A 144,179-nucleotide genomic window follows, 5' to 3' on the forward strand; every position below is an offset into this window, starting at 1 on the left:
AGTCTATATTATTCATTTTTATACAGTAGCTCTTCCACTTGATATTCGCTCACTAAATAATATGTAAAATACTGACACCTAATGTTAACTTTCAGTATTATTCATTTCATAAAACTCTTAGTATTAGATTTTGGGGGAAATCATTTAAAATAATTCACCAAACTGTAATTTTACTTTGGCAAGATATACATAGCTTCTGCTACTTAAATATGAAATGCTGGGGCACATTACAGATACCATATTAACTATATACTGCATATGTAAAAGGAGGGAGGGGGTTACATTTGTTTTACTATTCAAAACCGAAGGTGAAGAATTTTAAAAAGCTGTAGTTAGTGACTTCTGCTATACAAATTTCAACACATGGAATATGCCACCATATTTACAGAAGGTCTTAGTTAGCATTTGTATACACTTTAGAGTGCCACAGAAAAGCCAGGTGCTAGTTACCATTGTTAACAAACTGTTTTCAGTGAGAAGTTGATTTCCATGGCTGGGTACAAGTCAAGTCAAGTCAGTCCTAAGGTTGCTGAGACCATTGGGGAACCTTAGATGCTGTAACAGCCCTCCTAGATTAGTTGAGTTGCTTTGCATCACTGGTGATTCTTTGGGCAGAGTGACACCCATGTCCTCTCCAGGTATGGCTGATGATCGTCAGCTTGCAGTGACCTCATTTGTTACCTGTCAGCTCTGTGTTCCTGAGGGAGCCCTGACACCCAGCTTGCTGGACTTACAAAGGACTTTTTTCTATCTCCCTCCCCCCCTCCCCCCCTTCATCTAACCAGAACTATGCAGAAGAAAAGTTTAATAGGCATCTCGGGCACTACATTCCCTGGTCCCAGTATGGGAGGCCTATTTAAACTTGATTGACTAAAACCCAGTTGTCGAGTTAGGGAATGCCTGGTCAAGAGACTGAGTCAGAGGGGGTATGGGCGACATTTGAACAATGGTTAAGGGTTCATCACAGCGTTCAGCCCATTAGAGCCCTGACCACAAATTCTGTCATACTTTTCCTGGGATGACTGGTGGAAGTGCTCCCCACAAAGTTTATGAACCCTCCAAGTAATTCCCTTAAGTATGGTAAAGGACTACAATAAGATCTGAAAGTCATGCTAAGCTGAGGCTTATTCACAACAGGTAAAATACAAAACACTGATGCTGACTTCACAGGGCAAGCATAGCTAGGCCATCTGAGAAGAAGCAATGTGGTATCCCTTCCAGCATATCTTCTATATTCATAATACTTTCAAGCTGGCTCCTAGGTGTCTAGTTACTCCTTAAAATTTTATGTTTTTCCTGGTTGTTAATCAGTTTCTTGAGATGTTCCAAACCAGATAACCCCTTGTCACTGAAAAAGGTAATTCATTTAAATTGAAACTGTTTATATAACAGAATTTTCCCTGTCAATTATGGCTTGGGACCCTCTTGATTTACACAATTAAAAGAATGCATTAAAGAGGCTGGACTAAGGGCATAAAAAAGCTGTAGGGCAGCAAAGTGTGCTTCAAGAGAGAAAAAGCTCTCTGATACCATCCGCAGTTGTTCTCAAGAAGCTTGGAGAAACAGATCGTTTCCCTTCAGCAATAGTGCTGGGAACTTTGCTTGTCAACTAATCACCCAAGTGCCTTGGAACAGTTTGATTCCAGCTCTCATTCTCTCTTTGTCTTTCTTCCTCTTTCTCTCTTTCTTTCTCTCTTTTTCTTTTTCTTTGTAGGCATAGCTTTCTGAACCTGAATTTTATTAGTTAAGCTTGAGTTAGGTTTCCCCAAATACTCAATTAAACCAGGGTAATATTGTAATTCTTTTTGTTTGTTTTTCCTTCCATGTCTATTACTACTAGTACCATTATAAATTTAATATACTTAGCAATAAATAACTTTTATAGTCAAACTGGTGATAACTGGGTGTATTTTTCCTTCTCTACTTCCCCTTCCCTACTTGCTCTGCAGCAACGCTTCTTTTACCTAAGCCAAAGATCCCTGTAAAGCCCAAAAATACTGTGGGATCCACTCATCAAGAGGCTACCACTGCTAGGACAGTTAGGGCAAAAGATTGGGATGTGCTGAGTTTAAGATACATAAGGGGATCAGCTTGTATAGGCTGATTGACCCAGTTTGGCTCAGACGTGCCCTAATGAACTGAATGCTGGCCCATGAGGGTGTCAGCTGGACACCCAGCCTTATTTAGAGGTATTCTGTTCACCTGTGTGCTTGTGTCTGACTGCATTTTATTGTTACCTTAATGAACTGATTCCTGGCATATGAGAGTGTCAGCCTGTACATGCTGATCAACTCAGCCGGGTCAGGTGTGTCATGTTAATCTGTATGTGTGCGTGTGTGTATTTGACTGATTTGGTGGCTGGAGGAACCCAGCCCCATTGAAACAGTCCTGCAAAATAGCTCCATTGGGGGGTGAGGACTTGCAGAGGGGAGAGGTACAGCTCCATATAGAAACACAAGTATCACAAGCAGCATGTTGACAGAATTACAGAGACCCTAGAAACATATCCCTAATAAATGAGCACACCCCAAAGTGATGGGCCAATCTGGTAACAATCTGCCCTTTGACAGGTCTTGTTTTTAGTCATGCAGGGTGTCTTCATGCAGGCTAGCCCAGGTGGGGCAGCCAATTTAGTTGCTGACAACCCAACCATGGAACAGTCTTTACTGGTTTACATGGTACCAGATAGCAGACCAAGAGAGGCTTGGCCAGACAGGAATTTTTAGGTACAAACATTCAAAAAGCCTGAGGCAGAATTGATCTAAGTCACATGGTTTTCTGTAAGCAGCATAGTTTAGATCAGTAGCAAACAGAATACAAATTTGCCCTCCTGGCAGGGGTGGCAGTCTATGTATAGCAAACTTCTGTTCTGTTATGGATATATATGGATATATTGGCTTCTGATAGGAAACCAGTTCAAATTTATAACACAAGTTCAGTGCATATAAACCACAAATCTATAACACAAGTTCAGTGCATTTCAAAATGGCTGAAACTAGTTAGAGATGGATGGATGGATGTAGTATCAGACTTATCTGATTTAGGTTAAATCAGTTTATTGAACTTCTTTTCCAAATCCCCTCCAGATTCTAGTTAACTCACAGTCCCCCAGCATCCCAGGATGCTTTGTATCTCCCACACAACCCCCCTGGCCTCCATTTTCAGGGTGGGCAGGCTAGCCTTGGCCTAAGCTGTCTGCTCCAGCTGAGCAAGGAGGCATGATCTAGCACCCCCAGGTTTCTGGCCTGGGCCACTGCAGATATCTGACAGCATTTCTGGAATCAAAAGTAAATGTCTGCTTATCAGTTCAATCTATGCAGTTTTCACTAACCTGTGAAGATTGAATCAATTCAGTTTTAGGCTTTTTGACTGTTTGGAATTGGCCTTATACTGGTAAATGTGCTATGTCTGTACCTGGCCCATGAGGACTGGGAAGAATTTTTCCTTTCCTGTGCAATACACAGTCGAACAAATGTCGTAAGCAGACACTTAACATTAACAAGAAATTAGATAATTGTAGTATGTTTCTAATGTTAGGGCACTTGTGGCAATTATTTCACCATTCCCTACTTTCCCCCCTTTACAAAAACATTGCAAACAAGAATTTTATAGTGAAAGTACCTGGACTTTTAATCACTAGTAAAGATCAAGCTGTGATTATTGATAAAAGGATAACCGAGCTGCAATCAATTATCCAGTTTTGCTTATAATATAAAGCTTCTTGATGTCATCAAAAGCTCTTGATGAAGTCACAGCTTTTCAGGTAGATGAGAACCCTGTATTAGTTCTTATATCAGTTTTATATTATAAGAAAGGGTACTTATTTTTTGCAGGCACAGATAATATCAGCAAATGATTTATTTTGCAGTTCATCTTACATGAACTCACCACGGTCACTGAGCACTACATTCCCTGAAAATGTGATAACATCATTCATAGATATCACCACAACTGAGGATTTAAAGTATCATGCTGCCATCCTCAGGGATGGTTTCAAGTAAAGAATGATACCATAAGGGTATGTGTTCTATTACCTCAAATCCTAGGGAAATACAAAAGAGGTCCAGAACCATGGGCCCTCATTCTTGGTTCAGATCTAATTTTAGGGTTTATTGGGAAGAGGAACAGCTATCTTGCTCCTGCTTTCCCCAACTCAGGTAGAGGCTGAAATTTAGAGGCAGTGCCCCATGTACTCCCCAGGGGACCCGTAGACATTTACTGCCAATAGTTAAGAACAGCCAAAGGACTTTTCCTGAGCTTCCTTCAAAACGTTACATTCTAAGAAAACAAACTGCTGAAGTACCATTTAGAAGCTCTTTTCAGGACCAGAAATATTTCAGACTTGAAACAAGAAGTACCAAACACATTAGGAGAAAGCCTATTACCAGGAGAATTCAATTAACCCATGAGATGCATAGAAGCTGTGAATAAGTATAAACTTCCAGCATCTTGATTCCTATTTATGCTAAGCCATTATCTACAAGAGAAAATTGCATTGATCAGACTTGCGTTGGTTTTTAAACTAATGCAAACCTTTGAGTGAACTCATATTTTGGTTTACGTTGTTTTATTTTACTTGATCCATTTCAGCTCAACCTAAGTAAGTTTCATTTAAAATGAGTGACCATGTAGCCATTAACACTGGTTTAATGAAATCTCCTTAAGACAATGTAGTTAGTAAAACCAGTGCAATTTTCTCATGAAAACATTCCCTAAAGCCACTTAAACTATGGAATAGCTTAAAGTGGTGTCTTAAAGTGGTGTAAACATACTACTGTTGACAGGGTGTGTCGGCAAGTGAGAATTCATGCATTAGATCTTTAACCAAATTCTACATTCAAAATGTATGGACCTTTTAAGAGATTTACCATGTGCCAGTTAATGGTTTTCCAAAAAATAGCTGCTTGGATTCCTTTTTTTTTAAAGATATACCTCTTTATTTCCTACTGTGTACAGTTAAATAAAACTGACAGAAATTACAAATGCAAATGAGATTGCAACCTTTAGGTACACTATTGATTTAATTTCCCTTTATTTCCATTCTTTCTTCCATCCATCACATTATTACAGTACAACAAGGATTTTTATTTTTTGTGGTCTATAACAGTTCATCTGTACTTCTCAAGCCTAATGGAATAAAACTATATAAAATGTTTAGAGAAGCCCCATTAAAATGTACAAAGCATGCTAATTCATGGAATCAAAGTCAAAGCAGAGTGGAAATATGAGCTTTAATAAAATGTATGTCTGTTGTAAATAACTATTCAAGCACAGTCTTTTTTTTTGCAAATTGCATGGAATGTAGGCTAACCTACTAGAAGCACAGAATCGCTCAAAAGGATAAATGCATCTTAGTCAAAAATAGATTAAAAGATACAGCTGAGCCATCAATAAGAACAGGATAGTGCAGTATTGCTTGCTCTTTGTTTTGAAGATGTAATTGCAGATCCCAGGATTTCAATAAATCTGTGCACATCATGGAAAGAATTGTAGAGAGGAACTGGGGCGACACGAAGAGCATTTGGTTCTCGCATGTCACACTGCAAAACAGAAAATGAATGCTGAGTAAATTAATGTCACATTGTTTATTTGTCAGAACAAAATGCCAAAAATTTATTTTGGCCCTACAGTCAGGCGAGCACACTAACAGAAAACTAAATAACCCTGCCCCTGCCCCAAACTGCAATCACCGCAAGGTGGACACAGAGAGTATCTTGTGATTATGCTTGAACTCTGGGTGAAGTTACACATTCCACTTAAACCCCTCAAAATGCAGGCATTGGCATGTTAAAACTTGTTAAGCCATGCTAAGTACCCTGGCAGGAAGGGGCTTATTCAGCTGCTGGCTGCTTGTACCCAGCAGGGTCTGCCAGGCCCAGCCACTGCTGCCCCATGTTGGAAGACAGCTCCCTGCTGGCAAGAGTGGGCTTATTCAGCTGCTGTCCCTGAGCACAGGGCAGCTGTGGTGTGAGCGCCTCCTCTGTGCTTGGAGCAAGCCCCCTCCCGGGAGGAAGGGCCTTATTTAGCTGCCAGCCATGGGGTCTGCCTGGCCGCACCGCAGCTGAAGCTGGGGAGGAGAATAATGGGGATTGAATAAGCCCCCTCAGTGGCTTGCCCCAGCACAGAACAAGCAGCGGGGGCCAGCCCCATCCCCACCCGGCAGCTGGAGCAGCGAGCAGTGAGTGCCTGACAGGTGGAGCCCATCACGGCTTCCTTTCAGGGGCTGCGCTGTGCGGCTGGCTGAGCAGCTGTAGAGCATGGCAGTGCTGAGGGGGCTTGCAGGGCTTTGGCCCCAGATCCCAGCACTGCCATGTGCAGCCCAAACCCACAGCACAACCCCTCACTGGGAAAGATCTCACTTTCCCCCACAGTGTGACAGAAGCTGCCGCCCCCAGTACAGACTCTGACCCTCCTGCTGCAGCAGTGGAGAGGAGGCATGGCCAGGCAGGGCCCGCGGGCGGGGAGGGCAGGGTCAGGGTTTTCCTCCTCCCTCTGGCTTCTAGCAGAGGGGACAGCTGGGGCCTATTCCAGGCAGTGAGCCACCCAGCTGCCCATGGGGTAGAGGGGAAACTAACTCTGCTCCCTGCCCCACTCTGCCTCAGGGGCCATGGTGCCCCCCTGCTGCAGCAGCGAGGTGGGAGTGCGGGCAGACCCAGCTCGGGTCCCTGCTGGTGGCACAGGGAAGGGGAATTAAACCCCCCTCTGGCCAGTTCAGCCTGGGTTGGCCATGTTCCGCAGCACAGCTTCCCTGTAGCCCAGGGCTGGCTCTAGCACCCCTGGTTCCTGGCCTGAGCAACTGCAGGCATGTGCCCACATTGTCTCTTGGATTTGGCTGAATGGAATCAGGAACAGTGATCCAAATCCACTAATCAAATCGCAGTCCGCAATTCTGGCCAAATCTGAATCGAATACAGCCTGTTTCGCACACCCCTAGTGTTTATGTCCGAATCATCAAATCTTCCCGAATCTCTTTGAATCAATTCGAAGGGTTCCAATTTGATTCAGAGACATTAAAGGGTCTCCTAAATAGATTCGGATTCAGAGATTCAGCCCCCCCCCCCCTCCCCCCCCCCCAAAAAAAAATTCAGTTTCAACTTAGCATGGAAAGATCATATTTCTGTAACCTGAGTATTAAAAAAAATTCCTTCGTATTATAAATGATACATTTATCATCTGTGGGTCTCATCCAAAGCTTATTGAAGTTAAGCAGAGTCTTCCATAAGCCTGAATTGATGGGACTGTATAGGAATAATAACAAAGTTATTTTGGTGCATTAAATTCATAAAAGATGGCACAGAAAAACAAGTGATATGGACAATGATTTACTCACCGCTACTCCTCTCTTATTCAGCTCTGTAAATACAGATTTGATTGGAACAGAAAAAGTTAGAGTGAGCTGACATCCCCTTTCCTCAATCTGAGGTGGTGTAATAATTTTTACAGAAGGTTTCTCTGGACTTGCTTTGTCCTTACTGTAGTGATGCTTTATCAGGTATTCCAAGTAACCAGTAAGAAGAATAGATTTCCTTCTCAGTGCTTTCATTGTAGTTTGACCAAAAACCTACAAGAAAACAATATCATTAGGAAGAAAATGCAATTACTACTGTTGAAAACAAAACCAACAAAAAAGAAACCTTTCAAAGAAAGATGAGACTATTTCTGACCTTTCCAATAACGTTCATAATTTGAAGAGCCACAATATTCTGAGATACTGCAACACTTACTCATATAGAGTGGCAGCTCTCCCTATAGTATGGGTAATACCAGTGCTACTCAGTGCAATGCAGATTACACCAACAGTACTTTGAAAATGCAAGAACACTATATATGTTATAATTACCAGATGTAAAGCGCTTCCCTACTTACTATTATAATAGGTTTGAACATATTCACATGTGCACACAAGAATCTACACAAACAAACAGGCAATTAGAAGAGAAGTTATCTGGTTTGTATATATTAAAATATACATAAATACTGCAGGACCGATAAGTCAACTGTATTATAAAAGGGTGCTGCTGGTCCAGGACTGTGAAAGCGTTAGTGGGTTTGCTATTTCTAAGCATTCAAAATTTGTGGGTCATCATCTATGCTTACTTTATCCCTAAAAGTAAGCAAAAATGACAATATTCGGCACCAGATAAAATATGCCAGTGCTGCCTGTGGATGTCTTCAAAACTGTGTCTTGGATTATCATGACATCAGGACCCAAACCAAACTTCTTGTTTACCAGGCTGTTATCACCCCTACCCTGCTGTATGGGTGTGAGACCTGGACAGGCACACCTGAAAGCCTTAGAATATTACCTTTGGTGATATCTTTGGAAAATCCTCCACATCAGCTGGAAGGACAGATGCTAGAGAATAAACATCAAAGCACCTGACTTTCCCTGCAAAAGAGATTCTGGCCCCTAAATTCTAGCTGGCTAAGCTTCCCATTGGCTGTAGCTACAAAATCTGAGCATGGCTGAGACCCTTGAATGAAATGTGTGCTCACATGATGAGGCAATCATACTTGCTTTCTGGAAGGGAAATTTCAAAACAGTAATTAATGTATTTTAAGCACTTGTCCAGGAAAAGGAAGATACGGGTTCTAGGCCCTCCTTACTGGGCACATCTACACATGCGGCAGACTGTTCAGTTGTTACTGTGCAGTCATTTAGTACTTGTTTAATTGATAGTAACCAGCATTACTGCACAGTCCCATCTCCTCACGGTAGAGTCACTGTCACAGTTCATGCCTGGTCATGCTATGGCACTGTTAGCAATGAGTTACAGCACAGCAGCTCATTGCTACTGCGCTGTAGCATCTCATGTAGACATGCCCACCGAGATGGAGTTACTGGCTTAAAGCTCTTTGATTTCCAAGCACAGGGCTCTACCTGCCAAGCTACAAATTAGGCATTTTCTAGTGCCAGCTCCATCTCTGCTTTTGAAGCCTGGCCCTTGGCAGCTAATGGATGGAGATACATTAGGCCAAGAAGAAGAAAATACCCTATATGGTATGATGCTACTCTGCATAGGAGCGGACACTCGGTTGTATTCTGCACCCAGTAGAGCAGGGACTTACCTACTGTTTTCTATCTAATGACTAATAAATACAAGATGCAATGATTCAGCTTCAAGGAGGAGAGCTGGATTGTTCATCTTAGGTAATACTCTGAAAGTACTCCTCTGCTTGCAAATATCCACTGTACACACCTGAATATGATTCCACTGCTGTTATGGGCATGTTACCATAGTAGGGATAGAAATCTGCAGGATGTGGCTGCTCATGAAGAGACCTTACAGTATTAGAGGTGGAATATGAAGGAGGCAGGAGTGACCAGGGGGTCATTTTCTGCTTGCACCTACAAGACCTGCCATACTACAGAGCTACTGTATTTTGCAGGGGCTGGAAGGATGCTTGGATCCTGTTCATAGGTTGCCTATGTAAGCCTGTTTATTTAGGCTTGATGGAAGGAATACTTGCTCCTCCTTCCTTCTTCCCTGGGTGGAGTTTTGTAAAAAGATTTTTTTAATGTGATCATGGAGCTCTCCCAACTTCTCCATTAAAAAAACAGCTAGTGCCATAACAGTCACTTTAAACCTTACTGAGGAATAGCTGCATTAACACTTGCAATGTTCATTGTTTCCATTGGAAACACTGCCTTCTGATTATTGTGTCCTGCGCAAGATGGCATACAATTTCACAAGCCATCTTTTGCCAGACATGAAAACTATTCTGTTTCCCACTGTATAAGAGCAATTATCACTGGGAAGTCCTGACTGTGCCAAAGGGTAATGTAGGCATGAAAAGGGGAGTCAATGGAAACTGATCTGCTCTTGTTGTTTGAGACTCCCTGCAGTGGGCTAAATGACATCAACCCACACAAACTGAAGCACTGACAATCTGGGTCATAGCAAAATAGTTTTTAGCTTATCTCTAAGGTCACATAAAGTTTAAAAATATATTGGATGCTTAAGGACCAGCAAAATAAATTGTCAGATGGAAAAAGAAGCATTGCCGTGCCCTTTTGCAGTCCTTCAGTATAGCATGTAATGCTGGAGAGAATGCAGGTGGTGATTTTGTGACTTTGTCTATTTTATATGTCTAAGGTATTATTTTTTTTATATAAAGAAAGTAGATGAAAAGATGGTGTGTGAGAGTTCCTTTTATTCCAACATTGCCTTTACCATTAAGGCTAGGGCTAATAAAAAGGTTTCTGAAATCATTTTAAAAATTATGCTCCATTCAGACAGGTTGCAGAACCTTGCTAGCCAAGTCTGTTTTAAGTCCAGGTGTTAAAAGTAGCTTCTGAAGACTGTCAGTACTGCAGCAAACAGAAAGCAATATAAAGCTATCATTTTCATCTACAAAGGCTTCCTGAATACTTTACACAACTTATGAGTGTAGGAATAAATTTGAGCCATCACAGAGTCATGGCTATATCTGCAGATATGACTGTGCCATTACAAAGCACATCTAAGGGGTTTCTGTACATTTTCCAAAGTGGACTGAATGCTCTTCTCAAAGCTTGATCATAGGACTATCTGTATATGAATCATGCCCTTTCTATACAGAGATGGGATTAGATACCTTTGGCAATAATATCATTTCCCATGGCCAAACAGAGCAGTCTCCATGACCCAGGATTTCATGCGTGAGGAAAGTTCACACTGGCTGGGCCAGGGAAACATCATCTTCCTACATATTCCCCTAGAAAACAAATGTAGTGCCAAGATATATTCCCTTTGCACCTCCACTCTGTCTCTCAGCCCAATGATTTCATTTTCAGGAAGACCCCAAGGCCACCTTCTGGTAGTAGATGTGCTGCCAGAATAAGGGAGATCAGTACCAGGTGCAAACACCTACTTTTTGAGTGGTCAGGCTGTGCTTCTCCCACAGGAATACAAACTCTGTTCTCCTGATAACTGAATTAAGAAACTATAGGAAGGAACTCTGTGGAACTTTGTCACATCTTCAAAGTGAAATTATGCACTGACTCAGTGTGCCCATCAGTTACACTGATGTAAATCTGGAGTAATTCCAGTGAAGATTATAGATTTGGCTACAATTTCCATTAAAAACCTAAAGGAGAGGCTCCTGAGCTAGACAAACGTAATCAGGTTTTTGCATTCAAATGAATCCAAACACACTGAACCCAACCAGAAAATCTGAGAGAAGTCACCAGGAACGTTAAACATTGAAAGTGTTCCTAATTTTATACTTATATTTTGCAAGACACAGTGATGATGAGAAATTGGGAAATCACTCAATATTTTGTAGTTTTCATTTAGAGTCATGAAAAATATAACCACTTACCTCTAAACTTGCATGTAGAGAGCAGACTAACAAAATTGGAGGATTTGATAGCCGAAATCCATTGATTCCTGGACTTAGCTGTAATTCTGGAAAATGAACAACTTTGATTAGTTTCATTTAAAAAAAAATAATTTTGAAGTACTTCCTCAAATCCAAACTTTGATTAAAGTTACTGGCATCTCAGGATTTGAACATAAACATGAAACATGTTTATGAACAGTTAATATTTTTCATTCTTTGGATTGGAAATTTCCAAATTTATCCAATGGATGACTGTACCACCAGCTGCTGAAGAGGTAGAGGAAAGCAATTAGTTTTTATAAACTAAAATTACTATAGCTATTCTTAGGTCAGAATATTTTATCTCACTGCCATGAACTAGGAACATCTTCACTGAAAGTCAATGTGATACTTCACTGCAAAACTAAAGTAAATGAAGAAAGAGTACCTTGCCATATTAACAGGAAGCAGTGAACATATAGAGACTGCAAACTGTACTATGCAGTGCTCCATCTGAGCTAAGCAGAGTCCACTTCAATCAGCAAAGGAATATGTACAAAAGAAATGTAGTATCAATGAGCTGCTCATCTTCATTGAAGTTGAGAACTGCTTCAATTCATATTATAGAACTTTTGGGAGCATCTGAACTGCAAGCCAGATGTTGACTATCACTGCTTTAGGCTCTGAAATGTCATTACATCAGTCTAATAGTGCATCCTTTGAAACATTGACATTGTGCACCTTTTCAGGGCAAAAGCAAGATCTTTTGGATGAGAGGAAACACTTTTCATTTATTGTAAAGGACTTGCTAATTTCACTCTTAACTGCTAGGCTTCCACCTCTGAACTGTACCTACTTAATGACTGTCTCTCCCTATATGACAGCTGGGGCCAGGGAATAAAGAAAATATTAAGGAAGGGATAAACTTAGCTTTTCTTGTTTAAATATGTATTAGAGGATGACTCATGTCTTATGCTTGTTCTCCAACAAGACAAGTCCAATCTATCTTTCTATTTTTGCTTAGACCTCTTGTAATTTCTCAGAGACCACAATAAGGCCAGCATATTATTGATCTCCACCCAAAATCAACTGGCAAGGACTGTCATGGCAAAGCCACCATGCAAACTGCTTTCTCTCCTGAATGTTGAGAACACCTCCTTTGCAATGCTCAACTATAGAGCAGAAGGAGAGATTAATCTCCATCCTCGTGAGAGGCAGAACACAAACATTTACCTTTTCTTGGAACATTTTGTTTTGTTTTGTTTTCTCTTACACCTCACTGATATCTAGGGAAGAGGATTTAGTCAAGCAAAACCAGTAAAGCTTTTACCTAGGATCAGATTTGGCTAGCCGTATTCATTTTGCTTCTCGTGAATTATACTTCTGCTCAACATAAAAACTCTAGCTTTTTTGAGACTTATAAGTAGGGTTAGTATATAATTTTGAAGGAAATCTGGGATGGGGGTCACCGCACACACACACTCCCCAATCTCACATGTGCACACCCCTTCCCCCCAAACCCACACACACTCACACACATACTCTGAACTTGCAGCTCCCAGAAGCCCTGATGATGGGGCAGGGTGGGGTGAGACAGTGCAGAGGCCCATGGCCAAGCTGCATACCCACCTCCAGAGGCTAGACCCAGCTGAAAGTGGCCCCTCTGTGGCACCCACTAGGCTGTACCAGCCAATGCCTCCCATCACCACTGGCAGCTTTCCAGGGTCACCACACACAGCCTCGGCCTTGGCAGCGGCCATCCTAGATCACAGGTACCTGAGCCCTGGCCTCCTTCTCTGGCCCACCTCATACTGGCCGATCCCTGCTGCAGGCAGGAAGAATAGTGCTCAGCCCAACTGTCCACCCACCCCCCAGCCATTGCTCAGGAGAAGCTGTCCCAGGCACGTACAGGTGGGGTGGAGCCGCTAATCTGCGATTTTTGCTTCAATTTTAGCCAACTGGAAGGGATGAAATCTGGGACTGTTCCAGCCAAATTGGGACTTATGCTCACCCTACTGTAAGCCTAGTCAATTAGGTGTGTTTGTAACATTTTTCCATATTTCACATCTATTTCATGGCTTTTTTTTTGGCTGTGTATGGTTGTCCACAATATCCTGAAGCAAATAGCCAGGCAGACAAGAAAATGCATCAAAGTAATTCTAGTGGTTACTTTATTCGTTTCAGTGAAGCTGCGGTATAGATCTGGAATGAGTTTGGTATAGCATGTATAACACCAGTAAGCAAAGTCTTTTCCATTGAAATAACTGGTGGAAATCTAGGTACATAGCTCAAAATAGAAATATACATACTGTTTTCCATGAGAAACCGTGTTTTGTAGTCATGGCCCCACCAGCCTACTAGCCTAAAATGTTGAAAAAAATGGGGGAAAAAACACACAATTATGCAACATAACATTTAATTCTGACATGAATAAGAATAACTAACTCCTGAAATACTAATCAAATTGTATAAAAAAACACAATAAGTTATGTGGCTTGGTATTAGGAACTTATATATTTGTACATTTCTTTTTAATGACTAAATGGTAGCTGATAGTTTTCAAGCAATTAATCTCTTGGTTTTTAATTCATTTTACAAATTGAAAATAAAACTGAAAAATTTCCAGTGTTTTTATTCCAAATATTAAAAGCACAAACTGAAGTCTCCTTTGATAAACACTGAGCATGCTATAAATTTGACTTAATACAACAAAAGCAAAGATATGACCAATAAACAAAAGAGAGGTAAAAGAGTCTTGCTTCATCTTTTCGTTACTGTGGTACACTGGGAATAAAATATCAGATTATAAGACTGTTTGTTACTCAAAGCTAGGATTTTTGTTTTTAATTTAAAGGGGGCCATTAGACTTTTTGAGGCAAAAACATGAAAACAATTTATGAATCTTTTCCAAAGTGGTGATTTTGGAAAAAATAAATAAAATGTGAAAACACCAGAATTAAAGGTTTTTAAGTGTAGTAGAAAATATTTTGTACCCGGTACTTGCCATAAACCTGACTGATGTGGCCATGCAAAGAATTGGGTGGAGTAAAATAATTCCTGAATGACTTTCATATATGTTGGGCCAAGCAGGCACTACAAACCCAGTACTTTTCCCCAGGCTTTGTTGTCATTGGCTTCCTTTTCTTTACACTAACTAGCATAACAGAAGGTGTTATAGCACATTTCCAGCTGGAGCAACCAAAGAACTCTTATGAAAAAATATTCTACTCTGCCATACTCTTGGACAAGCCAAGCAACATGCTTCCCCTTACAACAGCCAGATTGCAAAGTAATAAATTACTTGTGGCTAGACTGATTTGTAACCCTGCATGTAAAGAATTTTATATGAACTATGTACAGTGTCAGATAAAGTACTTTACTATCTAATTTGGATAACAACATAGATTTTATGTTTTACCCTTGCACAAAGGTTGCTGACTCACATCTAATCATATTATATACAGTGGAAATGTGAAATACTGTGTTGCTGAGTAATACTTTTTACTATTTGAAATCCCAGGGAAATCACTAGTGATCCATCTGTTTGCTTCAGTGACATGTTGTTCAGTCAAAAGTAATATATTTCAACAAATCATTATATACCTACTACCCAAGTGACTCAGACTAATGCTTTGAATTATAATGGATATATCAACAACTGTTTTATATGCACTTTATAGCATCTTATATGCACTTTATAGCATCTTTCTACAAAGTATTTTACAATAAAACACATTTTTACTTCATATTATCATTAAAATATCACATTGAAATCAATGGGGTGTTATTCTGTATGTTCCAACAGACTTAGTGTAGCAAAAATTCAATGTGAAGTACACTACCAAGAATAATGCTGTGTGAAAAGGAAAAAAAAACACTTAAAAGATTTCTCACTGTGGACCACATCCTGAAATCTTTATTCTAGCAATAGCAGTCAACAAGAATACTCCCCACGCAAGGAATAATGAAGGTCTGAAGGACCAGACTTCAGGTTTTAGTTCAGATGAGAAGCTAATTGGAATTATATTTGAATAACTGGATTCTATGAGACTGTGAAACTTCCCTTGAACACAATTTCTTCCTGGGTTGAACGCAACTTGATCTTGATCTTGGAAACTGAAATTTTAGAACTTCACAAAAATGTGGTTTTAAAAATCAATAAAATTGATTTTGTGGTTTTTCCATTTTGAGAGTATTATTATATTAGAGGTAGCTCTGATCCTATATGCCATCACCAATCCAATGGTCTATGTGGATGTCATATTATTTGATACATGATATATCAATAATATGACAGAGGTTTCAAAGTGGTGGAATTAAAAAAAAAAATCTTTAAAAATAAATAGCTTGCAGTATATAATAATCCATGAAAATTTTGAAATCAGGGATGTCGCTGTTATGCCAAATTTTAGTTTGACATGATGAGAAATAGTTGAGGTGTTAAACCCTAAATATAATAGTTTGTAACTGTGTGGTAAAAATAATAGGCAATAAAACTGCACAGTAAGATGTTGTAATCAAAGTTGTTATTAAATAATTGCTATTCTGCCTGCAAAGTGAATGTTAAGAAGTGGGTTAGACACCTGAAATATTCTTGTTTGCAAAGTCTGAAGTTATTCACCTGTAACATTTATTTTTAAACCTGATCCAGGATTCTGGAAAAAAACCGTGAAACAGAAAAGTTAAAAAAAAAGAAGATAACCTTATACTTATAAAGCACTTTCCTTAACCAGATTTTCAGAATGAAAATGTGCTGGGAGAACAGCTGTTACAGACTGTGCATGTCTGTTTTGCAAACTAGGTTAAAAAATGGTGCTCAGATTAGATGAATTAGTCCTGCTAACATGTTTTTAATAAGCCTTGCTGAAAATGGAGTTTGCCTGGATTGTTACTTGAACATACAGGACTGTTCATCTTCAAGACTTTTTAAGTTTAATATAAAACAATTAGAAATATTTTATAATAAAACATATGAGCAAGATAGGCACTAAAGGGGCATCCCAGAAAGACGAACATGGAATTGTGTCTTTTCAAGCTTTCTTTGACATTGTGTTCATGTACTGTTTCTAGGGCCTGATGGCTAGAAAATTATATTTAAAGATTTGCTTTTAGGAATTGGCTTGTAGGTAAAGAAGATATACATGAGAATAATGGTCCAGGGGAATGGCAAGGGTTAATTGGTTTCTAAAACCCTGTTTGTGACAAAGTTTCCTTCAAGGCCCACTGTGTCTGAAGCCAGCAGACACACAGGCCTGGAAACTGAACACACGTACCACACTGTTCTCTAATATGAGGTAGGGTGGCATTAGGTCACAGTGCCCAACTGCAGATCCCTTGGAATTTCTGGTTTTGGTGGACAGGCAAAATTAAGATATTGGTAAAATAACTAAATTAAGATGTCTGCATATGATGGATTTGTTGGAAACAAAGGATTATGCTGACAGAACAGAATGTGGACAGTATAACAACTACAGAGAAACCAGTCAATAATGCCCAGGATAAAGAGTCATCAGAGGGGAGAAAGGCTACAAAAGGAAGGATTTCAGAGCGGCAAAAGGTCCCTGAGAGGGAAACCCAAAGCCGCCATGAACAGAGGCCACACCACTAGCCCATCTCACCCACCTGACTGGGAGAAGGGTGGGTCTTGGCCTTCCACCTCCAGGCTGAGGACATCTGACATTCAAGAGAGAACCACAAGGTGAAGCTGGCATGCTGGCCAAACGTACCTTCCCTCTGTGACAGCCCTAGGACTGTCACAGAGGGAGATATAGTAGATTTAGAATTGGGGTGGCTTATTTTGTTTGCCTTGCCTATATTATTCTTATCTGCTATCACTGTGTATCAGTAAAATTCTCCTATTATCAAATGGAGAAGTTGTGATCAGTCTGAGTGTTTGGGTCTTCCCAGAACAAGGTTTCTGGGTCATAAATCCAGTGCTGACAGGGCCCTGGCACATGTTCACTTAATGGTGCAATGGGATCTGTTCCCCAGTCCCAATAATCAAGCCTCCTGCCATGCCATATGTGCATGGCAGGGTGGATGATTTTGTGATTGGGAATCCAATCCAAACTGTGTCATTACTACTTGCCAATGCAAGTAGTCCTGGACTCTCCCTGGCCTGATGATGATGATGATGAAGAGAGTGTTGCCACCATGGGTGACTGGTGCCTCCTGAGTCAGGGGGGCACTTGCCCCCCCCCCCTCCCAGCAGCCAGTCGGCAACCTGGGAGGTCTCCCCCACTGCTGATCATGCCAACAGGGGCCTGGCTGATTGTGCCAACTCAGAAGTTCCAGTGGTGCTTCTCCTGGCACCCCCACTCCCTGGTCGGTGCTCTCAGGAGTGGCACCAGCACTCTTGCCTGCCCCCCCACCCATTGCCTAAGTGGGGAATGCTGGTTATCAGGGGGTGCATTAGCACTCTCAGGGGGTGCACATGCACCCCTGTTCACCCCCTACGTGTCATCACTAGTTGCCACATTCATATGTTGGAAGCATGAAGGCCAGAAAGCTAGCAACAGGTAGAATGGTCAATGTCAATGAGACCTTGGGCTTCTGAAGGAAGGCTGTAAGGGCATTCATAGATAATGTGGTCAGCCCCCTGAGCCTGGGCATTACAGCTAGAGTCAGTGTCATTGCAGAGGCCCCAAGAGAGCACTTGAACTGTCCAATGCCTGCTCTGAGATGGTTAAGAGCAGTCCAGGCCCTGCAGGGCAGCTGCCATCCTGAAGGGCAGAAGCTGGTATTGGAGATTAAGTTCTTTAGCTGAAGTTCTTGTTCATCATATTTTCTGCTCCACTGATGAGAGGTCCATGCTGCAGGTGACACACCATCTGCAGATTCAATGAGTTTATTAGCCTTAGTGGAGTATGGGTTCTGAGACTTCAGGTAATAGTTGGTTTTCTGGCTTGTGACTACTAGGATGGAGGGAAAATAGTGGTCCGGATCTTGGACTTCAAGGCCTAGGGTCAGGGTAGCAGCTTGTCTCCAAATGTCAGGGGGGAAGAATGCCTGAGAGGCCTGGTAAGCAGTCAATAGGGGTTGGCATAACACATCTGGTAATGGTCCTCATGAATGCTGTTAAGCCTGGAATCCACTAACTTAGTATATGTGCTCCAGCCCTCTACTGGTGCACAGAACTCAGCAGAAGCACACACAAATATTGAAGCGGAGGTGTGAAGTGTTTGGAAACTTGCACCCCGGTGGTGCCAGCAAGGATAAGAGCTCCTCTGCTGTTAACCATACCCTGGACCCTTTCCACATGCTGGTGGTAGGTAAGAGTCCAGTCCATCTTGACTCTTAAATAAGTAATGATGCAACAATGTTCAAGTGTCCAGTTGCCAATCTTGACTTTTATTTCTTTCTCTGCTTAGTTGTTATTCAGGTGGAAGGCTGTTGCCACTGGTTCAGTGAGGCTGAGCTGGAGATGCCATTTATGGAAGTAGTGAACAAGGGTGCTCATGTCTGATGCCAAAATGGATTCAATGGCTTCCCATTGCTTGCTTGATTTGGTGAGATCCAAGTTGGTATAGCCATATTTCTTGGACTGGGTGTCAGGCAGGTCAACAATGTACACATTGAAAAGCAATGGAGAAAGTACCAAATCTTGTGGAATACCATCTTAAGTCTTCTATGGTGGCTTTCCTGTCCACTGATGGTCCTGAGATTGAAATTGCAGTTTTGAAACATAAACATAATAAAGCTGATGATCATTTTGTTGGGTATCATTTGGAGGAGCTTGTAGTAGAGGCCATGGAGCCAGGCAGTTTCATATGCAGTAGTGAGGTCCACCAGGACAGCTTTGACTTTCTCCCAAGTCTTAAAGCTCTCTTCAATGTCTTGAGTAAGGAGAGTTACCAGCTCCATTGTTAACCTTCCACATCTAAAACTATCCTGCTGCTTAGTGAGGAATCTTGGTGCACTTTATGCATTTGAAGATGAACTCTCAAAGTCAAATGGTCATCATGTCCCCAGAGTTACAAAGAAATCCAGCATGTATGGCATCAAGCCCCCTGCACTAGCAAGTAGAAAGCCAGGTGCCTAGTGAACTGGTTTAGTCCTTGGGCAGGGACTGACAATCAACTGATTTACAGTCTCAGACCTGGGATTACACTGGAGCCAGTTCAAGGCTCTGGTACAGACTTTGGGCTGGGATAACACATCAGTTGATTGGCAGTCCCAGCTCTGGAACCACAATAATGTGGGATGCATGATCAGTGACTTTTCTTGTATCTAAATTCTTTCTTAAGTCTAAAACTAATCTATTTAAAAAGGGAATATGCTTTGGTCCATTCTGTCACCCCCATATAAAGCTCAAATTGTAATGTTTTGGGAAGAATAAGAATGTTTGTGGGTCTCTAGCAGTCTTCTGAGGTATGCTCAGATCTACATTTTAAATGTTTAATACCTCAGTATTAAACATGCCCACTGTTACATGTTTGATTTCATGACACAAATACTACATACCATTAAGGACTGTTAGCATAATTTCATGGGCCTAATGTTATCCCAAAATATTATCTCAATTGATAAATCAGGAGGCAAAGACAGATTTGTAGAATGAAAAAAAATGCTACAAAGGAACATCATTCTCTTATTTGTTCCTATTTCTCTCAAGCATATTTACACTAGGGAAAAATCCCTTCAGTACGTATTTTTATTTAGCTCAGTCTTTTCTCACATCTATGGGTGTTAGACTGAAGCACTGGGCATTCATAACTTGAATTATTTCATTTGTAGTTGCATTAATGATGCAAGTGTGTGGGATATAATGATCACAATATATTTGCTGTTTAGATATCAAAAGAAGATCCAGTTACAGAACACAGAAGAAATGCAAAAAAAATTCCTTTAACCTTTGTGTCTAAGTAACAGATGATCATGCTATTCATTTATAATTCACAGCCTGAAGAAACATAGGGTCATTTCCCTTCTTGGGCAAAAAGAAAGAAAGAAAGAAAAAGAATCTATTGAGCACTGAAACAGAAAAGAGGCAAACACTTTAAATGCAGCCTGAGTTTTACAATACAGGACAAAGCTTTCTAAGCACCATTTTTGTGTTACATTTTGTGAGGAATTATTTTAGATATCCATAGGAAAGTGTATTTAAAAAGGCACAACAGCAATGCAATATAAAATTAGTCACACTAAACATTAAACTTTCAAACTTTACTGTGTAGGAGATAAAGGGTTGTCCTTTAGTAGTCAAATTACAATGTTGCATGAGAATTTCTTATGCTGTCTTCAAACTGGAGATATGTATATACTAAGGCCTTGTACAGATGTTCAGTTGCTGCTCTCCCAGGAAAAAAACCAGAAATGTACAGATGTTCAGTCTTTTTATTCCACAGTAAAAATGCCCACTCTAGAAGAAAAATAGTCTAAGACCAACCATTGTTAAATCACTCCCAAGAGAGTTTCTCTTAGGACAGCGAATATATACGCTGTGGTGGCTTCTCTCAGAAGAGAACGTAGTCCTTCAGCATTCCCCCACCCAGGAAGATGCTGTGTCACTCACTGGACTCTGGTGCTCCAGTAGAGAGCAGAGCATGCCACCTTCATAATCCTTACATTGTGCTGCAGGGAAACACAATGTGGCCAGTCTGGGTCAGTCAGTCCGGGCTGGTCTATACCTTGCTGCCATAAGTCATCAGGCAGACTAAGGGAGCATACAGCACACAATGTCAAAACTGCAATCTCTCTACTCTGCAGGACCTCACCATTTGAATGTCTGTACATGCAGCTCTGGTTAAATTTGTCTACTAGGAGAACAAACCTCAGAGATTTCTCCCAGATTATCTGAATGTACACACTAAGGTAGAGTCTTAGTGTGCTCCTCCAGTGTAGTACATCAGCAAAACAAACTATTGTAGTAAAAGTACAGCTTCTCTGATTCAACTTTATCTAAGCTCAGGATAGTGTGAAAGAGCTATTTTGGTCAGGATCACATCTCTTCACACCCATGACTGAAGAATATCTGGCATCAATTAACAGCAAAACTTTAAGGCTGGTCTGCACAGCTTGGAATAACTAGGCTGTACTAGCTCTTCATACATTTTTATTATGCACCAATAATGACTATTTTAATTCCACTTTGGCAGTAGATTAAGCTAAAGCTCAAAAGGCATTTTTAGCAGAGAAAAAGCATTAATGTGGGAGTTGAGGAGGAAAAGCTTTTCTATTTCAAATTCACACCCTAATTTATTTTGCAATGACTTACCTGTATAGGCAGGACCTTATATAGTTCACCTATACTTAGCTATTTCATCTTAATATTTTATAGGATTGAGGAGGATGAGCAAAATAACAAAAAGGAAGAAATCAGGGGTGAAAATCAGGGGAAACTAGATCAGAGAAAAGGAGATTTATCTCCACCCTCTGCCAAAGCTGTGCCTATTTTTAGAAGGAATTCAGGACTTTAAGAGCTTGAAATTTTGGATCTTTTATCTCAACATACCCATTTCTGCAATCCAAATTAGAATGCAACTAGCATTTCTGGAAATATCATGAGAGCCTGTCCTGTAGAGCTGGCCAAAATCATTCCAAAATTCAAATGAAAAATTGAGATGATTTTTTTCATTATTTTTTCAAAGTGCCAAAATTCATAAGTAACATGGAAGCAGAACCCGGGTCTCCCTCTGGGAAGCTGCCCTTCTCACTGAGCCACAAATCCAGGCTCCCCTTTTGGCCTCAGGTATCTTTCATTCTTGGTTTCCCATTGGGTCAGCACCAGCAAAAGAGGCAGAGAATGCCATAAACCTGCTTATCCCATGATCTGATAAATATGATAGTGCCTTGGAAAGTGGAAGATATGGATCCAGGTAACTCCATGGTGAAGGAGACCCTAGAACCCAAGTCTCCCTCTTCTAGGCAAGTGCTTTAACCACTAGGTGCAACGTGGGGCTGCTACATCAAACAGTGAAAAGTGTGGGGTTTTTCCAACTAAAGATTTGAGGACTTATGTGAAATTTATGACTTCCCAAACAAAACTGGGTTGGCACTGAGGCTAAGTGGAGTTGATTCCTAGGTAACTAAACTGGATCACCTGGATCATCATGCCGAGTAGGCCAAACTTAATTTCTTACAGATCTTTTCAGGACAAATGTAAACATTAAGGAATGAAGGTGTCTTTGTAAAATTTTGGTGGGAGGTGGAAGAGTACAGAGATTTAAATGGCTCAAGCCACATAAGTACTTATGGGCCCATAAGCCTTTAATACTTAATGACTTATGGGCAAAGTTGGATCTGAGCTTACTTCTCAGATCCCCAGCTGTAAAACAAAAGTAACGTAATAAAGACTAGAGAAACTGGATCTTTTCAGCCTCTGCAAGAGAGGTTGAGAGGCGACCTTGTGGCTGCCTATAAGTTCATCATGGGGGCACAGAAGGGAATTGGTGAGTTTTTATTCACCAAGGCGCCCCCGGGGGTTACAAGAAATAATGGCCACAAGCTAGCAGACAGCAGATTTAGATTGGACATTAGGAGGAACTTCTTCACAGTTCGAGTGGCCAAGGTCTGGAACGGGCTCCCAAGGGAAGTGGTACTCTCCCCTACCCTGGGGGTCTTCAAGAGGAGGTTAGATGAGTATCTAGCTGGGGTCATCTAGACCCAGCACTCTTTCCTGCTTATGCAGGGGGTCGGACTCGATGATCTATTGAGGTCCCTTCCGACCCTAACATCTATGAATCTATGAATCTATGAATATATATATATAAGTAATATAAAGTAATAACTTCCTACCACTCAAGAAAATTTTGAGGATGCCTACAGTATGATATGCTCAAGCTTTACATACACCAGAGGCTTACTGTGCCAGACAGCAGCTCTTCAAAAATGTGCTGCTCTGTAGGAGCTACCTCTAGAATCAGCACTAGTATAGCCATGCTTCGGTCTAACTAGCCCGGTCACTTAGCATTGCTAATTAGCTTATTTTTAGCACCCATGGCCTAAACTGTGGATTGATTACCCTGCAGTCCACAGTGAGTTGCAATGAATGCTATAGGTACTTCTGTTTTGTCCCTAATAAAGACTCTGACAGCTTGCTAAAAAAAACCAGTTCAGAATATAACTGAGATGGAGACCAAGGGCCCAATCCACTAAATAGCAACCATTTTCCTTTAAAGTCCAATAGATATGGATACCCAACTCTTTTTGTCTGATTTGAAAAAAAGCTCCTGAGACCACCCTCCTTCCTCCCCAGTAACTACAGCTGGGACTTGTTTAAATTTGCATATTCCCGACCAAGGAATTGTTTATTGGAACAGCTATGCACCCTTTAAACCCAGGGGCAAGGCTAGACCCATGTCTCTTTTGTGCTGATTCCATGCTTATTTGTAAGTAGAATCAGCGTATGTAATTTGAAAAGCTTTATAACCATAGGTAACTGTAGTCTCACATTCCAATAATTTCAGTCTTTTGCATACCTGGGTATGCTCTGCTTGCCCTTTTTAACTTGTTAAAAGTGTTTTCTAATCACTAAGGATATGTGACATTAATAGTGCTGTAAATTATTAATGTATCCTTCTCTCAGAGCTCACTAAAAAAACCCAGAGCATACAAACAAACAAAGAAACCCCCCCCAAAAGAGTTGTTTCTGCAAAAGTAGAAACTTTTCATATAAAATAGCTTTGAATCTTTACTTTGTCCAAAGGCCAAAGAAATATAATTACATTATAGGCTATAGCAAGACTTTCCTTCTGTGGAATTGTTTGCATCGTAGTAGCATTTGAAGTGAACCCTTTTTTCCCATTTTGTAACTTGTCTTATTTAAAAATGGCCAAACTGACTTTCAGCCCAGCAGCAAATTTTAACAGTAGGCTAAGTCTAAATCCCTATAAAACATTTTCTAATCCAAGTACTGACACAAACTTTAACTAAGCTGCTGAGATGGGGGGTGGTAATCTAAAATATACTGAACTCCAATCATCATCATAATTTTTTTCTTAAAAAGTAATTGGTCATATCGATTTTAATATAACAGAATAACTGGAGGCAGGATATATTCACTCTGTGAGTAAAAAACCTAGGCTGTTTGGTCAGTCAAGTGGAAGCTGATTTTGAGCTGATAGGTCTTTGGAGATAGAGGGTGCATATGTCCTCCTCTTGAATTGATTTTTTCCTTGTTAGTCTTTTAGACTCAGTACAACTGGGAATATACCAATCTCAGAATTTGTCCCTCCATATTACCCCTCCAGGTCAAAACAAAAGGAGATTGAGTTCACTTTTATAACAGGAAACAAGTTTCTGTGATCAGAGTATGTGAAAGAGAAATGGCCATTGTGTTTGGAATCCAATCAGGGCTTGGTGAATTCACATAGAACTCTTTGGGAAACCTCTAAGGCATTCATGATGAGGGACGATAATTTCATTCATAGTGACCAGACAGAGAAAAGGAATGATCAAGCTGCAAAAAGAATTGGAGTCTAAACTGTATCTTAAGAAAAGATCTTAGAAAAACCCAACCCTCTGGGGCTAATGAAGTTGAATTAAAGACAGTTAAATCAGCTTATGAGCAACGATTATCACAGAGTGCTCATATATCACTTCTACTAGCCAAATATCAGATATATGAAAAGGGGGAATTCAGCCAGAAGTATGTTAGCACATTTACTAAGAGGAAATCAAATCCCCTGCCCAACATCAGAAATTAAAAATCGAGCAGGGAGCCAATTTACTCATAATAGAGATATTAATAAAGTTCTCAGTGATTTTTATAAAGTATTGGATAATACCCAATAATATTATGGTGATAAAGAATTTAATATGCTGTATTTTTAAAGGAGTTCAGTAAATCTTTCCAGGCTGTTTCAAACACATTAAATTAACCAAGGAGCAAAAGCGACGATCCATTCTCAAGATATTTATGAAATGTGACTTCTGACTTAAAGGAGTTTTGGATGGTTTTGACTATTATGTTGCATTTAGTGAACTATTCACACTGTCCTTAATCCCTTGAATGAATGTTGGAGGGATTGGTGTCTCGATAGATTTCTAAATAATGTATACATCTGACTAAATCTAGTGAGTTGTGCTTTCATTGGTCTTGACTGCTTTTGAATAGTCACAGGATTAATATCTTCAATGAGATTGCAACTCTTGTTAATCAGAATTTATGAATTATGAGGCAATTGGGTCTGTCTGTAACAAGTATCAGTCTATATTAGGATTTGGCTGGAACTACTTTAATACTGCAAATAAAGTTTTTAAAGGCAGTTGGTGTGTAGAGGTGCCACAGGGTATGTAAAATGGTATGTAATTTTTTTACTTCTGATGATGATACATGGGAAGAAAAGTACCGAGCCTGAGTTTATAGGCTGGGAAATCATTGAGAGATGACAAACACAGAACTCTGTTCCAAGGTCATTTTAAAGAGGTCATTTTAAAGAATCTCTCCTCAAGACAGAGCTGCATTTTCCTTTGTGTGCTTGCATTGTAGTAACATGGCCAAAATTATTCAAGACACATATTTGTGTCTTTTGTTTTAATGATACTTATGGCTTTCTTTTTAAATAAGTACTAATACTCACAGGAAATTCAGATCTCAGAAAGATATGCCCAAATTCATCCAAGTGTCCCAATTGCATCAAAATATGTAAAAGACTGGAAATCAGCACCTGTTTTTAATAAAATGAACTCTGTGTTGTGAATGAGAAGGATATGGAAGTAATGGCAAACCTTAGTTTTGGAGCAAAAAATGTTTTAGGACTTAAGTGTATCCTTTATTTTTAAAGGGCAATGATTAATAGAATTTATATATATACATATATAATCTATTTATTATTGGCATGTATGTATATCAATATATATATCCCTTGTCATATGGGCTAATACTTATTGTAGACAACAGACTGGATTATATCATAATTCAGGGGTGTCAAAATCACCCCAGCCACCCTAGGCTGGATATGAATTATGAAGTCCCCTCACAGGCTGGATTCACAGAGCCAAGTGGTGGGGTTTGGGTGTTGGCAGGGCATATGATAGGAAAAAGTCAGAGATAAAACTGCACCAGTGTTTGTCATTCTGGGTATCATCTGTGTCGTTCTATTTGTGTGGAGCCATTTGATCAATGAAAAAAGGATATTATCTGACCCCCTGATAGTGACTCCAGGCCTTGTTACATGCTGGACTTTGGGCTATTCAAACGTTGATTGATGTTAGTGCTAGCTCAAGTTTGGAGCAGTCACACCTTAAGGCTAAAAACCTTCTCTGACTGTCCCCCACCTGCACAGCTGTGACTTGCCAGTACAGAGCTGGTGAACAGGAGCCTGACTACAAACTATAGCTGTGAAATGCTACTAAAGGGCTGGTGAGCCAGGACAGACTGCTATCCCTGCTTTAGGTGAGGAGACATGAGAGATGGGTTTGGGGCGGGGCAGGGAGGATGGAAACATGAAGCTTGGAGGTAGATAGTTATGGGTAATGAAATGGGAGGTGGAAAGGAAATGGGGGAGGAATTGGGGGGTGAAATGAAGGAAGTCAGCCACTGAAAGAGAAAATGTTTTTAAAAAATTACAAAGAAATAAAGAAGAAGAAAATTAAAGAAGGTCTCATGTTTTAATACATGGGGATCTGGGAATTGGCATGTGGAGAGTGCTGGTCATGCTATCTCAGATAGCTGGCAGGTGGGAGCAGTGAGGGAATGTGTTTTTTGGGGAACTACTGCCCCTGGCCCAGGAAGGAAGTCCCAGCTCATGGGGCCATGATCTGCCCCCCTATCTTGTTACTGCCCCCCCTCAAGAACCCACTCATGGACCCATTGTGCCTCGTGACCGAGCTAGCTGGCATGTGCTCTGTAGACTGTTTGCATGGTGCTGTACTCCTGGGGGTGGGAAGCTCACATCCCTGGAGTGGGAGGATGAGTAGACTTAGTGCCAGAACCGACCCCCAGAGCAGGTGGAAAGTATGTCCACACAGAACAGGAGACTGGGGGAGGGGACGCAGCATCCTGGTATGCTAGGAAGCTCATCTGTGGGGAGTGGCCACACGGTAATGGAACATGAGATCAGAGACAAGCCTCCCTGGAATGGCATAACTTTAAACTGCCTAAAGCATCCTTAAACCTTGTTTCAGGTGTGAATGTGTAGAAAACTGAAGTTTTAAGCAGCTGCCTAAAATTAATGTGCAACAAGGCCCTCAGTGTAAGAGTACAAAATGTGAATAGCCAGCCTAAAGGTGCTGTTACAGGTTACTTTAAAACTATTTTTGAAGTTGTGGAATGCAATGCTTCATAAAGTTAAAACAATTTCAGAGCAGTCACAGGCTAAGGATCAATGCTGTCTCAGACCTGCACTATGACTTACCACTAGAGGCCCTGGCTGGGAGGGTTGTGGGCAGAAGCCAGGACTCCTGTGTGGTAGGAGAGGAGCAGGGAGGGTGGCTTGTAACTCAAGATGCTGTGACTCCCTTCACTCTGCAGCCAGCAGGAACCAGCCAGAGCCCCAGGGAGGGGAAAAGTCTTGAAAGAAAAACTGTTTGAAGTGAACAGACAGAGGGTGAAGTAGATTGAAGTAAAGAGAAAAGATTGAAAAAAAAGAATATAAAAATAAATTAATAAAGGCCCAAAATCTTACATATGTTTTGCTGAATTGGGATTGGGTTGGTTTGGGATTGGGTTTAGTACTCATACCAGGACAGAGCTGTGACGCAGTGGGCTTGCTGCATGCATTCCACACCAGGGCACAGCTGAGAACAAGTGAGCTTGCTGTATGCCACACCACAGCAGAGCTGAGACCCATTGGGCTTGCTACATGCATGCCACACCAGGGAAGAGTGGAAACTCAACTGAGTATGGTTTCTATTCTCTGGCTCATTCCCTTCATGGAAGGAAGTTTCCTTAGCTAGTATTCCCCTGTTCTATATAAGCTGGTGAGACTGCCAATGAGCTCAGACACCGAGGAAAAAAGAACGACTCAAGTCCCAGAAGGGGACACGGTGAGAGAAGGGCTAGTTTGCCAGGAGTGGGTACAGAAGATGGACCGGAGTGTCAGAGGAAGTTCCCAGCAAAAAAGGCAAAGAGAACAACTCAGGCAGAAGCCAGTGAAGCAATTATATCCTGTTCTGATTGGATTCTCCCAATCAAAAGCTAGTGCCAAGTTGCAGATGAAGAAAAGCAGCAGGACAAACACTGGAAGCATGAACTGAAAGGCAAGAAGCTGCTCAAGTAAAAGCAAAACGAAACCATCAAACACCAACTCTGCAAGAGGCATAGATGCTTAATATTGTGCTCTGGTTTACGGAGAAGGGACATCCACATGTCTGTCCAACCACCTTGCAAAGTGTATGATTCAAATGAAGTACCTGCTGCACAACTACTCTGTCTGTTTTGCTGGGCCTGAAATCCAGTGAAGAAAAGATAATCTCAAACACTAGGGACACAGAAGATTGAAGAATGCCTGGTTATCAAATCTGAACTGGTACACTAGAAAAGGAAAAGATTTCAGGGAATTCAAAAGCACAAGACAGTGACATATTGTGGCCATCCAGCTAGGGAAACACTTCCCAAATCTGGCAGATTGGAGGGTTGCTACCCTAGAGCCTTGTTTATTTAGAATAATGTTATGAGTTGGGTTCTCAGAAATAAAAATTAGCTGCCCCAAACTGTCCTTCATAGGGTGCCCTAAGGATCTTATGTATTACACTTGTAAGGAAGAGTGAGCACAGGTGGGCTGATGGTCCAAGTCTGAGGATCAGGCATTGAACCACAGAGAGTTAATTTAGTGTAGGCACAGCTAGAAGGATAATCTGTATTTCAAGGCCTTATGGAGTTGATTGTGTTTTGAAGGGGAGGAAGTTATACAGCCAGCTCCTCTGGGGTACACGCAATGCTGGCATTGTGCTGAGTTTGCATCCCAAGTGACTGTGCATATGTTGCACTCTCATGGGTACAGATGAAGCTGATTCTCAGCAGTGAGAATCACCATATTTACTGAAAAATAAGACAAGCTTTTTCTTCCTATAATTGGTATGGGTGGGAAAGGCTCCTTGTCTTATATTTGTAAATGAAGCAGAGAGGGCAGCAGGAGGCTGCTGTGGCTCTGACTCTGGCCTTGAGTCTGGGTTGGGGCCAGAGACAGACCAGAGCAGCCTACTACCCCCTCCCCTACCACTTTCCTTTGCAGCTTCTGCTTCCCTGCCTGCCCACTTCCCTCCCCCTTACTTTCAGGAAAAGCTCCATCCAGCTCAGGCTGGAGTCTTTTCCTGGCATGGAGCACATGAAAACTCCTTCCCCTCCTGGCCCAGGTGGCAGGGAGGCTGTAGAGGGAAGAAGTAGATGGAGCAGAGGGCAAGGGGGCCACCTGACACTTCTCCAGCCACTGTATTTCCTGCTATAGCATGGGGGCAGGGTTCCAGACAACCCTCTAATACTTAGATTATCTAATACTTAGATTCTCTACTTGAAAAATTATAGCAAATTTATAACTTTTCCATATATATAATCTAATTATTGGGGGGTCATCTTATATTTGAGTAAATACAGTAACAACGAAAGCATTTTGGGAGCAGTGGGACATTGGGTCCAGCCAGCATTACAGTAAGACATTATATAGTGAAACTACACTGAATGCTGTGTGTGTAATATCCAGATGAAAGTTCCAAGTCTGAAACTACCTGCACTGATTGCAGCATGGATTTTTGTCATTACCTGATGCAGAAAGGTTCAGGAGAGCGTATGTGGGGATACTGAAATGCCACTAACCTTGAGACTCAAAAAAAATCTTCTCCCTAAGAGACAACATATTGGATTAGATCAGACCCAGCAGCTAGCTATATGAAGATGGTAAGAATAACAATGGAAATTCAAATGGAATGGATAGAAGAGGAAGGGGGAGGACATGTATTCCCTATTTCTGCAACAAGAAGCAGAGGTGATCCAGGACACCTTTAAACTTTTGTAAACAGATACCTGAATCTGAGTTGAACAGGGGAGAGGGGTAGGATGGATTAGCTGATGCATACACTCCCTGAAGCCTGATTCAGTAACCAGGGTTGGTAGCTGATGCGCCTTCCCTTCCAGTGGAAACAGAGGCTCCTGACACGTTACATTTGAGATGTAATCAATAAGATGCAGACAAAAGTGCCAATTTTTGCCTGATCTTGCCCCTGAAAGCACTGTACAGCCATGACCAAACAGAAGTGCACAGCTGCAAAGTACTTCAAAAGGGCCCAATCCTGCAAAAATATGAACGCTCATTGTATGAGGGTTCAGATTAAGACATTTCAAAACACTTTTCTGTAATTTGTGTCTGTGCAGCCTCCCAGACTCTGAGCTCATTTCAGAATGGGAGTGGGGGGAAGGGAACGGAGGGAGTTTGGTCTGGAGTTTGGTCTGGGCTCCAATTTGCCCCACCTCCCCATCTCCAGCGCTGGCTGGGGAACCCCGACAATGATCTCCCTCTGCTCCCCTTCCCTCACCCTATTGTAAAAACTGCTACAGGCTGGGAAGAAGGAGGGGCCATTGCTGGGGGAAACTGGCTGCAGACTCCAAGCCAGCAGCTAGATTCCTGCTCCCCCCACCCCTTCCCCAAACCAATAGTGAACTTCTGTTTGGTCCAGGAGATATTTGTAACTCAGAACGTTTCCTGCAAAGCATTCTGATTTACAGCAGGGAGCAGTACTACTGTCTGCACCCTAGGTTAATCGCGCCTTAAATAATAACCCAGCCACACGTGCAAGTCAGTTTAAGGTGTGATAACTGAGCGACTGAGCGACAAAGTTATTCCACATATATAATGTGGAATAACTTTGTCATTCATTTATATCATGCCTTAAATTGAATGTGTGGCAACCTGTGCCCCAGGATCTACCAAAACCCTGTCTGCTGCAGTCCAACGCTGGGCTCCCCATGTACCAGGTAGTTGTATAAATCCTGTGTGCTGCGCAGCTGGGTGGCAGACATGGTTTCGTAGCTCCTGGTGCGTGGGAAGCCTGGCATCAGGCTGCAGTGTCCCTGGAACTTAGGGACCCCAGAATTGGGTTGCAGCAGCCGGATCCTGGGGTTCTTGTGCCCTCAAACTGAGGCTTTCATAATCAGCGAATTGTCGGCACCATTTCATCTTGCTGGTGCAAGGGAAGTCTGGGCTCACAAGTGGCATGAAAGCATGATTGTTGCCAGCTGCTGATCTATAGTGTTACGAATCTGTATTTGAGAAATAGATGTATTGTTGTGTTGATGAGGTTGTATGTCTCTGTGTTTACTATAATTATTTGTTAGGGATTAGATCAGGAAGGGTTGCTCAAAGAATATGTGGAAAAATAATCAGTGGTCTAGATAAGAAGCATTACAACAAATGGGATGGCTGTGAAGTGAATGTGAGACCTGTCACCTCAGAGGTGCACTTGAGAGGATTTAGAAGGCCTCTAAAGACAGCTTGCCTTATAGCAGTGACAGATAGCTTTGCTCCACCTCTGTCCCTACCTCTCTGCATCTGTTGAATGCACTGAAGTCAGCTTTGCATATCATCTGGCAATTCAGTCAGGATTAGAGCTGAGTGGGAAAAAGTGAAGTAATCCTGTTTAATAGCAAGGGTATTTAGAAATTCTGATCTGGAATAAAACCAAACTTTTTTAAATGCTCCATGAAAGGAAATGGAGCCCCTCCTTTGTGGAGGTTTGCCTCTCCATGCCATGGATCCTGGAAGCTCTGGAAGACCAAGAGCCAGTATCCCTGGGCTCCTGACTGTTTGCCTTCCCACTTCGTAGGCTGAAGGAAAGTGGGATCCTGTGATGGAACATCTCCAGGTGCCCAGTAAGATGTGGATGAAGCCTTGTAGTTCAGGGGCCAGCTCAGTTTAGGGCTTTTAAGTTCTTGGGGCCACAGCAATCTGCTAAGTGAACTGATAAGGAGCTAGAAAGGGTAAAATGGCTAGAAATGCCATTTCTCTGAAATTTACTCAAGATTGAACCATCCCTATGACACACAGATAAATGAGCTTAGGTAAAAACAAGCCAAACCCCCACCAAAAACCCATACAGAGAGGCCATACAGAAAAGTTCTGAACAGCCTTCTCCCAACCCCCTTTTTAACAGAAGTGTTTAATATGTAAAAGAACAGGTTTCTTGGGTAATGTTTTACTTTTTAAAATCATACATAAATTATAAAAAAAATACTGTACTCAAATATCTCCAGCTAGACATAGCTAAGTAATAAATATTATCTCATTTTAGAAGTAGAAATCTAATGGTTGGAGAAGCTGGATGGTTTCTTTAATGGATCCTATAGATTCAGGAGAGAAAGCTAAGACCTGAGTACCTATTCTGATCCTGCTACTGACTTTTTCTGTGATTTCCTGTTCCTTCACTTATAAAATGGAAGGTAATATCTGTTTACAAGATAATATTTGCATGTAGATTAAAAGCAATATCCAAGACAGTTCATAACAAAGGGGAAGCAGGACTTTCTGATCAGGACTTTCCAATTCCAACTCATCCAGGACTGTGCTTTTAAAAATGTCAAACAGTTTGCAGATTGGTATTTAAAGAAAATGTAAATGTAATCAGGAAACTAACCAACATATGAATCTCAGCTGCACAAACATGAACAAATCATTTTCACAAAACTCTAAAGGGGGGAAATACATTTAATAATAGCTACTACAACACATTTGTAAGTATATACTGCTGCAAATGTACATAGTTCTTTATAAGAAGAAACACAATCTTTGGCCCAAAGAGCATAACAACCAAATAAGATGAGACAAAGATAACAAATCACAGAGAGACATTTTTAGGGCCAAAAGGATGATGGGATTATAAATAATAAGAAAAAAAAATTGCAAAAAGATATTCCCGTTAAGGTAGGTTTTGAAATAGGACAGAGTGCTTGGGTAGAGAAGAACAAGAAAACTGTTGTAGGCAACAGAGCAGCATAAAACAAGACACACAACTGAAAAAAAAAATGAAAATGGGAATAGATTAAGCAAGTACTTTTTAACCTGCTACTTTCTTTCCCACCATACAAAACCCTCCAAAAGTTAAAAAATGCTTCTGGATATTTGCCATTCACTTGGTGAATCCAAGAACACACCCCTGCAGGCCTATCATGGATCTAGATTGGCTTAATAAATCACTTGTCCCAAGACAATGCAATTAAGTCTAATTAGCCAATGCCTTTATTCCTAGTCTCTTCCCAGGGGAGATTTTAACTTTTACTTTTTAAATTAGCTTAAGGAGCTAAATTGCTTTCATCTCCTTGGCAGGGAAACAGTTTAGTTTTTACCTTACTCTAGGATAGTTTATGCACTCAGAAGATATACATTGAACTTCACGAACAGCTCACCACTCTGTTATTTGGTAGTGTAAGTTCACTGGTACTGATGGACAAATCTTTATACAAACAGCAGCCTGTATATTTTTACAGTGATCACTAACTTTTAACCTTGCTTCTCAGAGTATAGCTTGGAAGTTGCATACAAGGATGTTTCATATTTCTACCTTGGCCAGGATAATCTTTATTGACTTGATTGTCAAAAAAGCAGAGATCTGTAGATCCAGTTTATTTCGAACGGAGGGAAGGTCAATGAAAATCTGACCATCTATGTGTTCTGTTCCCCTAAGCACCAACAGCATAAAAAGTCTTTCCCCCAGCCCCATCACATAGATGAAGCAAACTTCCTGTTCTATTTCCAAACCAGTTTGCTCTCCTCCTGAATTAAAACTTTACTCCAAAAACAAATATTCTTCATAGCAACTTCAGCCACATTTGTCTCAGAACTGAGGGCTCTGATCCCAAATTGCTACAATGTAACATTTTGTATAGTGGCAGCAGCAATAAAAACAATATTAGGGTAGAGGTTCTCAACCATTTTAGACTCAAAGCACCCTTCAAAAATTTCAAGCTCTTTGCTTTTACTCATTTCTTGGCTACAGAAAAATAATAGAGCAATGCTTCTGTTGCAAAGAACCTTAGAAAGACCACAGCAGGACAGAATGTTTCTGACACTACAGATTCCTATTTGAAATCTCTGGATATATCTTGTGAATCAGAGCCAACTTCTAAGCACGCAAAGACTGCACACACTAGTGGCTGCATGCCCCGTGGGCTACGCTAACAGAAGCCACAGGCTCCCTGGGCCATACCCTGTGCAGGTGCCCCAGCCTCACCCATAACTCTCCAGATGTGGGCTCCCTTGCTGCACTGTGTTGCACAGGAGTATTGAACTGTACTGCACCACCCTGCCTGCTGGGATGAGGGCAGAAAGTGGAAGCCAGTGGAGGGAGGGGAAACCTAGAAACCCTGGTTGCTGCTACATACAGAGTGATGCCATACAGTGGCAGGGAGCAGTAGCTGGGTGAGAGCCCTGGAGCCCAAATCAACCCCCATCCCCAGGGCCACATACAACCCCAGGGCGACAACTTGGACAGCACTGTTGTGAATATGTTGGTGTTTTCACACCTAACAGTTCTAATATTGATCAGCACTCCATTGGACCCTTAAAAGGATCTTGCATCAACTAGATTGAAAATCACCACACTAGAGAAAACAGAAAAGAAGACATGGGCACCTACCAATTAAAGGAAAAGAAAGTGCAACAATCAGGTGCACAACTGACACCTTACTGGCTTGGTTTTCAGAGGTATTGAGCAACTGCAGCTACTAATGTCTATCATTACAGTTGCGGGTACCCAGTATCTTTGGAGGGTGGGAAACAACAACAAAACAAGCAGCTTTGCTGGTAGCTGCCTGACTGTTACCAAATTAATAGTCTCACATACTGGAAAAGGATGTTGGATTATGGTTTTTATAACAGAGTAAACCTGTGCTGTGGAGTTGTCATAGGAGCTATGCAGTGAAAAAGAAAGGTGATCCTCGAGAAAGAACCTTTGTCTATGAAGCACTTGTTTGAAGATACCTAAAGCATTTCACAGCTAGAGCCTGCTAAGTATGAAAGTCTTATGCTTTCTTTGTTTTTTCTTTGCTACTTTTTTCTATAATAAAAATTGACATGGTTTTTGGACATTAACTGCATCCTATGCCTACGGCATCTCAACACCACATCACACAAACTTTTATTTTTAAACTCTACCTGCTGCTAGTCTGTGCTAAAGTTAAGACTTGATAAATCCCTTCGTTTTAAACACTAAACTGTGTACATTTTCCTTTAATCCTCTGCCAAGGCTTATCTATTATTCTCCTGGCTGCTTTACATACATTTATTTCCCTTTCATCTTTTTAAATTGCGCTTTACTTTTTATTATAAGGATTCAGCTAAGAACAGTTTTTCCTATCTCAGGACCCAGTTGGGTTTTTTTTTAAATTAGGTTATGACAGTTGACAGTAGGGTTAAAACCACTGCTTAATTATAACTGTAAATACTAGAATATAACTACTTAACTTCTGTAGTCCCTTCCATCTCAGATACTTTACAAGAAATAATGTTTCCTTATAAGAAGCATGTTTGGTAAATTTAATTATTCTAATTTTTATAGAGAAACTGAGAGACAGAGACATGTAGAGGATGATTTTTTTTCCAAGGCATAAAGGGCAGCTGTAGTGATTTTTAGTGGAAACAGGGCAGTTATAATTTGTGTCTTTGAAAAATCTCCCTGAATAACTTTACCTATTTACACAGAAGGTTCACAGTACAGGCTTAGGGAGATGGTGACAGATCTAAAATGGACTGTGGCATTGCAGTGCTGAGCCTAGTAATATCTAACTTCTAGGCACCTGTGTGAGGTGTCGACGCTGTTAATGCACTGGAGAATCAGACATCAAAGAATGGATCCAAAACACATTAAACAGGGAGCTACTAGAGTTGGCCCACAAGCTGGCTGCTCTAGGGGATACATATTTTGCTCAGGGAAACACCTCCTATTGGGATCCACATCCCAGGACCTTCTCCTGAAAATTGGTGCACATAAACTTTTTTTCCAAAAGGGAAATCATGCCTTTCCTTTTAAATATTGCCAAAGGATACAGGGAAAAGAAGTAAGGGGAAAGCCATTCCTTCTTATCTAATATCCTAATAGTTAAAGCACTTATTCAGGCTGTGGCAGACCCAAGTTCAATTCCTTCCTCTGATCTGACAGGATTAAAATCACATCTCTCCCCTCCCAGGAGAGTGTCCTAATTACTAGCCGCAACATGAGGCATTCTCCAGCCCTCATGCAGATGCTGTTCCACAGCGCAACAAAGAGGGAACAAGAGTTAACTTGACTCTGTACATAGTGATAAGGTCTCTGAGCTGCAATGGGGAGACCTCTGTTTTTGTCCCTATTGCCAGAACTTCTGCTTTTTATCCAGTGACTATTTCATGTAAGTGGAAGATATGGTTTTGGAGTCCTGAATCCCTTCAGGCAGAAGACAGTATTAAGATAGCATATCCTATTTCCTGGGTGAGCGCTCTAAGCAACTCCTGCCTAATTCTATTTTAAAAGAATGCAGCTGCTACCATGGCATTTTGAGTGAAGCCCCATCCACTAGACATGTTCTGAAAATGGATTGAGCTTCTCTGGTAAAATAGGTAGAGGAATACTTAGCTTTTGGACCCCAATTATGCTTAGGTGTGATTAAGCTACTCAGTACCATGGCCAAAAGCAGAACTTTTGGTTTACTCTAAAGTAAAACTGAGTCGCCTGTGGAGAGGAACCTCTGTGAGTAGGTGTCAGCAAGGAGAGGTTAGACACTTTGGAGCTTAGGTGCTTAAATTCCCAATATGGGGGCTTAAGTCATTTTTATGATCTGTCACTCCCTAGCTGCAGGCAAGAGGGCCCTTGGAATACATCCTGGGTCTACATCTTAGAATGATGGCCAGAATGTACATATTATATTACAATGCAATAAAATATTATGATGTAAAAATAATTGGCTAGCCAATAACTAGATGAAAATATGACAGATGAGACAAATTAAGAAGTCTATATGGATAGGTAAAGTGGCTTGCACAATATTGGCCACAGGTTAAAAACAATCTTTCAAGTCATTTAAATGACAAAGGGAGATCAACTGGATTGGAATTTAATTATCCACTTAAGTGCTAACTGAAAGACAAAGAAATGAAAAGATGTTAGTCTTCTATAGTTGAATGAAGTGGTCTGGCCACTGGGTGTCATCCTTGATTCAGATGACGATTGAAGACTCTGGATACAACATAAAATCTGCAACTTCAACAGCAGTTAAATTCTACTCTATTTGATTGTACAGCACTAGAAAACTGTTCTGCATTTAAATCAGCTATAAAACTGAACACTCTGACATAGACAAATTCTCTTTTATCTCACTGCCTTATTTGGAGACGTGAAAAGGCTGGGTGACATGGGAGACAGTTAAATAGAATCCAACTGGACCATATTAACCAAAAACAAATTGATTTAGTGATCTTCAAATCTCTGTAAATATAAAATAGCTATAATTATACCATATAACAGTCCCACACAAGAAAGTTAAGGTTCAGGATTATATTCTTAATCAGGCTCCCGGCTGACAAGCTGGGTCATGCAGACAAACATGTTTTTTTTTAAATGTACTTAATATACAAGTTAATGATTATGTATGAGGAAACTGGTAACACAGAACAGGTTATAAATTAACCTTTAATACAAAATCAGCTAGACGTTTTCACTAAGATTACAAAAATGACGAACAATACCAATCCTTATCCTTCTGGTTTTTACCCACTCACCCATTTCCTGGTCTCCTTTAGGTTTGCCTCAAAATCCCTCTCCCTTGCTCCCCAAAATTTCCCCAGACACACAGCATGAGAGCCAACCCTTTTCCACCCCACCCACACCAAACTGGCACATGCCCTCTTTGAAGATCTTTGTAAGCTCCAATAGAGTTGATGACAAGAGTCCCAGAATGCACTGCTTGCATCTGATTGGAAAAGGACCCTAAGAATGCTCTGAAACACACAGGCTAGGGATAGAAATTATACATAAACCAGTATAAGTGCATGAAAACTGGTCTAAACCTATAAAACAACTTCAGTGCACATAGACTGATTTCAAAATGGCAGACAAGATAGACATGAATGGATGTAGTATCAGATTGAATCAATTTAGGTTGGACTGGTCTATTGAACTTCTGTTCCAGATCGCCTCCCAACTGAAGCTAGGTAGCAGTCCTCCAGCATCCCAGGATTCTTTGCAGCTCCTGCTGCCCCACACCCAAAGGGTGGGTGAGCTAGCCTCCACCAGTTCTCTTCTGCTCTTGCCAAGCTGGGCCAGCCCTGCGCCCAGGCTGTCATAGAGCTGAGGTAGCAAAGCCTCTGCTTCCCAGCTCAACTGTGAGGGAGGGAGACATAGGGGACTGGTGAGGGTGGGAACAGAGCTCCCTGCACTGCTCCAACCCCCCCAGCTGTGCTCTGTATAGTGTAGGGGGGCCCCAACAGCAGCAACTTTTCCCCCATGTAGCCCAGCTTTCCCCGCCCCCCACCCACGACTGGGCATGGTACAGGGGTGGGGATAGGGTGAACATGAAGCCAAGCTGTTGGTTAAAGCCCAGAAGTGGAGAGAAAAGCCCACATCTTGGGGGACCACTTTCATGGTACAGACCCCAGCTAGGGGTGGGGGGGCTTGGCAAGGGGCTCTGCTTCCCCCCTCAGCCACTCCTCCATGGCTGAGGGGACAGATCTGGCATGAGGATGATCACCCAGCTAAGGTGATCACCCTAGCTTTTGGGGGAAAAGCTGGGTGCGGGGGGGAACCCCCACTGCAGGGGACCCCCCTATGCTATGTCCCCACCTACCTGCCTACCCCTGCCTGCTCTGCCCCCTCCGCCTGCCTACCCCTGGGAACTCAGTGTGGCAACCAGCCCTGGAAGCCTAATGCAGCTGATGCAGCTGATGCAGGGGTAGGGTCTGGAGTGACAGCAGGGGTGTTGGGGGCATGTGCCTGACAGACAATCAGGGATGGCCCTACTCAATTGGGCTCAGCTGCCCTCAAGAGGCATGCACAAGTGCCCCTCACCTTCTGGCTTGGCCAGTGCTGGCATTTGTTTGCCTTCCCCACACCTCCCAAAGTCCAAACACAAGTTTTGTTTGCTCTCAATTCAATCTTAGTAGCTTAGAGAAACCTGGGAAGGTTGGCCTGATTCTGCCTTAGGCTTTTTGACTGTCTGTACTTAGCCAAAGAGTAAAACAAGACTGTACCATGAAGCATATCAAAGATGGAAAGATGCAGAGGTATGTCAGGGACCAGGGAGCTTGTTTGTTTGTCTATTACCACCCCTGAAAGCTTGTTTGGAAACCATGGAGTAGAGACAAAGAACACCCTGTGGAATAGATGAGTTACTCTACTGAGTAAGGGAAGAGAACAAAGGACAAAGAACTGAGAGAAGAAGCTACAGGCAATTATAAACAATTGTAGTAAGGGTTTAAAAAAGGAAAGAAAAGATGGAAGCAGAAACAGGGGGAGGAAGGTACCTTGATGGAAGAATTTAGGAGCAACATATTGATGTTTTTCCTCAAACAAACCAAATTTGGGAGGATCAAGTTAGTTCACAAATGTAAGTCCAATAATGAGTTCTCGGTTGTAGGCGATTAGCTCTTGGAAATCTTCTCAATCAGCATTATTGTGTTATCTATTAGGAGTCTAGACAGTCTAGGAGTTGCACATAATGCAATGCAATTGGGTACTGTAATATTATTTCTCTCTGAAACTTGATTTAGTTTGCTTTGTTCCAGATAAAATAAAAGTATGTACCAGCAATTTCTCCAAGCATTACAACTGGAAAGAAGTGTTTACATTTGTTGATGCATTAAAAATCTTAATCCTACTGTTCTTAATATGTATGACAGCAGATGTAAAACATTTTTTAAATAGGTATTTCTTCTTATGCAGCCAACCTCAGCACAGCTTTTCATGGATTATAAAGTCTTTGAGAACACAGATCTTCATGTAATGCTTCTTGGCTTTAAATGTGGATATAATTTTAATGAAAACATGCCACTATTAAAGAGCTATTAGACACAGAGTAGAAACTGCCTTTGATTTTGTTCACCAACCAGAGACGTATATGATGTTTTTAAAAAAAATCTAATTTTAAAAGAAAATTTAAAAAAGTATTCCCTTTACATTAAAGTGTCTTTTAGGCATGATTGCAACCCACTTACTTTTAAAATCATAAGCATTCCCTTTTTGGTTGTATTGCATATATAACTGAAAGCAGCCTCCAAGGAGAAGTATTTTGGATCTGCATGGGTATGTGTTAATGGGGTTTAAAATTATCATCATTTACAAATTTCTCAGTTACCTATTTTGCATAAAATTAATTTAACTGCCTTTTGTCTGAAGTTGCACTTAAACTAAGTAGTGGGACAGAAACTATATATGAATTTTGTTACACCTAGCACAAGGGCCCTGACTAGAATTCCTAAGCTTTTCATATTTTATTGAAATTCTCAAATAGTGAAACTGAAAATTTCATATTAGTAAAAAAAAAAAAAATGTCCTAAGATCATAGGAAAGTAGGACCTGACAAGGTCATCTAGCCTAGTCCTCTGTGCAAAGCAGGATCATGCTTGACTAAACCATCCCAGCCAAGTGTCTGTCTAACCTGCAATGTTGGCCACCCTCATAGTCAAACAGTTCATTATCATCCTCTGTATAACTGCCATTCAGGCATTTGAAGACTGTTACCATATCCTCCTTCCACATTAAATAACTCTAGCTCTTTGAGCCTTTCCTTATAAGTCATGCTTCCCAGGCCTATAATGATTGTTGCTTTCCTGTGGACTCATTCCAATATGTCCACATCCTTCTTAAAGTGTGGGACCTAAAACTAGACACTTGTCAATAATAGCTTGTTAATAATCACTTCCTTAGCTTGTTAATAATCACTTCTCTTGACACTTTACAGGTGACACTCCTGTTGATACACTCCTGGCTGCCTACATATATCCAAATAACACAGAAGAATTTTCATGGGTTTATTTTCCTGGTAGAAAAACTTACCTGCAGATGCCTGAACAGACATACAAATGCTGACCCCTGTGCAGTGCTGACACTGTACCGCCAGTGGGCTTTTATGCACACATCTCAGCATGCTCTTCAGGCTCTCTCAGTCTGCCTGGAGAGAGATGGCAGCAGTGCAGAGGGTTGGCAGTTAGCTAACCTATACTGCTAAGAGTCGGACTGTGTCTCCCTGAAGCAAAATGTGGGATTGTGAAAGGGATGTGTTCTGCTCCTGGCTTGATTGAAGTAGTATCCAGCCAAAATGACAGTGTCCCAAGAGAGACACTGGAGCAGAGTGGAATGCTGGAGGACTGTTATGTGGCTTCCCTCAAAGGGTGAGTTGTACAGGCATTTACTCTCACAGGAGGAACTTTCCCAAGAATGATTTAACCCTAGCTGTTCCCAGGTTATTTTTCTCCTGGAGCAGCTATTTTTATTTTGGGAGAAAAAAGCCCAAATATGTGTAAACACATGGTTTCTCCTGGGAGAGCAGCAACTCTCCCAGGAGAAACTGAGTGTCTTTAAGAGGCCCCAGTATGCTGTTGGCCTTTTTTGTAATAAGAGCACAATTCAAGTTATCCATCAGTAACCCCCAGGTCTTTCTCTGCAGTAATGCAGACTAACCAGTGGTTACTCTGTTTGTATCTGTGCATGCTATTAGTCCATCCTAAGTGCAGGACTTTGTTGACTCTCAGCTGGTTGACTGAAGACAATTTTCCCAGTCTATCAAGGGCATTCTGGATCATAGCCCTGTCCTCCAGAGAATCTGCAATTCCACCCACTTTGGTGTTATCCACAAATGTGCTATGTAGGTGCTCAGTACCACCATCTAAATCACTAATGAAGGTATTAAACAATACTGGATCCAGAAGAAACCCCTGGGGAACCTCACTTGATACCCCCTCCTAGCTAGACATTAAGTCATTTGATGACTACTTGCTGAGCATGATGATCCAACTACGTATGTATCCACCTTACCATATTTTTATCTAGTCCATATTTCCTTAGCTTGTTAATAAGAATTAACTTATTTTTAGTGGGAGACAGTGTCAGAAAGCTTGCAAAGAAGAATTTTTCCAACTATTTTAGTTGGTTTAATAAGAGATATCGGAATTACTCAAAGAACCTTGTCTGGCTATGTTCTTGGACCAACACGGCTATAACCTATACCCTTGCTAAAGTCAAGTTATATCATATCCATTGCTCTCCCTCCTCACATGTACAGAGCCCATCACCTTATCACAGAAGGAAATCAGGTTGGTTGGACATGATTTGCTCTTTGTAGATCCATAGCGGCTGTTTTTGATCATCTTGTTCTTTTCTAGGTGCTTCATGACAGATTTCTACTCCATGATCTTTCCAGGTATTGAGGTCAGACCAAAACGTCTATAATTCTCTGGCTCCTTCTTCTTCCCTTACTTAAAGATGGCCATTATATTTGCCCTTTTCCAAACACCTGAGTTTTCATACTACCTCTACAAGTTCTCAGAGAGAACTTGGATCTGAAATTACTTCAGTCAATTCCTTGAGTACCCTGGGGTACACCCCATCCAGCTCTGCCAAATTAAACGCATCTAGATTCTCTAAGAAATCCTTCTGCCATTATCTTAGGCTGTTCAACTCCTTCCTTATCTTTACTAGTCAATTGAGCTTTTGCTTATCAATTGAGCTTTTGCTTATCAATTGAGCTCATCATCTGTAGCTGACCCACTGGAGTTCTGTGGTGAACCAATGGCAAAGAGTGGAGTGACCATAGCACCTCACTCCCTGGGTTTGCCCTTTCTCAGAACAATACAATTTGGGTCACAATAAGACAGTTAAACAATTCCCTATTAAGAGATATTGTCATGAAAGTCCATATGATTCTTTTTCTTGATTTTATGTTTTATTACATAAAACATAGGGATAAAACCTTAACAATTCTTTGCCTTCAATGGGGTCTTGTGATTTGCATATGTGGAGCTTATGCCAGGATAAAGGTCTTAACTTTGGAGTCTCTAATTAAGTAACCCTATTCATTTCAATGAGATTATTTCCATGAACCAATTTGCTGGATGGGGCCTGTAACTTCAACTTATGTTTAGCACCCTTCTAATATTTGAAATGTGGTAAGTTGGACTAATATTCCAAATTCTACCAAAAATATCATTATTAACAATACAAATCAAGGGCTGAAAACTGAAATGGAAAAAAAAAAATCTCAACTTCTGAGAAGAAAAATTGTGGAGATGCACACAATTCTATTCCTATCCCTTTAAGAAAAAAACCCTGCAAGTTCTAGGTATATTCTTTTAAACAATCTGTTTTATCCATTTATTTCCACGAGTGAAAATAAGAAAGTTAGTTATCACTGAAGCACAAGGTGTTGATATATGACAAGTACCTTTGTTTATGCAAAAGAGATGGGGTAAACTGCAACCTTACAGCTGATTGCCTCCAAATTTGTGGACAATAAATTTTCAGATATACATCTCTAGTTCTAACCCATCCTTAAGGACTTTTCCATTTCAAACACACATGAAAACTTGAGAGGAACCCTTTAATCAAGAGGTATCAGCCCAAGTTTGTGGGAGTCTCACACAGATTACGCTACTCCTCTTACTCCTTTACTAAAGACAATAAGATGAGGAGATTTCTAGAATCTGGGGCTAAAAGCAGCAGCTTATTAATGTTACAGTGCTATTAAACCTGAATTGTAGTCCTTTTTGGGGCTTAGGCCCAATCCTCTTAAACTTTATCCAGCCTTCAAAGTTCCCTCTTTGGCCTGTCAAACAGGATCACCACAAAAGTAACAGACTTTAACAGAAAGAGAAAAGTGTTTTCTATTTAAAGTTTATAGCACCTCTGTGGAGTTTCTTGAACAAGCAGGAATACTTACGCTGGTTTTATAGTCTGGGAATGTTTCCTGTGAATATAGGCACCTGCCAGGCCCCCTGCTCCAGAATTTAAATACTGTAAAGAATAAATTAACATGTATATACTTTGTTCTCATTATTTCCACCTCCTCACTTTCCATACTCTATAAAACCAAAGATTTTATATTTCAGTAGGCTTTTAGTTGAGGCTCTGGCCTCACCTATTATCTCTCCATGGCAAAATATTTTTTTAAAAATTGTTTCTTTAGTTTAATCTTAAAAACAATTCTACCCATCCAATGCCCATCCCAAATCTGGATAAAGGAGGGGTAGTGTCAGGAAGGGCACCTGGCTGTAAAAATCTCTGTCAAATCATGATGATGCAGATCTAAGGAACAAATCTAGGAGAGCCAGGATCTGGAAAAGCAGACAGGTAGATAGGACAAGTGAAGGAAGAAGAAGAAGAAGAAGAAGAAGAAGAAGAAGAAGAAATTTCAACTTAAAAACATCTTGTCCGAGTTATGTGTATTTATACAAATGCTTAAAAAATACAGGTCTGAGGGTTGGGAATCCTAAAATGTCATGTCAAGTTCAAGCATCTCAACAAAATACTCATATAGCTCATCCAATCAACCACAACTATCCACTCATTCTCTCAACAAAATATTCATACAGCTCATCCAAACAACTACCCATTCAGTCCCTCAGCAAAATCCTTTAGAACAAGAGGTTCTTTATTGAATGCTCTGAAGTCAACAAGTTTGGGTATTTGGATTAAAATGGCAAAGTTTGGGTCCTATTCTGAACCTGTCTGCCCATAACTGAATGATTCTCAAATACTAGAGCAATGCTTACCTTGTAGGAGCACCAACAGGCAAAATCTACTCCCCAGTCATGTAAATGAAGTTCTACGTTACCAACAGCATGTGCCAGGTCAAAGGCAACAAAGCAACCCTGAAGGAAAGAAAGATCTTTGATAAATTTCCTAAAAAGATAAAAAACAAAATGGCTACAAAAAAACAACCTGATAGCTAGCATATCTACCCTCTATACAGCATAGACATTAAAGTTGCATTTGTTCGATTTATTGACACAGACAAGTTTCCTATGTAATGCACAAATATCCCAAACTGTGAATTATTTTATTAGTTGCTGTTTAAGGACATTCTCATATAATTTGGGCACTCAGATTTTATGCACTGCATTAGATAGTTTAGATACTACAAGGCTCATAATATGTGGAAAAGGCTCAGATAATGAAGTATAACTATAGATAATAAATAATTATCTCGGAAACTGTTTTTTATTATTTGTATATTAAGCTCTTTTTTGGAGGTACTAAACACTTGAAACTGTCCTTGATTTTGTAGTTATGGGAAGGTAGCACTTCTGGAAATATATTTTAGAGTTTTGAAACAAATGAAGTAGGATCACATATAATATTCTGACTTTTAAAACCTGTTGTACTTCTTCCCATAAGTATGTCTTATTCTATTCCATGAAAAAGTTATATGATGTTAATGATTACAATTTGCCTAGAAAACTGAAGTGTGTAATGGCTGAAGAGACATAAATAAACTAGTTACATTTTACACACAAAATATCCACTAGATGGCAGCATTTTTTAAATTAACAGCATTATATAAAACTGTACTACAATGCTACACCATTTATTAAAGTGGAGAGAAATGATACTGCATTTTGTGCATGGACTACAAATTAAATGTTGTTTTGCATTTTACTTTAAAAAACCACAAGCAGCTTGCTTGAAAGCAGCATGGTAGGAATAAGAGTGAGAACACAAGACTCCAATATATCTAAGCCCCTTAATAAAACAAAGGGATTTTTATAATCTTCTCTGCTGTCTGTTTCACAAAAGGAGCCTCAGCTAAATTATTAAAACAATACTTTAGTATATTTAATCCCCTCTATAAACTACCTAGCTATTCAAATGAAACAGCATTTATAAAAATCCCGACATGCTAATTCTAATGAAGCTGCAAATGAAGTTGTCAGACTACAAAGTTATCCCAAAGGAAAGTGATGACCTCCCAGGGCCTCATCTTTTGGCCAGTATAAATATTAATGATGGGCAATATGCAACAAGGTTCAGAGCTCAGATTTGGTTCTGATAAATGTTCTGGCCCTAGAAAGCTTTGTCTACACAGGGACAAAAAGGAAAGTAAAGACAAATCAACTGAAGCTGTGAAGTTAATGCACAGAAGTTAAACTGCATTAAATCCCAGTGGGAACCCATTCACTCTGAAGTAGTGGCCTTACTTCTGAGGATTAAGCTATGGCAAACTTTGCTTCTGAAAGAAAGTGTTCCCACTGGGTTTAATGCACCGTAACACCTGTACATTAACTTCACAGCTTTGGTTGATTCCACTTTAACTTTCTTGCGTGTCCCCATGTACACAGACCGTGAGCTAAAGTTCTTCTGAGCACTATCCATGAGAATCTCATCAATTCCATCAGTTTCCATATTCTGGAAATAACTTTTCCTGTGACATTTCAATATGTCTAGTCTCAGAAGAAGCCAACCGATGGCCAACACCATTTTACCAAAAGTACATTAAAAATACCGTGTTGAGATTAGATTATACTTAACTGAACTGGTTCACCTGTCCATAATGAATATAACAACTTTCAATCAAGAGCACATTTCAAAGCAAATAAGCAGAGAACAAAAATGCTTGTAATGTGTCTGCTACATTATAATGAATAAGAAGTTCATAGAGGTAGGACAATAGGCAGGCAAGGTTCTTTGTGTAGAATCTTTTATTAGATCAACTAAATAGAGGTAGATTCATAGATTTTGGAAGGGACCTTGCAAAATCATCAGGTCCAGTCCTCCTGCACTAGGCAGGAAAGACAACTGGGGTCAGGTGACCCCAGCAAGGTGACTGTCCAGTCTCCTCTTGAAGATATGTCTTGAAGGTAGGATAAGACACTTTAGGCAATGGAAAGGCAGATTTTTTTTTCCACTGGAGGAACACTAATGAGACTGAAAATATGAAATCAATACTAACAGACATCCTTCATGATCTTGGGAAATCCCCTTTACCTCAGGTTGCTGCACCTCCAAAATAGGCATCAGGTCTGTGTCAGGAGGTGCTGTGTGGCACTTCTATAAAAAGCCTGTTTCACTTTACATGCCTAAACGGCACATACAAAGCAGCCATTTTTGGCACTTATACACAGTTTAGGATTTTGTTTTACCCTGCAGAGGAATAGGATCATCTTGCATACATAATTTCTTGAAGTGAAATGGAGAAGAACCCTACCTTGTTTTTAGCCCAGCTATTTACTGGTTAGGCAACTGTGTATCCAGAGAACTGGAAACACAAGGTCTAGTACCCCTCATCCAGAGGACTTTTAAAACTCTGTCTTCTGGCTGCCAGCAAGGCATTCTAGCCATCAGGCTATGGACTAGGCATTATTCAGAATCCTTCTAACTCCTCCTCTTGAACCTGGTCACCTAGGCACTTAAGGGAAGGAGATATAAGTATCCAGGAAGAAGACCAAGCCAGAATGTGTGTGGCTAAGTGAAACGGATGCTTATGAATATTAACTACAGGGTGCTATGTGTCAGTTTCAAAGGGAAGGATGGAGAGTACGGCTGTGTAAAACGGCTATGTTTTCTTTCGGTTTTGGATTCAGCCTTTTTAGAGGACAGTGATTCGTTTCAGTGTTTCGAATCACTATTCTGTTTCAATTTGGCCAAGTCTGTTTCAGAGTTTCGACACCGTTTCAGAGATTTGGATTGGCCAGGGAGAGGCAGGCACAGCTGGATGGCTGCAGGTTCTCCCACAGCTCTTCTGGCTCTGCCTGCCTCTCCCTGGGTTGAGGGAGCTGCGGAAAAAGCCCCCATGGCTGCCCTGCCTGGCCCCCTCTCCCTCCCGGCACTTAAAAAAGAAGAAGAAAAGCCCCTCACTCACCAGCTGTAGTAGTGGTGATCAGGGCCTCTGGGCAGGTGCAGTGCAGCTCAGCAGGGTGGCGCGCGCTGTCTGGGAGCTGGGGCAGCTCCACCTATCACCCAGAGCCTGGCACAGATCAGCTCCAGGTGCTCCAGCTTCCAAACAGCGTGCGGTGCCCTGCTGAGCCACACTGCACATGAGCCATGGGGTACTTGCTACAGGGGTGCCAGACGGGGGGGGATGATCCCTGATGCCCCACACTGCCCTGCACTGCATGGGGTGGCTCTGCCATGAGCCCTCAGAGGCCCTGATCACTGCTGCTGCATCCAGTGAGTGAGGGACTTTTCTTTTTTTTTTAAGTGCCAGGAAGCTGGGGTTGGGCGGGGCATGGGGCCAGGTAGGGAAGCCATGGGGAATTCTCCTGAGGCTCCTCCAGCTGTGCCTGCCTCTGTCCTAGTGGGGGGACCTGTGGGAGAAACCCCCATGCCTGCCCTGGCCGGCCCCAGCCTCCCAGTGCTTTAAAAGACGGCTGTGGGGCTGTGCTGGACTATTCCCGGGGGGCGCCTCTGAAACATTCCAAAACATTTCCAAAACATTTCAGATGGCTTTGTTTCATTTTGGAGATGTTTTGGAGCCTTCCATTTCATTTTGGATTCAGTGTTTCGGGCACCAAAACGAGGCAAAACACCTCCAAAATTAAACGGATGCCAAAATTTCACACATTCTAAATAATGCCAACAATGCATGGCCTGGTAGCTAGAACATCCTGTTAGGAAGGAGAAGCAAGTCCAAACACCCTCTGGGTGTCTTGCTCCCAGGTGGAAATGTCCTCCTCACCAAAATTATTGTGCAAAAAATGTGATGGCCCTTGTCCAACATCTAAACACCCACTAGTTAATGGATTTTTCCCTAGATACAATATGGGGATGCACAAACAGGGACGAATTGGTGGGGAATGTAGTAGTGGATGGTAGTTTGGACAGCAGTGACCATGAGATGATTGAATTCAGGATCCTGAGGGAAGGAAGGATGGAGAGTAGCAGAGTAAGGACCCTGAACTTCATAAAAGCAGACTGACTCACTCAGGGAATTCATGGGCAGGATCCTCTGGGAAGCCAGTCTGAGGGGGAGAGGAGTCCAACAGAGTTGGCTGTACTTCAAGGAAGCCTTACTGAGAGTGCAGGAACAAACCATCCCAATGTGCAGGAAGACTAGCAAGTATGGCAGAAGACCAGCTTGGCTTAGCAGATAACTCATCAGTAAACTAAATCACAAAAAGGAAGCTTATAAGAAGTGGAAACTTGGACAAAACTAGGGAAGAATTTAAAAGCATTGCTTGGGCATCCAGGGATGATGTCAGGATGGCCAAAACACAACTGAACTTGCAGCTAGCAAGGGACATGAAGGGTAACAAGAAAGATTTCTACAAATATGTTGGTAGTAAGACAGGGATCAGACAGTGTTGTCCCTTACTGAACTGGGGAGGCAACCTTGTGACAGAGGCAGAAAAGACTAACGTGCTCAATGCCTTCTTCACCTCAGTCTTCACAGAAAAGGTCAGCTCCCAGACTGCACCAGGAAGCAGTTTGGGGAGGCGGTGAGCAGCCAGCATGGTAAAATAACAGTTTAGGGAGTGTTTAAAAAAGCTGGATGTGTACAAGTCCACGGGACCAGATGGGATCCACCTGAGGGTGCTGAGGGAGTCAGGTAATGAGACTGCAGAGCTTCTGGCCATCGTCTTTGAAAACTCACAGCAGTCAGGAGAGATCCCAGGTGACTGGAAAAGGACAAACATAGTGCCCATATTTAAGAAAGGGAAGAAGAACAATCCAGGGAACTACAGACCAGTCAGCCTCACCTCAGTACTTGGAAAAATCATGGAGCAGATCCTCAAGAAATCCATTTCTAAGCACTTGGAGAAGAAGGTAATTAGGAAGAGTCAGCATGGATTCACTAAGGACAAGTCATACCTGACCAACATGAGTACCTTCTATAATGAGATGATTGTCTCTGCGGATGCAGGGAGACCAGTGGATATGGTGTACCTTGATTTTAGCAAGGCTTTTAATATGGTCTCCCACAACATTCTCCTAGGCAAGCTAAGGAAGTATAGGCTGATGAACTGTAAGGTGGATAGAAAAATGGCTACAGCATCAGGCTCAGAGAGTAGTAATCAATGGCTTGACATCTAGTTGGAAGCCAGTATTAAGTGGAGTGTCCCAGAGGTTGGTCCTGGGGCCAGTTTTGTTCAATGTCTTCATAAATGACCTGGAAGTTGGCATAGACCGCACCATCAGCAAGTTTGCAGATGACACCAAGCTGGGGGAGTAGTAGATATGCTGGAGGGTAGGGCTACGATTCAGAGTGACCTAGACAAATTGCAGGATTGGGCCAAAAGAAATCTCATGAGGTTCAACAAGGACAAGTGCAAAGTCCTACACTTAGGATGGAACGATCCCATGCACTGGTACAGGCTGAGGGCTGACTGGCTGGGCAGCAGCTCTACAGAAAAAGGACCTGGGGGTTTCAGTGGACAATAAGCTGAATATGAGCCTCCTGAGGTCCCTTCCAACACTAACTTTCTATTATTCTATGACTCTATGAACCCTGCCTTACATGCATACTTGAGTAAGCACATGCTGCCACAAACTTGGCTGGCCAAGTCTCAGCTTTACTCAGCAGGCTCAGTGGGCATATGCATGCTTGCATGCTCAGAGCTGAATTGCCAACTGTGTGTAAGTGCCAAAAACTGCACTTACATGACTGTAGAAATGCCATTTACATGCCCCAAGTGAAACAGAATTCTGCTATAAGTGTCAAGATGCACACTTTTCAAGCAATGGTTTTAGCAAAAAGAAACAGTTTGTACTGCACCAGCCATGCAAAAAGGGGAGTTATATGGGAGTGTTGTTCTCTCAAGCTAGAGAGACAATGGGGAATTCTCCATCTGATTTTGGCAAAGAAGAAACTGTGCTTCCCTTCCCCTCTTGCCACCACCTCTTTATGTTAACCTCTGAAAGTCATCATTGGGAAATGTCTGAGTACCAGCAGGTAGCAGCTCAGCATGGACAATGACATTTGGAGAGAGCGAGAGAGAGATGACAGCTTCACACAAGCAGGCTGGGACATTTTAGAAGCAGAGACAGGAAAAGAAATGAAGATGAAGGATCTTAAAGCACTTCCTACTGGGACTTGAGAAATTAAAATACTCTACATACAAAATGTAGCAACTCAAAGGAAGAATTTTCTACTGTAGCTTGATAAAAAAGTGAATTTAAGAGGTTACTCTCCTTCAAGTTGGGCATTTCTTCACTGGTACAAAAGACTATAGGGTTACCTTACCAAAAAAAAAAAGGGCAGAAATTCAGACAGGAACTAGAGCAAGAGACCACGCAGTCTGTGCCCTGTTGATAAGAATCTCTCACAATATGTAGTAATTTTGATTGATCTGAGAGACCCAAGATGGAAAAATAGCCTGAGGTAATTTTTCAAGCTTAATTTAGTTCATTTAATATTTAATGATTTAATGAAGCTGTCTGTGCAGAACTTTCACTCTGGAAGGAATCTCAGCTTAGCACCAAACTTAGGAAATTGACTTAAAAAATTCAAAAGGAAATCAGGAACTTAAAGTTGTAAATAAGTAGCCTTAGGCTACTTAAAATACTTTTTGCAGGACTTTCTGACCTTTCACATCTGTAACTAAACATTGATAAGACTGCTCTAGGCTATAAGGATAGAGCATTGTAAAGCCATTATATGTAGGACTTTTTCCTCTGCCATATTATTTGACAGTACTATTCAGTGTTTGGGGGTTTTTTAAATTTACTTTTTTCCTCCCTGTCTCTTCTTCATTTCCTTTTTTTCTTTTCTATTATACTTACTTTACTTTCTATTCACCAAGTAGTGTGGGATCATTTGTCATGCTCACCAATATGGTCAGTCTTGCATTTTGCTTTGAACATGATTTGATTAGGGCTTATTCCAGTCTTTTTTTTCACACAGTATTCCAAATATTACAGCCTTCTTTCAATAATGTTCTGTCTTGTTTTTAAGATTTTCATTCTGAACTACCACATTTCATCATTCTGAACAAATTGGGAAGGATATGTGATCTTTAAGATAGCTGGGCAATGAGAATCTGAAAGACTAAGATTAAGAACTGGATGGGGCAACATGGGAGAGTGCAGCCTGATGAGATACTTCAAGTCTTTCATTACTCATTTGGCTGTTAAATGCTATAGGCCTGATGCCCTCAGATGGTGGAGATTGAATCAACTAGCCCTTCTTCGTATCACTTCTTTCTTGTACAGGCTTATCTTTAACTTTAATCCATCATGAGTTAATTCATGCCTACATTTATTTCCAGCTCCAATAGAACAACAGCCTCTTTTATAAAGAAACAAAGTATAGTAGTATCTGCGAGCATCATCTTTTGTCATCCCTGTAATCAGAGGGCAAAGTTATGAAGTTTAATTAATTTAAGGATGATCTTACATGTTACACTTAGGTCATATTAAAAGCAGTTAAAAAGGCACTTTGGGCAGGGGTTAATTCTGGGCCATGCTACCTAACTCGTGCCAAGATAACTTCAGTCTTCTCCACAGAAATTAAATCGGCAGTCCACCAGCATCCCAGGATGCATTGCTTCTAGCCCCCATGCCCCCTGATCGCCCAAACAATGATGGAGCTCAGGTATCCTGGCTCTTAGCTATGCCCCTGTTTGCCAGCCTTCTAGTGGCAAGTCAGAGCTGTGTGGGCACGAAACGGTATTAACCCTTAATGTGCCACAGTTCACATTTAACACCAAGTAACATTCCACACATGTAGTATGGTCTAAGTATAACATGTAACTTCATCTTTATTTGCATTAACAAAGGACATGATGCTCCTCAAAAGAAAATGCTATAAAAGTATAAAAGTATTATAGCTAGAGCTATATGGATCTAAAGCACGCAGATGTAAATTTATCCAAGCTGATGCAAGGAAATATAATGTTTGGATTTCTGCACCTGTCAGAATTGCTAACTACCTTTTCCCTTACAGTTTCACTACAAAGGAGAAAGCAGAAAAGTTTTTAGCCACACCAGGCAAATTAGCTTGACAGATGTTGGACACTGAGTGCACTCATTGCAACTAACTTGTAGATCTCCATTGGTTTCCCAAGTTCTTGTTACCTTCTGACACTAAAATTTCCTCCCTTGCCTACAGAATAAAAACTTTCTTGTGCCAAGATCAACAGAAGCAAAAGGTAGTCCAATTCCTCATGTGAATCAGGGGCACAGTCCCTAAATGGTTAGTACACCAGCTATTCCACAAACCAGCTAGATGTTTGTAACTTTAAGTATGTCAATTCCTTGAGTGTTTTAATCGTAGGTCAGATAAAGTATGTCCAATAAAGGATGCCCCTCTAGAAAGTCTACTGATCTCCTACTGATAAGAAAATTTAATTAAAACTCTATCTTCTCCTCGATTCCTGAGGCAATCAAGATGGTTAAAAGAATGCACTAACACACATCTAAAGAGTAAGTCTCTAGTCCACTGACTGCAACTTCCCTGGGCTGAGTCATTGAAAACTAGTCATCTTGTGAAGGTGATGTACTCTGTATCCTGCCTGTCTCCTGTTAACTGATTAGCTGAGTCAGAATGCTGTCAGCTCCATAGGGAACTCACCTGCCCTGCTGACTGGAGGCAAAACGCTGTGATAGCAGCTGCCAGTAAAGGGGTGAAAGGAGAGAGCAACACAAAATTCTGCTTTAATAAAAAAATCTAACAAAAAGGTTGTAGGTTTTAAATAGATGTTGGGGGCATGGCTTCCCTCTTCACTGCACCCCTTCAATCCAGAGTCTGAAAGAAGAAACTTGTAGAATCCAGTACATGTGAATAACCTTTCTATAGATTTTTTTTTAAGCCAACAAATAAAATTTCTATATCAGGGATAATTCTTTATGACATTCTATAGATCTTTAGAGAAATTTGTATGGAATACTATTTAGTTTTTATTAGAATCCTATAAGGTTTCATAACTGTTCAGTACAGTTCCACAGAAAAGGTATCAGTTAACTTTAAAAAAAAATCACAGGAAAAAAAATCTTTAAAGCTAGTGTTAGAGGAATAAAAATCTTGGAACAATTCTACCTTTTCTTGACCAGCCTTTGTTATTCTGGGGATGTCGAACAGCTGTCCTGTATAGTACTGCACACCACTGAACAGAATTACAGCAACAGAGTCCCCTTCCTTCTCAATTACAGCAAGGATATCTTCAATTCTCAAGGTCTCCTCCCCCTAAAATATAGTTAAAGCACATATTTTACATCAACCCTGGCAGTAATGAAACTGTCATTTCTTATTTCATAATCTATATTTTACTATGTGCCGTGCTGCTTGCACAGGGAGATCAAAAGTGAATCTCTAGCATCCCTGGCATCGTAATGATCTACAAAGGTAAAGCCATGAAGTAGCCTTTGAGTAGGTTATTGGAAAAAAGAAAAGGAAAAAAATCATTAGCAAAATTATTTTGAAGGTGACAGAGTCTTTAAAAAGCCTGTTCACTTCATTTTCTAGCCTGCTTCACTCTCCTTAATTTTTCAGACAGTTTTAATTTATGGTATAAAATATCCTGGTGCAAACAGCATATATAATGATTTTTATGTGGCATTTGAAATTTGTGACACCCACGAGACTTAAAAGCTGTCTATCAATCTCATTTCTTACTTTTCAGATGCACTCCATATCCCATAGGATGTTGTTACAAAAATCTGCCATATTTATATATATATTTTTAAATAATTCTCTCATCATCAAAAGTATAAAAAAATCTGAAACCTTAAGGTCATTAAATATAGAGAAATGTCAACAAAAAAAAATCTCAGTTTTGTTTCTCTACAGCATAACTACACCTCCTCCCACACTTCTTCCTAGCAAGGGATCATACAAAACACACCATCACCCAGGGATCAATTAGGCAGTGAAAACTCAGAATGAAATTAGACTTGCTGCTGCAAGAAAGCTTGGGTAAGATTTGTTGAATTGGAAGTAACTGCTATTATCTCAACAATCTTTGAACATCTATCAACGATTCAGAAGTAGACTCTCCCTCACAGGATGAATCAGTTTTTTTAAATCAAAAGGTCATCATCAGTTTTATAGTCAGGTGGCAAAGTTCTTAATGTTGAGAAAGTAAGGTAACACAATCTTTCAAATTGATCTGAATTATATATTTCTCAAAGCAGACCTTTTCCTTAGGTTCTGATAATAAAGACACAGAATGTCGCCTTTATTGCAGTCTTTTAAGGCAGGAAACTATGAGGAAGATATATGCTGATGCTTCTGAATTATATACCAGTGAACTGCAGTCTTCTGTATTCTGTGGAGCCTACTGTGTTATAGCAATCAGAAAATATATGATAAACAACTCTCCTGTAAAGACTTTTCTTCTTACAAGAAAAGTCCATAAATTTAAGCCAGATGCCAAGGGTAATATCTGACCTTAAAATAAGAGAAATATTTGCAGGACACAGAACAGACAATTATTATAATTAATTAATTAATTATTATAATTAGTGGCAATTCATAAGCTTGTCTAACTCTAGGTACATAAAAGACATTAAATCTAGAAGGAGAGGCATGTATATAATGAGGGGTAATGTGCTTTAGAGTAGTGGTGCGCAAGCTTTTGGCCCTGAAGGCTGGTTGAGTGGCACAGGGTTGGCCCATGGGGTGGGGTGGGGAGAGGTGGGTTAGGGGCATGAAGTTAGTCTGTGGGCCTGATTTGAGCACGGGACACAGTTGCATGCTGGCCCTGTGCACCAAACCAGGGCCATGTTATCCAGCCTGCAAGGCTCCCCCTGAGTCCAAAATTTTGGCAGCAGGTGAGTGGTGCTTAATGCTACCACCACTCCCATTCTGCCAAATTTCTGGACCTGTGGGAAGCTGTGGGCCAGGTGACATGGCTTCATGGGCTGCATCCAGCCCATAAGGCCAGAGTTTGAGCACCACTGCTGTAGAGGTCTTGGAAGAAGATATCACCTCTCTTTAAACACTTCTACGTAAATCAGTATTATCAAGGAGAGAAGACTTATATTTATATTTCTTACTAACCTCTCGGGGCTGTATCATGAGCATGCATTTTTCCACATCAAGTCCATGCAATTGAAGCTGAGATTCAACAACATACTGAAAAAGGGTTTTACAAACCATGTATTAACATAACTAAATGACCATAAAACCAACAAACACCACAACACTTTAGAGGTTTAGAAGGTGATTTGGAGGTATCTTTATTAATGGGTAAAATTCTGGCTTCACTGAATCCCGATGGGCCCATTCTCTCTACTCCCATGAGTTTTAAGGAGGCCAGAATTTCACTCCTTGTCTAAACCGTTCATGGAAAGCATAAACAACAAATGAAGGTGTGATTGTGCCATGTGCCAATACAACCATGACAGCTTAATTGAGCCAGCATTGTAACAACAGCAGTGAAGAGACAGCAGCGTGGGCATTACCATGTGCTGGCAACTAGAATACAAACTCTTCAGTGATCTGGGCTAGGTATTCTGGCTGCTAACACATGCTAAAAGCTAGCATGTTCAGAGTTTTGGCTAACCCTGGTACCTGAAGTTAATACAAGTATGCTAACACATGCTACTTTTCACATGTTAATTTTGCTCTGTTGATATTTTCAGATGGCACTGAAAATGTCAAACATTAATTCTGTCAATAAATGTATTGTATTGGTAAGGTTTTGGAGTCAGTATCAAGTACAGTCAAGAAGAAATAATCTGAAATTACAGGGCTTGGATGTAAAGTGACCAAAATTGCATAGGTTATAATTGTCCATGATCCATAAGTAAATGGCACAAAGTGTAAAAATGGAGTTACTGAATGAAGGACTAGTACAATGCTAAACTCCACAGCTTACACTAAAGACAATTGAAAGTTTACACAACCATGCTACCATCTTTGCTGCAAATAGCCCTGTGAGTAATATTTGGAGTCATTTTATAGCACTTTAAAGATCAAATTTCTTATCAATTTCCAAGAGTTTACTGAGTTGATGATAAAGCAGCAGTGGGCCACAAACCCGAAGATTAATTTACTCTAAGCTCTGATGCACGGACTATTGTCTGCTATTTTATAGCACACAAATTATGTTTGAACTAGTAATCTAAAGTGCTAAGAACAAGCATTTCCATCTCTGTCTGGGGATATATAAGTGTTAATGTTGTGAGTTTGTATTGATTTGGTTTCATAAAGTAAAATAGCAACAAGAATTAATAAAACATTTACAACTTCAGTTGATTTAGGCCAGCAGTTTGCTCAATGTCTTTAAAAAGACTAATAAATCAATGTACCCATTCAATCTCTTCCTCTTGTAAAACATTTTTTATTTGAACAAAAGGAATAAAGCTACTATCTGTAAAATATGCTGAACTCAAAAGCATTTGACAGATTTTTTTATTGTAATGTTACTTGGACAAGATGAGCTAATAAATATTCAAATCAGGCTACTGATGCTCTTTCCAAAAATATGATTAATAATATAAATATAGTAAAATATTAATTCCTTACGTGGTCAGAGGGAAATGCTTTGGCTTCTAGAAGAATTTTATAGCGACTTGGAGTAGGCTTAAAAAAAGATAACTGTTAACAACAAAAAAATATGCTGAAACATATATCCAAACAATTCACCCCAGTGTATGACCTAAAGTATGAATATCATACATTTTAGTAAAATACATCACAAAAGGATCACAAAGCACTTTAAAAACTATGAATGTAAGAATGCATTCTCACCTGCAGTAGGAAACCTGATTATGAGTGGTACTGTACCCATTTCACAGACTTGTTATAAGTGCCACAGGGTTTAACAATGAAATCCTGGTTGCAATAAGATCAATACCAAAACTTTTACTGAATTTAGGTTTTTACTGTGCATTATTTGATCATATAAACTAAATAGGTGCGAAGGTCCTCCTCTTCCAGCTAGAGGACAGATCTATTGAGCATGTTTGTAGGCTGGAATGGACAAAGCTGAATTGCAAACCATACTACAGTGCCCAAATTTGCAGTTTCACAGTTGTGTACAGGTCATTTGGGTAAAGCAAAATAGGATTTAGCCTGTATACAAGTTCTGGTTCCTGCAACTCTTGCATGGAGATTTCTAAGGTGATGTTCCACAAAATATATAATAAAACTTTACTTGAATGATCTTTTTGACATATTTCCTACAGACCCACAAGGGGACAGATATGCATTCTCCTCTAGGCTACCTCTGAGCCACTCCAGCTTTACTCCTTCCTTTAGCTTGGGTAGCAGTCTGATGGAATACCCCTCTGGTAGATTAAGAGAAAGCGGTAGTTATGCAGTGTACATATCCTGGGAACCATGTGGTGATCCGTACCTAATGAAGACATGCCAAGAGCTACTAGCATAACTCCCTAACAAACAATGAAAAGCCCCTTTACTGGGTGTTATATTTACATATTTGAGCCCATAACCTGTATCTTTTTGGCTTATCTTTGAAGGAAATTATTAACCTCACCATTGACCTAACCTCTACTAGTTATCTCAGGTTCCTGTACATGAATGTACGTAAATGCATAGAGCCTAGGAAACAAGGAGGAAGAATTGGAAGTCTTTGCACAGTCAAGGAACTATGATGTGATTGAAATAACAGAGACTTGGTAGGATAGCTCACATGACTGGAGAACTGTCATGGCTGGGTATAAACTATTGAGGAAGAACAGGCAGGGGAGAAGAGGAGGAGCTGCACTTTATGTAAAAGAACAATATGAATGCTCAGAGCTCCAGTATGAAACTGGAGATAGGCCTGATGAAAGTCTCTGGGTTAAAGTTTTGGAGAATAGCAACAAGGGTGATGTTGTGGTGGGTATCTGCTATAGACCACCAGACCAGGAGGAAGTGGTGGATGAGGCTTGCTTCAAACAGCTAGTGGATGTTTCCCAATCACAAGTCCTGGTTCTCAAGGGAGACTTCAATCACCGTGACATCTGCTAGGAGGGCAATACAGCAGTCTTCAGGCAATCAAGGAAATTTTTGGAGAGTGTTGGGGACAACTTCCTGGTGCAAATGTTGGACCGGTCTACTAGGGGCTTTGATCTTCTTGACCTGCTGCTCACAAACAGAAGAATTGGTGGGGAATGTAGTAGTGGATAACAACTTGGACAGAAGTGACCACAAGATGATTGAATTCAGGATCCTGAGTAAAGGAAGGATGGAGAGCAGCAGAGTAAGGGGCCTGGACTTCAGAAAAGCAGACTTTGACTCACTCAGGGAACTTATGGGCAGGATCCCATGGAAAGACTGCCTGAGGGGCTAGGGACAGAAGTTACACATAAACTGGTTTAAGTAATAAGAAACTGGTTTAAACCTGTAACAGAACAGAAGCTCAGTGCACAAAAACCAGTTTCAAAATAGCTGAAACTGGTTTAAGATAAACCTGGTTGAATGTGGTATCAGCTTGAACTGATTTGGGTCAAATCATTTTATAAAACTTCTGTCCCAGACCTCCCTTCCTGGTTCAAGTTAAATCACAGTCCCTCAGCATCCCAGCATGCTTTCCAGCCCTGGGCTGGGCTGTGCTGTCTGCTCCAGAGAGCAGACCTGGCTCTGCCCCTCTGCTCCCTAGCTGGAGCAGTGAGGGCTGGCTGGCAAGTTGCAGCCCAGTCTGCAGTGGGGTTAGGGGGTGGGACTTGCAGTTCCAAGATGGTGGTCAGTGGCAGGGCACCGGTCAAGGGGCAGGGCTACCCATGTGGACCTCAAGAGTTCACCAAATCTTGTTAAGTGGCCCTCCATCTGAAATAATTGCCTGCCGTTGGTCTAGCTCCATCCTCTTTCAATGCTCCCTTAAGGTAGTTGAAGCCTGCTATTAAGTCCCCTCTCAGTATCCTCTTCTCACAACTAAATAAACCCAGTTCCCTTAGTCTTTCCTCATAAGTCATGTCCCCCAACCCCCTCACCACTTTTGTTGCCCTCTCCTGGACCCTCTCCAATTTGTCCACATCCTTTCTGTAGTGCGGAGCCCAAAACTGAACACGGTACTCCAAATGTGGCCTCATCAGTGCTAAATAGAGAGGAATAATCACTTCCCTTGACCTACTGGCAACATACCTACCAATGCAATCCAACCATCCATTAGCCTTCTTGACAGCCTTCTTGGCACACTGCTGGCTTATATTCATTTTATTGTCTGCTGTAACCCCCAGGTTTCTGCAGAGGTGTTGCCCAACCAGTCAGCTCCCAGCCTGTACTGATGCATGGGATTGTTCCATCCTAAGTGTAGGACTTTACACTCATCCTTGTTGAGTCTCATGAGATTTCTTTTGGCCCAATCCTCCAATTTATCTAGGTCACTCTGAATCGTAGCCCTACCCTCCAGCATATCTACTATTTCCCCCAGCTTGGTGTCATCTGCAAGCTTGCTGAGGGTGCATTCCGTCCCATCTTCCAGGTTGTTGATGAAGACATTGAACAAAAGTGGCTCCAAGACTGATCCATAGGGCATTCTCCACTTGATACTAGCTGCCAACTAGACATTGAGCAATTGAATACTACTTTCTGAGCCCAATGGTCCAGCCATTTTTCTATTCACCATACAGTCCATTCATCCAGCCCGTACTTCCTTAGCTTGCCTGTGAGACTGTTGTGGGAGACTGTATCAAAAGCCTTACTAAAATCAAGGTATATCACATCCACTGGTCTTCCTGCATCCACCAAGCCAGTCACATTGTCACAGAAAGCAATCAGGCTGGTCAGGCATGATCTGCTCCTGATGAATCCATGCTGACTCTTCCTAACCCACTTCTCCTCCAAATGCTTAGAAATGGATTCCTTGAGGATCTGCTCCATGATTTTTTCCAGGAACTGAGGTGAGAATGATTAGTCTGTAGTCCCCTGGATCCTCCTTTTTTTCTTTCTTAAATATTGGCACTATGTTTGCCCTTTTCCATTTATCTGGGACATCTCCTGATCACCATGAGTTTTCAAAGATAATGGCCAGAGGCTCTGTACGTTTATCAGCTGACTCCCTTGACACCCTCAGGTGCACCCCATCCAGTCCCATGCACTTGTGCATGTTCAGCTTTTCTAAATAATCCCTGCCTTTTCTTTCACAACTATTGGTTTCTCACCTCTTCCCCAAAACGTGCTGCCTGGTGCAGTAGTCTGGGAGCTGACCTTGCCTATGAAGACTGAGGCAATTAAGGCACTGAGCATGTCAGCCTTTTCTGCATCTTCTTGTCACAAGGTTGCCTCCCCAATTCAGTAAGGGACAACACTTTCCCTGATCCTCCTCTTGCTACCAAACTATGTAGAAACCTTTCTTGTTACCCTTCACATCCCTTACTAGCTGCAACTCTAATTGCGCTTTGGCGTTCCTAAATTCATCTCTGCATGACTGAGAAATGCTCATATACTGTTCCCTATTTATTTGTCCAAATTTCCACTTTTTATAAGCTTTTTTTTATGACTTAGTGCATTGAAGTGTTCCCTGCTAAGCCAAGCTAGTCTTCTGCCATATTTGCTAGTCTTCCTATGCATTGGGATGGAGTTCTCTGGGATTTGCAGTCCAGAATTACAGCAGAAGGACTCTGCAGGGTTGCCCATCACTTCCTCTTCTTGTTTCCAGATGTATCTGAGATTTGTAGTCCACAGTTGCAGCTAACAGTAAGTTTGAGTAGTGAAAGGGGTGTTTAACCCCCTCTCCCTGGCCCCTGACATTTGCCACCAGAAGTCCCTCCCCTTGCTCCCCAGAAATACTCCTTTTGGGAGTGTGGAGTTGCCATGTTAGGACCAGAAAGAAACAAATCATACACTAAAAATGAAACACCTACCATATTTTAATTTTATTACAACAAATATTTTTGTCATGATTTGTGTTTGTGTATATAAAGGTGATTTCATAATAACTCAAAAAATTCTTAGTCTTTTATATTGTGGGGGAAGGGGTTGGGAGGGGTTATGGTGGGGGTGTATGGTGTCTGTGTATGTATATGGTGGGGGTGTATGGTGGGGGTGCTGTGTCTGTGTGTGTACAGTGGGGGGTGGATATGTGCATGGTGGGGGTGTAGGGGTGCTTAGGTTGGGGGTGTGTGGGGGAGTTTGTGAGGGGTGTGGCTGTGTGTGAGGGGACATAGGGTATGTTGGGGGCTTGTGTGGCATTTGTAGGGTGTGGGTGTGTGCACCTGGAACACGCTGATCTGTGGACCACACTGTCCTCTCCTGCAGTCAATACAGGCAACACTGGTGGTGGGGAGTGGTGTATCTGTGTGTGTGGTTTGTGGGGTGCGGGGGAGGGTGGCAGGGGCATGGGAACCCCCCCCACACACACACACACACTCCACCCATGGCACAGCAGCAGGTGGGGAACCTGCTGCTTGGCTTTTGCCAGTGCTGCACATTGCAGCAAGGAGTGCAGCCCCCACTGGGCCATAAGTTTGTCTGGCACTCCCCGCACTCGCGAGGCACAGGAGGGAAGCCCTAGGTGCTGGAGTTGGCTGCTTTCCCTGACCCAGTCTGCTCCAGTGCCTGGAGCTTCCCTCCTGTACCTCATGAGTGCAGGGAGAGCCAGGGAAACAAATGGCCCTGTGGGGGCTGCGCTCCTCACAGCACTGGCTGGAGCCAGGAGCCAGGCACCAGCACTGAGCACAGCATATCCTACCCCCAACTGTTGCTGCTTCCCCCTGCTGCCTGGCAGGGCGGTCCACCATGCGGGGAGTGTGTGGGGGTCCCCATACCCCTCCTCCTTCACATCCACACCCTGCCCACCCGAGCTCTGCTGCCACCCCCCTGGGGGAGGGCTCCACACTGTAGTCAGCTCCAGCCCCATATTCCATGGTCCCAATGAGCTGCAGCTCTACCCCGACCTCAGCTTCCCTACCTGTTGCTTGGAGGGAGCGGGGTGCTGGGGAAGCCTGCAGCAGCAGCTCCACCCTGTGCTAGTGAGGCTGGCCCTTCCACCCATGAGGGTGGGAGCGAGGCATAATAGGATGTGTCAGGGGTGGGTGTAGGTGCCTTGTTCCCACCCTCACAGGCAGAAGTGCTGGACAGGGCACAATGTTAGGGAGTGTAATGGACTGGATGAAAGTACCTGGTGGGCTGAATCTGGCCTGTGGGCCATATTTTGCCCATCCCTGAGCTTGACTGTTCTCAGTTATGGCAGATGACAGAATAAGGAGTAATGGTCTCAAGTTGCAGCAGAGGAAGCTTAGGTTAGGTATTAGGAAGAATTTTCTCACTAGGAGGGTAGTAAAGCACTAGAACAGGTTACCCAGAGAGGTGGTGGAAGCTCCATCCTTGGAGATTTTTAACACCCGGCTAGACAAATCTTTGGCTGGGATGATCTAGTTGGGGATGGTCCTGCCTGTAGCAGGGTGTGCAGCGTGTTGGATTAGATGACCTGCTGGGGTCCCTTCCAACCCTAATTTTCTATGATTCTATGATTATGGCAGGTGAGAATCTTCTGCTTCTTGAAGTATGGTATTCTGAGAGGAATCTTTGAGACGGTCAATTGGATATGCATGCGGAAACCCAATAAGCAAATAATAGCTGTATGTCCTGAATGATAGGCTTAAATGTTATTCTTCATGGACTGATATATAACGCAAGCAGAAAAATCAGATCCATTTGTGAGAGCCACATCTTTGTCTAATTTTTGTGTTTCATGTTTCCTATGCCATATATCAGATGAACCAGTACCTAGTTTTCTGCAAGAATCCACCCCTATTCAGAAGTTACTCAATGTTGCAAAAACTTACCATTTGCAGATGAAGATTAACAGTGAGACCATTCATTAAGGCTACTTCATCTCTATGAGCCCCTGAAAAGTAATAATACAGAAGTAACAATAAACATGTTCTCACTCTTGTCACAGTGCATAATGTCTAGTAAAACAATATGAAAAGCAAAGCCACAGTTTTCAGTCAATGTCTCTCAAAAGATGAGAAGGTAGACATAGGTCTGATGTGTCATCCCAGTGAAATAGAAAATTCTCCTGCCTGACTACAGCAGTAGTCTGACAAGGAAATATTTATTTTCTGGGGTTGATACGGCAAATAAAACAGATAATGAAGCAGCTCTATTTTTCTGCAAATCACCCGTTGATTTATTACCATTTGCACCTTGCCCAAATGCAGCAACAGTATTTTGTCTCAGACCAACACGGCTACCAAGTACACCCCTGAAACATGGAAGATGCTGAATTTCAGCCATTTTTGGATTTTAAACTTCATTGCAGAACTACAAGGAAGTTTTTTTACCTCCCTGCCTCCCATCTGACACCTTCAGGGAAGGAATTCTCCTGATCAACACATCAAAGAGCTACTCAACACAGCACACAAAGACACTCCCATAGACCCAGAGGGACAGACTTCCATCTTCAGCTCTCTCTGTGCAAAAATGAAGTTTATTTCCTCCCTATGGGGACTTCTTACCATCTTGTACCATCTACACTTTTCCCAGAGCCTGACGAAGGGACTTTGATCCCAAAAGCTTGCAGAAAAGGACAATTTTCTTGCCATTTTCCAGTTGGTCTAATAAAAGGTATCATTTTGGAACCAAGGGTTCGAGTTTTTTGTATGTCTTTTTGTCTCCGACCAACACGGCTACCAAGTACACCCCTGCAACAGTATTTTGTCGTAAGTACATCCTTAATACGAAAGAAAAATATATTGGGACAACCATCCAGTTTTAAGTGGTTATTATAATGAGATGCTAAAAAGACTTCTGCAAAATATAATTCACTGTTATTACTGTATATACGGTTCATTTTGTATATATGGTTCATAACAAAAATTGAAAAAAATTACACAACCAATTAATTTTTGATTCAACCATGTTTCTTAGTTCTAAAATAACTAATATGGATGGATGTTAATGAGTCACAAGCATAAGAAGTAAATGTTTCCCATGTTATAACAAGATATTTAGGAATGAAATCTCAAGCAATGTCTAGACCATAAAGTTATGGTGCTCTGGAGCAGAATCTTCACATGTGCTACGGTGCTCCAGACAGATTTCTTTCTATAATAGAAGAGTGTAACTGTATCTCTGCAGTATTGTGAGCATCCTAATTAACATAGAACTGAGCTAATTGGAACTGTCACTTCACAAGGCTAGCTGGTTCACCAAAGTGCTGTGTGGGAGCAGCTTCACTTTTTCCGAAACATCCTTCCTGTGGCAAAAGTGTGCTTCAGGAGCACGGTCTGGAACATGGGAAATCTGAAGTGTAGATATGGCCTCGAGTCTTATTACCAGTTATGGAAAGTTTCAGGCAGGATGCAGACCTGCAGGTTAAGCAGAGCTTGCAAGGCTTACCTAGAGAAAATAACCATTTCCTGGATTGGGCCTAATGTCTTTTACTGCTAAGATCAAAACTACTTGCCCAACCTAGAGACAAATAAGTGCTTTGTGAAATTCTCTTTCTGGAAGGTGGGCTTTTCTGTACAGTCTATTTGTCTCTATTGAGGTGGGATAAACTTGAAGAGAGAGATAGAAAAGCAGAGAGAAAAACATGTAAGAACCAATGTTTGAATGCTAAAGTGAATGCATTCAGAAAGACAAGCAAGAAATAAGGTGAAGGAAAAGAAGTATGGAGGGGGAACAAGAAGACCTTGCAGTGAAAACGGGAAGGAGAGTAAAAAGTTTTGGGGAAAACCCTGCCTTATGCCTGCAGGATGTTCAAGGGCCAAAACACAATGGATTCATTGCATACTTCTAGAACAATGAATTTCCTCCACCCACCCATACAATGGCAGCACCCAGCATTGCTGTCCTAATTGTACTTCTCTCTCCGCATCCAACTTATGCTACTGACAGATAGTTGCTTTGTAGGGATTGTCAGTGCACCGGCATAGACAATATATAGCACTTTTGGGTAGGTCTGAGGTAGAATGGGGAATGGCCAATGGGTTTGGAAATGATGTGTTATCTGCTGCCCAAAACCCTTTGTAAATCTACACTGGTAGGTATTTGTGGGCCAAAATAATGAGGCACATCTGAGGAATTTCCCTGCTCAAGTCAAGAGAAAATGTTCTTAACATTGTGGACTATGTGAGGAAGAAGCATCTCAAACCTGGTTATCGATAGGGAAGAAAACCACACTCAATCTTATTCCCCTTTCCTGCCTCCTGACAATATTGTTTCTGCAGGTGCCATCCTGCTAGGAGGCAGTCACATTCTGGCTCCTTAGCTGCGGATGCAGAAGAGAGCCAGAGGGAGTAAATGTAGCTTAGAGCTGTATTTCATGTTTAATTTTCATATAGAAATCTAGAAGCTGAAAAAAGGATAGCAGTATGAGGTGTAATGACCTTTATCCCTTCCTCTTGCAGGTCCATAATATCACAAACACACTTCTATGTAAGGTTACAGTGGAACCAATACAACCTTTTTTTCTGTGTCTCTTATTTTGCTCATGTGCCGAACAACAGTATAAGTGGTTAATCTGAAGATCACCTTTAACTGCATACCAATATCCCAAATTAAATATGACACTGCATTTGTCATGTAAGTCTTGGTTTCTTGTAAATTATATATGTATTAAAAGCTCTCCTTTATTGAATTTCATGGCCACAAAACAAACCACATCTATGTCATTGGAAAACTGTTATCCTTTATTATGTGCGCTGTTTTTCAGAAGCAACGTATGATCCAATTAACTTATTACAATATTCAAAGGCCCAGCATAAAAGATACAAAAATGAAGGTTGCTTGCTTTATTTCCTAACTTTGTACATTGTACCATATCTCCAAGTCAGGATAAAACTCCATATGTTCTGCTTGATAAATCTTCTCTTTAATAAAAGGAAGCAGCAATTGTAAAGTACCAGCCTCTCCACAATTTTGGAAACAATTATGATTGTGCTAGGCAGCCACTGCTCTTATTTTTTTCTTTTCCTCTGTGACTGCAGCAGAAGCCTGGTTCTCAACAAAGTAAGTAAAAAGCATTTTGTAAAATGAGTAAAAAAGGCTAAAGGCCCCGATTCTAAAAACAGTTTGGTTATTTCAAATAATCCTTATCACTCAAAGTCACTACAAATCTGTTCAGTGCTCAGTCTTTCCTCAGCAGAGACCTGCCTGAGTGCATTGTATAACAGCAGCAATACAGTTAATCTTATTCTATCAGAAGGTGATCCTGCAAAGGTTGTAATGTTTTAATAAAGCACAGGAGGAAAAATCGAGATTACAGTCTTGCTGTTATGCCACTTGGCTTAAAACAGAAAAGAGCTTTAGGCTCTGGTGACCTTGACTGCATTCACAATATATTTACTATTATAACTTTCATTTAGCAGGAAAATGTGTGTGCATTTAATAAGGAAGGCATTACAAAACTATAAACCTTTAAATGGACACACACACACACACACACACACACACACACACCCTTTTATGGCCTTCACTTCATTCCTAAATAAATTCTACCAGACAACATTCACTTATTGCTTCTCAAAATGAGGTATGATGCTTCTTCCTGGTCCATAAAATGGTAAATATTAAACACAAAACATCGTTAAAATTCTGTTTATGTTCTCATATTAAACCTCCTAAAGGAAAAAAGTTAGAATTTGCTCTTCTTCTTCTCTGCACTCACACTGATAGGCTTAGTTGTACATGTTGCTAAGGAGAATATTTATTCTTAAATACCACATTGGAGGAGAACATTTCAATATAATATTATTCTCCTTTGCTTTTACACTGTTACAAAGAGAGAGTCTGAAATAATTATTCCACATTAGGGAAATATTATTGCCCTAGAGAGGTGACAATGCATCTCTTACTTGGAATAGTACTTACCATATTAATTTGCTCTCATTCTAAGAAATAATCATCTAGAATATGCAAATATGTTCTAAGAACATTTCCCACAAATAAAAACTTGTTGGGCTATGAATCTGAAGGCTAGATTTCAGCCTAAGCTATATTTTATAGCTCAATTACGCAGCCTTTAAAAAAAACCCAAGAGAATGAGGTCTATAATGATAATGCTGACAAAATCTTATATGCCAAAAGGTGCAAAAAAAGCTACAAAATACTTCCCAGTAGAGAACTTAAATCGTAAGAAAGTAGGTTAATGGTGCATTGACCTTTAGTCATTATTTCGTTTATAGAAAACTTAAAAATATACAGGTCACACTGCTTACAATGGACAAAGATGCAATAAAATGAATACATTTTGGCCCTGGTGAAAAAAGCAGACACATGTTTATAACATACTATAACAGCTTTCTGAGTACTTTGGTGGTGAAGGGGCAAGCATGGAAGTGTCAAAAACAGAAATGAGATGAAGATTATGCAGAGACCTAATTTCCTGCTTCACACCTCTCTTCAAATTGCACATTTTATTTAGTTAAACAAATAATTTAAAAACACGACTTAATGATGAAATCCTAACTACAATAGTCTGTCATCTCTGCAAGTCAGGTTGCTAGGGACACATCATTCCAGTTCCCTATTTCCTTCACTAACTCCCAGCCTGACACACTTGGGGAGATTCATTCCTGGACTGAGAGAAGCAGAGCAGGTAGAGGTTTCTTTTGCCTGTCCAAATGTACTGCTGTTAGAGGCCCAGTTACAGCCTCAGATCTTCCCTAATTGCACCTCCAGCTGCCAGGCTATAGCAGAGGAGAATATACGGCTATATACATAACTTTACTATGCCTGTTCCCAGCCCAGTCTACCCAGTGCTTTGGCTTATGCCGAGGCAGTACAGAACAACACTAAGTGTATGCCAAGGGTTTATCATTTTGCAGGTGTCAAAGTGGCCAGGATGAATCTTTACCCCTCTCCAAAGTCCATTTTAACATCTCCATGATGACCTTTAAAGCTCTACACAGAACTGGAGATATATAACTAAGAGATCACATTCCTTTTCGTGATCACAACCCTCCAAATAAGCTGGACTGAATTAGAACAAGTGATGTTTACCATTGGTAAAAGACTTGTGACCAAGGAGGTCTGGACCAAAACCTATTGCTGCTAAAGAAATAAAAATGATCACAGACTTAATCTATACTCACAACTAATTTCTAAACCCATGTCTTTACTACCACTTTTTTGTACTTTCTGATAGTCAATAAGCACGTATATATTAAGTTTGCTTTTCAGTGCAAGGCAGGCAAAGAGTCGTAACTCAAATGGAACTAGGTGATGAGTGACTATACTAGATCCTAGATATATGAAGAATTAAAGCTCTTAAGCTATTCAGAACGAACAAATGATCATTTTATATTGTGAATTTCCATGAAAAGACTGGGATTTTCATAAATTGAATCCAGCAGCTACAAAAGGGAGATGATTTCCAGTTGTATTAGGGCTTACTAGGCTGCTCCCAAATAGCCTTATCAGTAGTCATAGCTACTTGAATAGCTACTTAAATCACATGGTATTGTTTTTGTTCTCTGATTGGATAATATGACAAATAAGAGGTCAGACTAAAAAAAAATATATCCAAAAACCTAAAGCAATCATAGACCTGCTGAAGAGAAGATACAGAAAGAGATATATAGATTGAGCAATACAGCCCAATAAAAATAATAAGGAATGTTTAAATATTTAAAGTCTATCTTGTCCTCTTCTACCCAGAAAATATTATATTTGACTATCTACATAGATCCTATTTTTTTTAAATCCCTCCTTCCTAATGGGGAAAATGCAATTCTTTCATATCAAGTGGTTGTTGTGGTGGTTGTTATGCTGCCCTGCCCACCTCTATGCTTCCCTTATATGACCTGCTGCTTCTAACCACTGCACCTGCTGGGGATGATGGACCTCCTTTTGGTCAAGATGCCAGCTTCTATTTCCTACTGGCTTCACACAGGCTCTGAAGTTTATACCTTTGTTGCTGTTAAGAATTGAGGGAGTTTCTGTTAAAAGTGATGAGAAAGGGGAGAAATGAAAAAGAAAACTATCATAAGATATCATAACTGTCATAATTAACTATACAAATATGAGGCCCTGGCTGCACTGGAGGAATGTGCAGTGGGGGAAAGTGCGCTGGAGGGGCCTGCCGCCATCACTGAGTGAGCTGAGGGCCAGCCAGGTAAACAGATGAAGAGACACGGCGTCATCATTGTGGGTGACTCCTTGCTGAGAGGAACAGAGAAACCCATCTGTTGTCCAGATCCCATAGCACGTGAGGTCTGCTGCCTGCCCAGAGCCAGGATCAGGGACATCACGGAGAGAATTCCTGACCTCATCCAGCCCTCTGACAACTATCCCATGGTCCTCATCCATGTGGGAACAAATGATGCAGCCAGGAGTAGTCCAGACCATATCATAAGTGACTACAGGGCTCTGGGGACCAGGCTTAGGAAGATGGGGCCACATGTGGTTTTCTCATTGATCCTCCTGGTCAGCGGTTGCAGTAGGCATCATGTCACTTGTGTCAGAGAAGTCAACCTGCAGCTCCGGAGTTGGTGCCATTGTGCAGGTTTTGGTTTCCTGGACCTCGATCTGCACTTCCATGCAAGGGACCTCCTGGATCATGATGGGCTTCATTGCACCGCAAAAGGTAAGAGTCTCTTTTCTTACAGGTTGGCTGACCTCCTATGTCTGACTTTAAACTAAGTACGATAGGGAGGCAGGTGATGGAGAGAGTCTAGAACCGACAAACCATGTGACATGCAGCAGTACACCTCAGGTAAGTACCAAGGGGCTCTTTGGGCATTAGAATAGAGGGGCACCAAAGGCACCATTCATAGAGCTCAAGTGCCTCTATAATAATGTTAGGAGCATGGGGAACAAGCAGAAAGAGCTCGCACTCTGGCTTGCAGGCAATAACTTTGATTTAGTGGGGCTAATAGAAACCTGGTGGAACCCTACCCATGACTGGGCAGTACACATTGAGGGCTACAGGTTGTACAGAAGGGACAGAGTAGGAAGGAAAGGGGGCGGGGTTGCTCTCTATGTAAAAGAGCATTATACATCTATCCTAATAAAAATGGGATCAGAGGAGTAGAAAATTGAGGCATTGGATTGTGTTAGGATGGAGGTTGAGGGGAAAGGGACTTGGTGGTGGGGGTCTGCTACAGATCTCCACACCAAGAGGAAAGGCTAGATTAGGAATTCTTGAGGTAGCTCTCAGAGACTGTAGAGTCTAGGGATGTGGTTGTCATGGGTGACCTAAACTACCTTGACATCTGCTGGGAGGAGCAGTCAGCCAAATCCAACCATTCACATAGGTTCTTAACCTGCACGCAGGACCGTCACCTAATGCAGGAGGTATATGGTCTCACTAGGGGGAATGCCTTACTGGACTTGGTGTTGACTACAGGGTAGGACCTGGTAGCAGAGCTGCAGATTCATGGTTACCTTGGATACAGTGACCACCAATCAAGCAAATTCACTATATGGTGTAGGATGGGTAAGATAACTAGTAGGGTGGCAGTGCTTGTCTTTAGGAAGGTTAACTTCAGTGTGCTTAAGAGTCTATGACACTCTGCAGGATAAGAGTATTGGTGAGATAAGAGTCCAGGAAGGGTGGTTATTTCTAAAGGAAGCGATCCTTCAGGCACAGAGGGAGACTATCCCAGCAGGAGGGAAAAGAGGGAAAGGAGTCAAAAAACTTTGTTGGCTAAACAGGAAAATCCAGGGGAGCCTGAGGGCGAAAAAGAAGGCATATAGGAGGTGGAAGCAGGGGGAAGCTACCAAAGAAGAGTATACCTACTTGGCCCGCACTTGCAGGAAGGCAGTTAGAAAAGCCAAAGCAACTACAGAGCTGAGGCTGGCAACACAAATTACAGACAACAAAAAGGGTTTTTTTAGGTATGTAGGGAGTAAAAGGAAGGCACAGGGCAGCATAGGACCCCTACTGAACAAGAAGGAGCAATTAGTGAAAGATAGGGGGGACAAGGCTGAGCTATTCAATGAGTTTTTTGCCTCGGTGTTCCTGAACAGGGCTCAAGATAAGTCTCCTAATGGGTTCTCAGAGGGACACCAGCCCACCAACTGTTGACACTGACTTGGTGCAGAGTCATTTGGATGGACTGGATGTGCTCAAGACATCAGGCCCAGATGAACTGCACCCGAGAGTACTGAAGGAATTGGCCGGTGTCATAGCGAACCACTGGCATGGCTGTTTGAGCTTTCATGTCACTCGGGTTAGGTCCTGGAGGACTGGAAAAGGACCAATGTGGTCCCTATTTTCAAGAAGAGGAGGAAGGAGGATCCGAGTAATTATAGGCCAGTCAGTCTCACCTCCATCCTTGGAAAAGTCTTTGAAAAGATTATGAATGATCATATTTGTGGGAGTCCAGTGGGAAAAATAATACAGCAGGGCAACCAGCATGGATTTGTAGTAGGCAGATCATGCCTTACCAATCTGGTTTCATTTTATGACAGGGTCACAAAATGCTTAGACGCAGGAGTAGAGGTGGATGTCATTTTCTTGGATTGTAGCAAGGCCTTCAGTACTGTATCTCATCCCATTCTCATAAATAAATTAAGAGGCTGTGACATATATGTTTACATAGGCCAGTGGGTGGCAAATTGGCTTAGCAGTTGCACCCAGAGAGTGGGAGTAGATGGGTTGTTATCGACCTGGAAGGATGTGGGTAGTGGAGTCCCGCAGGGTTCAGTTCTTGGACCTGTACTGTTCAATATGTTTGTCAGTGACTTGGATGTGGGTGTAAAGTGTACTCTGTCCAAGTCTGTGGACAAAACTAAATTGTGGGGTGAAGTGCACACTCCAGAGGGTAGGGAATGATTGCAGGCAGACCTGGACAGGTTAGAAAAGTGGGCAGTACACAATAGGATGCAGTACAACAAGGACAAGTGCAGCGTGCTGCACCTAGGGTGCAAAAATATTCAGCACACCTACTGGCAGGGAAGTGACTCTCTCAGCAGCACAGAAGTGGAAAGGATCTCAGAGTCATAGTGGACTCTAAGATGTACATGAGTCATCAGTGTGACGAAATCATTAGATGCAGATGGATGACAAATAGAACCAAGGAGGTGATACTTCCTCTCTATGCGGCATTGGTCAGACCGCAGTTGGAGTACTGTATCCAGTTTTGGGTGCTGTCCTCCAAAAAGAATTTTGATAGACTCAAGAGGGTCCAGAGGAGGGCCACTTGTAGGACAAATCCTATGAGAAGAGACTGAGGGACCTGGGCCTCTTCAGCCTCCACAAGAGAAGGCTGAGAGGTGATCCTATGGCTGCCTACAAATTTATTAGGGGGATGCAACAAGGAATTGGAGATGCTCTGTTCACCAGGACGCCTCTTGGGGTAACAAGGAACAATGGTCACAAACTGACAGACAGCAGCTTTAGGCTAGATATCAGGAAAAACTTCTTGGTAAGGGTGGCCAACATTTTGAATGGGCTTCCAAGGCAGGTGGTGCTCTCCTCTACCTTGAGGAACTTTAAGAGGAGGCTGGATAGGCATCTGGCTGGGTCATCAGGCCCCAGTGCTCTTTCCTGTTTAGGCAGGGGGTCGGACTTGATGATCTGTTGAAGTCCCTTCCGACCCTGGCATCTATGAATATATGAAAGATTTGCTTCCAAACAGCTAAATCCACTTTGTAAGGAATCATTGATGAGATGTTCAGCATTTTCTAATATTCTCCAAGCATTCCATCATGTTCAGATTCCTTAATTCACAGCCTCCTATTTTATTGTTTGGTCCTGGTTTCCCCACTCAGTGCATTTGTCTAAAGTAGGAAAAGTTCTAGGTTGAATTGAGATTAATTAATATGTATTATTACCTAACCTTTTCCCTGTAGACACAGGTTAACAACTTTGTGTCTTAGTTTAGCTGGTCAGTGTTGAGGGTCAACTACAGCCGGTGCAAAACTGACACCAGCTAACTTCCAATCTAACCTCAGCTTCTTGGTATAATATGGAGAAAACACATGAGGGGAGAGAAATGAAACACCATTTCATTTCACCCTTATCCTAACTGTGGTAGTCAGCAACTATGTATGGAAGAAATTACTCTGTCTTAAGCCTACTTCATTGGGCATGGCTATGCTGAGACCCTAGGAAGCACTGTCTATAGTTATCGTTCTGTCTCTGGGATGCCCAAGTGTGTTTTTCCTTAGGGCCCTTCAGCCTGGCAGATTTCTGAGGTCAAGGAACTGAACCTTACAAGCATTAACACCAAGTCTTCTCTTCTCAGCAACTAGTTCTGCCCTGACTGCCCACTCTCATGAAAGAAACAAGCATCAAACATGTCAGGTTTCAATGCCAGATGGGGGAAGAAGAACAGAAAAACTTTAGACAGCAATCATTGATTCACTCTATCCCTCCTTTGAAAAGTACATCTCAGTGATGCCAACTGCCCTTTAAAAGGATTTTAGCTTCATACATTAGTTCAGGTGGTTTATGATGAACTTGGAAACTCCCACTGCAATTAGTTTCATGATATACAAGTGGTCATACATTACTGCGTATATAAATCTCTGAAATCAAGCCTTGAAATAAAGCATTACTCCATGTACTGAACATCTGGAAAGACTGTTATAAAACAAGGTTTGGAGGCAAAGTTTCTGGATTTTAAGGCACAAGAAAACAAATAAAAGGTACACTCTCAAATGTATGTTCTTTCTCCAAGTCATACATACCAACCATATTAGCCATAAGCTCCACAATGCACTCATCTGCTAATATCCATGGGCGTTTACCATTGGAATGGCCATGAACACCTCTAAAAGGGAAAAGAAACAGGCAATGCTAAGGTATGCTGTTCCCTTTGTTTGGTGCATTCCTAAGAACAAGTTGAAAGGTGACCCCTTCCCGCCCCACCCTCTCTCACCCCGCTCCCACACACACAGATTGGCTTGCATAGTCTTGGCACAATATGTTTCTTACATCACACAAGCTAATCATAAATAGATACAAACAAGAAACAGATTAAATGGCATTGAACGGAATTTCTATTCTCTTAATGCCTCACGACATTTTTGGCAAAAACCTTCCAAACAACCCAATAAACTAAGATGGATGTTTAGAAAATCCTAGAAGGCTTGATTATGCCTGTTACATGTTCTGGATAATGTACAGTACTTAATTGCACTGTTTTAGGATTAGAGTACATTCAAGATTGTGACTTGGTGGGTGGCTGTGAGTGAGTAGGAGAGAACATAAATTTGCATCAGTGCTATGTCTCACAATGCTATGCTAGCTGGGTGTACTAGAGTAAGCATCATTCCCGGACACACTGGAGAAGCAATAGCACCCCAAATCTTCTTTCCCAGCTGTACTATTTCCTCCAGAACTGAAAACCAGCACACAGATTTTATTCCAAGTCTATGGAGTCCAAGTCTTGCCAGATCTAAGGAGTCATATACAATCTAGGCAAGTCAGCATTCTTATTGACAAGGGATACTGTAGAGAGAAGGAAGGACAAAGGGTTTTTTTGCCCCTGGCTAGCATAAATCCTTGTCATTAATGATGTCTGTCCCTACTGTATAATCTACTGAATTCACCATATTGTAAAAATAACATTTAGTTAATTCCAGGTCTCTCAACAAATGTTTTTTTTATTACCTCTGTGCTACCTAACGATTTTTTGAGAGAGATACGTGGACCCAAACCTAGATTCTAGATTCATATACACATGAAGTTTTGTAGGTATCTGACACATCTAAGCCACGTTACATATTTATTCTTTTTATAGTGGACCATACCAACTCCCTCCACCTGAACACCTTATTGCTGTGGAGCATTTGAAATCTGCATTTGGATCTGAACTATATAACTTGAAGCCAGCCCTACTTTAAAAAGGAAACATGTTTAAGGTAACCACCATACCTTAAAAACTGATACATGTAATATTGCAAAGATTCATATACAGATGTGTTTGGTAATTAAAAATAACTACTGGTGATAATAAAGAAGAACATTGCCCTGGAACTCCTCTCTCTGTATATTTTTCTTCCTTGCAGGATACGTGGGATACGTGTGGAATCTGAAATGCCAGACTGCATACAGCTGAACTAAAAAAGTATAAAGCTGCTTCAGAAGAGAAACTAAATCATTTGGGAACTGGGAGGAGAGGAAGGAAACTAGGAGCTGTGATAAAAGGAAAAAACAAGTAAATAAAAAGGAGAGCAAGAACTGTGGTCAAAATAAGCCTTCAAAGGGAGAACAGTCTTACAATGTTCTCTCAAACTCCTCAGAAGCAAATTAAGACATGATCCATCCATCAACTTCAGAGGGGTCCTTACCCATCATGCCTATTTAATTTTTGTTTTAAATCCCATCAGCCTCAGAGCGTTCCTTGGTTAAGATTTTTTCCCTCCTGTACCCTCTCTCCTACATATGTTATTTGGACATTTTGCAATCAAGTTGTTCAAAGGCAGCATGTGCTCAGGAATAGAAACCAATTATGAAGTTAAGTAAATATAGCCAGTACAGAGCATGACTATAAAACACATGGACCAAATTGGACAAACATATTGAATCTACCACAAAGATAAGTCAGTGCAGCCTATCTGAGTATGATATATGGTAGGGGCCATTGAGCTTAGTCCCACTCAGCACCGATTCTTTTTCAAGTCATGGTGAGCCAGTACACTGAATACATTTCAACTTCCTCTTCACTCCCACAGACGACCTGCTCCTTTCTTTCCCATTCCCAATGATACATACACACATGAAGTTTTGTAGGCGTCTGACACATCTAAACCACATGTTACAATTTTTCAATTGTTACAAAAATGCCAATGATGCTTCCCCAGCCTTAAATGCCTGGCAAACATCACAAAACAGGGCCCCCAGACAGTTCACCTAGAATCCCTCTATTATATCCTATCTCATCCTGTCACAGATGATTAGCTTGGCCCCACTCTCTATGAAATGGAGCTGGACCAGGTTGCCCTACACCTCATCTGCATATACATTTTTGGAGGATCCCAGGACTTACAATAAGAATACCTGGTTCCAATCATTAATGGGGCCTAGCTAGCAGGGGGGGAGGAAAGGGAGAGGGGTGAATCTGGCATACACACACATACTGAGCACAGCTGAGCTGTGGGGTCACCATCGCTTGAAATGCTTTTGACTCTGGTGGGACCCAGCTCAATGAATGATATGGTAGATCATGAGCCTTTGGATTAACATCATACATAGATTGTATTATATATAAGTAGTTAGAGAAGTGCTGCTTAAAATTGTGTTTATCTATCTGTGCTAAAACTTGGGGGAGTAGGGCAGAGGGTAAGAGAGCTACCTGACCCTTGAGATTTATTTTCCTTGCTGTAGTGGGGGAGAGGGTAGGATTCAAGCTAATCTCCAATAATTAGATTCTATAATTATAATATATTTATACATTTTCCAGGTGTAGATCTAATTATTGGGGGATCATTTAATATTTAAGGTTCTGTATTACATTATATAAGCTAATTATATTATATTCCAGTATATTTTATATAAGTATATATTATATAATATAATTATATTATAGTTACTGTATTATATTCCAGTAAATATGGTATTTCCTCCCTTCTTTCTCCCCACCCCACCTTTCCCCTCCTGAAAGGATAATATATATGATTTACATATAGAGGGGCACTAATTACTAACTTTCCTTCAATACTCTTCCTAAATGTAAAATAGTGACCAACTAAGATTTAGTTCCACAGCTAAAGAAGGATTTTCTTTGGGCTAAAGAACCTCTCAGTATTGACAAGATTTATGGCTCTGAAAGGTCATACTAAGTATAGATGAATGTGGGGGGAAAAAAATCCAAAAGAACCCAATCACCTGTGGGATTCATTGTCTTTAGCTTTTTCCTTTTTAATGGACATTAATGTCTTCCTCATGTGAATTTAGTGGTGAAAACTCTCTTTACTACCATACAGCATTGTAACACATTTTCAGAGCTAATTTCCAAGTTATCATGAAAACTGCTTTGAACCTTGAGAACGAGAATATTTTTATTTTGGGAGAAGAAAGCATGAAAATGTAAGCACAGTGGAGGAGGGGAAGACAGTATTAATTACTGTTATTCATATTATTATTATTACAGCACAGCTTGCAGCATGTCTCCTTCCTGACGGCCAATATAAATGCTAAGAGACAAAAATTATTACAGCTAAAATGGTAGTTAAAGGCATATTCGTGGATCCTTTTTTATTTTAATCATATGGAACTCTAGCCTTTGCTGATGGCACAATACATCCTATTACACTTAGGTTGTAAAATTCTATGTGCTGCCTCAGAGAATTTATATCTCTGCATATTATGCCACCCCACTCTTAATTCTGATAGACACTGGGGGTAATAATCTTTAAGGATACAGTAACAACTGCAATGCTTCTGGCACTATACTCAATATACATCAGACACAGATATCCTACTGTCTCATTTTGTTTCTGCCACAGCCTTATGAGGCAACAGAGATAGAAGCAGGGGTACCCAAATAAATGAACACAACATGATCCATCAAAACACAAGGAACCATTGAAACAGAATCACTAGTTAAGCTACAGTGTAAGTTTCCCTATTGTACAAGTTTCACATTGTGCAAATTAATTTTAATGTAGTTATCATTCTATTTGCAATTTGGCAAGACATCATAATGCCACATGTTTTCCTCTAAGCTCCTTGGTATGCTCTCCCCCCGTTGACTGAAAGCTCACTGAGGAACAAGAAACTCATTTTCTGGCATAAACCCAGTGTTTCACAGGTGATGTCTAAAGGGCTTTAATTCAAATACCGACTTTAGGGATCTGCTGGTTTCATCTGAACTTGTTTAAGTGGAGACTGAATTTCTTCCTTCCCAGACAACTACAAACAACAGGATCCTAGACTTCCTTTGCAAGTGGCAAAGCAAAGTACTTTTGTGAGGCAATATCGGTCCTTAATTTTGAAAAGAACCCCCCCGCCGACAAAAACCCATTGAGAAAAAAAGGGTTACATGGAATAGTAAGATGAAGGTGAAACCACAAGAAATAAAGAAAGATATTTGTAAATCCAATGTATAACCTAGTAAAAAATGGACATTTTCCTCAGAATGCAAGAATCTCATCTTACATGTCTATTTCCATCAGCTCATATACTCTGTTTTAGTTTAATGAAGAAGGGATGTTCATTATGAACTGTTTTGTCTTTGTAATTTTGAAGGGATTAGAGGCAGAAGGCAAGGAAAATGTGACAGCTTTTATTCTTATGTGCTGTATTGTCATGCACTAGAAATGCTCTGAATGCCTCCAGCTGTTACAACTACCTATTTTTTTAATACTGGTATTTTAGATGTTGAGAGCTTTCAGGCCCTGAAGATTAAAATACCCTAACGGCCTCATCTGTACTGAGGATTGCTAGGGATTCTTTCATTGTGCGTATATACCATAATGTTAGCAGAAATTCTGTGAGACAACAGCTTTCTGAAGAAACTGAGAAAGAGAATACTTCATCCATTTACCCGTGTCTATGCTACGCTTTCTTCTGGAAACCTTCTGATTGCTGATAACACTGACGCAGTTTCATGGACAGTAGTAACAATGAGATCACCACCAGAGCAAAGGCTTTTGTGGCTGCTGGTATCTCTCAGATTATCCTGTCTAATCCTGATCAAAGCAAATACAGATTCCTGGTGTTAAAACACATTAATAGTCTCTGGTATTTATCTATACTGGTACTCTAAATGCAATTATCTGCTGCTTTACAGCACAAGAAGTAATGGGTACAGAAAACCTCTACACTAGTCTTCCTCTTGAACCCAGGTAAATACTATAACTACTGACCTGCAGACACTTTAATGGCAGAACTATTTCACTTCAATAACAAAGGTATACACTGGATCAGAGAGACTGATTCTTTATCTTGGTATCTAGGGCATGTGCCTGGGATGTGGAAGACTCGTGTTCATGTTCCTGCCCCAGTGAATGCTTAATAATTTATACAAAGTGAAGCAAGTCTAACAGGATGCACTCAGATGCCATGACAGAACAGTCAAAAAGTCTCTGCCTGATTCAGATCAGGTCTTGATTGCCTCTTACCCCACATGAATGCTCTAAAGGAGTGGACTACTGGCTATTCTGGGCAGTTAGAGGACTGGTATCTTTCTGCATTTTTTTTCTTCTTCAAGGACATTCTGCATAGTGCAGAATGGGCAAAACCTCTCAGACTTTCTCATCCAATCTTAACAATTCCTACAGGAGAAGGCAGCAATAAGGACCACAAGTATGCAGGTAGGAGGAGTTAAATGATCTGGAGGAACAGCCCAGGGGAAGAAAAGGAGAGAAGCACCAATGTACAAGAGAAAGTCAAAGAAGCCTAAGCCAGACTCAGGAAGAAAAGCGTATTGTGAAAGAATGAAGAGAACCAGAACAAGCAGTTTCCAGTTGCTCTCCAGTAGGCTCTCCATTTGCTCCCTGATTTGTCACTGTGATTGCCACACACAGCTAAGGCTATTTGCTACTCTGCCTTGGATTGCAGCTACTGGGAAAACGGTTCCTTTTTGAATGCTGCTTATTGCTGCAAAGAGTAAGAACTGTCAAAATGGTCTAGGCTTGAGGCTTATTTAAAAGTGTCCCCCAAGACACTAGCCAACAGACAGAAAAATCTCACAAATAGATTTACACGAAAGATGCAATCCACAAAATTATTGCCTGGGTAAAATGTTACATTCACCAAGTTGTTTCTAATCCTCTTGAAAGAGGCATCTAATATATATAGCATTTGATGCCTGCTATCTATTTGTCTAAACTCCCTGTCTCCCACCAACCTCCTTCTGCCACCCACTAAATCCAAGATTGCTAATAACCTTTAGGCCCAATTGATTTGGACTATATTTTCCTAGTTGTGCTTGATGGTTTATAGATAAAAGGCCCCATTCTGAATATCCTTTGCAATCTCTCCCTCTGTGCACATGTGTGTCTGCTGGCTTCTCTAAGTAGAAACTGTTTTAGTTCTATTTTGGCCTGACCTTATTTTGACATTCTCAATTGCCTTAGGTGTCTGCAGCTAACAGGGTTTTATATTTTTTAACTTTCTGATATTTTCTGAGGAGCATGTTTTGAGCCAAGCTACATTTTTGGCAAACAACGCTGCTAGATTTGTTTCCTCTGTTACAATGGTATGAAATCATGTTCAGCTGTTCTCACTCCTTCCTTCCCCCCCTGCCCAAATATAGCTATTATTTTGAAGGTAGTTTTGATCTTTCACATTATCAGACTGAATCACCTTCCCTTTAACATGTTTATATTTGTCATGTGGGGGCGGGGGACGGGAACCCCTTCATTGTTACAAGGACAAGCACAAGAATGGAAGGTGAACCAATGAAAAAGGAGAGTAAGGGACCTGAAATATGCTTGCACTCTCTGCATCATTCCAACAGATAAGCATGCTATCTGACTTTAACCTTTTGAAAGAAGTCTGCTATTTCCTTGATACAGTATGATAATCATACAGAAATGAACAGGGTTGCAATTTTTTTTAATGACTGGAGAAACTGCAGAGCTGAGCTAAATGAATAACCAAGAGGAAAGAGTGCTTCCCAAGGTTCAAATTCATTTGCACTCATTCAGCCCAACGTTTTTTTCATTCCCTACAAAAGCACAACTAACTAAACAAACCATCCTTGCCAACTTGAACCTTCACATTTCAAAGAGTAAAACAGGTACGTGCTACACTTCCACATTTGCATTATGAAGCTTCTGTATGTGCCAACTACCTAATGAAACAGGGTTATCCAATTAGCAAAACACACTTTCCCTATTCAGGATCACCACCTCCCATCTACCATGAAATAACAGCTGTTCACTACATTCCTTTGCTCAGTAAAACTATCTTCTTTTCCTCTTTTATTTTTCCAGCCAGCTTACTCATTTGGGCATTCTTTTCCCTCTCAACCTCTGTTCCCCTCACAATTATTATATATACTTCATACTAGGGATGTAAATGGTTAAACAACAATTATATTTGTACCATTTAGTGACCTCCAGCAGGAATGGACCCAGCCCCTTATGTCTTCACTGTGCACCTGGTACTGCATGGGCCCCAGGCCGCTGGTGGGAAGCCACAGGGCAGTCGGTGCAGCCGAGCCACTAGGTGCCACTGCCCAGCTCTGGACCTGTGGCTTGCTTCCCCATGGGCTGGGGCTGGGGCAGCGGACCTCTCCTGTTCCTAGATCCTGCTGCCATGGGGAGAGAGGGAGGGAGGTGCCTGAAGGCCACCCCCAACGGGGTCGTGTAGAGCTTTCCCGCCACAGCAGTAAGACTCCTGGCTCCACACTGGGTCAGCCCAGCCTGCCCGCAGCAGCAAGGCCCAGGCAGGGTGATGGGCTCCCTGTTCTTCCCACCACACTTGTACTGCCATGGCCCAGACCTAGAAGATTCCTCTGTGCTGCCAGGCTAGGCCCTCCCCATCTTACTCTGGGGACAGAGGGGTCTGGTCCCAGCATGGCAGCCTCCACTGGGTGCACAGCATCCTTTCCCATCCTGTCTATGGGGTGGGGGCTGCATGGGGCCTGGCCTAGGCCTGAGGCAAGGCCGAGCACATGGCTGGCTTGGCCTGAGGGGGTGCCCCAGCAGCTGAAGAGGGGGGTGCCATAGCAGTGTGGTGTTGGGTCTGAGGGGTCACCACCAGTTCTTCATGTGGTGAACACAGCCCCCTTAGGGAGTTCCTGAAGGGTGGCAGTGTAGCAAGGGTCCCGGGGGAGCATTAGGGTTGCAACAGTGGCCTCCCAGGCTGGAGCTGCTGCACCACCACCCCTCAGGAATGACCTAGGGCTGGGTAGAGCCACCATGAGGCCAGGAGTTTTGCTGCTGAAGGGGGCCTGGCACCTCCTTCCTTCCCCATAGCAGTGGGATCCAGGCACAGGAGAGGTCCACAGCCCCAGCTCCATCTGCAGCCCCAGCCCCTGTTAGGAGAACCCACAGCTCCACAGCTTGGCAGCAGCCCGCTGCCCATGGCTCCCTGCCAATGGCCTGGGGCCCACACAGTGCCAGTTGAACAATGAGGTCACTGAACTAGTGTTGGAGGTCACTAAATTAGGTATGTGCTATCAGTTAACCATTTAACCCAGTGGTTGTCAACCTTTTTTCATTTTCAAACCCCTTTGGAAATTTTCAGTGTAAGTGTGGGTACTCACATACTTTTGATTGACTATAATCTTGTTGTGTGGACCCCTTAGACATAGTCTGACTACCTCCAGGGGTTCACGGACAGCAGGTTGAAAACCAGTTGTTTAACTGATATAGTTAGAGGTTAAATGGATAACTTATAAAAGGCTATTTACATCCCTACTTTATACTTTCCCTCACCCTTCCTCTCCAGTTGCCCACACAGATGTTGATCACCATTGAAAACAGAAAAAGACCATGCTATGTAAATTTAACCTGACCAATAACTATTTAAACCTCATTTGTTAAGAGGATTTGGAAGCAATAGTTGACAGTAACAACAGTTCTGTCCCTTCTCTCCCCAGTTGTGTTGCTTAATTCTCTTTCCCTTACTTTTCCTCCATTAGTGAGATAGCAGAAGTTTTAGGAAGGGTTGAATGTGCCAATGTAGTTGAACAGCTTAGGAATGGGCGTGAAAGGTTTCAACTTTTCTTAGCAAAAAATTTCTGAAAATGATCAGTTTTTTGAATTCTAATGAAAAATTAGTGCATTAAAGAAAAGCAGATGTTTTCTGTGAGAGCTTTTATCTGCAAACCTAGTTTTCATGTAAAAAATAAAAGACAATTGGACATTTTTGACCATCCTGATCAGGAATGTTTTTGAGAAGACATACTAGAAAGATGAGCGAAGCAAGAGATACATATCTGTAGACAAGTAATTGGCTACTGGCAACAGAACCACAGAATAGAAAGGGTCAACTTCAGAACTGCTATCTTTAGGAACCTCCTCCGGCTCCTCTGTCTTTCTTGCTCGAAGTACTTCCATTTTCTCTCCTCTTCTCCTATCCATTTTAAAATTCACATGGTTCTATCAGTAAAGCCCCTTAGTGCTTGTAATTCTTCAGATGCTCCTATACCAGATCTGTGCTGGAAGTACTCATACTACTCCTGCTTTTACAAAAACAGATTCATGTCAGGAAACGGAGCTATGGATAGCTCATACTAAGTGTCAGAGGGAGGTCCTCTTTCAGTCTTCAGATGTTGGTCTTAGTACAATTGCATACCTAGTAAATGCAGTAGCTGCTGTCTTGTTACTTATGGCTGCACTTCATAGATTTCATAGACTTCATAGATGTTGGGGCTGGACAGGACCTCATAAGATCATCGGGTCCAACCCTCTGCCCAAGGGGCAGGAAGTCAGCTAGGGTCAAAGGATCCTAGCAAGATAAACGTTGAAATGTTTCTTGAAAGTGTCTAGAGTAGGTGCTTGCACCACCTCTGGAGAGAGTTTGTTCCAGGCCTTGGGGGCTTAGACAGTAAAGAAGTTTTTCCTTATGTGCAGCCTAAAATGGTTTTGCAGGAGTTTGTGACCATTAGACCTTGTCATCCCCTGGGGTGCTCTTCCTCAGATCCTGATGCACACCCCTTATGTACTCATAGGCTGCCACCAAGTCACCCCTGAGCCTAAGCTTCTCCAGGCTGAAGAGTCCCATAGCTCACAGCCTGTCTTCATAAGGCCTGTTCTCATGCCCCCTGATCATGCATGTGGCTCTTCTCTGGACTCTTTCAAGCTTCTCCACATCCTTCCTAAACTGTGGAGCCCAGAATTGGATGCAGTACTCTAACTGCTGCTTCACCAAGGCTGAGTACAGTGGGAGGATGATATCCTGGGTCTTGCTCAAGATGTATGAGTAGATGAAAGCCAGAGTTTTGTTCACTTTGCCAGGCTCCCCCATGGCATGGTACTGCATGGGTGCTCCAGGATGCTGGCTCCCCAGCACTGAGGCTGTGCTGTACCATGCTGCCACACCCCCTGGGGCAGAGACAAATAGCATGCAGCAGGAGCCAGGAAAGGGATGGGGAGCCCTAAGGCCCTGGATGCTGCTGCTGCAGCTGGAGCAACAGGAGCAGGGGCAGCCAGGTGGGAGCCCACAGACCACAAGCAACTTGAAACTGCCAGTTGGATGCTCCTGTTTTAATCCATACTTTAGTTTTTCCTCAGACTATGCCAGGCAGAGAAGACTGCTAGGCATGAATCAAGAACATCTGAGAACCTGCCAATATTGGCCGTTCCATTCGCTGGGTTCCATTTAAAGGTGGAAGTGACTGGTTTAAGCTCTCCTGGAGTGAATCACAAGTAGTTAAAATACTAATAAAAAAATCATGGGAACTGAAATTGAATCCTGTATATCGGTAAGCAGCAGTGACTAAATAAGTGTGTGCTCTCTGAATATAAACCCAGCCAGAACTTGAACTGGGACAGTTCAGTTCTTTGGGCTTAAGATTTCCCAGATGAGCCAAATAGGAGCAATCCTACTGCTAAGCCAATAAGAGCTGGGCTAGGATTATCTCAGCTGGAAGTTTCTCTTTGCCTATCTTACAGCTCACGCCTTTAAAGAAGATTTAAATATTGCTAAGAAGATGCTAAATATGCATTACTTTTCTCTTGGGCTTGGTTTTAATGTTATATTCTTCTACTAAAACAGCTCCAGGCTAGTTCCCAAGATAAAATAAAGAACTGCCTTGAAATGAGAGTGGTTAATGTTTTACGTGCAATGGAATTACTCACGTTCTAGCCCACATGTCCAGTTCTTCATCCAGGTAAGTTTTAACTTTTTTTGGCTGGAGCCCAAGAGAATTCCCACAAAAGTATATGCAGTCTTCATTTTCATTCACTAAAGTTGGGTCAGCTGGGGAGGAAAAAAAAAAGGAGTTCACTTTTAGTTATATCATTGCTCATGAAGCTGTATCATCTCCTTCTACCCAGACAGGGTAAAACCAAATGCCAGGGATTCCCCTTCCGCTTTGCAACCAAAACAGAGACAAAACTGGGTGAGTAATATCTGGAGAGCTCGCCTCCCCAAAGAGGCCACCTTGCTGAAGCTTTGAGGAATCAGGATACTAGAAAGCAGCATACCTACAGGCTGGGGAGCCCCCTTCTCATCAGCACAGAGGCAGAAAAGGATCTTGGGGTCATTATTGATTCCAAAATGAACATGGGCTGCCAATGTGAGGTTGCGGTCAGGAAGGCTAACTGCACCTTTTCATGCATCCACAGATGCATCACGAACAGGTTCAAGGAGGTGATCCTCCCCCTCTATATGACATTGGTCAGGCTGCAGTTGGAGTACTGTGTCCAGTTCTGGGTGCTGCACTTCAGGAGGGATGTGGCCAGCATCAAGAGGGTCCAGAGGAGGGCCACTTGCATGATCAGGGGGCAACAGGGCAGGCCTTACGAGGGGAAGCTACGGGACCTGAACCTGTTCAGCCTCCACAAGAGAAGGCTGAGAAGCTCTGGTGACTGTCTATAAACTGATCAAGGGGGACCAGCAGGCAATGGGAGAGTCCCTGTTTCCCCGAGCCCTACCAGGAGTAACAAGGAATAATGGTCAGAAGTTGACTGAGAATAGATTCAGGCTGGATATCAGGAGGCACTGCTTCACAGTCAGGGCGGCTAGGATCTGGAACCAACTTCCAAGGGAAGTGGTGCTCACTCCTACCCTGGGGGTCTTCACAACGAGGCTGGATAGACACCTAACTGGGGTCGTTTGACCTCAGCATTCTTTCCTGCCCATGGCAGGGGGTCGGACTTGATGATCTGCTCAGGTCCCTTCCTACCCTTCCAACTACAAAAATATGAAAAATTTGTGGATAAGTGGAGGCAATGATCATTTCCAGTCTGTACCCAAGCCTGTATATATACATCTGGAGTTCGTTTTCCTTTAAACAACATTAAATCCTAACATCTGTTCTGCAGCCATAGGCATTGGTTTTGCTGAGCACACTGCAAACACTAAGGCCAGAGAATGTGTTTCCTTTTCACTCTGCTCCCACCCTCAAACAGTTAACACACACCTGCTCTTCATGCTATGGAACCATAAGGTGTACTTGATCCAGAAACACATTTTAAAAAAGGAAGATTAGGGAAGCCTATATCATTTACATAAATTCTCTTAACAAGATCAAACAACTATTTAGAAACTTAGCCAATCAATACAACATTTTAAAAAGAAATTTTAAACTTCTTCTATTGTCAGCACATATCGTGGGCTGGGCCTAATGTCATCGTTCCTGAGGAGGAAGAGATCTATGTTGACAAATTCTTTCAGTGTTTAGGAGAAAAGCAAGTTGCAGGAAATTTATAAATAACAGCTCAAGTGAATTTCTGAACAACCTAATTACCCTGTTTCATCATCTATCAATCTACATGTTGCACTGTACTGTATTCCTCATGACAGACTCTAAGTGACAAGTGATGGTGACCAAACATTTTGCATTCATGAGACACAGATACACATACATCTCCACTATTTTCTCCTCATTTTTTGCTTCACAGGTGCTAGTGGAAAGCTCAAATAAATGTGTTAAAAATCCAGCCTTGAAATAAATAGAAATTTTACTTTATTTTGCAGTAATTTCAGTTTGGGCTTGTAGAAAAATAGATTAAATGACTGAAAAAAAAATTTCGTGCTAGGTTTAGCAATACTTATTGAACTCAACCAGAAGTTCATTTGTCAGAAATAAAGACAGCTTGGCTAATTTCTTAATTAAAGCTTAAAAAGCTTTTAAAAACCGTAAATCAGAGAGCAATTTCAATCTAATCTATTTTTGGGAGGCTTTGCTGTTTCTTTTCTGTATTCTTTTTAACATGAACAAAAAACAGGAAGGTGTAAATATTATTCATGCTTCTAAATTGGTTCTATTAACAGATCTTTTGTTATCCAGGAAGACAATAATAGAGTCTCATTGAGGAATGAAAAAAGGCCTTTTATTCAGAATTCAGAGTGGTAAATCTCACTAGTACTCTTTAAATTCCAATCAAGCATTAAAACAGGTAATGAATTAAAAGCTAAATTGCTCCTCTGCACTGCAGTCCTCTCTCCAGACATAAATGGCCATTGGCTATTGATGCAGAAAGCTGGCCCTGCCACCTTCCTGCAGTACATTGTTCTACCCGTGCATCTGTTACCTTGCGACTGTTGTGCTGGCATGTTTTAAGTCCCACTTTGGGCCTGCTCTGTTTATTATTTGTCCCTAATATTTTTAATGCCACACTGTACTGTTGCTGCTGCCCACACTATGCTTGTTTTTCACTCATTTTACACCTTTTCTGACCAGCATATTGTCAAGTCATAATGTTGTTACACTTGCTGCTTTTCCCCTTTCATTCACAGATCTCTTTCTTCTTAATTATCTTATGCTACCACTTAATTCTCCAGATACAACTCTTCTGCAGCCTCATTTCCCCATACTGTTGGCCCCTCTTCTATTATTCCTTGGTTTACAGAGGTAGACAGCATCCTGTATTGAAGTGTTTGAAACTATTAAGAAATAAACAAGGTTGAGAGAATGGTGATAAGCATTGGAGCACAACAGTGACAAAGAGACAGCAGTAATTAAACCATGTGCCCTTACAAATGCTGCATATAAAACATCATGCATAGGATAAAAGAGATGATTTCTATGAAAGATTAATTCGATATGATATAGTAAGTGGTCTCCACACCTACTTGAATGCTACCAATAGGTCACATTTAACAACATATATCCTTTTGCACACCTAAGCATATCATTTGCTTTACATATAATTTAGAGGTATATTTCTAATGAATTAAGACCACCTTTAATCTGAGAACAAGAACAAGTGATCTTTCAATGATAAGTCAGTTTATATGAAGGAGAAAGATGTAATTTTATGATTAGCTAAAGAGGATGTACTGGTTACTCTATGTTATATAGTTACATTCCTTCTTATAGGATGAAGGATAAAACAATCACAGAAAAAATTAGGAAGGTTATCACTCCCTTACCATGATTTCATTTAAGAAAATATAGTTCAGCAGTTTCAGCCTGGGGCACTTTACTGTTACAAAGACATATAACTAATAATGTTTTTATTTCCTTGCAGAATGACAAAGTAATAAGCGTTATTCAAATAGCAGATTTAGAGTTCAGCTCTCATATGGTATCCAGGCATCCCTCCTCAAGAAAAGCGTACTGGAGACTTTGTAATAGCAACTCAAAGCAATGCTTGGAAATCTAAACAGTCACCTAACTTTTCCACTGTCATCTTTCTCTCTTAGGTCTACTGAATCTCATCCCCCTTCCTTGTCACATGTCCAGAATGATGTGCCAAGGAATTAGTCTGCAAGCAGGTTTTCATTTGATTTATATAGTGACTAAATAATGTCAGCAGCTCTTATAATTTGCATTTAGATAAAGTTAAAACTATCATTATGATAGTCAACGTTTTATAGTACATAATATTATACCTATCTCCCTCTGGCAAAGCTATGTTAAAACCTCCTTGTAGTGTTTTATGTAAATATGTATGATATACTTGATGTCTAATCTCTGTTATGGCATTTGTCTTAAAGAGCAAGTTATCTAGGATCCACTCACATATAAAGATAAACGTCATGAGAGATCAGTCATTATGGTATATACACACAATATAAGTATTTTTCACCCCCGCTGCTCTTCAAAAGTGAAGCTGTTTTTGATGACAGCTTTTTATATTTTTCCCCTTAAGAAAGAGAAAGTCAGGAAAGGTGAGAACAATAGGTTCTGAACACTGTTAAGACTTTCACTACTTTGTAGGTCATTGTCCCTGCAATAAAAAGACACAGTGTCCTCTGAGGCTTAGATAGCATGGTGACTGCAGATCAAAAGTGTATGGAGAGAAAGATAAACAGTAATATTACACATGTAATATTCTATTTACATTGCTGTATACATACGTGTGTGCAGAGAGAGACTCTCTTGTATTTCAAGTTACTGAGAGAGTAAGCTTAGGTGTGCTCTAGGGGTTTTTGAGACAGATGGGTACAGCCACGCAGTCATCAAAAAATTTTACTTTTTACTGCACTATGCATCACCTATGAACTGAAGTAAAAATGTTATAGAGGGGATTTTATAGAGGCACAGAGGGGTACATGCCCCCCCTGAGATTAGCCCTCACCAGCCAGGGAATGGGGAGTGACAGCTGGTGCTCCCCTGAGAAGTGCCGGCTGATGCCTGAACAGTCAGGAGGCACCAGTCACCCATGTTTCAGTTCATATAGATATACCTGTGCTAGCTGTGAAATCCCTAGCTCAGGTCCAGATAGCAGTGGAATTGCCATAGCATATAACACAATGCATACTAAATGCCCAGGCATTTACCCAGCTTTTGAGGCACATTTCACTGAGCTCTATACTCCCGAAGTTACACTGCTATGGGTACCTGAGCCTTTTCAAAGCTAGCTGAAGTTCATCTTTGTGAACTACAGTCACCCTTACTGCAGTGTATACAACCGTAAAGAAAAACAGAAACCATTTGATGTCCATACTCTGATCTGTCTTGCTTCAAGAAGCCAGACTGTACAGCAAAATATACTTCCTAAAAGCTTATACAAGAAACATAATATCCCCAGGGAGCCTTACTATTAGCAACCCTTTAGTTGAAACACAACCCCAACTATGTACCATACTTCATAGTGTATAAGTCAAGCTTTGAAGCCAAAATATTTACTTTAAATTTCCACCTTGACTTGTACACCGTATCAATACTTTTGAGCCACACCCCAGTGCTGCCCCAAAGCTGGTCCCAGCCCTGGTCCTGGCCAAAGCCCAGCCCAGCCCCAACCCAACTTGACCTTCTTCATCTACCATGAGATGGCGTCCCTGTTGCTGGAAGCCATGGCACTTGGGCCTGGTCCCAATGTGGCCTGCAGACCTTGCCAGCACCATAGAGATGCCACTCGGCCAGGTGCCAAGCCTGGCTGCATCCCCTGTGAGTGATGCTGCCTGAGTCATTCCAACTGAGTGCCAAGCCCATCCCCATCCCCTGAATACAGTGCTGCGGTATGTGTCCTCCCCACTGGGTGCCTGGCCTGCAGTAAGGGCGCACAGGGACCATTATAAGGTGACTCCATATTTCTGATCCACAGAGTTAGGTTGACTTATACACTTGATCTATGAAAATCCTAACTTTTTGGATCAGAAAAAATGGGGTCAACTTATACACCACGTCAACTTGTATATTGTGAACTATGGTAATTATACAGGAGCTACAACATTCCAGTTATACTTGCTTCATGGAGGAAACAAAGCAATCAACTAAAAAATGAAGCAGAGAAGAAAGCAAGTATTTGACTGAATCCCCTCAAATTGATAAAAAATCTCTCTACACAAACTCCATTTTACAGTAGATAGGCCAAAACTACTACTCTATGGAGCCAGGTTTTTAGACTAAGATATATGCTTAATTTTGCTCAAAACCAAGTGAATGGCAAAACTCTCACTGACACAAATTACAGGAGGGATCAGAAGCAATGTAAAGACAGATAACTACCGCTGACTATGACTTGATGCTCTAGGGCCTATCAAAGAAATTATACAGCGCAGCTTTGCTAGGGTCTCTAAGTGGCAACAGACTCAGAGCATGAAGATAGAGATGCTTTCATAAGTTTGCCAGAAGTTCATGGAATTGTCTGACTTATAATTATGGATCTTTATCAAGTATATTATGCCACATAATAGTATAATATGTGATGTGCGGTAAGTACTGTTCTCTGCAGAAGAATATATGGTGGAGTAAATCGTAGAGTATTTATGGAAAAGTTTTGTTTCCCTTTTGTTCAAACACAGAAGAGACAAGGAGCTTTTGATATTTTTGTATGTGAAACAAACACTTTGAACAAGGCTATGTTGCCATACAGAGCCAGCAACTATCAGCCTTCGGTGTTTTCTTGGATTATTGACTGTTTCCTAGTCACCGGAAACAGCAATACTCACTAAACAAATCTACTATCTAAAAGAAATTGCATAACATTGCTGCAATTACAGATTGAGTTGGACTTGTGGACATTTTGTGGACACTTTGTAGAATCTATTTCACTTATTTGGCATATTTAGGCCTACCAGAGTAGGTTTCTATTTCCTCCTCCTCCAGTTCCTGATAAACTGTTAATCCAAAACATTGATGGTTTTTCAGGACTTGAACAGGGTGGAATACAATTCCACTTAAGCACATAAATCCATTTAGATGCCCAATAAGTAGAATAGGATCTGAACTAGAATAGTGAAAATAACCTTTGTGGTTAGTTTTACTCATGAGACAATCTACAATAGTTGGGCTTGGTACCCCTACAAATAGACTGCAGTGTGCCAAAAAGATGATGACTTTGGTCTCATTCATACAACAGTGATTCCAACATAGTCGTTATATGTTGATATATACAACCCCCTGGAGCCTGATTCTGTTATTAGCTTTGTAACGTCAGAAGTACTGTACTACGGTGACAACCACTACTATATAGGATCACTCATGATCAAGAATGGCTCAATGAAGAGGTAAAATGACTGAATTATGAATGCAGTCAATTTTGTTAGATGAGAAAATAGCCTGCCAGTTGAACAACATAACACAGATGTGAAAACATATATAAACAAAAAAATATTTAAAAATATATGTGGCGGGCTTGCCAGGCTTTGCCCGGCTCTTAGAAAACCACAAATGAGATTGGTGGGGCAAAACCCACCAATCAGAGACAGGCAGGGGAGGAGCCAGGAGGCAGTCTGGGACCCATTCCCTGCAGAGGGACTGCAAGGGTCCTGGGAATTGAACAGTTCCCAAGCATGGGGAGCAGTATTCAGAGCAGCATGGCCTTAGGCATACACGAGGTGGCCCAAGCCTGCAACTCCCCTGAAGAGGGATTGAACCACTGAGACGTGTGAGTGAATCATACCACTTCCCTAAGGCCTAGAACTGAGGCCTCCCCAGGAGAAACATTAGCCAGGCCAGGGCAGCTTATGGACAACCCCCACATGGCACCTTGGGACACGGGACTTCCACCGGGGAGTGATACTCTGGGGGAGGTAGGCTCACTAGGAGAGGACACGAGGAGGGGGAATCCCTAGAGAACTCTTGTGTCTCATAATTTTGATTGTTTGAAATGCACGTGTATCTTTGGAGTGCTTGTTAACTAATAACTATACGCTTTGTATTTTAGAGTGTCATTTATTGTTGTACTTGCCTGTTCATATCAGTTGGATCATTTATGCTTACCTGCTTGTATATGGCTATGTATATAGTTATAGTTATATATATTTGTAACCTGTAAATATACACCTTGGTTCTTATATATTTAATTTGTACCTGGTTAAGACATTGTGTTCTGTTCCTCATCTACTGAGACACGATAGTTGCAGGCAGCACGGGTGCCCTGCTGGCTTTCCCCTTCTATTGGTGGGAGGGGGCACTCATTGGGGACACCCAGGTTACTTATATGAAATAGTGCACCTTATGGCTAACATTTATGAGACTCTTCCTTTGAAAGGCTTTTCCCAGAAAAGTATCATCTTTATATTCAGATATTCTATACCTAAATATATTATATATTATAAATAGAGAGAGATTAACTCCATCCTACTCATGGGTATAACCTCTTCTAAGCCCCCCAGTTCCCCAGTCTACTCTTGTTTAAATTACAAGCTCTTTAGGGCAGGGGCTGTTGTATTCTGTTGTGCACCACATTTCTGGCATCAAATAAAAGGCTTCCTTCTATGCATCTGTCAGTATAAAACAGTTGTTTATGTCTAGTCAGTCAGGTAGTTTCACTGGATTATCTGCCAGCCTTTCTTGTTTTGAGAGAATGCTTCCTATTCAATGAATACTGAAGTTGATGGTTCTAGTTAACTATGTTCAAATGTCATTATTGTGATGACCTGATTCATACTAAGTTTAAATTTATTTGATAAATAGTTCAAAGACTTAAATAAAGCTATTTGCATTTGCAGCCATGAAAAAGAGCATCAATTTTGCCCTACATATTATAGCTAAATTGCAATGAATGTTTAAAAAAAAAAATATTTGTTTTTATCTGTACTTTAACTGCATTTCTGCTTTGCTGGTTCCCAGGTGACATTCAATGTTTGTCAAACTTCTTTCATTCTTTTTGTGGAGAGGTGAAGAAAAATGAAAAAACAAATACAGGAAACCCGTGCTATTCATGAACTTCGGGTTCACAGCTTCAAATATTGACGGGAAGGGCACAGATGGGAGGTGGGTGGAGAGTGAGCACCGGGGACATGGAGGGAGATGCCAGCGGCATCTTATCCCTTAGAGGTAGCTGCGGTGGCACTTAGGAGGAAGGGGTCAATCCTCAGTCACTGCCGGGTAGCCCAAGGGATGGGGAGGGAGGCAGTGGCAGCAGCATCTTCTCCACTGTGGCTGCTGGAGGCAGCTGCAGTAGCACTCAGTGCACTCACGGTGGTGCTTAGGCGGAAGGGATTGGTCCCCAGGCACTGCAGGGGAGCTGTGGGGCCTGACGGGGAGCCCTGTCAGTCTGATGGGGAGCCTCATCAGTATTCGCAGATATCACCATTCACGGGGATCTCTGGAACGTATCCCCCGTGACTGGCGAGAGTCTCTTGTATTGCCCTTCAGGTATTGCTTTAAATATGAATATTTCCTATGTTTGCTTTTTGTAAAAATCTCTCATCATGGGTACTGATGAGATTTACTGAAACAGGAAATATAATTAAATATTGATAAAAGTGACTTTTACATTTATAATTGGAAGTTTTTCATAAGAAAACCTCATTTTAAGCATTATATTTATCCAGTCAGGGAAAAACAAATATTTTGTAACTTTATGCATTCAAAGCTATAAATTCCTACTATTCAATAGTTACTCATAAACAGAGGTCAAGAATTAATAACAGGAATTTAGTGAAACATTTGAATGGCTATATTTGATAAAATGTGTCTATCTGCAGATTTATTTCAGGAACAAAAACCTAGGAAAACATCTGGCTCTACTTCATGGAGGGTGGGGTCACACTAATCATATGCAACAGGCTGAGAGAGGGGCCAATAAAGGGATGGATTCTGGGTGAAATGTTTGGGGCCCTGGTTGGTGATCTTTGCCAGACATTTAAGGTTGATGAAGAAACAGGAATCATGGGAAATGGGAAAGAAAGGCATAGCTCAGTTATGGGAGTGAAAAGGAAGCCAAAATGTATTCAAAGTAGCAGATCACCATGACTTGTAAAAGAACTGGCACTGAGGGGGACTAAGCACAATGGTCACTACCGTATATTTTATTCACCTTGGTTGCACTATCCTTTGGGACACGACCACAATGGTGGCAGGGGAAATAACATGACCACCAAGGTGGTCTTGCTACTGGCTGAGGAAAACCATAGACTAAACCATGGACATGGCAGGGTACCCTGACTAAGGTAATGCATAGTTAGTCTCCCACTTCCACTTCCAGTTGGAAGATCTTGGCTATTTGCCACCTTTATGGAAATGGGGGACTCTTCCATAGCTTGCTCCTGCGGCCATATGGGTGAAACTTGGGGGCATCTGAACCCCAGGCCTCTGGGCTTTGGCCTGCGCATAGGATACCCACCAAATGATTTGGAAGCATCTGAAGCCCCAGGTGGGGTGAAGGATGCTTGCTGGTAGCAGGGCTACATATGGTTCTTGAATGACTCACAGATTTGGAATTGATTTGGCTGATTTGACTTGGGACACAAAAATGTTCCTTAAAAAACAAAACAAAGCAAAACACAAACAAAACCCCCCTAATGCACTGCAGCACTCATGAGCCACCTGCTACCTAGAGGAATGCAGAAAAAACATTTACAGCTGTGTCTATGTCCGAATCGCTGAATCTCTCCAAATCGATTTGGAGGGTTCTGATTCGATTCAGAGAGATTAAAGGTCCTCTGATTCAATTCAGATTCAGAGATTCAACCACCAAATTGGGCTGAATCTCCACAGAATCAAATCAGGGACTGGAGCTTCACACAGCCGTAATAGTTGGTTTCCATTACTTAGCACATACTGCTTAGAGTTCTTAGAGACATTGCATGTTCAATCCATTAAAAAGAAATGCTTCTGCCTATAATTTTCAATTAGTCATTATATTCTTCAAAGCATCTGACAGTATAAGCACCATGTATATACTGTATCTTCACTTTTTATTCAAGTTGGGAATGAGAGCATGAAGATTTGGTGCTAGAATAAGTTGATGGATTGATTTTGCAACACCAGGGAGATACTAAGCTCAGATATGACTTCAATTGCTCCATTATCTAATAAATGCAACGACTGCCAAAGATTTATGATAAACATATGCAGAAGATGCTAAATCCCCTAATATAATTGAGATTCTTACTTGGAGGCAGATCATTGACTTTTGGGATATAGAAACATTCACGAAGGTGGTTTAGTTCATCTTCTTCATCTAAGTGAAAAGCAAGTTTCTTATCTGCTGGGCTGCATCCTAGCTGTAAGGCAGCCTGTTCGAAAATGGTCACTGGTAACGCAGGAGAAAACCCATCCATTTTCAGGTCATTCAATTTCACCTTAAAATGAAAAATATAGTTAAAATTCTACAATATACATATTCACTAGTGGCTGATAAGAATTCACTAAAGCTGCTTCCATCAAGATTAAAGCCATTCTTGATTCCATGCTTTAAGAAGTGAAATATGTGAATAGAATGGGATAACTAAAATAGATCCATTCAAGCATTTCTGAGGCAACATGTTGCAATAGTCCCCAAAGGCATTTTCCTGGATACAATGCTGTTTTTTCTTTACGTGATATCAGCAATGTTTAAAGTTCCACCACCCCACAGATAGCAGCAACAAATTCTAGTCATTCAGTTTCAGGATCTCAAAACCAGGGGCTTATTATGTCTACTGTCTGTGCTCCTAAAGATATAAAGTGCATAAGCCATACAAAAAACTAGACCTCTTGGTTCCAAAATGATACCTTTTACTAGACCAACTGGAAAATGGCAAGAAAACTGTCCTTTTCCACAAGCTTTTGGGATCAAAGTCCCTTCATCAGGTTCTGGGAAAAGCCTGACGAAGGGACTTTGATCCTGAAAGCTTGCAGAAAAGGACAATTTTCTTGCCATTTTCCAGTTGTTCTAATAAAAGGTGTCATTTTGGAACCAAGAGGTCTAGTTTTTTGTATGTCTTTTTGTCTCACACCAACACGGCTACCAAGTACACCCCTGAAAGTGCAAGCTACACTCAAAATTTTCTAGTCAAGCGGAAGCCAACCTCTTCAGTAGGTGTGCCAAAAATTAGATCTGCACGATCCCCAAGTGCCAGTGGGATCTCCTTCCCCTGCTCAACCTGCTGCTCTGCTTTCTGCTACAGCCTTGTGCTCCATGCATGATCTACTGCTTTGCTTTCTGCTTCCTTCCCTATCTGACTCTCTGCTTCCTGTCCCCTCTCTGATATGCCACATGCCACACAGAAGCTGCCTGTGCCACTTGTGCCACCTGTGCTGCACCCTCTTCTAGCCTGTGCAACATCTGACCTTTCAGGTTCTTCACTTATCCAAAATGGGTGTGGGGGACAAGGGAGGATTTAGTAATGGGAGAAAAAGGCAGTATTAAATAGGCAGTTCTCTAGAACAGGGTCTTGGAATGATATTCCATTCTTAACAGATCAAACAGCAATTTTTATTTACGATTGCAGTCCATTTAGGGGGTGAGGCAGCAGGAATGGAAGGAAGCACAGAACAAGCAGTGAACGTGCCAGCTGTATTTTCCAAAATATATCTAAAACTACAACTATAATGTTTGCAAAAACAATTTTCAAGTGGTTAGTCTTGTGCAAAAACCCCCAACAAAACAGATCTATAAAGACATTATATGTACCCAGACAGACAGACAGAAACTCAGGCTAGGAAGCCAGACAAGAAAAGATGTTAGAACCTACCACGCAGACATCAAACACTTAAAAAAGACACTTTCCCTAAAGACTCTTTCCTTTCCTTTCCTTTCCACCTAACAAAGTACAACAAATAGACTAGCCATTCTCCATTCTTGGAACAGTTTTACTGAGGGTCAGAAACTTCCCACCAACATGCACACAAAGCTGTTAAGGGAACAGTAAGGGATTTTAAGGGTAATAATGATCTTATCATTAAGTTAATTGTCTCTTTAAATATCTTTAAGTCTTTGGGATCCTTAAGGGGCCCTGATACTTGGGTCACACATCTAACTTGACAAGATATTTTAATTTAAAAACATCTAAGAGCTACATTATTAACCAAACATATTGCACATAACTGAAGTAACTAAACTACAGATTAAAATCAAATGAGTTAACTATCCTCATATGAACACTTTACAAATACTTTAGCCCATAAATCCCAAAACAAACACATCATCAGTGTCAATTAATCTAAATTTACATATATTCCAGCCAAATGGCTAGGACAGAGAGGTCTGAATCACTGCCTCTTTCTAATGTGCAATCATTTAGTTTATGATCACAATGCTACTTGTGGGTGCCTTGCCAGACGTCATTTATTACACAGCTGCAATTCTTCCTCTCATAAGCAATGCAGCATTACTTAAGCCCTTGCCATAACTCAGACTTGCAAATGAAATCTTTAACGTAGCAGGTTTCAAATAGATTAAAGGTCCTGCTCTCAGAACCCACATGAAGACAGTCATTTTCTATAGATGCTTCACTACCCATTACCCATCCTCACAACCCTATCCCCTCTAACCCAGCAGACATCTCTTAGCTGGTAAAAAGAAAAACAACAAAGAAAAAAGTACTTGAGATGTTTGTGGATTTTCTCATTCTTTCTAAGGGGGTATTTATAACAGCTGGAAAAAGAGCTTTTAGTGAGACTAGTGGCTCAGCTTAGATGAAAGGAATTTGCAGACCCTCTGGCTGGCTGACTAGGTTCTGTCTGCTTGTCTATGTCCTGTCTAGTTGAGCTAGATGTTGCTGGGCTCTTTGCCCCACAAACTCTTTACTCCTTGAAGGGCCAGCTGTGGAAAGGAGGCTTATGCCTTCTGGCCAGGCATTATGGAATTGAATAGGTAGAGATACCACCTTTGAGGGATCTTTTATAGCAGGGATTCCCAAACAGCAGCCCACAGGCTGGTACTAGGACACAAAGGTTTGGTTGCTGGGCTGCCAGCAATCATGAGCAGGGTTAAAGCTGGGTGGCGGGGCAGCCCTGGGAGGGAGGCAGGTGGTTCTGTGCTTCTTGTCCTGGTTCTACCACCATGGCTGTGCCCGGTGAGGTGCTGCCTGTGCAGCAAGTACCAGGGCCTGTGCTGAGCCAGGCAGGACCCCCCCCCCCAGCCCCACCCATGGCTGGGAGCAGGGTGATATGGGTGGGGAAATGCCCAGGGTGGAGGGTGGGGAGGCGGTTCTGCTGCTTGCTGCTAGGGAAGGCAGCAGAGTCCCTTCTTCCCAGGCAGCCCCAGCTGAGTCCCCCCTGGGCCACCGCTTGCACATGCTCCTCCCCTGCAGGGTCCCCCAGTGCCTGTGGCTGCAGTGCCCCAGCCTAACCTGATCCTTGCAACCCCCCCCATGTAAAAAATTTAATTAAAGCATGTAAATTTAAACGTAAATATTTAAATTAAAATTGAATATGTTCGCAGTACAAAAAAGGTTGAGAATCACTGTTTTATAGGTTCTAACCTCACACATTCATCCACCTAGCAATTTCACCTCATATTCATTGATTCATCACTGTTGTTTATCCTTCAAGACAGCTGATACTTGCCCTAGGTGCACATAAACTCATGAGCAGGGATCCAGGTTTTCTATTTCCCACAGAAAAATACCACGCTTTTCCCTTTTAACTGAGAAAACCATGGATTACTCATTTTAATGGAGAAAGATGTGGATTTTCCACTTTTGCAAAGAGCAATCTGGAAAGGCCTGAAAAGGGCTGGGAGGAGTGGGAGGAGGGAGGTCAGGTAGGGGGCATCACATGCATGTGTATCTGCATGCTCACATGCACACATGGTTGCCAGGCAGCCTAGAGAGCAGCTCCTACAGGTAAGTCCAGTGGGAGGGGGGATTGAGGTCCCCATAGCAAGGAAGTTGGGGAGGGCAGGGCTAGGGCTGCTGCCCAGCGCAGGGGCTTTGGGCCCAGGGTCTGGGACCATATGCAGCCAGAGAGGTAGAAACTACCCACAAAAATAATCTACATTTGTTGGAATATCACATTAAAATGTGGACTGTCTTTGTAACTGGTTTATATTGAACCTTAAACTGAATGTGTGATGTGTCCCAAACATGGGGCTTCTCCATGTTGCATCCCAATGCTCACATAGTATCCCAGGGTGCAGATTTTTGAAATGGGGCATAAAATTCCTCAGATCCTAATCATGCCTTTATTTTAATGTCTGCTTCAGATATGAACCCTAAACACTAAACTACAGAGTTATGCTCTCTCAGCATGAATCTTAAATTCTTTGTTGAAGCTGTGCCCCTGTACAGGAGGAGCAGAGATGAATGCTTCCACCCAAATCAACCTATAATCTAGGAGTAGGCTGCCACTACCTGTAAATTTACAGGCAGTCCTTAAAGCCTCAAAGACAGTGTACTTGTTTGAAGATCTATGGTCTTGTCACCATCAAAATAAAATCGGAATGTGAGTGTCAATGGACACAAAAAACAGAGCAATGACACCTGGGGTGCTTGTACACCTGGCAGGGGTTTAGTCCCCTAAACCAAAATGGTGGGTTTTTAATTGCAACAATTAAAAACCCACTATTTCAATTTAGGGGCTTCCATCACTGTTATGGCTAGAGGCTTGATCTTTTTTTTTTCCACAGAGCCTTCCCACATCTCCTGTGGTCAGGGGGTGAGCTATCGGTGGGCTGAGCAGCCTCTGAACTGTGGGGGGGGAGGCGTCCCAGCCTCCATGGTGATACTTCCCAGGGCCACCCGAGAGGCATGCCCCAGCTGGAGACAGAACCCTGCTGGATCCAACTCTTGCCTGCGCCCACCCGCTGGAACCCCAGCAGGTACTGCTCCTTGGTCAGGTTTGGGGAAGAGTTGGATCCCGCAAGGTGCTACCTCCAAGCTGGGGCAGCTCCTGTCCCAATAACACCTTTCCTTGGTGGTCCCAGGGGGAGCTGCCATTATGGAGGGAAGGACCCCCCTCCACACAGCTTGGGGACTATGTGGCCCACCAGCAGCTCATGCAGGTAGGTTCCACTGGGGGGAAAAAAAAAGCAGCAAGGGACCTGGTACTTTTTATTTTCATGGAGCCTGCCCACATCTCCCGCAGCTGGAAGGCAAGCTGCCAGCCGACCCTGAGTGGTGGGGGACCCCAGTTCTTCTCTCCATGGGGGTGATGCCCTTGGGGCTGCCCAGATGGTCGCAAGAGGGCAGATGCAGCACCCAGCCTGATCCAACTGTTTCCTGAGCTGAAGCTGGGGCAGAATCCAGACCACTAGCAGCCTGCCTGGGCAGCTTCCAGGGGCATCACCACCACAGAAGGAAGGTCTGGGGGCCCCCGCAGTTCAGGGGCTGATCAACCCAGCAGCATGTCTCCTCACAGCTGTGGGAGATGTGGGAAGGCTCTGCAAAAAAGAAAGAAAAGAAAAGAATTGGGACCCATGTCACTTCTTCCTTCAACCCACTTCTCCTGCAGTCGGGGAGGGGTTGGCGGGGGGAGTGATCAAATAACTACATTGCAAACTAAACTACATGCAGATGTGGTTTAGTTTTCAACATAACAAACTCATTTAAATAGGAAACCCCACCCGCATGTGTACAGCGTGTGGCAAATAAACTGCAAAAATGGGCAGTTTTTATCATTTGTACAAGTGCCCCTTGTATCTAAATGGGAATGTTGATCATAGCCCTACAGCAATCTTAAAGCTTTCTGGCTTACTAGTCTAGAACTTCAGTAGCTCCTTCTCCCCCGCTGCACTAGTAAGTAATACCCCTGCATGCCTTAGCCTTCATGTGCCTGCTCAGTGTTCACCTGAAGGTGTGCAAAATTTCACTGGCTGTTTTAATTTGATGCTGTTTCGACTCATTTATAGCTTAAAACAGCAAAATCAAAATGAAACAGAGGGCTTTGAAACAGCCTCAAAATGAAACAAAGCCAGTCAAAACACTGCAAAAGTTTCAAAATGTTTTGAGTTTTGAAGCAGCAGCCAGGTGTAGGGAGGCAGGGGAGAGCCAGGGCTGCACTCTAAGCAGCTCTGCAGTGCAGGGCTTGGGTTCCAGCAGCTTGCAGCCTAGTGCAGAGGGCAGGCAAAGCCTGAGGGGCTGTGCTCTGCCCTCCCCCCCCCGCACTGGGCTCTCGTCCCAGCCACTTGCAGCCTGGTGGAGAGATGCAGGGCCCCACCCACTACGCTCAGTTCCCAGCCTGCAGCCCCATGGAACTGAGCCTGGTGCAGGGGGAGCAGAGCAGAGCACTGGGGCGGCGCTCTGCCTCCCTCCACTGGCTCAGATCCCAGTCCCAGGTGGCAGCCTCCCACCCACAGCCCCAGGAGGGCTGTGGGGCTCTGCTGGACTCCTCCCCAGGGTGTGTGCCCCAATCTGCTTGGGAGCACAGGAGGCTGCTCTTCTGCCAGTTTCCTGCTTCCCCATTATAGCCAATGGGTGAAACATCAAAACAACATCAAAACAGCAAAACTGTTTCAACAAAATGAAATGGAACAGCGCTTTCAAAACAAAACTAAATTGGAAACAAAACACTGTTCCGTTGAATAGTCAAAACAGAAGCTGAAGCAAAATGGTGCTCTTTCGCACAGCCCTAGTATGCAGGGCTGCTCAGCCCTGTGTTGGGCAGGACAGGGATAGACCTGAGGGAGAAGGGGGTAAAGAGGTGGTGCATGTGCCAAGCTGAGAAGATTGGCAATTGTCTCAAGTTGCAGCATGGGAAGTTTGGGATAGATATTAGGAAGAATTTTCTCACAAGGAGAGTAGTAAAATACTAGAACAGGTTACCAGAGAGGTGGTAGAAGCTTCATCCTTGGGGGTTTTCAAAACCCAGCTAGACAAAGCTTTGTCTGGGATGATTTAGTTGGGGCTAGTCCTGCTTTAAGCAGAGGGTTGGACTAGATGACCTTCTGAGGGCCCTTCCAACCCTAACTTTCTATGATTCTATGAAATGCTTGTCCTCAGTATTTTGTATTGGCTCTAGATCAGGGGCAGGCAAAATATAGCCTGCAGGCCAAATCTGGCCAAACAGGCACTTTCATCCAACCCACAGTGCCCACCAACAAATCATACCTCAACCTGGCCATCCACCTAGGAGGGTGGGAGTGAGGCAACCTCATATACATCCCCCCTCCCCAACATACCCTATTGCACCTGCTCCCATCCTTAGGGGTGGAAGGGTCCAGCCCAGACAGCAGACAGCTTGTGGGTGGGGTTGCTGCTGCTGCTAGTGCTGCTCTTGGGACCTACTTGGCTTCCTGGCATGCTATTCACTGTGGGCAGCAGGTAGGGAAGTGGTGGAGGTGGGGGTGGAGGCAGAGCTGCAGCTGGGCAGGAGTATGGAGCTTGGGGGTGGGGCTGGGGCTGACAGCAGGGTGGAGCCTGCATCCAGGGGTGGCAGTGACAGTGCAGAGCTTGGGTGGGGGAATGTGAGGACCTGCCCCACATTCTCCCTCCATAGTACATAGCCCCGGCAAGTGATGGCAGGAGCAGCAGCAACAGCAGCAGGCAAGGACTGTTGTGCCCAGTGCAGGTGATGGCACTGGTGCATGGTGGTGCACGGCTCTGGCTAGCACTGCACATCACAACAAGAGGCACAGGCCAGCAGAGCTTTCTGTACTGCTGCACTCCCCATCATACATGCACATCCCCTGCACTTGCATAGCATGGGAGGGAAGCCCTGGCCCCTGCTTCCCTGTGGAGTCTTGGGACCTGCATGGCAGTAGGTGGGAAAGGCAGCTGGCTCTGGCACAAGGGGCTTTCCTCTCATGCCACACAAGTGCAGGGGCTGCATGTTTGTGGTGGGGAGGGCCAGTGATAGATGGCCCAGAGGGGGCTGTGCCCTTGCCACAATGTGCAGCATTGGCCAAACCTATGCACAGCCAGGCACAAGTGGCCTTGGCACCCCTGCCTGCTGCTGCACCATAGGGGGAAAGTGGGGGGATCCCATAACCCCCTACATATACATAATCTGCCAACATCCCTATGCCCTCCACACCCACACCCACCACACGCACATGCACACGCACGCACACACACACAACCAAACCTCCCAAAAGAATATAAAAGACTAAGAATTTATTTCTGAGTTATTATGCAGTCACCTCTATATACAGTATGCAAACACAAATCATGACAAAACAATTAAAAAAAATTAACATATGTTACAGTAGGTGTTTAACTTTTAGTGTATGATTTGGTTTTTTTTTTCCTGGTTCTAAGATGGCGACCCTCCCTCCCAAAAGGAGTATTTATGGGGGAAAAGGGAGGGACTTCTGGTGGCAAAGGTCAGGGGTTAGAGTGGGACTTCTGCCAAGATGGTGACCAGAGGGTGGGGCAACTGGCAAGAAGCGAGGCTGCCCATGTGGCCTTCGAAAGCTCACCAAACCTCATTAAGAAGCCCTCCATACAAAACAATTTCCTGCCCCTCCTCTACATGATTCCTCACAGGTTTTTTGGTTCTCTCTTGTTCTTTGTAAGGAACCTAGACACCATGCTCAGTGGTCAGGACTCTACTCCAGGAATCAGGCCTTGACTGTAGATACCGAAATGTTTCATTGGCTATGCCCCAGACTCCTTGGGACTCCTTCACAAGAAAAGATGCAATTCTAGGTGGGGTGAAATTCCAGGTAATATCTCAGCGCACAGGGTGTGCAGGAAAAGTGCTACACTTAGGCCACATTTACACGTCACTGTATGGTGACATTGCCACAGGGCCATGCTTTAGTACTTCCTTTTGGAAGTACTAAAGCACAGCACAATAACCACCTGTACTGTGCTGTGCGCATGGCGCATGGTTAGATTTCACTGCTATGTCTCCATAGCGGCACACTAAAACAGGGAGTCCACTGCTACAGCAACGTAGCTGCTGATCCTGTGTAGACCCATGTGACCGTTACATTGCCGTAGCTCACCATACAGTGATGTAGCATGCCATTATAGCAATGTAGGGTGACGTGTAGATCCGCCCTTAGGCATTCTGGGACCTACTGACAGAGGCTTCTCAAAGTTTTGGAGTTACTGAAAACCTTATACCCGCCTCTGGATCCCTGTCACTATCTGTGAAGTCCGTGTTGTCTCTTTTGAGGCACTGCAGAAAATCTCAGCATTAGACTTAATATGCACTGTTTCTGAGGAAGGACTACCTAGGTGCCATAGTAATCATGCTGGATTAATAGCATCCACACTGCATACTGCCATCTGAGCATCCTTTAGCTGACAAGCAAGTATGACTTTTTCACGCTAAGGCTTGCTCTAAATCTTAGTGAAGTCAATCTATTGTGTTTAAAAGATTTTTGGATTAAGCTGTCGGTCCCTGTCACTGCTGCATTTTGCTGACCTGATCAATGACTTCCATTTATTCAGATTCTTATTTATATTACATTTTGACAGAAAATATCACATTAAATACAAAGATCTAGAAGCTAAAAATGATTAAGTGCTTGGAGGTATCTGATTTAATACAAACATTATGAAATAAGATAAAACTACTAAAATAAAAATCAATCAAAATCCTGTTGAGGAATGGAATCCCAGAGACCGAGTTCTGAGACCAGAATGATAAAACATTTTTGTCCCCTGAATAGGAATTAGGTGCAGTGGATACTACACCATGAAAATCCGAGAAGTCTTTATGACTGGCATCACAGAACATCCTAATCACTACTGAATAGAGCACTATGCAATTATTTCACACAATTCTCAGCTTTCATTGGTTATTTTATACATGTACAGAAAATAAAATCTATCCAATGTGTATGAGAATTTTACAGTATTATTTCATGCAATTATATTAACTTAACTACAGAAAGTCCACTTAATCTCTCTCAACATTGAAATTCAGCTTTATTAATGCCAAGTACTTTCTCTCCCCACCTGGCTCCTCTCAGGCAATATTTTCCTTCCTGAAAATGTTGACTGGTCAAAGTTTAAAGAAAAATAGTTATGCCTCCTCCCATTTTAAAATTCTGTTCAAATGATTACATCTTCTCCCCCTGCTATACCTATTTGTCTTTCTAGAAACAACATTGGTATACATCTAACATGTAATTGCATTCCCCTGATATTCAATTTCTTTGTATGTTTCTATGAAGCATAGGTGTCTCTATAGTCTCTTCTCTTCTTTTTCCCAAGGTCTCTGACCTTTTCACTCCTTTCACTACTTCCATCTTATTTCTCTCAACTACTTACAATTTCCTGTTACTGATACCCGTGGACCGAACTTCCATGCATCTTGCCACTCTACTACCCTAATCTTTATTTTTCATTGCACTCCTCCGTATACACACACACACACACACACACACACACACACACACACACACACTATACCTTGTCAATGCATCCCACACCACTTTACATGAGCAAAATTTTGATTAGTAAGACTCACCAATGGCTGATGGTACTCTCCAGTTTTTGAGCAGAACAGATTCAGCCAAAATTAAGAAAGCTGGAAAACAGTCATTATTTTCTATTTTATCACAATAAAGATCAGTCTCATCATTACACATTTTCTGTTTTAAAACACTATAAAACACAAAAAGCAGGAAATAATCAAACACAAGTGGCACTTACATCCATGCAGTTATTTCTGTTTTGTCCTTTATGCGTAATTTACTGACTGAAAAAATAACCCTCTGAAATATTAACAAGCCATCGTATCAAACTCACAGGAAAAGGACCATTAGGCTTAATTATAAAAACTATAATCTGAATTCTTTCTAGATCCAATTTTTACTATTTTATAGCTCTATTTTCTGCCTATAATTACATCTTCAGACCTTTATTATTAAACTGTAACACCCTCCTCAGTACTTTCCTAAAGCGCTCTAAGCTAACTGCTCACAGTCCTCTCTGTCCAATACAGTGTTGCTACAGGAACATAATGAATCTTTATTTAAGGCTACATCAGTAACCTCTGAAAAGGGGTTATCATACAAATAACATTTGCGCCGTTTTGCAAAGCTATTTGCTAGGCTACCAATGGTAGTTTAACCCACCGGACTTTGACATTTTCCAGGAATCTGTTTGGTCAGCAGTTTACCTGGATTGTGCACATTACATATACATATGAAATATAAGCATATAGTCTCAAGAGTTAAAAGACACCTACTGAAAACACCAGTAACACAGCAAGTTAGTGTGTGGGGGATGAGAAGTTACATAGCTGTGACCTTTAAGGAGAGAAAAAAAAAAATGTACAAAGGTCAGATTCTGCAATCTTTATTCAGGTTAATAATTTTTTTCTGGCAAGTACCGTTTGTAGGATCAGGGCCTTAAAATGCAGCCCATGGCAACTAGCTTTCTAAACAGAATATAGCATGCAGCATGAATATAGCATACAGAATACTGCATGTGGAAAGTTAAGTTACAGAACAGTAAGTAAAGGGAAAACTTTTGAATACACTATTCATAGCACTCTGCTACAAGAGACAACCCTCAGTAAACATACTATTGTGTAATTACATAAGTGACGCAACACAAACTGAAATTATAATAAACTTCATTACTCAGAGTAATGAAGGCACACATTGACTTAACATAAAAAAGATACAGTATTAAAAGTCACTTTGCGCCATTTTTCTATCTCTTAGTAAAACCACATTACCCTGCAGCTGGCAGCCACTTCTGGTTAAGAATGAGGAAGTTCTTAAACACTCAAACAGCATTGTGTTAAGAATCACTGCAGTCATGTGCTTTGTTAGTAGGTAGAAACTGAAAAGCATTGTGACTAAGCACACCACCAAAAGTCATATATATGCAACTTGTTCCTCTCTGACCAGTGCAAAAATTAAGCTTTAACCCCTCCCCTCACTTTCTGCTGCAACTGTGTTAATGGATCATCAATGCTGGAATAGAAAGTAATGGTACTAAACCAAACTCTTTAATTAGACAAGAGAAAAGGTGAGAGGGACTTAAGTGGCTCAATTCTGTAAATTTTGCTAAAAAACTCCCACCCACTGCATTCCCCCACCCACTGCCACTCCCCACAGCCCTCAGCTCCCCATGCACCCCCACCTGCCACCACTTCCTGCCACTTTCCCACCCACCGCTGCTTCCCACCTGCCCGCCTGCCAGCCGCTCTGGCTCCAGCCTGCCCTGGGCAGCACCACGTGGTTCCCAGCTGCATGGGGTGATTGTGACAGTTTCCCCACCTTCCTCCATCCAATCTTATCTGGCTTTCCACTCAGATGGAGGGAGGGCAGCAAACAGCCAAAGGGTCACCAAGCCAGAAGCCACAGACGCTGCTGGTTGGAGGGGGGGATGGCTGGGGGCTGGGCAGAGCCAGGCAGGCCTTGCTGCTGCTGCTGATGCCTTGTTATATTTGACAGGCAGCCACACACAGATAATAATTAATTTTCTAATTTTTAAGGGGCTCTGTGGGCTGGATAGAATGGCCTGGTGAGCTGGATATGGTCCGCCAGCGGTATTTCGCCCACCCCTGTTGTAGACTGAGCACTGAGTCCCATTGGGTAGAGTGGTTTTCTTTAATCTTTACTAATCTATAGAAGAGCCTTTGGTAACTCTATAAGATTGGGCCCCTAACATAGACTATTGCCTGTAGTGATCTAATTATAAAACCGTTCTAAAAAGGTTATAGGAATATATTGTTTCAAATAGTACATAATTAGAAGTTATAATCCCTATTCCATGATGATATCTTTGAACTTTAATGTATCTTAAATTAAAACTATCTTTATATAGTTTTTTTAAAGCATCTTAAAAAAATAAAAAATATAATTAAATTTTAAAAATCCAATTGAAACTTAAAAATCAATTTTTTTTTAATTTATGAAAAAATCATTGATTTTTATCCACCCTGCTGCATAGTCATCATGGTCCAGGGAATATATGAAAGGCTTTATGTTTTGTTTTGCTTTGCTTTTTGGTGGATTTTCTGGTGATATCTATCAGTGGAGAAACACTTTCTGCCCAAAAGCTTGTGCAGCCTCTCTCCCATCTAGACAGCTGGACCAATAAAGAACATCGCCAAAAAAAAAAATCCTTGTTTCTCATGCATGGATACAGAGATAAAATAGAAATGCGGGTTCTATAGACCAAGTGCATCTCTCATCCAACTAGCTTTCTAAGTTAATTTGTAGACAAAGCATCATGAGACAAGGCCACTGGCGCACTATGACAACTCTTTCAGAATTGCTTCACTGTTCCCTTTCTCCATCCTTGTGCTGGTTGTAGTTGCCCATTATTCCAGAATAGACTATGAAATCAGAAACCAATAGTCTTTTCAATCATGTGTACAACACTTACAACAGGAATGTCAGTCCAATCTAGGGACCTCTGGGCAATACTGTGATACAATGACAGTGCCACAAAGAAATGCCAACAGGGTTATCCTAGCATGCCCAGTTCCCCCCTCCCTCTCTCTCTTCCTCCACCAAAATAATAATTTAATTAAACACTGTTTAAATACATAAGAAAAACAGATAAGAATGATCATTAACATGAGTTCTTAAACTGTCAGGCAGGACCTATCATAGGCATGATATACTTTGCTTTACTATAAGTATCACTAACAATGCCTGTTGCTAGGAGATACTAGGGACAGAGAGGATGACAATGACATCAATGCAAAATAACTTTAGCCACAAAGAGAGAAAATATTGTCTTTCTCTTAGGGGAACAGAAAGCCTTTGGCACTGAAACAGAGGCAGTCTTTCTAGCAAAAAGGTATGAAGGAATACAGCCATGATTCTGAGCAACTAAACAAGCAGCATACAACCACAATGCAGTGCAAGCAGTTCTACCGTCTCTGCTTGGAAGGGCAACTACATCACAACATTGAGCCCAGTAAACTCATAGACTAGGGACAAAAATTACACATAAATCAGTATAAGTGATCAGAAACTGGTTCAAACCTGTAACACAACAGAAGTTCAATGAGCATAAACTGGTTACAAAATGGCTTGAACAGGTTTAAGATAAATCTAGATGGATGTAGTATCTGATTTAACTGATTTAGGTTAAATCAGTTTATTGAATTTCTGTCCCACGTTGCCTCTGGATTCAAATTAACTCACAGTCCTCCAGCATCCCAGGATGCTTTGCACCTCCCCAGCAACCCTCCCCCCCCCACAAGTTGGGTGGGCTAGGCTTGGCCCAAGCTGTCTGCTCCAGCTGAGCAGGGAAGCATGTTCTAGTGCCCCCTGGCTTCTGGCCTGGGCCACTGCAGGCAGGTGGCTGCATTTCTGGAATCAAAAATGAATATCTGTTAATTTGCTTATTGTTTCAATCTATGCAGTTTAGACTAACCTGCGAAGATTCAGCTGATTCATGTTCAGGCTTTTTGACTGCACTTGGCCACAAAGATTCACTGAGAAAACTATCCATATTGCAAGGTACAATGTACTTCAACACTTCCAGACCAAAGTCAATGAATTTCATTGCAAAATCTTAATGCTACTGAGTTTGCTACTCTGCTTTGTTCACTCTGAGTCTCTGGAGGCTTCTATTACTCCAGAATTTCTCATCCTGGTCTCTCAAGATGCATTAAAATGTAAGCAAACTAATGGTCAATTGTGGGACTTCATCTGCACCTGTTAATCCAATACCTTGTGTCCATGGGGACAGTTACGTTTTACTTCCTACAATAGAGGAAGTATTAAGTCTGTGTACATTAAGTCTGCATATCATGTTAAATGGGGCATAATACCTCATCCTGGTTTTGTCACCAATTTAATGTTTTGGGACCAATTAAGGGCATAAAATCGATTCAGTGTTTCATCCATTTAACTAACTTGACCCTGTTTTTCTTCAAGTAAAGTATCCCGCTTTCCCTTTACAGTTGTGATCCTTCCTTCTGAATTGACAGAACAGCAGGAAGTAGCTCCTCTGAAATTATTGACTTCCCTTTTGATGGCCAAACACAGTTTCCAGAATCTTCTCACTTGTTTGACACACTTTTTCCTTTTCTTCTCCTCATTTGAGCTGTCTGGCACACCTCCTTAGCTACATGTGGATTTTTTCTCCATCATGCGACCTACGGCTGACCTTTTCTCTCCTCATGCTTCTGTACTAGTTATCATTTCTATTTCCTTCTCAGCCTTTTAAGCTACTATTAGTTCTCTATTTTTCAGGTACATTTTTTTGAAAAAAAATAAGTAGAAAATCACATCCCATTGCCTTGTCTGTTGTAGCATTTTAGAGGAAAATCTTTCTCCTCCACCTCTCAGTGCATAAGCATTGGTGGTACCAACAGTGAAACAATAGTATCAGGTGATTTTTTTACAATCCTTTTATTTAAAATTGCTCCCACAGAAATGCAGTGGTTGAAATCCCTGAGCCATAACTATATATGAAAGCTCCCTGTTTTGATAACACCACTGGAACAGTAACAAGTGGTAAAGCAGTCTACTGCATTGAGAGCAATATAGTGCAAGCAGAGGTGAGCGTGTTTATGAATAGTTTTAGATAAAGAATATTAACTGCAAAGATATGGTGAATACAGACATTTTTAACTTACCTATTAAAAAAGAAATCAAACATACAAGGATTTACGACATACAGAAAGCCTTAAAATAAGTATAGTTTGAATAAATCTATTTGCTGTTAAAGTCACAAATATGTAGATGGGAAGTATTTTCCCCAGGTTTGGATATGGGATGCTGGTAGAATGATAAAACAATTTCTCAACAGGTAGAATTTTCTTTGTCTAGAAGTGTTAAATGCCTGGAAAAGAGCCTGTTTCTAAATGAAATGTTGATCTGGAGAATGGTGTGACCCACCATGCAGATTTTTCAGAGGTAAATGGCAGGAGGCTATACTATGATACACAGCCAGAGTTACCATGGTCTCCAGAAATTTTATTTATCCAGCATCCTCAGATGTGTCTGGGAGAACATAACCATTTATGTCCTTTTAGTTCTCCCCATTGCTAGTCAGGTATCATGAACACATCCCTCCACATTCCTCTATTCATTTCTTGGAATGAACGCAAGAGCTATGTGAACATAACCTGTCTTCAACTACTCTATCCATGAATGATGCATGCCCCCAGAGGCTGGGGGGGCATGGCAACTGCCCACAGGTGGCTGCAGCAGTGTCAGCGGTGGGAGGAGGGGGTGGCGAGCGATGACTGCCCGCAGGTGCTGCTGGCAGCATTGGTGGTGCTTCTATCAGGGAGTACACCACCAACCTCAGGGGGTGCACTTGCACCCCCTACACGTCACCAATGACTATCTTATGCAGATTGAATAGGTCTTGTTTACTTGATAGTAGCTCTGCCTTGTCCCTTGCTTTTACAAGAAATTAAGTGTTGGGTAGGGTAGGGAGAGGGGCTAACATATACTTAACAGGAACATTGAAGTTTGTGCCATTGATTATATGGCACATTCCTAAATTTTAGGAATTCAGTTTCCAGAGGTCTGCCCAGCCTTGGATAAACTTGGATGGTAAAATGTTTTCAAAAGATTCCTCCTGTATTTAGGACCACTGAACCTGAAATGTGTGGCAGTGGTAGTAGTTCCAAGACTAGGAAAGGGATACTAAATAAAAGGTGCAGCCTGTAGGCAGTATTTATTAGAATTAAAGAGTGCTTGCAGATGTAAAAAACCTCCCCCAAAAATGGTGCTTTATTTTACATTTATTGAGTTCCTGTGCCAAGCCCTGCCCAGAAGAGGCAGCATGTTACTTCAACTTGAGTCACCCGACATCTGTATAGGTTGGGTGCTTTAGTGGGGCTTTTCTGGCACTTTTATCTAATATCTGATTGAAGCAGATTTATAGGCACTACAGAGCCAGGTTGAAGTAACATGCTGTGGCTACCAGTAAAGCATGGTTTGTTTGGGGGTTTTTACATCTGCAAGCAGCCAAAAAGTACTCTTCTGCTGGCAGACTGGGATGTGCAGGTGTGTGGGGAGGTAGCAAGGCAGACTAGTATAAAATGAACATTTGTGCAGGCTATCACTTGTACCCAAAAATACTTCTATTAATAAAGGCAATGACAAACACGCAGGAGTGCTATTTGTCAGGATACGATAATGCTTTCTCAGCACTTGCAGGTGTGAACAATGCTGAGAAGGTTACAATCTCCTGTAATCTCCATACTAAATTAAATAATTATTTTTTGGCTTATATTAAACCAATAACTGCATTCTTAAAACTGAATTGAGTATCTCTTGCCATGTCTTGAGTATCTCTTGTTACCATATAACATTTACTAGAAGCAATCTATACACAAATTAGGTCTTCTTCCATGAAGCACAGCTGGATCATCTGCCATGAGTTGGTCACCTCAGTGTAGGTGATGAGGTCAAAGCTTACAGCAGGGATTGGTAAAATATAGCCTGTATGATGAATCTGGCCCACCAGGCAATTCCATTTGGCCACAGGGCCCCTCCATAAGCCATCTGTAAACCCTGGTCTTGGGTTGCCTCTCTGCAAGCTGGCACCTCCATACAAGAGGTGTGGGTCTGGTTGTCAAGCAACCAAACCCCACTGACCTGCCCCAGACCTAAGCCAGGAGGTGCCGAGAGACGAGAAGCCTCTGCCTGGCTAAAGCTTTTGCCTGGCTGTGCTGGGGATGTTTGCAGCCTCCCTGCCTGCAAATGCAGGTAAGGGTCCCACCGGGCTGGGAGCCAGGGACTCCTGTTGTGGAAAAGGGGACAGGAGTGTTGGAAGCTACATGCTATGAAACCAGGTGAGGTTGGCCCTGCATGCTGCAGGAGTGTGGAGAGCTGCATGCTATGGGGCCAGTCAAGGGTCAAGGGGTGGGACTTCTGGCACCGAGGTAGTGACCAGGGGGGTGGGGACCTGTCAAGGGGCGGGACTACCCTTGCAGCCCTTAACAGCTCAGCAAAACTTGTTAAGTGGCCCTCCAGCCAAAATATTTGCCTACCCTGGCTTACAGTATCATTGTTGTCTCTGGCTACCAGCAGCAGTATTTTGTCAGTGTCCAGTGGTGGAATTGAGTGCACAGGCCAATGCAAAGTAGCTGCTGGCCCTTTGAGTTCTCTCAGAAATCTTATTATTTCTTCATGTAGTGACATTGGAAATGGACCTGCCTGAAGGAATAGGAAGGGCTGCCCTGCAGAGAGACAGAGTGCGAAGAGACAGAGTTTGTCTCAGTAGGCACACCCTTTGCCCTGAGGGTGAGTGATGCTGTTTTGGAGGTAGCCCTCTGTGTAGTTGGGGGGGTGGTGATGTAACCCCAGCAGGGTCTGAATGAGACACGTTAGCAAAAGCCCAGGAAGAGCCCTGGCCTGGGATTGGCTGAGAGGCTTGGTTAAAAGGGGGCAGCAGTTTTCCTGGGGAGAAGAACAAAGGGGAGAGAGGGGGGGTGAGAGAGAGGCTGGAGACCAGGAAAGGGATCTCCCCATGGCTGTCCCTCCTAGAGCCGCTGTCAAAGCCCTGCAGAAGTAGCAGCAAGAGGCTGCACCGAGAGTGCTGCCATGTGTCTGTTCTCCCTTCTTTCCTCTCCAAGCCCTGCCAGGGCTGGACAAGAGAGGAGCTGCCTGTGAGGAGACTCCAAGCCTGAGAAGACCCTCCTGCAAGCCCATGTGTGCCTGGGTGAGCACAGCAGGGGAGGGGGATACAGGACCATGGGGAGACTGCTGGAGACTGTTCTGCCATTTCCCTGGGAGTGAGAAGGCCCCCGGGAGGGGCCAGCTCAGGGTGCCAGGGAGCCCTGGCCTAGAGGGGCAGGGACTGCTCCAGCCACTAGAAGCCCCAGGGCAGGCAGGGGCCAGGGAGGGGCTGCATTTGCCGGGTGCTGTGAGGCTGCGCTGGGCAGGGGAAACTGTTACGACCTGCAGCCCAGACACTGCTACCTTCTGTGCCAGGGACAGGGGTCTGGGCAGGAGTCGGCTCTCTTTCAGGGACCGCAGTGGAGGAGCCATCACCTGCTGCACTGAGACCCCTGGAGCCCAGAGAGGGATGCCAGCAGCGGGGACCACCCATGGCTCCTGTGCCAGGGACACAGATGCAGCCCAACTCTCTGTGTGCTCTCGCCAGGAGCAGTGCACACAGGGGCCTCAGTACACAGTGTACAAATTATAGACTATGTAAATAATTTCTTCATGGTTTATTAGCTGGAGTATCAATGTATTTATTTATTGGTTCCTTATTTATTGTGGGTAATGTGTATACCTTCCCTTAGTGTAATGGTTATCCAAGAAGCATTAACCCTTAAGCCATCATCACTAGGTTATGCAGTGTAACTTTTGTTTTTTTGCATTGGTTATATGTTACCTTGTAAATAATTAAGTCCTGTAAATAGTTTTATAGCGGTCTGCAAGGTTTTTTGATTGTAAGGGGAGGCCCCTTTGCTCGGGGACCCTGCAGCAGCTACCCAGGGAGCTGAGCAGGGCCACCGGCTACCGAGTACCCCAGGATCCCTCTATTCAGGTGAGGGTGCAGGTAGCATCGTGCCCAGGGTTAACCATTCATATATTACCTAAACCAGCCAGAGATCCTTTCCCTTACTGCAACACTTTGATGCCTCCTGGTTGTACCTCTGTCTCACTTGTTCACTTGTACCTTTCTGCAGTGTAGTGACTAAAGTTCAGGTGTTCCTTTGCAATGATCTCAGCAAGGGATCTCACTGAAGCCTAAGTACTGAATAAGTTGGAGTATTACACAGGTCTCAGACTCCAAGAAAACTGAATTTGCAAAAGACAGGCCATGGCTACATGCCATAATATTATCTGCAATGTGACATCCTGGAGCAAGGAAGGACATATAGGTGCATGGATAGGTGACCCAAGAAGCCAGAAAAACAGTGTGCGGTACCAGTGGGAGGACCTGGCAGCTGTGGGAGGACCAGTGGAGGACCTGGAAGACCTGGCAGCAGGACGGACAAGGCCTTAATCATCCCAAGCTAAAGAACATTGTCCAAGAAGATAATGTCTGAGACAAAGGAGCAGCCGCAAGAAGGCATCCTGCATCTTGTCCTTCTTTTTTTACTTGGTACACACCCACCTGCTTGTGCTTTCTTTCTCTGCTGTACACACAAGTGAAAAGCCAGCCTTGTCCTTTATTGCTAACCTGAGTAAACCTAATTAGGAATAGCAAATCCAGTAAGTTATGGAGCCCCTTGTCAACATTATTCTTTAACTTGTTTGTCAGTGTTTATTTTTAAATCCATACTCTGACCTCTACTTTTTTTATCTTGAATTTTGAGTAGGTAGATCCTCCCCTCTGCAGATTTAACCTTTATTTAACCCATTGGTAAATTGATTATGCCTCAAAATTCGAACGTAGACTGGTCCAAATCAAACTGGAGGTTTGCCAGAATCTCACTTCCCAATTATTTGTAAACCTTAAATGCCCCTTATTTCAACCCAAAATTGCAGACAGTCTCTCAACTTTCTTAAAGGACTTTATTAGTATTCTCTAAGGGATCTCTAGAATATTTTAAACTAACTGTTTAACTTGTACGATGATCAGGCTGTGGCCAATTTCTCCATAGGGGTTACAGGTCTCCATAGGGATTGCATATCATCTTTGAAAAGTGCATTTCCCTCTAGCAAGCCATAAACACTTAGGAGAGTTGCTAAAGATCACTCAAAATATATTTATGGAAGGCTTTGGTGTCACATTTTCATTTTACTTATATTATTATACACACAGAGTATATTAAAAGGTTTCCTAAACACAGAATAGAGCTGTTTCAATAGAATGCTATTTTCCAAAGCCTAAAGACAATAGCTTTATATTATATTTAGGAATATACAAGACTTCTTTCCCAATTTCATAAAATATTATAAACAGCTGATAAAATCCTTTTTTGTCCTAACTGGGCCAATGAATTTTCTTAGGGCATTTTAGTAACTTTGGGTTTTTTTCACTAACTCTTCCCAATCAAATGAAAAATAATAACCTTCTGGATCCTGCCTTGATAAGGTCAGACTGCTGAATCTTTCTTTCCAACAATTTAGCCTGGCTTGCTCTTTCCAGAATACATTTATTCAGTAATAAATATCTCCAGGCAGTTGGGCTTCTGTACAACCTGGAAACAATTAAAACAAAACTGAGCAAAATGGCATTGGGCAGGGGGAGGGGAGCATTATCTCTGAAATTCACTTTGAAATATTTTGGACTAAAATTACTCCTAGATTGTTCTATCTGATTTCATTATTTAGATGCATTAATAAAAATATAAATTTTATGCCACAATATCATCTTATGTGCTTTTACTCTGTGTCACTTTTAACCTTTGGTGTCTCATTCAAAGCCTATTAATCAAGTGGAATTTTTTCCATTGACTTCACTAGACATTTAATCAAGCCCCAAGTTCCAAAGTCATCCAAAGTTTTTTGCATGAATTAATTACCCCCCCCTATAAACACTCCTCTTTAATTGCAAGTCCGTAACATCTGTTCATGTTCTCTTAAAACAAACAAACAAATAAACACACAAACAAACACTTTAGATATATATTCCATTTGAATTAACTTTCACCCCTTACTTTTGGGCTATCCAGCAATATCAAATCACTTCATTCTAAAATAAAGTTTAGAAATTTTAGACATAAAAGTCCTGTCACTGCTTAGGCATGATTTCTGAAAAGAAAATCAATTTTTTTACAGCTTTGTCCAAACCAAAGCTAAACTTTGTTTTAACAGCCCTGTTTCAATCCACAAAGTTCTTCGGACCATTATCAGGGGGAATTAATGAACGGTGCTAATAGCTGGGTCTGAGTTACAAGGTATTAGGAGGAGACAATCAGGAGGAAAGGCAATATATAACCTTTAGATGGAACAATTAGAGATCAATTATTAGAGCCACAGAAGAGCATTCTGAAGCTGCTTCTTCATTAATCAAAGATTATCCCAAATTAGAATGTTTAATTATTTGCAAAGGTTCTTTGTATATTGTAGCTCAGAAAATGCCACAGGGCTTATGGGTATAGGTTGTAGCCGTGTTGGTCTAAGGGCATAGGCAGACACGGTTCTTTTGGCAATAAAAGATATCACATTTACCAAAAGAACCTTGTCTGCATAAGGCGTATGGAAAAATTTCTAGCTGCTATTACTCTGTGTGTGTACATGTATGTATAATAATCACTTAATGGTACAGCATACTGATCCTCTTAAGGAACCAGTAGCACTCTAAACCCAGAGGGAACCATTCAAGTTCACTAGAGCTAGATACTGGGATAAGGCCCTTACAGGCACTGAACCTGCCATGTCCCAATAATCACACGCTCATGACAACATTGGAAGTACTATGGCTGTTACCAAATAGAATGGCTACCAAACACTTAAAGCAACACAGTGGCTAATCAATTTAACTTTTAACAAACATCCCAAGCTAAAACTACCTGCACTAGTAGAGAGTAGGAGCCTCCTGCTGTGCCTTCTTCAGTCCATTACTCTATTAATGAGATAGACTTCATAGTGTACTGTATGCATTTAACCCATTGCCACAGCAGCACACTGTTGCAACCTAAAGCAGACTGCAGCAACTGGAGTGTTAGATAAGCAAAAAAAAAAAAAAAAAAAAAAATCTTCCATCCCCCCCCTCCCCTCCCCTCCCCCCCCCAAGGCTATATAGGTGCCTTTTACAAGAACAACAGCATCTTCTCTTGGGTCCAGCAGCCTACCTCTTTTCAGGCTAATCCCAACATAGAGTAATTTGTCTCCAGGCTTCTGCTGCCTTTGCACCAATAAAAGGTTAAGCCCCTCTCTGCTTCCCTGCCCACAAGATCTCCACAGACCTGTATGCAGTTCAAATTAACTTGCTTTCCTTGAAGCCCTTCCCCTTCTCTCCCCAGCATCCGGTTGTGCTTTCAGTTCCTCTGAAGTCTGCTTCTGGCCCACCCTGTTTTCAAATCACCACACAGCCAAGCCACGCTGCTTCCGCTGCTGCCTTGCAGGGAAAGCACGCACACTGCATGGGACTCTTGCAAAGAGTTTTACTAAGCTCTTCCCCCCCCCAAGGCCAGGGCAGAAGGGCATTCTCTCTCCTTGGGGGGTCATAGAGAGGCACTGGGGGAGAGAAGGGAGGGGAGTAATACTTTCCTGCTCAGCAGAATCAGCATGAGGGTGTGGGGCTTGTGTCCCAAGTATGTGGTGGAGCATGGATGGAGGCACAGCGGGGCACTTTGAGCTCCTATACACATGCAGGGAGCCTGCCTTGATATGCTGGAAATTCAGTGTGTCAGAGCAGACTTGATTAATTGAGTCTGCTGAGGAATGAAAATCGACATGCTCTGGCAGCCTCATGCGTCACTTGTAGCAGGATCACCATGCATCTCCATGCTGACAAAATGGCAGTGCTGTGTTTTGAAATAAAATACTTTAGCTTTGGTTCAAAGTGCCCTGCTGCCATTTTTTCAGCATGGGAACGCATGCAATGCTGACACATGTCACCTGTGGGCACTTTTAATTAGCGCAGCTCACTAATTGGGAGGCCCTGAACCATATCAGGAGCACGTGTAAAAATGCCCTTTGTTTTTGTCCCTTTTTACTAGTCACACGAATGGGGACTCACTGGTGTAAAGTACTCACACAAGGGAACTTTCCTCCAGGGAAAGGGTGCCTCCAAGCGGGCTGAGGGAATAGGATAACGAGTGACCGTGGCATCCCTGATATCCTCTAATCCCTTGCTGTGATAATCATAGGAATATGGGACTGCGAGTTGAGACAGCCCAGAAGAGAGGCACAAACTCTCTCCCTCTGCCACCTGTGCAGGACTTAGAGACACTTCTGAGATGAATCTACCCAGAGATGTCTGTGAGAGAAGATTTCAAAGGTATCAGGACTGGCATCCATGGCAGAGCAGAGACAGTGGCATGAATGGAAAAAAGACTGGAGATCTGAGGTTAGGCATGGGCTGTGCAATAAGAGTCCTGAAGGCAAGGACAAGAAGTTTGTACTTGTAGTAGGTCAGCCTTTGTTGGCAATATGAGCAGCATGTAGCAGGAATTAACCTCCAGCTTACCAAGATGTAGTGTGAGGTTTATGCATCCCATCACAGCTTGTGACTGTTTCTTCTTTTATTATGGCATTTTGAACATTATTTCAGCTTTCAAATGTGGCATTCTGCCAAACATAAAGCAAGATGATGGATAACTAGTCGTGCTGTGAGCAGTTTATTGTAGTTAAGGTCAATTCTTGAATCACCTCAGTCCATTTTTCTTATGCTCCAGGGGAAAACCGCTTTTCATATTTTCCACTGTTTGCTTAAACCTTTCAATTCCTTTCCCATGGGGAAAAGAGGTGCTGCTTAGAAATTTTAATGTTTAGCTGACAGCATTGCATGGAAATACTCTGTGAAAACTGGCCCTTTAATCAGGTAATATCTTAGAGAAGTTGCAGCCAGTCATGGGAGAATCACACCAGTGCATAGGGAACCTTCACTGGTATAAGTACAATATAGGAGATTTTGAACCAGTATTTCTCAACCAGGGTCCCTTGAGATCCTTTCAAGGGTGCCTCAGGGTACCACTCAATGTTAGTACTATTAGGTGTGCAATATTATTCACAAGATAAACCCAGAGGATTCAAGTAGAATCCATAGTGTTAAATGCATTCTGACCTGTTGTGCTCTTTCTGCGTTCTTTGCAGCAGAAAAATGGCTTCTACTATTTTTCCATAGTCAAAAAATGAGTGAAAACTAAGAGCTAGAATTTTCTGAGGGGTGCCTTGAATCTAATGAAGGGCATCTTGAATCTTAAAAGGTTGAGAAACATTGTGTTAAACTATCCCCACTCACTGCAGCCAGTGAGAGGACTGACAGAGGAAATGGGACTGTGCCCGCAACACCCAACTCTACGTTCATTCTTAGTTACTTTATTTGTCCCTCGTGGATGTGTAATTTGAACCTAGGTCTCTAACATCCATAGTAAGCATTCTAATTACTGGGCTACCGGATAAAACAGGGGTGGGCAAAATGACAGATCTGGCCAGTGGCTGGACTCCATTTCCCAGCAGCCCCTGCCTATGTCACTGTAGCCAGTTACCATGGAGACCCCAGCAGTGGTGAAGCCATGACAGTGCGGGACCAGAGTTTCTATGGAGACCGGCCCCAGCAGTGCTGGTAGGCCGTGCGGCTGGGTGGGGAGCTGCTCTGGGGTTAGGGCTGGGATCTTACGGTGGAGACAGTGTGGTCTGGAACCAGGGCAGAGCTGCGATCCATTGCCCGCGCACTCCTGCCCAGACCATGCAGGCAGTGGATTATGGTTTTGCCCCAGCTCTGGACCATGCTGTCACTGCCGCAAGATCTTGGCCCTAAAGCAGTTCCCCGCCCAGCCGCATGCCCTGCCAGCACTGCTGCAGCTGGTCTCCAAGGAAATCCTGGCCCCATGCTGCCACAGCCCTGCTGTTACTGGGGGCTCCATGGAAATCAGCCACAGCAATACGGGTAGGGGCTGCTGGGAAATGGAGTCTGCTGCAGGCCTGATCTGGCCCATGGGCAAGACTTTTCCCTCTCCTGGAGCAAAAGCACCTACTTCTAGCTGTGTTTATGACAAACCATGCTGGGTTTGTATTTTTTTCCAAACAGCGTAGGCATCTACTTCTAGTAGCCAGTTCAGGCCTGTGGATTCTGAGCGGAAATAGATGCTGCTTTGCATCCTTAAGTGCAGGGGAGACTGAAGATATAATTCCATTCTCAGCATTACCTACAGGAAAGCTCTATGCAGCTCCCTGATGCAAATTCCATTCTCAGGCATCTAATTCTCCCTGTGCACTGTATAAAAGGGCTAGATGCCTAACGCAGAGTCTTGGATTCCACTTTGAAAGCCCAGGGACCTAAAAGTTAGGTATAAGACCTCAAACATTTAGGCATCCAACATATTTTGGGGTCTAGCCCAAGGTTTTTTGGTCCTACCAAGTTTCCACTAGAACCAGTGGAACAGCCTTCTCAACAGTGTACCGGGGGAACAAAGAAGAAACATGAACAGTTTAAGGTGGAATTTGTAAAGTTTATGAATAGGTTCTTATGATGGGGTTGGTTGTAACAGCAGGAGACTAGCTCTGACAATTTAGAAGGCCCCACACAGTCGAATGTTCTAATGTTAAATAGCGCCTCTTTGCGGGGGGGGTGTTTATTTGATTATGCATCCTATATTCTGGAGTATCTTGTCATATTAAACCCCCCCCAAACCCCAAACCCTACTCTGATTTTACAGTGTTATCAACTGAAGTCAGGGCCTTGCCCTATTTGTGTGGGAGGCATGCAAATTTAGGCCCTGGATCTTTCACCAGTGAGATTAAAAGGAAAATAGTCTAAATTTTGCAGAATTAGATTCTTAATCGATCAAAAATATGCCTGGTGTAAATCCATTGGTGCAGAGGTATTTTGCACAAGCCTATGAACAACAGCTGATACCCATAAAATATTAAACTATCCCAATGTCCAGTTCATGATAAGGAGTGCCAGATAACATTGTGGCACAAGCTCCACATTTTGGAATGTCCTGTCAGATCTGATTAATCACTGATTGAAGGCAATGGATAGGCTCCCATCAGTTTTGGTCAGAGCTGGATCAAAACCTTAGAGGTTTAGCTGCCATAATATTAAAGTGCAAAATTGTGATTTATACCATTGTTTAGAGAGGAGCAGAATTTAACTGCAAATTACAAAAAATAAACAATCCCATCATTCATTGGCATGGAAATTACTTATTGACCGACAGAAAATGCTGGTAGTATTTTATATATGAATACTATCCAAAGAACAGATTTGCAAAAGCACTCTGAGGGCTTTTGAAAAAAAACTATGAAATGGAGAATACGAGTTTTACAATTCATTAAGGTAATATATATTTTTAAAAAATATTTTGCAGAAATACAAACAATATTTTTAATGAAAAATGTTTAAAATATGTACATGTAAAAAGCACTGCACATGCAGGTTGCTCTATATTCTTTCTTGCATATTCCCATGCATACCACATCTATGTAATCTGTGGCACAATTTAATATCTTGCTGCAGAAAAAGGGGTCACTTTTAGTGATTTAATTTATCAAATGATGTTTTCATTCTGTAGTAAAAATAATTCAGGAAATACTATAAATAAAACATCACAAATATGCTGCTGCATTTTAGATAAAATTCACTCTACCCTTTCAGTCAGTCTCACTTTTCACTTCCACAGGGAGTCACACAACAGCAGTGTGTCTAGCAAATGCCTGGACTCATGAACCAGGAATAGGGTTATCTCTAACAAGGTCTTCTTGAGCTAGTGCCATTACAATGCCCAGTTTGGAAATCCTAATCTCATAAAACATTTCAGCACTTCAGCATGTTTAAGTTAAGTATATGTTTTGCTGGATCAAGACCAATTGGATTTCTACCAATCACTTTTCTAACAAGACTATTCTATAGTCTAAGAGTTACTACTGTCAGGAATTATTCCTAATATTGCTGATTCAATAAAGGATTAAGCATATGCTTTACTGGATCTGTACCAATATAAACAAGCATAAGGTTTAATTCAAAGTTTTTCTCCAGTTATTCAGTGCTAACACAGATAGGCTTGTCTTCTAGAATAGCCAGAGAGACAGATCTTAAGATCTGCAGAAAGCCAGGACTATTGTGGAGATCCTGTGCCCCCTTACCAGCAAAAATGCCTGACTGCACTCCCATTTATTACCTGCAGAGGGGAGAGAATGCTCATACTCGACCAGTTCCTCCTCTCCAGTCCCATTCTTCTCCCCAGAATTAACTTCCAAATCAGGAAAGAGGTTTCTGAAGGAGACATGGGCTAGGGCAGGGGTTTTCAACCTTTTTTAAGGAGTGTACCCCTTCTGGGTACACTTTTGGTGGAATGGGGGGATGGACATGGAGTGGGGGAGGATGGCGGTGGCTGGACATGGAGCAGGGGCAGGGCTTGCACGTGGTAGCAGCACAGGGTGGTGGATGATGGCTACTGCCGCTGCATGTGAGCTCCCTTTTCTGCATCTGGCCAGCTGGGCAGTGCCTGTGTGGTCTATAGAGGGAAGCCGCTGCCCTTGTGCCCGCCCCCACCCAGCCCTGCTCCTGGAAAGCAGCGGCATGGGGTGGTGGGTGGCAGCACTCCATCCCTGCCTGCCCATGCATACCCCCTAACCCATTTGCAAGCATCCTTGGGAGTACACGTACCCCTGGTTGACAACCCCTGGGCTAGGGAGAGGGGGAGAACAATGCCACAGGAGGTGAAGTGTTGCATATGAAAAGCTTTCTTTGCACAGAGGTCAGAGAACAGACACCCACTGACTTCCTCCAGTTTTTATCTCAAGAAGAGACAGTCCATAATCCTCATTAATGTGGGCATAGTTCAGTGGCTATGAGCTGAAGTAGTTTATAAAAGTTGGAGTTTTTAACAGGTGGGTGAGATGGTGAATGTAAAGTATATTCTCTTACTGTGGTAACCACAATAAGTGATTTTCTAACAAGAAACAAGTTCAACATGACTTTGGATGAGTGAGAGTACTTGACAACTTTAAAAGTTACCTGGTCATCTGTGTAAATGGTTCTGCCAGATATACTCATGATAGGGAACTGTACAGCATTCTTCTGTTGCAGAGTGTTTGCTGAAAAGATATCATTAAGAATGTACAACAGATTGTAAATCTAAACTATATTTATATAACCCTGGCACATGATGCTACCTGTGTGCCATGTCTGAGTGTTGGAAATCTGGGGTACCCAGTAGCTTAAGCCTCACTTGGATCTCCTAGGAACTGAAACAGGGTTTTCCAGCAAGGAGGGCCTCTTTTACACTTACAAACCCTTTGCAACCACAGATATAATTATTTACAAATATTTAATTATATACAATTTAGTTATATACAGAATAAAATATATCTAAAGCAAATACAAATTACAAATTGCTCCCAAAATAACTATATACAGTACATAAAAGGAATGCTGGTGGTATGGAGATAGTCACTTGTGTGCCTATGAGGTTCACAAACTGATAACCTCTCAGGTGTGATATAGGTTAAAGGAGATGTATAAACAATAATTATACATTGAAGCACTAATAAATATATTGCAGAATATTTACAACATAAGCTATGGGATACTTATTGACAAACACTACTAATACCCTGTATGCACAATGAATTTATACACAATCCCTAGGTCCTCCCACTACACCATGGTGGGTCCTTCATGGCAGGGGTGATCACACATCAGCCTAGACGTCACTGCACTGCTGGCAGCTGATTCCACATCTGGGTCCCTGCAGCACACAGTGTACACTGCCCTGCCCCATGGCCTCTGCACAGTGAGCCATGCAGCTTAAGCTGTAGGCTCAAACAGATATACTTCTCCAATGGGTGAACACACAGGTTTGGGTTTGGCTCCTGCAGCCTGCACCCTCCCTTTAGGTCACACACACACACACACCAATGAACTGGGGCTAGTTCCTTGAGTCTTGCTTCCCCTTGTCTTGGACACGCTGGGCTGGGCTTCCACAGCCACACACCCCTCCCTGAAGTTACACACACACACACACACACACACACACACACACACACACTAACTGGGGCTCACTTGACCACAAGCAAACTCATTTCTTCTTCAGGAAGCGCCACTTCCTGAAGGGATCAACCCACTCCCTCCAAAGCCCTGGCTTGAGTCCCAGGGCTGTGAGTGCTCCTCCGACCCGTTGTCAGCTCATCATATCTCTGGTGGGCTCTGGCCGGGGGGGGGCAGAACAAGCCACTGTGGCTAGGCCTGCTCAGCCCTCTCCCCGCAACACGTGCCCTTCTCTCCCCTTCTCCCTCCCTCTGGGTGGGGAAAACTCCCCTCTTTTAAAGGAGCCCTCCCAGCCAATCCTGAGGCTGGGATTTTGGCAGGCTCTCCCTAACAGGCCCTCTCGGGATTTTTCCATTCTTTCCCTTTATCAAGATGTTCCAGTCTGGGACAGCTTCATTTTTCCCTGAGTACACGGTCCTCCGTTGGGACAAATTTCCTTTGCCATAGGATAGCATCTCCAAAGAGACAAGCCTCATCGTGGGACACCTTCCAGTCAGGTAAGCAACCCTTCAATATCTGTTACATTTAAATTGCATGTGTTTTGTACCAGAGTGCACAGTGTCTAGCAGTAGGTGGCTGATTTCTAATTGAGACCACCAGGTACTTCTTCAATAAAATTAATTAATGGTAACAAGCAGGTTAATACAGAACCTGGATTTTTATTCAGAATTTGCAAAATGCTCGTGACTGTTAGACAATATTATTTATGTTAGAGACAAAAATTAAGTTATATTACTCCATGAAGCGTTTTGCATTAATTCATTCTTATTTTTAGGAATGTATGTATTCCTTTTCCTTTTCCTAATAAATTCCTAACAATTCATTCCTATTTTTAGAAAACAGCAAGAGGCCGCCTACTGGCAATGCTCCAACACGAGGGAGAATCAGGAACTTGTCACGCACATAAACAAGGTTATTAATCTACCACAACACCCCCCACCCAATATGAAATACCTGTACTCTCCAAAAAGCCTGAATTTCTGTCCAAACAAACAACATGACAGAATTCTAATATCTGGTGAATTGGAGGAATTCTTCCACTGATTTTGCTGGTAGTATTACTTCAACAACAAAGATGAAACCACATCTGACCACCTGGCAATAGACAAGATAAATAATAAAATGTATGACTGAACACCTCCCAATGGATGGACCACACATGGACCAGTATGTTGAATGCTTAGAAAGTCAACAACAAAAGTCTCAACAAAGATTAAAACTACCACGTCTCTCTCCCAAAGGGAAAAAAACCACTACACAGACACTTACAGCCAACAATGAAATAGTAATCAAACCAGCAAATCAGGAGCCAAAGTCATCCTCAACTATCTAGACTACATCAATGAGGCAAAAAGACAACAATCCAACACCAAGTACTATAAAGAATTTGTGGAGGACCCCTCCCCACCAATATTCACCCATGAACTGAAAAACAGCAGATACTTCCCACATCAGATGCAGAAAAAAAAACTGTGTGCACAAATCTATGCCTCTCTCACCCCGGGAAATGTCTGTATGCTCCCAAAGAAGCATAAAGAAGGTAACCCTGGCAGTCCCATTATATATAACTGTGGTACCTTGCTGAAGAACTATCAGGATTCATAGCAACTAGACTTAAACCACTAGGCTCTCAAAGAGCAAGTTTTCTACAGGATGTAGTAGATTTCCTCAGATCACATCCCAAAGGAGGCTACATCACTTGTCTAGGTACATCCCACACCATGAAAGCACAACTGCCTGTGTGAAACACATAAAGAACACAGACCACAACTGGATTTACAGCCACAGGATATCATACAAAGCACCTAATTTATCCTCCCCCACAACTTTACTTTCAATGACCATCATTTCCTCAAAAAAAAAAAAAAAAAAAAATGGCCCTCCCAATATGCTGACCTCTCTGTGATCCCTCTAGAACACTTTTTAGAAAATGTGCCATCAAACCCACACTATACCTGTGCTACATAGATAATATTTTCATCCTCTGCATTCAACATTAGGATGTAGTTATGGACTTACACAACAGATTCAACAACTGCCTGTTCAGGTACTCCTACATCAACATCAACTTTCTACATACCACAGTCCACATCTGGGATGGCACCCTGTAAACCACTATGGGCATCTTTGCACACGCTCTGGGAGTGGGAGGGGGGGGTGCACTTTAATTAGAGTGGCTCTCAGTGAGGGGACGCTGAATACACAAGTTACCAAGCCACATCCCCCTCCCATCCCTGCTGGTGCTCCTCACATCTGACCTGCAGCCCCTGAGCTGCCCCCACCCCGACCTGGCTAGAACACAGCAGCTGTGGTGTTTCCAGCTTGTGCGGGTGGCAACGGACTGAGTCTGGCTCCAGCATGGGCTGGAAGGAGGAGAAGAGTCCTGTGGCACCCCTGCTCTGGGCTGGGGTCCTGCACTATGCCAGGAGGCCTGGCCATGGCCCCTGCCTCTGGGCAAAATCTCCTGGATGTCTCGCCCCTGTGATCACGGGCACTAACAGCCCCACCCCACCACTAGCCCAGCTGCACACCTCCGAAGGTCTCCCACACTGCCTTCCCCTGCTGAAGGGGCAGGTACTCTCCCCTCTACCACTGGGCCCTGCTGCAGCCCTAGGGCCTGTAAACCATCCCCCAGTACTGGCAGGCACTCATCCCCCGCTCACACAGCCATCCCCTCTACATCCCACCCGCCAACAATCCCCATGCCATGGCCCTCTAACCCCAACCTCCCTCCAAAAACCCCAAAACATCAGCCTGTTGCAGGAGGATAGGAACGCTGCATTAGGTAACTGTTGAGGTAACTAAAAATATTTTAAAGTATGGTGTTTCTACTCTGCTCTTTCCTTAGGTAACAGTTACCTCGATAGCCACTGAGGCTGCCTGCTGTTAACAAAGAGATGTTTCAGCTCTGTAGTGAAAATATCTGCAAAACCTGCACAGGATCCAAGCACAGAGACAACTGCAGATAGGGTTTCTTTAAAGTTCACCTACTGTGAGTCTTACAATGGTACAATGTAGCAAAGATCTCCACCTTTCACTCTTAAAATGTGAGACTCCAGAGCACTGCTAGACTTTGCTAAGGCAAAGTAGTAAAATCAATATATGGCATCCACCAGTGGACTGTAGCGGTGCTTATTTTATGGTGGCAGGAATGGTCCGTATTATTACATAAAGGTCTGTGCATCTTTTTTTCTATTATATTTAAATTCATGAACTGTGCCCCATCAACATACAGAGTTCTTTGTAACTTATAATCAAAGAAACCAACTTCATTTGGAAGCATGTGAAACAAATTTCTTAGATGAGACCATAGATTCTATGTTCCTCTAGGATATAAATTTCGTAGATTACCCATAAATGCCAAAAATCTTGGTTTTTAATGGAAACATTATAGAGCTTAAAATATAATTCCTTCAAGTGGCGCACACAGTACCGGAAAATTTTGTGTCTCCCCAAGCAAATCTATGCAGATGCAATGCTAGATTTTGTTACAGCATAGCTATTAGATTGAAGATCACCCCTGACTGAGAGTTAATTCAGGCATAGACAATATTTATTATTTCAGTGCTCAAATATGTTATAGTTTACAAATATTACCATTAAGTTGTTACATGGTTCTGAGGTAAAGCTACTAAATAGTTATACTTTACTTCATATACTGAGCTTGAATAATAGTTGTTTCAAAACATTTATTTTGCATAATAAACAGATTATCCTGTTAATGGGAATGTTAACTTCTGATTCTTTAATTCCTTTTATTAACAAAACAATCTTTATCGTATCATTCCATTTTACAACAATAACTATCCTATTTCATGGCAACTAAAACAATTGAATAGGTAGGTCATTGCGAGGGGGGGAGATGAGGGGAAGAGATGTCCAAATGCATACAGTTATAAAAATAACATTAAGGAAGAACTTTGATAATATTTTTAGTTGTAATTGTTACATAAATAGATGCAGATTAACATTAGGTGGAAAATTAGTGAACCTGCAGTCAGCAAAGAAGTGAGACATCTTATAAAACTTTTTCTGCAACTTTTAAATTTCCTGAGAGGATTTTACTGGAAGTTGTATTTAACCTTTATATATCATGATCTTAGAGTGTCTAGGCCCACACTTCTACAGCCAGGCCAATTATCTTCAATTAAGCTATAAATGTACAAGCCTACCTCAGTGCCCATAATAATTCCTTAGCTGTATATTATCTATAGGTTCAGAAGTACTGTTAAGAGTTAAAAAAAACCCTGAATCATCTTCCAGTAACATTTTAATTAAACACACCTTTATGTAAGTTCACTGTTAAATATTTTTTATTTGATAATGTTTTACAGCAGTCTTAAAGTATAAAATAGCTCGGCTACCCTTATTTGACATAGAAGGCAGATTGCCCTATTGCCTTATAGGGGTATCTTAACTATACACCATATATATTTCTTCTGGACAGTGACCATATAAAAGATTAATGTGTTGAGTATGTTCATTGTAAAACATGAAATTTATTGGAGCAGTTCATTTTTTTTAAATTTACTATAAAAGATTACAATCACCTACCCTGTAGGAACAATGGCAATATATCTATTACAGGAGTTTCTCTCACCATAGTTACATTGTAGGTTTATGCTGATGCTTCTTCGGTTGTTTTTTTTTTTAATTGCTGAAGAGGGTGGAAATAAATACAAGTATACATTATATATAGTCATGTTTTAAAAATGAAAAAACACCACAAAAGCCTTGCAATGGCTTTTCCTCATAAGTAACAGTATTTCACTGAAATGCTCTTATTACCTAAAAGGTATTGATTATAAAGGTAGAAAATATATATCCATACAAATTATTCTGACATTACTACCAGTGAGGAGAGAAAAGCCAAATGCATAGGAGAAAAAAGATATTTAAGTCCCAGTGTATACGATGAGTAGTCCTTGTCTCCCCCTGTGTGTGTCTGAATTGTCTTGCCATTATCTGTAACCAACTTTTTTTTTGTCTTTCAAAGAGACATCAGAGAAATTAATAGCTATATCACAATGATTAATACTAATAATGTCTGTTGTGGCACTGACTGTTTGTACAGATTTTTGCAGTCTCCAAAACATAGTTGCTACATATTCCTCCACCCCACCCAAAAACCCCCTCAATATATGTTGCAGTAGTAATTGAGTTCTTCCTCTACTAACTTATTAGGTGCATCACCCTTTATATCTGCCCTTGGATACTGAGACACTTTTTTACCAACATAATTGCTTTTTCAGATCCTAGCTTCTTGCAGTGTTTCAACTTAGAACAATCCAAATATACTAAAAACAAGCTCAATTGATGCTGAGCTGGCTAGAAAAGGATGCACATGTTTTTTTTCTGAAAGGAAAAAAATATTTCAACTGCCCTTTTTGTTGCAAGTTTATCTGTGCAACCTTACACTATTTTGATGGAAAAAGCTTTGATACAGTATTTTTTGAAACTGTGAAGAATAAGGAATTTGGTGTATTACTTTTATAAGGATCATGTACACTTCAGTTTATAATGGTGATATTATCCTGCTTTGAAGGCATACAGTTAAATTAAAGGAGGCTACCAGAGGGATGTGAGCAAGAAATAAAAAATGGTGAAGATAAGATATGATCATTACATAGGATCTTCAGGGGAGAAATAGAGAAGACATTAAGCAGAAAAATGTCTTCTGGCATAGTACCTGTTAGTCAGGCATAATTATCTTCCCATACTGAAACCAAGGATGTTAAAACCTTCACATTTCTGACCTAAAGAACAATGGGGTGTGGGCTTTAACAGAACATGTGTAACTTAATATGATCTGGAGAACCTCCTCCCATGAAAAGTAGTAACTTTGCTATGATGCAATTGAACTTAGCATGTGTTTTACTACTCAGACAAAAGGACGCTCACATTTTAAATGCACTTAACATATTCTAAGTGTAAATTGCAACATGGCCCTCAAGTACTCAACACCCAAGTCTTTGGACAAAGGTCTACTGCCAGGGGAACTCTCAAATACCAGTCCTTTTATATTTCTCAATTGGATTCTTGGGAAACATATACTATATATATAATATCCTATCCCAAATTTAGATTTCTTTGACAAGACAGGCATCTTTCCTGATCCAGTTACGAGCAAGAAAAAATTTACATTGTTACAGACACAAAGATCACTAATACCCAAATCAGAAAGACAGTCTTGCATTTCTATAAAAAGATACTATTTTGACAGAAGTGCCATTTCTTCTAACTTCTCTTCCCTTTGAAATGGAGACCATACTTCCTGTAAAGACAGGTCTGGAGTCTAATATCCATCTCATCTGGCAGGCCCATCTAGATAACCATTATAGATATGACTTCTTAGTGTTTACTCGCTCAGCCACCAAGGCTTTTATTCCATCTTAGATGTGAATGTAATTGTTTAGAGAGTACTAATCGTAACCATAATACCCAATCCTGGCTAGAATATAAACATATAAAATGTATTAATATTAAATACATAATTTTCATACAAATTATGAAACTAGACAACACTTATCTCTAGTTATCCATAGAGACCATGCACTATAAAGCAAATCTAAACATATTTTAACACTAGCTATAAACAGAGGCTACACACCGCAGACCTCATTTATATCTGATAATCCATAACCCCCCCAAATATTGTGAGTTTGTGACATATCCATACAACCCACCCATCCTTTTAAACTGCCTGTATTGTTAAATGATTTCAATATTTGTGGATTCCTGTTCTATTGACCTGTCTTTTATTCTGAAGAATTAATTTCCTCTGTTTCACAAGGCAAGGCTCTTAAGGCTGTGGCAAGGGGCAATACAATGCCATTTCCAAATAAATAATAAACCACTTTGAGAAATATGACTTCTGGAAGGTTTTTGTCAAAAATCAACATCACAGCTTCAGTTGGTCACTCAATTTGTGTGTAGCTGTTTCCATAGTAGCTTTTTCTCTGCATATTTTTCACCATTATTATAACTATTCAGCTTTATAGCTAAATACAGACAGCCAAAACACCCAAGGCTGAATCGATTCAATCTTCACAGATTAGTCTAAACTGCATAGATCAAACTGATAAGCAAGTGAACAGACTTTTACTTTTAATTCCAAAAATGCAGCCACATGCCTGCAGGGACTCAGGCTAGAAGCCAGGGAGTACTAGAGCAAGCCTCCCTGCTGGAGCAGACAGCTTCAGCCAAGGCTAGCCCACCAACCCTGTGAAAGCAGGGTTTGCAGGGGAAGTGCAAAGTATCTTGGGATGCTGGGGGACTGTGAGTTAACTTGAATCAGGAGGGGATCTGGGACAGAATTTCAATAAACCACTTTAACCTAAATCAGTTATGTCTTCTACTACATCCATCCAAGTGTATCTTAAACTAGTTTCAGCCATTTTGAAAGCAGTTTATGTGCACTAAACTTATGTTGCATTAAAGATTTGAACTGGAATCCAATCACTTATACCGGTTTATGTGTATTTTCTGTCCCTAGCCTACCTGAAGAAGAGCACTCTAACTGAAAGCTCATCTACCATCCCTCCCAGCTATACAGCTGGTACAATAAAAGATATCACCAAAAAAAAAAATCCTTGCATATTTCCTGGACCATCATGGCTAGAACAACAGTCTAACCCTATAGCAACAATGGAAGTATTCATGGGTATGAGTGGTGATGACCACTGTTTTTTTTCACCACCCTGTCATCTAGGAGAGAGAAGACAAATGGTGCCAAAACGGCTTGCAATCCTGAAAGGTTATTCTAAACTAGTAGTGACACTGAAGTTGAACCACAGACTCTATAAAAGAATTGAATGTCTAATTAACACCGCTGGAGAAAACGGGTCATTATCTTTTCTCCCAAATCTCCATGGAACATAAAGAATAAAGAAACAAATCGCTGCAGAATCAAGCACTCAAGTACCTTCAGGAAGATATCATTACTACCCTTTGAGATCTCACCAGCTCTGTTTAAATTAGAAAAACTGTGATATTGAAACAGGAATCAAATGTTACTTAACTTCCTATTATAGACATATTTTCAAATACTGACTAGTGAAGATGGTGTGTTAGATATGAATATAAACTCCATGTAGGGCTCACACACCCATTTCACATGTATGTATTTTTTTGCTCATTTGTATAAAGAACTGTTGATATATCCAATAAAATCCCCATGAGCACCTCATTGCATCCTTTGCCAGGAAAATATGATCTGATCTAGATAACTAATTCAGACCTGTCTACGCACATGTATAAAACATTGCTTAGGTCCCTTGCCTTGATTGAAGGTCGGATACTCAACAAACCCTCACAGGTGTGAAGAAGATCAGGCCTTCTCAACATCTGATGATCTTTATAATTTAACTGAAAATACTGAGATACTCAGAATGATAATATTCATTTACAAACATCTGCAATATTCACAATGCCTACTATTTTCACTTAGAAGAAAATTCTTTCTAGCCGTCTTTTCAATACCTTCAGTAGTACAAATGGCTGAAATTTTGGTCAGATAAAAGCCTTCATGCTACAGAAAGTCTCCTGCAGAATTATGTCTATGTCACTCCTTTACATAAATAGAATTTTTCCCCTTCTCTAAAATGTAGGAAGTTATACTAAAAAAAATTAGACCAAAAGACTAGCATTTAGCTTATGTTACACACTTATTAACTGGGAAACGCAATTGTAATGCCATACTATTTTTTCAGTTGGATCACCACCCTATAGGTATGCAGGATAGATGCACAAATGAGTAGAATTAAGATTGTAGGAGAAAGAAGGCCAACCTCATTAAAAAAGCAATCTGACTGAACAAGGAAATGGAAGAAACCATAAAATAATAATCAGAAGATGAAGAAGATTATATAGTAACAATAAAAATATTTGGAAGCAAGGGGAAACTGATAAAGTCAATGTAAATCTGAAGTTAGGAATTGTAAAAAATGGTAAGGGCATCAGGAAAAAAATATGGACAACAGGATTAAGAATAACAAGAAATGTATTAGGAACAAAAAGAATCCTAAGTATTGGAATGGTTCCTCAGTAGATGAAAATGTTAAACTTGTCAAAAATAATACGGAGACAATAGATGCGTTGAATAAATATTCCTGCGCTGTACTTTAGAAAAGGCTAAATGATGCAGTCATGCCAAATGATGATGAAATATTTTCATTCCATATTCCATTATTAAGTGAGGATATTAAGCAGTGACTATTAAAACTAGATATTTTAAAAGTTTTAAAGGAACTGGCTGAGAAATCCTGTAGATTGTTAATGCTGGTTTCCAAGAAATCTTGGAAACTAAAGACTGGAAGGAAGATAATGTTATGTCAACATGTAAACAGAATAAATGAGGTGATCCAAGTAATTATTGGAATATCAACCTAATGTCAATCCCAATTAAAATTAAAATAAAGGAATGTCTAGCATGAGGGTCATTTGATAAAGAGTTAAAAAGAGAATATTATAACTAAGGCCAATCAACATGATTTTATGGAAACATATTTTCAAACTAACAATATTTTTATGAGATTACTAGTTTGGTTGGAAAAGGTAATAGACTTTGCTGTGTGTCTTTTAATGTGATAACTGATGATATTGTGATTAAGAAATTAGAACAATTAAAAATGTCATGGCTCACATTACATGGATTAAAACTAGAAAACTGATAGGTCTTTAAACCTAATTATAAACATGAAATTATCATTGAGATGCTATCTAGCTGCTTGGGTGTTGCTAAGATTACTTTTGGTCCTATGCTGGTAATTATATTATCAATGACCTTGAACAAAACATAAAATCATTACTGGCAAAGTTGCAAGTAATAAAGCAGAGAGACTGCTAATACAGAGTGAACTGAACACTTGCACACAATGCGAGTTTCATACAGGCAAATATAAGATCATATATCTACAAACTGCATTTGTACCCTGCCTTCTGCCATTTTTCAGATTAACACAGCTAACTATATTTCTCTACATTTATGCTAGGAACAGATGTCACATTTGTCCCTGGACAAGTTGTGCTTGTGTTTGTCCCAGAACTGAAAAATCCTGGATTACATATGTACCCAACATCACCCTCCTAATTCGAGTTTAATGTGAAGAAACATGCACTGCTACATTTGTACCATTAATTCAATGCTGTAATTCTGGAGTAACTGCTTAATAGCACTTTGTAATGGCCTAAAATAAACTGGTATTGTCAGGCCAGGCCTATCTTGGTCTGCTATCTGGTACCATGTAAACCAATACAGCTTGTTCCATGGTTAGATTGCCAGAGACTAAACTGGCACCCCTATGTGGACTAGCCTGCATGAGGAGGGTGTGTGGAGACCTAGCAGGATGAAAAACAAAACCTGTCAAAGGGCAGATGAGCTCCCTGAGAGCCAACAGACATCTATACATGGAGTGAATATGGGTGCCACCAGGTCACTTTGCTTGAAGAATCACCAATGATGCAAAGCAACTCAACTAACCCCATGCAGAGTGGAAGAGGGTCGTTATAGTATCTTAGGTGCCTCAGTGATCTCAGTGGCCTTGGGACTGATTTGACTTGACTTGAAGATAAACTGTTAGTACTTCTTATTCCATGAGCCCTTTTAGGATATATCCCCAGACAACAAACATAGAAGTCTGAACAATCACATTTTATCCTGGGATAAGGTGATTTATCCTGAGACAAACATGATGTGGAGGTAGAAACAAAAAAACGTAGGCCATGCTTACAGGACAGGGTAGCCTACCTTTGGGAGCAGTGACTCAGAAAAGGACTTTGGCATCATGATGGGTGCATCAACAGGGAAATATTAAGCAGCAGTTTACCTCTGCGGATGCTCCTGGAATTCTTTGCCTGATTTTTGTATCCCCAGCTGAAAAGGGGTGCCACATGGTAGAAGATTCAGAGAAGATCCCATTCAATCAGAGGAAGACTAAAAGATAACACATTTTATAGGAAAATACTCTAGAAGTTCAACTGCTTAGTTTAGCAAAACTAGCATTAAAAAGTTAATCCACACAGTCTGTGAGGACCTACATGTGGAATAAAGATTTGAATAAGACAATTGGTGACTAGAACAATTTACCAAGGGTTGTGGTGGATTACCTATCAGAAGACATTTTCTAATTACAATGGGATGTTTTTCTAAAAGGTAGGTTTTAGCTCCAACAGGATTAGATTTACCCAAATCTTATGGCCCACGGATTTGGATCTGTAATATTCTTATATGCAGTGCTAGGTACTGTATTGTACTCTAAACACATATAGCAGCCTTGCTTGGCAATTCCTTGAAATGTGCAGTGGGAGGTTAATCCTTCCAGTCCATCTCAACTGCTGTCAGTGTTGTGCTGTTCGACCCCACATTAATTAGGTCCTGTCAATTTCAAGGCTTCTATTGGAGGCATGGCACTGGGAGTAACAAGGTAACGAGCCTTAATGAGATGCAAACAGCTGAGAGCAGGCTGTTCCCACACAAATTTGCCAGCATGCTTAAATCAGCTTAAGCAGTACCTTTAATATTGAAATCAATAGTTACTGACATTTGTACAGTTTAAATGGCTCCCTGCTTTACCTGAAGGTGTCATGAGAGGCTTACATGGTTTTGATTTACTGAATGTAAAGAAAGCAAAATTGGTCAAACAAAAATGTCCCATGAAAAATATTATTTTTGCAGGAATCGCATTTTACATTGAAAAAAAAAATTGGCAGAATGGTATCATTGACATTAGTTTTAAAAAAATATTTTAAAAAGTGATTAAAAGAGATGCTCATTGTGGAAATCACCAGTTTGAAAAGGAAAGGAGAAAAAAAATCTTTTTACATCCAACAGGGTTTAGGAGAGTTGTTATCGATTAAAGTTACTTTGCTAGCACCGTAGTTGAATGTACCAAGGACAAGCTGTCTGAAAGGACAGAAGATGGAACTGATTATTTAAGGCAGATTTGTTTGTACAATGAAATGCAAAAGTAAATATACGCAGATGCTTAATATACTGCTGCTTACTACATTAGGTTTTTGTATGCTTTCTTATTTGTATAGTGGAGCCCAATCCTGATTGGGCCTCTTAGAAGTTGCTGTAATACAACAACTAATAATAATAATCAAATTTAAAAAGTGTGAATGTCAAGATTTATGGGAAACTGATTTGAAATGTGGAGTATTAGATGTGGAACTTACAGCTCATAGAAGCTGCAAAGTGCAACTGCACAGATTTGCTAAGGCAAAATGCTTGAAATCTCCAAGTGTTTGAAACATCTGTCCAAATAAAGAGAAACAAAATTTGGAAGTGTGTATTTACCTTTCAGCCATTAAATTCTCACTGGCTCTTATGCCCTGAAGCTTCTGTAGTAGAAGCTGTTTTAATCATTGATAAATGTAACCCAGCATGCTTTTTACATTATGTGAAAATAACTCGAGGAACAGGCTTTTTATGTTTGTTCAACTGAATAGAAAACACAGTTTTCTACCTTATATAGTTCCTTATTTTCAGCTTCCTAAAAGCACGCTGCTTTTTAAATATCACCTTAAAAACTCTCCCTTTTTTCGATATGATGGATTCTACATAGCATTTTGTGATAGCATACATGAAGAACACTAACAAAAAATAAATTATCTAATGCTTTATTTTAGTAGCTTTTTTCTTGTGGGCTTTGAAATCTTTAGTAGGCCTTAGAACACTTTATAGCAGGGGTGGCCATCCTGCAGCTCTGGAGCCACATGCAGCTCTTCAAAAGTTAATATACGTCTCCTTGAATCTTTGCACAAGTACACGGTGACCTGCTTCCATTTGGAGCACTTGGAGATGTTAAGCATTCAAGCTTCTATTTGAAAGCTGGTCACTGTGTGCTTGTGCAAAGATTCAAGGAGATGCATATTAACTTCTGAAGAGCCACACGTGGCTCCAGAGCTACAGGTTGGCCACCCCTGCTTTATAGAAGTAGATAATTGTAAGGTAGGCCAAGTTAGCATGCCAAGGAGTAAGGATAAGAGAAATAGATACTAAGGAAATAGTAACAGGCAAAACAATGACATAGGTGAGAGAATTTTAGATGGATAAAGGTGAGACTACTGTAACATAAGTCAGAAGTGAGAGAACTGTTTAGCTGTAACCAAGTTAGAATTAGTTTGACTGGAGCATGACAAAATTAGGTACATGTAGAAGTTCTGCTTACTAGGTTAGTATTAAAGCAGCTTGATATTAATGATTAGTTAATAAAATAGGGGATTTAACATTAGGCAATGCTCCTTTAGCTCTGAATTTTACTTTATGTGCTTCTTCAGGACTTAAAATAACTGAAACAAAGGCTGCATATACATGAGACGTGATAATGTGCATTAGCCTAATTTAACGGGCATTATGGGCGGTCGTCTACATGTGTGCACCCTTCATGTGCATTAAAAATGGTGAAATTAGGCTAATCACACCTAAATTTGATACCTGCAAATCAACTTTAGGTGCAAGTAGTTGAAGCATATTAATGCACATGTAGACGTGACTTGGCGCTAACTTTACTGCCAGGTCTGCCCAGCCACTAGGAGCACATGGCAGAGCTGAAGGGACTTGGCATTAACTGTAGTGCCAAGTGTGCTAATTTTAATGCCAATTACCTGCATGTATAGACACCTGCAAAAAATCACTTAATGCACATTAAATTTAGTCACTCTTAAATGAATGTGTAGATGCACCCAAATAGAATAATCTTAATAGGGTGAAGTTACACATTGTACTTAGACTACACTAAAGACTTGAATGCCCAGACATTAAATCTCATTAACTCATGCTAAGTTCCCTCTGAGCATCTCAAAGTAATACTTCTTCAGTCAAAGGTTAGCTCTAGACTGCTCTACCTAGTTCATTTTAGGGTCACTTCAGTTTGCTCCAAGGAAATAAAAGGAACAATTTGCAATCTTCCAGCTCCTGGAAGCCACCCCTCCCAGCACCCTCCCCCGCACCACCCCAAAGCAGGAATAAAGCCAAGATGTTCTGGCTCCTAGCCAGATACCTGTTCACCAGCCCTCTCGTGGCTAGTCCCAACTGTGCAGGCAAGAAACAGTATTAACCCTCAACATGCAATTTCTCACAGTGGCCTGTCTATATGAGATGTTTACTGCAGAGTTACCTAACTAGCTCTGCAGTATATGTCATATGTCTATACATGCACCCCTATTAGGCTGGAGTAAACTAATTAACTCCACAGCAGGATAGTCCTTGTAAATACAAGGATTATTCTGCTGCAGAGTTTTTTACTCTGCAGCAGACCATGTGTGGACACTGCCTCAGCTGGCTGAAGCATGAGAGTGCCTGCTGGTCTGCCTGCTGGCTAACCCTGTGCTGAAACACCTTCATGCCCTAGCCAGTCCCTCCTCAGCACATCCAGCTGGGGAAGCAGTCCTGGGCTGGCAGGCTGACTCCCACAGTCTCCTGCCAGCTGGGGCTGCTCTGCCCCAGCTCAACATGCTACAGTCCTGGACTCATGTGTAAACAGCATGCCCAGGAGCAATAAACTCCAGTGTGATAAGCACTGGAGGCTATTGCATCATACTAATATGCACATGTAGATGCATCATTCTAACTTTAACACTGGATGCATCTACATGTGCATATTTAAGGCACATTAGCCTGATTTAAGCACATTTAGCACATGTGTGCCCCCTTAAAAATGGTGAATTTAGCTTAATCGTGCCTAAATTTGGTACCTGATTTTGCAAAAGCAGGTATCAAACTTAGGCACAAGTACTTGAAGTGCATCAACGCATGTGTAGATGTGTTAAAGTGCATTAACACAGTGACTTTAGTGCTGGGTCTGTCCAGCCACTAGGGGGCTGGCCAGAACCCAGTCCCAGGCCTCCTGGCTTGGCACCTCTCCTCCCCCAGAGAGCAGCCCCTAGCTGCAGGGTATAAGAACCTCCAGCCCTTTTGTGCCTTGGGGTACATACACCAGGAGCCTGGACAGTGTGTTCCACCATTCTGTCCCCTAACTGGAGCTGCTCCATTACCACAGGTGAGGGTTGCAAAGGGCTGCAGACTGCTGTGTCCCTTGCCCAGCTCTAAGATTCCCCCCAGGGCTCCTGGTTCTGCTTTTTATGGCAGCAGGGCCAGCAATTGCTCCCTGCTGCTTCTCATGCCCAGCTCTGTGTTTTTGCAGGCATTGTGGTGAAGCACCTCTGCCATGAAGCTTGCAGTCCCTGGCCATATCCCTGTCCTGAGTGCTGCAGGCATCCATACACAGCCAGAATCACAGGGACAGCTGCACTAGGGCTCAGAGATCCAGCATGGGGAGCATGTCCACCACTTTCTCCCCATTAAACCCCAGTCCTGCTCACACGTGCCCTCCCATCCCAAGCATCCAGGCCCCCAACTGGACCCAGAAGGAGGTGCATGACCTTGTGGCACTCTGGGGTAAGACTGACATGCAGAGGCTGTTCAAGAGGGGTGGAAGCTTGAATACCCACATTTATAAGGCCATATCAAGTGGGATATGCACACCTGACCTGCAGGAGCTGACCTGCACTTCAATGCATTGGGAGTCAGGCCATACCCCTGCAACTGCCACCAGCAGGGGTGGCATGCTCTTGCCCATGTCCTCCCTGATGCCTCCAGTGACACATCACCAGAGGAGGGGACCTCAGCCCTTCAGGGCCCTGCCCAGCCTTCCCCACAAACTGTTGCATCCACCAGCAGCTCAGGGAGCCCTACCTAGTGGCAGCCTCACCATCAGCCCAGCCCCACACCCCACCATAATGAGTAGCCAGCCATGTTACCACCAGCTGCCAGTACCTGGGGGGAGGCTCCTGGCTGGGCATCAGCCAGCCACACACTGTGGGCCGATGACCCCAGATGCAGTCAGATGCCTTCACTGACGGGGAGCCCTGTACTGAGCCTCCAGCCTCCCCAGCTCTAGATACATGGTAAGTACCCCACTGGGGGAGGGCCCTCCCAAGCCCTGCCCCTGATCCTGGTCCCAGCCTCTTCTCCCTGCCTGGCCTGCTTGCACTCCTTTGACCCCAGGTTCCACCCACCCCCATAGCATGCAGACAGGCAGGACACAGTTCAAAACTTTATTGAGTTACCAGTGTCCCCACAGCTGGGTGGAGATTAGCTTCTCACATGCTGAGGAAGGCATTGATGCCAATAGTGATGTTCTCCTCAGCAGTGGGAGCTAGGGATGTGTAGCACTGCCACTGGTATCCCTCCAGGCAGCAGCACAGGTTGCAGGGAAGCCTGGGCTTGGCACTGTTGCAGCCCAGGGTCCTGAACCAGGAACATAGGTGTGCCTAGAGCACAATGAGGATCAGAAGCAGCAGACTGTAGTGGCTCGGGCACTCCTCCACCTGCACAAACAGCTCATTACACACTACCCAGCATAGGTGACATGTAGGAAGGGTACGGTGGGGGGGGCACATGCCCCCTCGAGATTGGCTACTGCAGAAGCTGCTGCCAGTTTCTGCAGATGGGCACCACCCTCCACCCCCTCACTGCTTACCAACAGCATGGATGGCGGCTGTGTGTGGTCCCCACTTGCCACTCACCACCCCCACCACCAAGACCACTGCAGCTGCCTGCAGGCATTCCCCACTCAGCCTACCCTCACCACTGATGTCACCGCAGCTGCCTGCAGGCAGTCCCTGCTTGCCACCACCTTGTCCCCTCTGCTGACACCACTGCTGCCTGCAGGTGGTCGCCGTGCCCCCCCCCAGCATCCAGGGACATGCATCATTCACGCCACCCAGGTCACATGCAGCAGTGGAATGTTTGGGGTGCAGGACCAGCATGGGAAGGGGCTGACCCCATGGCGCCTCCCTGGAGAGGCCCCCCATGGGGAGGTGGGGTGCAGCCAGCCCCTCACCCCAGTTGTCCAGGAGCTGTACATGCCCCAAGCTCAGGCACAATGGACTAGGCGGCAGTGCAGCATAGCAGATGGCCTGCAGGGAGAGATGTGGGGAGAAGAGTCTGAAGCAGCAGGTGCTGCCAGCAGCCTGACCTGGCCTGGCCCACCCTGGGAAGGAGGCAGGGGAGGCAAGCTGTCTGTGGCCAGTACCCAGCAGTCAGCCAGCCCCAGGGGAGCAAGTAGGGTTGGGGGATTGGCTAGTAGCCAACTGGGCCCAGCCTTACTTGGACAGCTTACCCAGGTCCCTGGGCATGTGCACATGGCTGACCTCTACTCTGAGGCCAGGCAGCACAGGGCTCCCTGGTACAGAGGTTGTAGGGGGTGTGTGGGAAGCAGGGCAGGCAGGCATCAGCAAGAATGGCTAGGTGCATCTTCATGTCCTTGCACTCCAGGTGGGGAGCTCATGCAGAAGGTCTTCAAGGGTGGCCCAGGATGTCTGGAACGTGTTGACCCACTGGTCATTGTCCCATTCTTGCAGCATGATACACTGCCACCAGTCCCAGCTGGTGCGGCGGGCCCAGAGTTGGTGGTGCTGATGGGACAGGAAGGAAACAGCAGTCCCAGCGGCGGTGTTCTGGGGTCCATTGTCACTGTGGCTGGCAGCAGCTGCTGTCTAGTGGTGGGGGCCCTGGAAGACCATGTACCAGTCATCTAGCAAGCAGCTGGAGTGGGTAGAGGAGTCAGGCAGTGCAAGGTGGCCAAGTGCCAGGTGCTCAGAATGGCAGCAGGTGAGCAGGACAGCGGCAGCAGCCCTGAGGAGCAGGGGAACCTGTCCCTAGGTGCCAGACCCCGGAGCTAGGGCAGCCATGGCTTGGAAGTGGAGCTGCAGCAGAAGCAGGGAAGGTACATGCTGCCTGTCTCCGCTACACTGCTCCTCTGATACAGGAAGCATCTGCCCAGAGATCACAATGCAGAGCTTGTGCTTTTAAGATGCTGGCCAAGTACTGGCAGCCATGTGGTCAGAGGCTGGAGCTCCCCCCAGGGGCCACAGGGGCACATGTCTGAACTAACCTGGGACTAAAATTAATCCCAAATCCCTATCTGTGTAGACACCTGCCAAAACTCACTTAATGTTCATTAAACTAATGTGCATTAAATATAGCCACGCTTAAATGTACATGTATGCCCACTGCTTAACATTCCATAGGTTTAGTATGGTCTAAGTGTAATGTATATGGCTAAGAATCACCAACAGACAACCATACCCAAGTGTCAGAGACTGTTTCAGGTATTGTAATAATTTCTTTTAGTTTCATGAACATTTTTGTTGTTTATAAGAATACTAACCATAATTTGTTTATGCATTCCTTATATAGTTTTATTTACTTGCTGTATTATTCTAGGATTAAAGTTTTTATTAAAGCACTTTCATTACCATTCCTTTAAAGTATCTGGTTTTTTGTGGGAGATTCTTCTCAGACTTACCTGGTTCCCTAGACCACATCTAAAAGTTGCCAGTTTATATATAATATTTTCTGCTCATATTGAGATAAATGAAAAGCACCTCTTCTGAAACAATGCACTTAAAGGAAAAGAATGAGGTGCACTTAAGAAGACAGGCAATGTACTTAATGAAAAGAGAATCTGAGCCATGGTTGTTACGAGTGGGTTATACCATGAAGTTATTGCTGGATTGTTTGCAATCGAACCTAAATTTGTGAGTGAAGAGCATACTTTTTCTCTGCTCCTTCCTTACATAACCTGAAATTTGGGCTTGTGTAAGGCATCTTGTTTCTTGTTCTAGAATATATATAGCATGCTAATTATTTTACAAGGCCCCTCCAATTCAAGCTCCAAGACATGCTGACAATACATTATTCACTGAATATCATGTTTTATACATTTATTATTTAGAGAGGTTACAGACATGCGATAAACTACCACCATGTACAAAACTAATATAACATACATTTCTTGACCA

General features: G+C 42.1%; 1 protein-coding gene across 4 annotated transcripts; it reads right to left on the reverse strand.

The window, feature by feature from the left end:
* Positions 1 to 5,212: 5,212 nt before the first annotated feature.
* On the reverse strand, positions 5,213 to 118,597 carry KYNU (kynureninase). Of its 4 annotated transcripts, none has more exons than XM_019480621.2 (15): positions 107,053 to 107,118; positions 106,330 to 106,389; positions 96,155 to 96,344; positions 85,553 to 85,673; positions 74,540 to 74,622; positions 63,739 to 63,800; positions 57,533 to 57,604; positions 56,063 to 56,137; positions 54,101 to 54,247; positions 44,901 to 44,999; positions 44,069 to 44,142; positions 13,614 to 13,666; positions 11,305 to 11,390; positions 7,331 to 7,561; positions 5,213 to 5,540 (listed from the first exon to the last, which is right to left on the reverse strand). In XM_019480621.2, the coding sequence occupies exons 3-15, from the start codon at positions 96,321 to 96,323 to the stop codon at positions 5,388 to 5,390; spliced, it is 1,425 nt and encodes a 474-aa protein (XP_019336166.1). In that variant the 5' UTR covers positions 96,324 to 96,344; positions 106,330 to 106,389; positions 107,053 to 107,118; the 3' UTR covers positions 5,213 to 5,387. The 4 variants fall into 4 exon arrangements, with proteins under 4 accessions (XP_019336166.1, XP_019336165.1, XP_019336169.1 ...); XM_019480620.2 differs by lacking the exon at positions 107,053 to 107,118 and adding an exon at positions 106,515 to 106,863; XM_019480624.2 differs by lacking the exons at positions 106,330 to 106,389; positions 107,053 to 107,118 and adding an exon at positions 118,501 to 118,597.
* Between the last annotated feature and the right edge of the window lie 25,582 nt (positions 118,598 to 144,179).

The sequence above is a fragment of the Alligator mississippiensis genome, chromosome 4 (assembly GCF_030867095.1).
Source record: "Alligator mississippiensis isolate rAllMis1 chromosome 4, rAllMis1, whole genome shotgun sequence".
NCBI lineage: Eukaryota > Metazoa > Chordata > Crocodylia > Alligatoridae > Alligator > Alligator mississippiensis.

Excerpts from the sequence above, each read along its gene's own strand:
- KYNU (XM_006266995.4), bottom strand. Across the intron at positions 56,138-57,532 it reads AAGCATTTCCCTCTGACCAC|TATGTTGTTGAATCTCAGCT; the intron begins GTAAGGAATTAA and ends ACCCTTTTTCAG. Across the intron at positions 44,143-44,900 it reads CCTGTTGGTGCTCCTACAAG|TATTTAAATTCTGGAGCAGG; the intron begins GTAAGCATTGCT and ends TATTCTTTACAG.